Source organism: Chiloscyllium plagiosum, unplaced genomic scaffold (genome assembly GCF_037043375.1).
Source record: "Chiloscyllium plagiosum isolate Xiang-an unplaced genomic scaffold, Cpla_swu_hap1 HiC_scaffold_50, whole genome shotgun sequence".
NCBI lineage: Eukaryota > Metazoa > Chordata > Chondrichthyes > Orectolobiformes > Hemiscylliidae > Chiloscyllium > Chiloscyllium plagiosum.
The window spans coordinates 47,867,526-47,989,421 of NW_028270188.1; the positions used below are offsets into that span (position 1 = coordinate 47,867,526).

Below are 121,896 nucleotides of genomic sequence, written 5' to 3' on the forward strand. Positions count from 1 at the left end.
GTGACCCTCCCCAATCCCTCACAGAGTGACCCTCCACAGTCCCTCACAGAGTGACCCTCCCCAATTCCTCACAGAGTGACCCTCCCCAGTCCCTCACACAGTGACCCTCCCCAATTCCTCACAGTGTGACCCTCCTCAGTCCCTCACAGAGTGACCCTCCCCAATCCCTCACAGAGTGACCGTCCCCAATCCCTCACAGAGTGACCCTCCCCAATCACTCACAGAGTGACCTTCCACAAACCCTCACAGTGACCCTCCCCAGTCCCTCACACAGTGACCCTCCCCAATCCCTCACAGAGTGACCCTCCCCAATCCCTCACAGAGTGACCCTCCCCAGTCCCTCACAGAGTGACCCTCCTAAATCCCTCACAGAGTGAACCTACCCATCCCTCACAGAGTGACCAAACCCAGTCCCTCACAGAGTGACCCTCCCCAGGCCATTGTCAGGCCATCGCTGTCAAACTGAGGCAGCCCCAGGGTGAATCCATCCCCATCACACTCAGGAGGATAAGGAACACCTCACCATCGTCCCCCTCCCCAGTCCCTCACAGAGTGACCCTCCTCAATCCCTCACAGAGGGACCCTCCTCAATCCCTCACAGAGGGACCCTCCCCAATCCCTCACAGAGTGACCCTACCCAACCCTCACGGAGTGACCCTACCCATCCCTCACAGAGTGTCCCTACCCATCCCTCACGGAGTAACCCTACCCATCCCTCACGGAGTGACCCTACCCATCCCTCACAGAGTGACCCTCCCCAATCCCTCACAGAGTGACCCTCCTCAATCCCTCACAGAGTGACCCCACCCAGTCCCTCACAGAGTGACCCTCCCCAGGCCATTGTCAGGCCATCGCTGTCAAACTGACGCAGCCCCAGGGTGAATCTATCCCCATCAAATTCAGGAGGATAAGAAACACTTCACCACCGTCCCCCTCCCCAATCCCTCACAGAGTGACCCTCCTCAATCCCTCACAGAGTGACCCTCCCCAGTCCCTCACAGAGTGATCCTCCCCAATCCCTCACAGAGTGACACTCCCCAATCCCTGACAGAGTAAACCTCCTCAATCCCTCAGAGACTGAACCCAAAATCCCTCACAGAGTGACCCTCCCTCCCCAATCCCTCACAGAGTGACCCCACAATCTCTCACAGAGTGACCCTCCCCAATCCCTCACAGAGTAACCCTCCTCAATCCCTCACAGAGTGACCCTCCCCAATCCCTCACAGAGTGACCCTCCCCAGTCCCTCACACAGTGACCCTCCCCAATACCTCACAGAGTGACCCTCCTCAGTCCCTCACAGAGTGACCCTCCCCAATCCCTCACAGAGTGACCCTCCCCAATCCCTCAGAGTGACCCTCCCCAATCCCTCACATAGTGACCCTACCCAGTCCCTCACAGAGTGGACCCTACCCAGTCCCTCACAGAGTGACCCTCCCCAATCCCTCAGAGTGACCCTCCCCAATCCCTCACAGAGTGGACCCTACCCAGTCCCTCACAGAGTGACCCTCCCCAATCCCTCACAGAGTGACCCTCCCCAAACCCTCACAGATTGACCCTCCCCAATTCCTCACAGAGTGACCCTCCTCAGTCCCTCACAGAGTGACCCTCCCCAATCCCTCACAGAGTGACCCTACCCAGTCCCTCAGAGTGACCCTCCCCAATCCCTCACAGAGTGACCCTCCCCAATGCCTCACAGAGTGACACTCCTCAGTCCCTCACAGAGTGACCCTCCCCAATTCCTCACAGAGTGACCCTCCCCAGTCCCTCACACAGTGACCCTCCCCAATCCCTCACAGAGTGACCCTACCCAGTCCCTCACAGAGTGACCCTCCCCAATCCCTCACAGAGTGACCCTCCCCAATCCCTCACAGAGTGACCCTACCCAGTCCCTCACAGAGTGACCCTCCCCAATCCCTCACAGAGTGACACTCCTCAGTCCCTCACAGAGTGACCCTCCCCAATTCCTCACAGAGTGACCCTCCCCAGTCCCTCACACAGTGACCCTCCCCAATTCCTCACAGTGTGACCCTCCTCAGTCCCTCACAGAGTGACCCTCCCCAATCCCTCACAGAGTGACCGTCCCCAATCCCTCACAGAGTGACCCTCCCCAATCCCTCACAGAGTGACCTTCCACAAACCCTCACAGTGACCCTCCCCAGTCCCTCACACAGTGACCCTCCCAAATCCCTCACAGAGTGACCCTCCCCAATCCCTCACAGAGTGACCCTCCCCAATCCCTCACAGAGTGACCCTCCCCAGTCCCTCACAGAGTGACCCTCCTAAATCCCTCACAGAGTGAACCTACCCATCCCTCACAGAGTGACCAAACCCAGTCCCTCACAGAGTGACCCTCCCCAGGCCATTGTCAGGCCATCGCTGTCAAACTGAGGCAGCCCCAGGGTGAATCCATCCCCATCACACTCAGGAGGATAAGGAACACCTCACCACCGTCCCCCTCCCCAGTCCCTCACAGAGTGACCCTCCTCAATCCCTCACAGAGGGACCCTCCTCAATCCCTCACAGAGGGACCCTCCCCAATCCCTCACAGAGTGACCCTACTCAACCCTCACGGAGTGACCCTACCCATCCCTCACAGAGTGTCCCTACCCATCCCTCACGGAGTAACCCTACCCATCCCTCACGGAGTGACCCTACCCATCCCTCACAGAGTGACCCTCCCCAATCCCTCACAGAGTGACCCTCCTCAATCCCTCACAGAGTGACCCCACCCAGTCCCTCACAGAGTGACCCTCCCCAGGCCATTGTCAGGCCATCGCTGTCAAACTGACGCAGCCCCAGGGTGAATCCATCCCCATCAAATTCAGGAGGATAAGGAACACTTCACCACCGTCCCCCTCCCCAATCCCTCACAGAGTGACCCTCCTCAATCCCTCACAGAGTGACCCTCCCCAGTCCCTCACAGAGTGATCCTCCCCAATCCCTCACAGAGTGACACTCCCCAATCCCTGACAGAGTGAACCTCCTCAATCCCTCAGAGACTGAACCCAAAATCCCTCACAGAGTGACCCTCCCTCCCCAATCCCTCACAGAGTGACCCCACAATCCCTCACAGAGTGACCCTCCCCAATCCCTCACAGAGTAACCCTCCTCAATCCCTCACAGAGTGACCCTCCCCAATCCCTCACAGAGTGACCCTCCTCAATCCCTCACAGAGTGACACTCCCCAATCCCTCACAGAGTGACCCTCCCCAATCCCTCACAGAGTGACCCTCCCCAGTCCCTCACACAGTGACCCTCCCCAATCCCTCACAGAGTGACCCTGCTCAGTCCCTCACAGAGTGACCCTCCCCTGTCCCTCACAGAGTGACCCTCCCCAATCCCTCACAGTGTGACCCTCCCCAGTCCCTCACAGAGTGACCCTCCTCAGTCCCTCACAGAGTGACACTCCCCAATCCCTCACAGAGTGACTCTCCTCAATCCCTCACAGAGTGACACTCCCCAATCCCTCACAGAGTGACCCTCCTCAATCCCTCACAGAGTGACCCTCCCCAATCCCTCACAGAGTGACCCTCCCCAATCCCTCACAGAGTGACCCTCCTCAGTCCCTCACAGAGTGACCCTCCCCAATCCCTCACAGAGTGACCCTACCCAGTCCCTCACAGAGTGACCCTCCCCAATCCCTCACAGAGTGACCCTCCCCAATCCCTCACAGAGTGACCTTCCACAAACCCTCACAGTGACCCTCCTCAGTCTCTCACACAGTGACCCTCCCCAATCCCTCACAGAGTGACCCTCCCCAATCCCTCACAGAGTGACCCTCCCCAGTCCCTCACAGAGTGACCCTCCCCAATCCCTCACAGAGTGACCCTCCCCAGTCCCTCACAGAGTGACCCTCCCCAATCCCTCACAGAGTGACCCTCCTCAGTCCCTCACTGAGTGTCCCTCCCCAATCCCTCACAGAGTGACCCTCCCCAATCCCTCACAGAGGGACCCTCCTCAGTCCCTCACAGTGTGACCCTCCCCAATCCCTCACAGAGTGACCCTACCCAGTCCCTCACAGAGTGGACCCTACCCAGTCCCTCACAGAGTGGACCCTCCCCAATCCCTCACAGAGTGACCCTCCCCAATCCCTCACAGATTGACCCTCCCCAATCCCTCACAGAGTGACCCTCCTCAGTCCCTCACAGAGTGACCCTCCCCAATCCCTCACAGAGTGACCCTCCCCAATCCCTCACAGAGTGACCCTCCTCAGTCCCTCATAGAGTCACCCTCCCCAATCCCTCACAGAGTGACCCTCCTCAGTCCCTCACAGAGTGACCCTCCCCAATCCCTCACAGAGTGACCCTACCCAGTCCCTCACAGAGTGACCCTCCCCAATCCCTCACAGAGTGACCCTCCCCAATCCCTCACAGAGTGACCATCCTCAGTCCCTCACAGAGTGACCCTCCCCAATCCCTCACAGAGTGACCCTCCCCAGTCCCTCACACAGTGACCCTCCCCAATCCCTCACAGTGTGACCCTCCTCAGTCCCTCACAGTGTGACCCTCCCCAATCCCTCACAGAGTGACCTTCCACAAACCCTCACAGTGACCCTCCCCAGTCCCTCACACAGTGACCCTCCCCAATCCCTCACAGAGTGACCCTCCCCAATCCCTCACAGAGTGACCCTCCCCAGTCCCTCACAGAGTGACCCTCCTCAATCCCTCACAGAGTGACCCTACCCATCCCTCACAGAGTGACCAAACCCAGTCCCTCACAGAGTGACCAAACCCAGTCCATTGTCAGGCCATCGCTGTCAAACTGAGGCAGCCCCAGGGTGAATCCATCCCCGTCACACTCAGGAGAATAAGGAACACCTCACCACCGTTCCCCTCCCCAATCCCTCACAGAGTGACCCTCCTCAATCCCTCACAGAGGGACCCTCCTCAATCCCTCACAGAGGGGCCCTCCCCAATCCCTCACAGAGTGACCCTACCCATCCCTCACAGAGTGGCCCTACCCATCCCTCACGGAGTGACCCTACCCATCCCTCACGGAGACACCCTACCCATCCCTCACGGAGTGACCCTACCCATCCCTCACAGAGTGACCGTCCCCAATCCCTCACAGAGTGACCCTCCTCAATCGCTCACAGAGTGACCCCACCCAGTCCCTCACAGAGTGACCCTCCCCAGGCCATTGTTAGGCCATCGCTGTCAAACTGACGCAGCCCCAGGGTGAATCCATCCCCATCAAATTCAGGAGGATAAGGAACACTTCACCACCGTCCCCCTCCCCAATCCCTCACAGAGTGACCCTCCTCAATCCCTCACAGAGTGACACTCCCCAATCCCTCACAGAGTGACCTTCCTCAATCCCTCACAGAGTGACACTCCCCAATCCCTGACAGAGTGAACCTCCTCAATCCCTCAGAGACTGAACCCACAATCCCACACAGAGTGACCCTCCCTCCCCAATCCCTCACAGAGTGACCCCACAATCCCTCACAGAGTGACCCTCCCCAATCCCTCACAGAGTGACCCTCCTCAATCCCTCACAGAGTGACACTCCCCAATCCCTCACAGAGTGACCCTCCTCAATCCCTCACAGAGTGACACTCCCCAATCCCTCACAGAGTGACCCTCCTCAATCCCTCACAGAGTGACCCCACAGTCCCTCACAGAGTGACCCTCCCTCCCCAATCCCTCACAGAGTGACCCTCCTCAGTCCCTCACAGAGTGACCCTCCCCAATCCCTCACAGAGTGACCCTCCTCAATCCCTCACAGAGTGACCCCACAATCCCTCACAGAGTGACCCTCCTCAATCCCTCACAGAGTGACACTCCCCAATCCCTCACAGAGTGACCCTCCTCAATCCCTCACAGAGTGACCCCACAACCCCTCACAGAGTGACCCTCCCTCCCCAATCCCTCACAGAGTGACCCCACAATCCCTCACAGAGTGACCCTCACTCCCCAATCCCTCACAGAGTGACCCCACAATCCCTCACAGAGTGACCCTCCCCAATCCCTCACAGAGTGACCCTCCTCAATCCCTCATAGAGTGACCCTCCCCAATCCCTGACAGAGTGACCCTCCCCAATCCCTCAGAGTGACCCCACAATCCCTCACAGAGTGACCCTCCGTCCCCAATCCCTCACAGTGACCCCACAATCCCTCACAGAGTGACCCTCCCCTCCACAATCCCTCACAGAGTGACCCTCCCCTCCACAATCCCTCACAGAGTGACCCCACAATCCCTCACAGAGTGACCCTCCCTTCCCAATCCCTCACAGAGTGACCCTCCTCAATCCCTCACAGAGTGACCCTACCCTCCCCAATCCCTCACAGTGTGACCCTCCCCCCTCACTCCCTCACAGAGTGACACTGCAATCCCTCACAGAGTGACCCTCCTCAATCCTTCACAGAGTGACCCTCCCCAATCCCTCACAGAGTGACCCTCCCCTCCCCAATCCCTCACAGAGTGACCCCACAATCCCTCACAGAGTGACCCTCACTCCCCAATCCCTCACAGAGTGACCCCACAATCCCTCACAGAGTGACCCTCCCCAATCCCTCACAGAGTGACCCTCCTCAATCCCTCATAGAGTGACCCTCCCCAATCCCTGACAGAGTGACCCTCCCCAATCCCTCAGAGTGAGCCCACAATCCCTCACAGAGTGACCCTCCGTCCCCAATCCCTCACAGTGACCCCACAATCCCTCACAGAGTGACCCTCCCCTCCACAATCCCTCACAGAGTGACCCCACAATCCCTCACAGAGTGACCCTCCCTTCCCAATCCCTCACAGAGTGACCCTCCTCAATCCCTCACAGAGTGACCCTACCCTCCCCAATCCCTCACAGTGTGACCCTCCCCCCTCACTCCCTCACAGAGTGACACTGCAATCCCTCACAGAGTGACCCTCCTCAATCCTTCACAGAGTGACCCTCCCCAATCCCTCACAGAGTGACCCTCCCCTCCCCAATCCCTCACAGAGAGACCCTCCCCTTCCCATCCCTCACAGAATGATCCTCCCCAATCCCTCACAGAGTGACCCTCCCCACCCCAATCCCTCACAGAGTGCCCCAGCAATCCCTCACAGGGTGATCCTCCCCTCCCCAATCTCTCACAGTGACCCTCCCCAATCCCTCACAGTGACCCTTCCAAATTCCTCAGAGTGACCCCGCAATCCCTCACAGAGTGACCCCACAATCCCTCACAGAGTGACCCTCCTCAATCCCTCACAGAGTGACCCCACAATCCCTCACAGAGTGACCCTCCTCAGTCCCCCACAGAGTGACACTCCTCAATCTCTCACAGAGTGACCCTCCCCTCCCCAATCCCTCACAGTGTGACCCCCCCGCCTCACTCCCTCACAGAGTGACACCGCAATCCCTCACAGAGTCACCCTTCCCAATCCCTCACAGAGTGACCCTCCCCAATCCCTCACAGAGTGACCCTCCCCAGTCCCTCACAGAGTGACCCTCCTCAGTCCCTCACAGAGTGACCCTCCCCAGTCCCTCACAGAGTGACCCTCCTCAATCCCTCACAGAGTGACCCTACCCATCCCTCACAGAGTGACCAAACCCAGTCCCTCACAGAGTGACCCTCCCCAGGCCATTGTCAGGCCATCGCGGTCAAACTGAGGCAGCCCCAGGGTGAATCCATCCCCGTCACACTCAGGAGAATAAGGAACACCTCACCACCGTCCCCCTCCCCAGTCCCTCACAGAGTGACCCTCCTCAATCCCTCACAGAGGGACCCTCCTCAATCCCTCACAGAGGGGCCCTCCCCAATCCCTCACAGAGTGACCCTACCCATCCCTCACGGAGTGACCCTACGCATCCCTCACAGTGTGGCCCTACCCATCCCTCACGGAGTGACCCTACCCATCCCTCACGGAGTGACCCTACCCATCCCTCACAGAGTGACCGTCCCCAATCCCTCACAGAGTGACCCTCCTCAATCCCTCACAGAGTGACCCCACCCAGTCCCTCACAGAGTGACCCCACCCATTCCCTCACAGAGTGACCCTCCCCAGGCCATTGTCAGGCCATCGCTGTCAAACTGACGCAGCCCCAGGGTGAATCCATCCCCATCAAATTCAGGAGGATAAGGAACACCTCACCACCGTCCCCCTCCCCAATCCCTCACAGAGTGACCCTCCTCAATCCCTCACAGAGTGACACTCCCCAATCCCTCACAAAGTGACCTTCCTCAATCCCTCACAGAGTGACACTCCACAATCCCTGACAGAGTGAACCTCCTCAATCCCTCAGAGACTGAACCCACAATCCCACACAGAGTGACCCTCCCTCCCCAATCCCTCACAGAGTGACCCCACAATCCCTCACAGAGTGACCCACCCCAATCCCTCACAGAGTGACCCTCCTCAATCCCTCACATAGTGACACTCCCCAATCCCTCACAGAGTGACCCTCCTCAATCCCTCACAGAGTGACACTCCCCAATCCCTCACAGAGTGACCCTCCTCAATCCCTCACAGTGTGACCCCACAATCCCTCACAGAGTGACCCTCCCTCCCCAATCCCTCACAGAGTGACCCTCCTCAGTCCCTCACAGAGTGACCCTCCCCAATCCCTCACAGAGTGACCCTCCTCAATCCCTCACAGAGTGACCCCATAATCCCTCACAGAGTGACCCTCCTCAATTCCTCACAGAGTGACCCCACAATCCCTCACAGAGTGACCCTCCCTCCCCAATCCCTCACAGAGTGACCCCACAATCCCTCACAGAGTGACCCTCACTCCCCAATCCCTCACAGAGTGACCCCACAATCCCTCACAGAGTGACCCTCCCCAATCCCTCACAGAGTGACCCTCCTCAATCCCTCACAGAGTGACCCCACAATCCCTCACAGAGTGACCCTCCCTCCCCAATCCCTCACAGAGTGACCCCACAATCCCTCACAGAGTGACCCTCACTCCCCAATCCCTCACAGAGTGACCCCACAATCCCTCACAGAGTGACCCTCCCCAATCCCTCACAGAGTGACCCTCCTCAATCCCTCATAGAGTGACCCTCCCCAATCCCTGACAGAGTGACCCTCCCCAATCCCTCAGAGTGACCCCACAATCCCTCACAGAGTGACCCTCCCTCCCCAATCCCTCACAGTGACCCCACAATCCCTCACAGAGTGACCCGCCCCTCCACAATCCCTCACAGAGTGACCCCACAATCCCTCACAGAGTGACCCTCCCTTCCCAATCCCTCACAGAGTGACCCTCCTCAATCCCTCACAGAGTGACCCTACCCTCCCCAATCCCTCACAGTGTGACCCTCCCCCCTCACTCCCTCACAGAGTGACACTGCAATCCCTCACAGAGTGACCCTCCTCAATCCTTCACAGAGTGACCCTCCCCTCCCCAATCCCTCACAGAGTGACCCTCCTCAATTCTTCACAGTGACCCTTCCCAGTCCCTCACAGAGTGACCCTCCCCTCCCCATCCCTCACAGAGTGACCCTCCCTACCCCAATCCCTCACAGAGTGCCCCAGCAATCCCTCACAGGGTGATCCTCCCCTCCCCAAACTCTCACAGAGACCCTCCCCAATCCCTCACAGTGACCCTCCCAAATTCCTCAGAGTGACCCCGCAATCCCTCACAGAGTGACCCCACAATCCCTCACAGAGTGACCCTCCTCAATCCCTCACAGAGTGACCCCACAATCCCTCACAGAGTGACCCTCCTCAGTCCCCCACAGAGTGACACTCCTCAATCTCTCACAGAGTGACCCTCCCCTCCCCAATCCCTCACAGTGTGACCCTCCCACCTCACTCCCTCACAGAGTGACACCGCAATCCCTCACAGAGTCACCCTTCCCAATCCCTCACAGAGTGACCCTCCCCAATCCCTCACAGAGTGACCCTCCCCAATCCCTCACAGAGTGACCCTCCTCAGTCCCTCACAGAGTGACACTCCCCAATCCCTCACAGAGTGACACTCCCCATCCCTCACACAGTGACCCTCCCCAATCCCTCACAGAGTGACCCTCCCCAATCCCTCACTGAGTGACCCTCCCCAATCCCTCACAGAGTGACCCTCCTCAGTCCCTCACACAGTGACAGTCCCCAATCCCTCACAGAGTGACCCTACCCAGTCCCTCACAGAGTGACCCTCACCAATCCCTCACAGAGTGACCCTCCCCAATCCCTCACAGAGTGACCTTCCACAAACCCTCACAGTGACCCTCCCCAGTCCCTCACACAGTGACCCTCCCCAATCCCTCACAGAGTGACCCTCCCCAGTCCCTCACAGAGTGACCCTCCCCAGTCCCTCACAGAGTGACCCTCCCCAATCCCTCACAGAGTGACCCTCCCAGTCCCTCACACAGTGACCCTCCCCAATCCCTCACAGAGTGACCCTCCTCAGTCCCTCACAGAGTGACCCTCCCCAATCCCTCACAGAGTGACCCTCCTCAGTCCCTCACAGAGTGACACTCCCCAATCCATCACAGAGTGACCCTCCTCAATCCCTCACAGAGTGACACTCCCCAATCCCTCACAGAGTGACCCTCCTCAATCCCTCACAGAGTGACCCTCCCCAATCCCTCACAGAGTGACCCTCCCCAATCCCTCACAGAGTGACCCTCCCCAATCCCTCACAGAGTGACCTTCCACAAACCCTCACAGTGACCCTCCCCAGTCCCTCACACAGTGACCCTCCCCAATCCCTCACAGAGTGACCCTCCCCAGTCCCTCACAGAGTGACCCTCCCCAATCCCTCACAGAGTGACCCTCCCCAGTCCCTCACACAGTGACCCTCCCCAATCCCTCACAGAGTGACCCTCCTCAGTCCCTCACAGAGTGACCCTCCCCAATCCCTCACAGAGTGACCCTCCCCAATCCCTCACAAAGTGACCCTCCCCAATCCCTCACAGAGTGACCCTACTCAGTCCCTCACAGAGTGGACCCTACCCAGTCCCTCACAGAGTGACCCTCCCCAATCCCTCACAGAGTGACCCTCCCCAATCCCTCACAGATTGAGCCTCCCCAATCCCTCACAGAGTGACCCTCCTCAATCCCTCACAGAGTGACCCTCCCCAATCCCTCACAGAGTGGACCCTACCCAGTCCCTCACAGAGTGACCCTCCCCAGTCCCTCACAGAGTGACCCTCCCCAATCCCTCACAGAGTGACCCTCCCCAATCCCTCACAGAGTGACCCTCCTCAGTCCCTCACAGAGTGACCCACCCCCAATCCCTCACAGAGTGACCCCGCAATTCCTCACAGAGTGACCCTCCCCTCCCCAATCTCTCACAGAGTGACACACCACTCCTCACTCCCTCACAGAGTGACCCCGTAATCCCTCAGACAGTGACCCTCCCCAATCCCCCACAGAGTGACCCTCCCCAATCCCTCAGAGTGACCCTCCCCTCCCCAATCTCTCACAGTGTCCCTCCCGAATCCCTCACAGAGTGACCCTCCCCACCCCTAAGAGTGACCCTCCCCACCCCAATCTCACACAGTGACCCTCCGCAATCCCTCACAGAGTGACCCTCTCCTTCCCAATTCCTCACAGAGTGACCCTCCCCAATCCCTCATAGAGTGACCCTCCCAAATCCCTCACAGAGTGACCCTCCCCTCCCCAATCTCTCACAGTGACCCTCCCCTCCTCAATCCCTCACAGAGTGACCCTCCCCAGTCCCTCACAGAGTGACCCACCACTCCCCAATCCCGCACAGAGTGACACGCCCCTCCTCACTCCCTCACAGAGTAACCCCGCAATCCCTCACAGTCACCCTTCCCAATCGCTCATAGAGTGACCCTCCTCAATCCCTCACAGAGTAACCCTCCCCAACCCCTCAGAGTGACCCTCCCCTCCCCAATATCTCACAGTGACCCTCCCCAATCCCTCACAGAGTGACCCTCCCCAATCCCTCACAGAGTGACCCTCCCCAGTCCCTCACAGAGTGACCCTCCTCAGTCCCTCACAGAGTGACCCTCCCCAATCCCTCACAGAGTGACCCTCCTCAGTCCCTCACACAGTGACCGTCCCCAATCCCTCACAGAGTGACCCTACCCAGTCCCTCACAGAGTGATCCTCACCAATCCCTCACAGAGTGACCTTCCACAAACCCTCACAGAGTGACCCTCCCCAGTCCCTCACACAGTGACCCTCCCCAATCCCTCACAGAGTGACACTCCCCAATCCCTCACAGAGTGACCCTACCCAGTCCCTCACAGAGTGACCCTCCCCAATCCCTCACAGAGTGACCCTCCCAGTCCCTCACACAGTGACCCTCCCCAATCCCTCACAGAGTGACCCTCCTCAGTCCCTCACAGAGTGACCCCACAATCCCTCATAGAGTGACCTTCCCCAATCCCTCATAGAGTGACCCTCCCCAATCCCTCACAGAGTGACCCCGCAATCCCTCACAGAGTGACCCTCCCCTCCCCCATCTCTCACAGTGACCCTCACCAATCCCTCACAGAGTGACCCTCCCCTCCTCAATCCCTCACAGAGTGACCCTCCCCAATATGTCACAGAGTGACCCCACAATCCCTCACAGAGGGACCCCACAATCACTCACAGTGACCCTCCTCAATCCCGCACAGAGACCCCGCAATCACTCACAGAGTGACCCTCCCCAGTCCCTCACAGAGTGACCCTTCCCTCCCCAATCCCTCACAGAATGACCCGCCCCTCCTCACTCCTTCACAGAGTGACCCCGCAATCCCTCATGTAGTGACCCTCCCCAATCCCTCATAAAGTGACTCTCCCCAATCCCTCACAGACTGAACCTCCCCAATCCCTCACAGAGTGACCCCACAATCCCTCATAGAGTGACCCTCCCCAATCACTCACAGAGTGACCCTCCCCTCCCCATACTCTCACAGTGACCCTCCCCTCCTCAATCCCTCACAGAGTGACCCGACCCTCCTCACTCCTTCACAGAGTGACCCCACAATCCCTCATAGAGTGACCTTCCCCAATCCCTCACAGAGTGACCCTACCCAGTCCCTCACAGAGTGGACCCTACCCAGTCCCTCACAGAGTGACCCTCCCCAATCCCTCACAGAGTGACCCTCCCCAATCCCTCACAGATTGACCCTCCCCAATCCCTCACAGAGTGACCCTCCTCAGTCCCTCACAGAGTGACCCACTCCCAATCCCTCACAGAGTGACCCCGCAATTCCTCACAGATTGACCCTCCCCTCTCCAATCTCTCACAGAGTGACACACCCCTCCCCACTCCCTCACAGAGTGACCCCGCAATCCCTCATAGAGTGACCCTCCCCAATCCCTCACAGAGTGACCCTCCCCAATCCCTCAGAGTGACCCTCCCCTCCCCAATCTCTCACAGTGTCCCTCCCGAATCCCTCACAGAGTGACCCTCCCCAACCCCTAAGAGTGACCCTCCCCTCCCCAATCTCACACAGTGACCCTCCGCAATCCCTCACAGAGTGACCCTCTCCTCCCCAATTCCTCACAGAGTGACCCTCCCCAATCCCTCATAGAGTGACCCTCCCAAATCCCTCACAGAGTGACCCTCCCCTCCCCAATCTCTCACAGTGACCCTCCCCTCCTCAATCCCTCACAGAGTGACCCTCCCCAGTCCCTCACAGAGTGACCCACCACTCCCCAATCCCGCACAGAGTGACACGCCCCTCCTCACTCCCTCACAGAGTAACCCCGCAATCCCTAACAGTCACCCTTCCCAATCGCTCATAGAGTGACCCTCCCCAATCCCTCACAGAGTAACCCTCCCCAACCCCTCAGAGTGACCCTCCCCTCCCCAATATCTCACAGTGACCCTCCCCAATCCCTCATAGAGTGACCCTCCCCTCCCCAATCCCTCACAGAGTGACCCCGCATTCCCTCACAGAGTGACTCTCCCCTCCCCAATCTCTCACAGTGACCCTCCCCTCCCCAATCCCTCACAGAGTGACCCTCCACAATCTCTCACAGAGTGACCCCACATTCCCCCACAGAGTGACACTCCTCAATCTCTCACAGAGTGACCCTCCTCAATCCCTCACAGAGTGACCGTCCCCTCCCCAGTCCCTCACAGAGTGACCCTCCCCAGTCCTCACTGAGTGACCGTCCCCTCCCCAGTCCCTCACAGAGTGACCCTCCCCAGTCCCTCACAGAGTGACCCTTCCCTCCCCAATCCCTCACAGAATGACCCGCCCCTCCTCACTCCCTCACAGAGTGACCCCGCAATCCCTCATGTAGTGACCCTCCCCAATCCATCATAAAGTGACTCTCCCCAATCCCTCACAGACTGAACCTCCCCAATCCCTCACAGAGTGACCCCACAATCCCTCATAGAGTGACCCTCCCCAATCCCTCACAGTGTGACCCTCCCCTCCCCATACTCTCACAGTGACCCTCCCCTCCTCAATCCCTCACAGAGTGACCCGACCCTCCTCACTCCTTCACAGAGTGACCCCACAATCCCTCATAGAGTGACCTTCCCCAATCCCTCATAGAGTGACCCTCCCCAATCCCTCACAGAGTGACCCCGCAATCCCTCACAGAGTGACCCTCCCCTCCCCAATCTCTCACAGTGACCCTCACCAATCCCTCACAGAGTGACCCTCCCCTCCTCAATCCCTCACAGAGTGACCCTCCCCAATATGTCACAGAGTGACCCCACAATCCCTCACAGAGGGACCCCACAATCACTCACAGTGACCCTCCTCAATCCCGCACAGAGACCCCGCAATCACTCACAGAGTGACCCTCCCCAGTCCCTCACAGAGTGACCCTTCCCTCCCCAATCCCTCACAGAATGACCCGCCCCTCCTCACTCCTTCACAGAGTGACCCCGCAATCCCTCATGTAGTGACCCTCCCCAATCCCTCATAAAGTGACTCTCCCCAATCCCTCACAGACTGAACCTCCACAATCCCTCACAGAGTGACCCCACAATCCCTCATAGAGTGACCCTCCCCAATCCCTCACAGAGTGACCCTCCCCTCCCCATACTCTCACAGTGACCCTCCCCTCCTCAATCCCTCACAGAGTGACCCGACCCTCCTCGCTCCTTCACAGAGTGACCCCACAATCCCTCATAGAGTGACCTTCCCCAATCCCTCATAGAGTGACCCTCCCCAATCCCTCACAGAGTGACCCCGCAATCCCTCACAGAGTGACCCTCCCCTCCCCAATCTCTCACAGTGACCCTCACCAATCCCTCACAGAGTGACCCTCCCCTCCTCAATCCCTCACAGAGTGACCCTCCCCAATATGTCACAGAGTGACCCCACAATCCCTCACAGAGGGACACCACAATCACTCACAGTGACCCTCCTCAATCCCGCACAGAGACCCCGCAATCACTCACAGAGTGACCCTCCTCAATCCTTCACAGAGTGACCCTCACCAATCCCTCACAGAGTGACCCACCGCTCCCCAATCCCTCACAGAGTGATCCTCGAAATCCCCCACGGAATGACCCTCCTCAATCCCTCACAGAGTGACCCTCCCCAATCCCTCACGGAGAGACCCTCTTCAATCCCTCACAGAGTGACCCTCCTTAATCGTTCACAGAGTGACCCTCCTCAATCCCTCACAGAGTGACCCGCCAAACCCGCACAGAGTGACCCTCCTCAATCCTTCAAGAGTTACCCTCCCCACCACAATCCCTCACAGAGTGACCCTCCCCAGTCCCTCACAGAGTTACCCTCCCCTCCACAATCGCTCACAGAGTGACCCAGCCCAGTCCCTCACAGAGTTACCCTCCCCTCCACAATCCCTCACAGTGTCCCTCCCCAATCCCTCACAGTGACCCTGCTCAATCCCTCACATAGTGACCCTCCCCAGTCCCTCACAGAGTGACCCAGCCCAATCCCTCACAGAATGACCCTGCAATCCCTCACAGAGTGACCCTCCTCAATCCCTCACAGACTGACCCTGCAATCCCTCACAGAGTGACCCTCCTCAATCCCTCACAGACTGAGCTTCCCCTCCCCAATCCCTCACAGTGACCCTCCCCAATCTCTCACAGAGTGACCCTCCTCAATCCCTCACAGAGTGACCCCGCAATCCCTCACAGAGTGACCCTCCTCAATCCCTCACAGAATGACCCTGCAATCCCTCACAGAGTGACCCTCCTCAATCCCTCACAGAGTGACCCTCCCCAGTCCCTCACAGAGTGGCCTCCCATCCACAATCCCTCACAGAGTGACCCTCCTGTCCACTATCCCTCACAGAGTGACCCTCCCCTCCCCATTCCCTCACAGAGTGACCCTCCCCAATCCCTCACAGAATGACCCTCCCCTCCCCAGTCCCTCACAGAGTGACCCTCCCATCCACAATCCCTCATAGAGTGACCCTCCCCAATCCCTCACAGAGTGACCCTCCCCTCCCCATACTCTCACAGTGACCCTCCCCTCCTCAATCCCTCACAGAGTGACCCGACCCTCCTCACTCCTTCACAGAGTGACCCCACAATCCCTCATAGAGTGACCTTCCCCAATCCCTCACAGAGTGACCCTACCCAGTCCCTCACAGAGTGGACCCTACCCAGTCCCTCACAGAGTGACCCTCCCCAATCCCTCACAGAGTGACCCTCCCCAATCCCTCACAGATTGACCCTCCCCAATCCCTCACAGAGTGACCCTCCTCAGTCCCTCACAGAGTGACCCACCCCCAATCCCTCACAGAGTGACCCCGCAATTCCTCACAGATTGACCCTCCCCTCTCCAATCTCTCACAGAGTGACACACCCCTCCCCACTCCCTCACAGAGTGACCCCGCAATCCCTCATAGAGTGACCCTCCCCAATCCCTCACAGAGTGACCCTCCCCAATCCCTCAGAGTGACCCTCCCCTCCCCAATCTCTCACAGTGTCCCTCCCGAATCCCTCACAGAGTGACCCTCCCCAACCCCTAAGAGTGACCCTCCCCTCCCCAATCTCACACAGTGACCCTCCGCAATCCCTCACAGAGTGACCCTCTCCTCCCCAATTCCTCACAGAGTGACCCTCCCCAATCCCTCATAGAGTGACCCTCCCAAATCCCTCACAGAGTGACCCTCCCCTCCCCAATCTCTCACAGTGACCCTCCCCTCCTCAATCCCTCACAGAGTGACCCTCCCCAGTCCCTCACAGAGTGACCCACCACTCCCCAATCCCGCACAGAGTGACACGCCCCTCCTCACTCCCTCACAGAGTGACCCCGCAATCCCTAACAGTCACCCTTCCCAATCGCTCATAGAGTGACCCTCCCCAATCCCTCACAGAGTAACCCTCCCCAACCCCTCAGAGTGACCCTCCCCTCCCCAATATCTCACAGTGACCCTCCCCAATCCCTCATAGAGTGACCCTCCCCTCCCCAATCCCTCACAGAGTGACCCCGCATTCCCTCACAGAGTGACTCTCCCCTCCCCAATCTCTCACAGTGACCCTCCCCTCCCCAATCCCTCACAGAGTGACCCTCCACAATCTCTCACAGAGTGACCCCACATTCCCCCACAGAGTGACACTCCTCAATCTCTCACAGAGTGACCCTCCTCAATCCCTCACAGAGTGACCGTCCCCTCCCCAGTCCCTCACAGAGTGACCCTCCCCAGTCCTCACTGAGTGACCGTCCCCTCCCCAGTCCCTCACAGAGTGACCCTCCCCAGTCCCTCACAGAGTGACCCTTCCCTCCCCAATCCCTCACAGAATGACCCGCCCCTCCTCACTCCCTCACAGAGTGACCCCGCAATCCCTCATGTAGTGACCCTCCCCAATCCATCATAAAGTGACTCTCCCCAATCCCTCACAGACTGAACCTCCCCAATCCCTCACAGAGTGACCCCACAATCCCTCATAGAGTGACCCTCCCCAATCCCTCACAGTGTGACCCTCCCCTCCCCATACTCTCACAGTGACCCTCCCCTCCTCAATCCCTCACAGAGTGACCCGACCCTCCTCACTCCTTCACAGAGTGACCCCACAATCCCTCATAGAGTGACCTTCCCCAATCCCTCATAGAGTGACCCTCCCCAATCCCTCACAGAGTGACCCCGCAATCCCTCACAGAGTGACCCTCCCCTCCCCAATCTCTCACAGTGACCCTCACCAATCCCTCACAGAGTGACCCTCCCCTCCTCAATCCCTCACAGAGTGACCCTCCCCAATATGTCACAGAGTGACCCCACAATCCCTCACAGAGGGACCCCACAATCACTCACAGTGACCCTCCTCAATCCCGCACAGAGACCCCGCAATCACTCACAGAGTGACCCTCCCCAGTCCCTCACAGAGTGACCCTTCCCTCCCCAATCCCTCACAGAATGACCCGCCCCTCCTCACTCCTTCACAGAGTGACCCCGCAATCCCTCATGTAGTGACCCTCCCCAATCCCTCATAAAGTGACTCTCCCCAATCCCTCACAGACTGAACCTCCACAATCCCTCACAGAGTGACCCCACAATCCCTCATAGAGTGACCCTCCCCAATCCCTCACAGAGTGACCCTCCCCTCCCCATACTCTCACAGTGACCCTCCCCTCCTCAATCCCTCACAGAGTGACCCGACCCTCCTCGCTCCTTCACAGAGTGACCCCACAATCCCTCATAGAGTGACCTTCCCCAATCCCTCATAGAGTGACCCTCCCCAATCCCTCACAGAGTGACCCCGCAATCCCTCACAGAGTGACCCTCCCCTCCCCAATCTCTCACAGTGACCCTCACCAATCCCTCACAGAGTGACCCTCCCCTCCTCAATCCCTCACAGAGTGACCCTCCCCAATATGTCACAGAGTGACCCCACAATCCCTCACAGAGGGACACCACAATCACTCACAGTGACCCTCCTCAATCCCGCACAGAGACCCCGCAATCACTCACAGAGTGACCCTCCTCAATCCTTCACAGAGTGACCCTCACCAATCCCTCACAGAGTGACCCACCGCTCCCCAATCCCTCACAGAGTGATCCTCGAAATCCCCCACGGAATGACCCTCCTCAATCCCTCACAGAGTGACCCTCCCCAATCCCTCACGGAGAGACCCTCTTCAATCCCTCACAGAGTGACCCTCCTTAATCGTTCACAGAGTGACCCTCCTCAATCCCTCACAGAGTGACCCGCCAAACCCGCACAGAGTGACCCTCCTCAATCCTTCAAGAGTTACCCTCCCCACCACAATCCCTCACAGAGTGACCCTCCCCAGTCCCTCACAGAGTTACCCTCCCCTCCACAATCGCTCACAGAGTGACCCAGCCCAGTCCCTCACAGAGTTACCCTCCCCTCCACAATCCCTCACAGAGTGTCCCTCCCCAATCCCTCACAGTGACCCTGCTCAATCCCTCACATAGTGACCCTCCCCAGTCCCTCACAGAGTGACCCAGCCCAATCCCTCACAGAATGACCCTGCAATCCCTCACAGAGTGACCCTCCTCAATCCCTCACAGACTGACCCTGCAATCCCTCACAGAGTGACCCTCCTCAATCCCTCACAGACTGAGCTTCCCCTCCCCAATCCCTCACAGTGACCCTCCCCAATCTCTCACAGAGTGACCCTCCTCAATCCCTCACAGAGTGACCCCGCAATCCCTCACAGAGTGACCCTCCTCAATCCCTCACAGAATGACCCTGCAATCCCTCACAGAGTGACCCTCCTCAATCCCTCACAGAGTGACCCTCCCCAGTCCCTCACAGAGTGGCCTCCCATCCACAATCCCTCACAGAGTGACCCTCCTGTCCACTATCCCTCACAGAGTGACCCTCCCCTCCCCATTCCCTCACAGAGTGACCCTCCCCAATCCCTCACAGAATGACCCTCCCCTCCCCAGTCCCTCACAGAGTGACCCTCCCATCCACAATCCCTCAGAGAGTGACAATCCCCTCACGAATCCCTCACAGAGTGACCCTCCCCTCTCCAGTCCTACACAGAGTGACCCTCCCCTCCACAATCCCTCACTGAGTGACCCTCCGCAATCCCTCACAGAGTGACCCTCCCCAATCACTCAGAGTGACCCTCCCCAATCCCTCACAGAGTGACCCTCCCCACCCCAATCCCTCACAGAGTGACCCGCCCAGTCCCTCACAAAGTGACCCTCCTCAATCCCGCACAGAGACCCCGCAATCACTCACAGAGTGACCCTCCTCAATCCCTCACAGAGTGACCCGCCAAACCCGCACAGAGTGACCCTCAATCCTTCAAGAGTTACCCTCTCCTCCACAATCCCTCACAGAGTGACCCAGCCCAGTCCCTCACAGAGTTACCCTCCCCTCCACAATCCCTCACAGAGTGACCCTCCCCAATCCCTCACAGTGACCCTGCTCAATCCCTCACATAGTGACCCTCCCCAGTCCCTCACAGAGTGACCCAGCCCAATCCCTCACAGTGACCTTGCTCAATCACTCACACAGTGACCCTCCCCAGTCCCTCACAGAGTGACCTTCCCCTCCCCAATCCCTCACAGTGACACTCCCCAATCTCTCACAGAGTGACCCTCCTCAATCCCTCACAGAGTGACCCTGCGATCCCACACAAAGTGACCCTCCTCAATCCCTCACAGAGTGACGATCCCCTCCCTATCCCTTGCAGAGTGACCCTCCCCTCCCCAATCCCTCACAGTGACCCTCCCCAATCTCTCACAGAGTGACCCTCCTCAATCTCTCACAGAGTGACCCTCCCTCCCCAATCCCTCACAGAGTGACCCCACAATCCCTCACAGAATGACCCTCCTCAATCCCTCACAGAATGACCCTGCAATCCCTCACAGAGTGACCCTCCTCAATCCCTCACAGACTGACCTTCCCCTCCCCAATCCCTCACAGTGACCCTCCCCAATCCCTCACAGAGTGACCCTCCTCAATCCCTCACAGAATGACCCTGCAATCCCTCACAGAGTGACCCTCCCCAGTCCCTCACAGAGTTACCCTCCCCTCCACAATCCCTCACAGAGTGACCCACCCCAATCCCTCACAGTGACCCTGCTCAATCCCTCACATAGTGACCCTCCCCAGTCCCTCACAGAGTGACCCTCCCCAATCCCTCACAGTGACCCTGCTCAATCCCTCACATAGTGACCCTCCCCAATCCCTCACAGAGTGACCCCGCAATCCCTCACAGAGTGACCCTCCTCAATCCCTCACAGAATGACCCTGCAATCCCTCACAGAGTGACCCTCCTCAATCCCTCACAGAGTGACCCTCCCCAGTCCCTCACAGAGTTACCCTCCCCTCCACAATCCCTCACAGAGTGACCCTCCCCAATCCCTCACAGTGACCTTGCTCAATCACTCACACAGTGACCCTCCCCAGTCCCTCACAGAGTGACCCTCCTCAATCCCTCACAGAGTGACCCTGCAATCCTACACAAAGTGACCCTCCTCAATCCCTCACAGAGTGACGATCCCCTCCCTATCCCTTGCAGAGTGACCCTCCCCTCCCCAATCCCTCACAGTGACCCTCCCCAATCTCTCACAGAGTGACCCTCCTCAATCTCTCACAGAGTGACCCTCCCTACCCAATCCCTCACAGAGTGACCCCGCAATCCCTCACAGAATGACCCTCCTCAATCCCTCACAGAATGACCCTGCAATCCCTCACAGAGTGACCCTCCTCAATCCCTCACAGACTGAGCTTCCCCTCCCCAATCCCTCACAGTGACCCTCCCCAATCTCTCACAGAGTGACCCTCCTCAATCCCTCACAGAGTGACCCCGCAATCCCTCACAGAGTGACCCTCCTCAATCCCTCACAGAATGACCCTGCAATCCCTCACAGAGTGACCCTCCTCAATCCCTCACAGAGTGACCCTCCCCAGTCCCTCACAGAGTGGCCTCCCATCCACAATCCCTCACAGAGTGACCCTCCTGTCCACTATCCCTCACAGAGTGACCCTCCCCTCCCCATTCCCTCACAGAGTGACCCTCCCCAATCCCTCACAGAATGACCCTCCCCTCCCCAGTCCCTCACAGAGTGACCCTCCCATCCACAATCCCTCAGAGAGTGACAATCCCCTCACGAATCCCTCACAGAGTGACCCTCCCCTCTCCAGTCCTACACAGAATGACCCTCCCCTCCACAATCCCTCACTGAGTGACCCTCCGCAATCCCTCACAGAGTGACCCTCCCCAATCACTCAGAGTGACCCTCCCCAATCCCTCACAGAGTGACCCTCCCCACCCCAATCCCTCACAGAGTGACCCGCCCAGTCCCTCACAAAGTGACCCTCCTCAATCCCGCACAGAGACCCCGCAATCACTCACAGAGTGACCCTCCTCAATCCCTCACAGAGTGACCCGCCAAACCCGCACAGAGTGACCCTCAATCCTTCAAGAGTTACCCTCTCCTCCACAATCCCTCACAGAGTGACCCAGCCCAGTCCCTCACAGAGTTACCCTCCCCTCCACAATCCCTCACAGAGTGACCCTCCCCAATCCCTCACAGTGACCCTGCTCAATCCCTCACATAGTGACCCTCCCCAGTCCCTCACAGAGTGACCCAGCCCAATCCCTCACAGTGACCTTGCTCAATCACTCACACAGTGACCCTCCCCAGTCCCTCACAGAGTGACCTTCCCCTCCCCAATCCCTCACAGTGACACTCCCCAATCTCTCACAGAGTGACCCTCCTCAATCCCTCACAGAGTGACCCTGCGATCCCACACAAAGTGACCCTCCTCAATCCCTCACAGAGTGACGATCCCCTCCCTATCCCTTGCAGAGTGACCCTCCCCTCCCCAATCCCTCACAGTGACCCTCCCCAATCTCTCACAGAGTGACCCTCCTCAATCTCTCACAGAGTGACCCTCCCTCCCCAATCCCTCACAGAGTGACCCCGCAATCCCTCACAGAATGACCCTCCTCAATCCCTCACAGAATGACCCTGCAATCCCTCACAGAGTGACCCTCCTCAATCCCTCACAGACTGAGCTTCCCCTCCCCAATCCCTCACAGTGACCCTCCCCAATCTCTCACAGAGTGACCCTCCTCAATCCCTCACAGAGTGACCCCGCAATCCCTCACAGAGTGACCCTCCTCAATCCCTCACAGAATGACCCTGCAATCCCTCACAGAGTGACCCTCCCCAGTCCCTCACAGAGTTACCCTCCCCTCCACAATCCCTCACAGAGTGACCCACCCCAATCCCTCACAGTGACCCTGCTCAATCCCTCACATAGTGACCCTCCCCAGTCCCTCACAGAGTGACCCTCCCCAATCCCTCACAGTGACCCTGCTCAATCCCTCACATAGTGACCCTCCCCAATCCCTCACAGAGTGACCCCGCAATCCCTCACAGAGTGACCCTCCTCAATCCCTCACAGAATGACCCTGCAATCCCTCACAGAGTGACCCTCCTCAATCCCTCACAGAGTGACCCTCCCCAGTCCCTCACAGAGTTACCCTCCCCTCCACAATCCCTCACAGAGTGACCCTCCCCAATCCCTCACAGTGACCTTGCTCAATCACTCACACAGTGACCCTCCCCAGTCCCTCACAGAGTGACCTTCCCCTCCCCAATCCCTCACAGTGACACTCCCCAATCTCTCACAGAGTGACCCTCCTCAATCCCTCACAGAGTGACCCTGCAATCCTACACAAAGTGACCCTCCTCAATCCCTCACAGAGTGACGATCCCCTCCCTATCCCTTGCAGAGTGACCCTCCCCTCCCCAATCCCTCACAGTGACCGTCCCCAATCTCTCACAGAGTGACCCTCCTCAATCTCTCACAGAGTGACCCTCCCTACCCAATCCCTCACAGAGTGACCCCGCAATCCCTCACAGAATGACCCTCCTCAATCCCTCACAGAATGACCCTGCAATCCCTCACAGAGTGACCCTCCTCAATCCCTCACAGACTGACCTTCCCCTCCCCAATCCCTCACAGTGACCCTCCCCAATCTCTCACAGAGTGACCCTCCTCAATCCCTCACAGAGTGACCCCGCAATCCCTCACAGAGTGACCCTCCTCAATCCCTCACAGAATGACCCTGCAATCCCTCACAGAGTGACCCTTCTGTCCACTATCCCTCACAGAGTGACCCTCCCCTCCCCATTCCCTCACAGAGTGACCCTCCCCAATCCCTCACAGAATGACCCTCCTCTCCCCAGTCCCTCACAGAGTGACCCTCCCATCCACAATCCCTCACAGAGTGACCCTCCCCAATCCCTCACAGAGTGACCCTCCCCTCTCCAGTCCTACACAGTGACCCTCCCCTCCACAATCCCTCACTGAGTGACCCTCCGCAATCCCTCACAGAGTGACCCTCCCCAATCACTCAGAGTGACCCTCCCCAATCCCTCACAGAGTGACTTTCCCCACCCCAATCCCTCACAGAGTGACCCTCCCCAATCCCTCACAGAGTGACAATCCCCTCTCCAATCCCTCACAGAGTGAGCCTCCCCAATCCCTCACAGAGTGACACTCCCCAATCCCTCACAGAGTGACCCTCCTCAGTCCCTCACAGAGTGACCCTACCCAGTCCCTCACAGAGTGACCCTCCCCAATCCCTCACAGAGTGACCCTCCCCAGTCCCTCACAGAGTGACCCTCCCCAATCCCTCACAGTGACCTTGCTCAATCACTCACACTGTGACCCTCCCCAGTCCCTCACAGAGTGACCTTCCCTCCCCAATCCCTCACAGAGTGACCCCGCAATCCCTGACAGAGTGACCCTCCTCAATCCCTCACAGAGTGACCCTGCAATCCCTCACAGAGAGACCCTCCTCAATCCCTCACAGAGTGTCCATTCCCTTCCTATCCCTTGCAGAGTGACTCTCCCCTCCCCAATCCCTCATAGTGACCCTCCCCAATCTCTCACAGAGTGACCCTCCTCAATCCCTCACAGAGTGACCCTCCCTCCCCAATCTCTCACAGAGTGACCCCGCAATCCCTCACAGAATGACCCTCCTCAATCCCTCACAGAATGACCCTGCAATCCCTCACAGAGTGACCCTCCTCAATCCCTCACAGACTGACCTTCCCCTCCCCAATCCCTCACAGTGACCCTCCTCAATCTCTCACAGAGTGACCCTCCTCAATCCCTCACAGAGTGACCCTCCTCAATCCCTCACAGAATGACCCTGCAATCCCTCACAGAGTGACCCTCCTCAATCCCTCACAGAGTGACCCTCCCCAGTCCCTCACAGAGTGGCCACCCATCCACAATCCCTCACAGAGTGACCCTCCTGTCCACTATCCTTCACAGAGTGACCCTCCCCTCCCCATTCCCTCACAGAGTGACCCTACCCAATCCCTCACAGAATGACCCTCCCCTCCCCAGTCCCTCACAGAGTGACCCTCCCATCCACAATCCCTCACAGAGTGACAATCCCCTCTCCAATCCCTCACGGAGTGACCCTCCCCAATCCCTCACAGAGTGACCCTCCCCTCTCCAGTCCTTCACAGAGTGACCCACCCCTCCACAATCCCTCACTGAGTGACCCTCTGCAATCCCTCACAGAGTGACCCTCCCCTCCACAATCCCTCACGGTGACCTTCCGCTCCACAATCCCTCACAGAGTGATCCTCGAAGTCCCCCACGGAATGACCCTCCCCAATCCCTCAGAGTGACCCTCCCAATCTCTCACAGAGTGACCCTCCTCAATCCCTCACAGAGTGACCCTACCCAATCCCTCACAGAGTGACCCTCCGCTCCCCAATCCCTCACAGAGTGATCCTCGAAATCCCCCACTGAATGACCCTCGCCAATCCCTCAGAGTGACCCTCCCAATCTCTCACAGAGTGACCCTCCTCAATCTCTCACAGAGTGACCCTCCCCAATCTCTCACAGAGTGACCCTCCGCTCCCCAATCCCTCACAGAGTGATCCTCGAAATCCCCCACGGAATGACCCTCCCCAATCCCTCAGAGTGACCCTCCCAATCTCTCACAGAGTGACCCTCCTCAATCCCTCACAGAGTGACCCTCCCCTCCCCCATCTCTCACAGAGACCCTCCTCAATCCCTCACAGAGTGACCCTCCCTAATCGTTCACAGAGTGACCATCCTCAAACCCTCACAGAGTGACCCTCCTCAATCCTTCACAGAGTTACCCTCCCCTCCACAATCCATCACAGAGTGACCCTCCCCAGTCACTCACAGAGTTACCCTCCCCTCCACAATCCCTCACAGAGTGACCCAGCCCAGTCCTTCACAGAGTGACCCTCCCCAATCCCTCACTGTGACCCTGCTCAATCCCTCACACAGTGACCCTCCCCAGTCCTTCACAGAGTGACCCTCCCCAAGCCCTCACAGTGACCTTGCTCAATCTCTCACAGAGTGACCCTCCTCAATCCCTCACAGAGTGACCTTCCCTCCCCAATCCCTCACAGAGTGACCCCGCAATCCCTCACAGAGTGACCCTCCTCAATCCCTCACAGAGTGAACCTGCAATCCCTCACAGAGTGACCCTCCACAATGCCTCACAGAGTGACCACCCCTTCCTATCCCTTGCAGAGTGACCCTACCCTCCCCAATCCCTCACAGTGACCCACCCCAATCTCTCACAGAGTGACCCTCCTCAATCCCTCACAGTGTGACCCTCCCTCACCAATCCCTCACAGAGTGACCCCGCAATCCCTCACAGGATGATCCTCCTCAATCCCTCACAGAATGACCTTGCAATCCCTCACAGAGTGACCCTCCTCAATCCCTCACAGAGTGACCCTCCCCAATCCCTCACAGTGTGGCCTCCCATCCACAATCCCTCACAGAGTGACCCTCCAGTCCACAATTCCTCACAGAGTGACCCTCGCCTCCCCAGTTCTTCATAGAGTGACCCTCCCCTCCCAATCCCTCACAGAGGGACCCTGCCCTCCCCAGTCCTTCACTGAGTGACCCTCCCCAGCCCAATCCCTCACAGAGTGACCCTCCTCAATCCTTCACAGAGTGACCCACCCCAATCCCTCACAGAGTGACCCTCCCCACCCCAATCCCTCACAGAGTGACCCTCCTCAATCCTTCACAGAGTGACCCTCCCCAATCCCTCACAGAGTGACCCTCCCCACCCCAATCCCTCACAGAGTGACCCTCCTCAATCCTTCACAGAGTGACCCTCACCAATCCCTCACAGAGTGACCCTCCTCAGTCCCTCACAGAGTGACCCTACCCAATCCCTCACAGAGTGACCCTCCCCAGTCCCTCACAGAGTGACCCTCCTCAGTCCCTCACAGAGTGACACTCCCCAATCCATCACAGAGTGACCCTCCTCAATCCCTCACAGAGTGACACTCCCCAATCCCTCACAGAGTGACCCTCCTCAATCCCTCAGAGAGTGACCCTCCCCAATCCCTCACAGAGTGACCCTCCCCAATCACTCACAGAGTGACCCTCCCCAATCCCTCACAGAGTGACCCTCCTCAGTCCTTCATAGAGTGACCCTCCCCAATCCCTCACAGAGTGACCCTACCCAGTCCCTCACAGAGTGACCCTCCCCAATCCCTCACAGAGTGACCCTCCCCAATCCCTCACAGAGTGACCTTCCACAAACCCTCACAGTGACCCTCCCCAGTCCCTCACACAGTGACCCTCCCCAATCCCTCACAGAGTGACCCTCCCCAGTCCCTCACAGAGTGACCCTCCTCAGTCCCTCACAGAGTGACCCTCCCCAATTCCTCACAGAGTGACCCTCCCCAATCCCTCACAGAGTGACCCTACCCAGTCCCTCACAGAGTGGACCCTACCCAGTCCCTCACAGAGTGACCCTCCCCAATCCCTCACAGAGTGACCCTCCCCAATCCCTCACAGATTGACCCTCCCCAATCCCCCACAGAGTGACCCTCCTCAGTCCCTCACAGAGTGACCCTCCCCAATCCCTCACAGAGTGACCCTACCCAGTCCCTCACAGATTGACCCTCCTCAGTCCCTCACAGAGTGACCCTCCCCAATCCCTCACAGAGTGACCCTCCCCAATCCCTCACAGAGTGACCCTACCCAGTCCCTCACAGAGTGGACCCTACCCAGTCCCTCACAGAGTGGACCCTACCCAGTCCCTCACAGAGTGACCCTCCACAATCCCTCACAGAGTGACCCTCCCCAATCCCTCACAGATTGACCCTCCCAAATCCCTCACAGAGTGACCCTCCTCAGTCCCTCACAGAGTGACCCACCCCCAATCCCTCACAGAGTGACCCCGCAATTCCTCACAGATTGACCCTCCCCTCCCCAATCTCTCACAGAGTGACACACCCCTCCTCACTCCCTCACAGAGTGACCCCGCAATCCCTCATAGAGTGACCCTCCCCAATCCCTCACAGAGTGACCCTTCCCAATCCCTCAGAGTGACCCTCCCCTCCCCAATCTCTCACAGTGTCCCTCCCGAATCCCTCACAGAGTGACCCTCCCCAACCCCTAAGAGTGACCCTCCCCTCCCCAATCTCACACAGTGACCCTCCGCAATCCCTCACAGAGTGACCCTCTCCTCCCCAATTCCTCACAGAGTGACCCTCCCCAATCCCTCATAGAGTGACCCTCCCAAATCCCTCACAGAGTGACCCTCCCCTCCCCAATCTCTCACAGTGACCCTCCCCTCCTCAATCCCTCACAGAGTGACCCTCCCCAGTCCCTCACAGAGTGACCCACCACTCCCCAATCCCGCACAGAGTGACACGCCCCTCCTCACTCCCTCCCAGAGTGACCCCGCAATCCCTCACAGTCACCCTTCCCAATCGCTCATAGAGTGACCCTCCCCAATCCCTCACAGAGTAACCCTCCCCAACCCCTCAGAGTGACCCTCCCCTCCCCAATATCTCACAGTGACCCTCCCCAATCCCTCACAGAGTGACCCTCCCCTCCCCAATCCCTCACAGAGTGACCCTCCCCTCCCCAATCCCTCACAGAGTGACCCCGCAATCCCTCACAGAGTGACTCTCCCGTCCCCAATCTCTCACAGTGACCTCTCCATTCCCTCACAGAGTGACCCTCCCCTCCCCAATCCCTCACAGAGTGACCCCGCAATCCCTCACAGAGTGACTCTCCCCTCCCCAATCTCTCACAGTGACCCTCCCCTCCCCAATCCCTCACAGAGTGACCCTCCACAATCTCTCACAGAGTGACCCCACAATCCCCCACAGAGTGACACTCCTCAATCTCTCACAGAGTGACCCTCCTCAATCCCTCACAGAGTGACCGTCCCCTCCCCTGTCCCTCACAGAGTGACCCTCCCCAGTCCTCACTGAGTGACCGTCCCCTCCCCAGTCCCTCACAGAGTGACCCTCCCCAGTCCCTCACAGAGTGACCCTTCCCTCCCCAATCCCTCACAGAAAGACCCGCCCCTCCTCACTCCCTCACAGAGTGACCCCGCAATCCCTCATGTGGTGACCCTCCCCAATCCATCATAAAGTGACTCTCCCCAATCCCTCACAGACTGAACCTCCCCAATCCCTCACAGAGTGACCCCACAATCCCTCATAGAGTGACCTTCCCCAATCCCTCACAGAGTGACTCTCCCCTCCCCAATCTCTCACAGTGACCCTCCCCTCCCCAATCCCTCACAGAGTGACCCTCCACAATCTCTCACAGAGTGACCCCACAATCCCCCACAGAGTGACACTCCTCAATCTCTCACAGAGTGACCCTCCTCAATCCCTCACAGAGTGACCGTCCCCTCCCCAGTCCCTCACAGAGTGACCCTCCCCAGTCCTCACTGAGTGACCGTCCCCTCCCCAGTCCCTCACAGAGTGACCCTCCCCAGTCCTCACTGAGTGACCGTCCCCTCCCCAGTCCCTCACAGAGTGACCCTCCCCAGTCCCTCACAGAGTGACCCTTCCCTCCCCAATCCCTCACAGAATGACCCGCCCCTCCTCACTCCCTCACAGAGTGACCCCGCAATCCCTCATGTAGTGACCCTCCCCAATCCATCATAAAGTGACTCTCCCCAATCCCTCACAGACTGAACCTCCCCAATCCCTCACAGAGTGACCCCACAATCCCTCATAGAGTGACCCTCCCCAATCCCTCACAGAGTGACCCTCCCCTCCCCATACTCTCACAGTGACCCTCCCCTCCTCAATCCCTCACAGAGTGACCCGACACTCCTCACTCCTTCACAGAGTGACCCCACAATCCCTCATAGAGTGACCTTCCCCAATCCCTCATAGAGTGACCCTCCCCAATCCCTCACAGAGTGACCCCGCAATCCCTCACAGAGTGACCCTCCCCTCCCCCATCTCTCACAGTGACCCTCACCAATCCCTCACAGAGTGACCCTCCCCTCCTCAATCCCTCACAGAGTGACCCTCCCCAATATGTCACAGAGTGACCCCACAATCCCTCACAGAGGGACCCCACAATCACTCACAGTGACCCTCCTCAATCCCGCACAGAGACCCCGCAATCACTCACAGAGTGACCCTCCCCAGTCCCTCACAGAGTGACCCTTCCCTCCCCAATCCCTCACAGAATGACCCGCCCCTCCTCACTCCTTCACAGAGTGACCCCGCAATCCCTCATGTAGTGACCCTCCCCAATCCCTCATAAAGTGACTCTCCCCAATCCCTCACAGACTGAACCTCCCCAATCCCTCACAGAGTGACCCCACAATCCCTCATAGAGTGACCCTCCCCAATCCCTCACAGAGTGACCCTCCCCTCCCCATACTCTCACAGTGACCCTCCCCTCCTCAATCCCTCACAGAGTGACCCGACCCTCCTCACTCCTTCACAGAGTGACCCCACAATCCCTCATAGAGTGACCTTCCCCAATCCCTCACAGAGTGACCCTACCCAGTCCCTCACAGAGTGGACCCTACCCAGTCCCTCACAGAGTGACCCTCCCCAATCCCTCACAGAGTGACCCTCCCCAATCCCTCACAGATTGACCCTCCCCAATCCCTCACAGAGTGACCCTCCTCAGTCCCTCACAGAGTGACCCACTCCCAATCCCTCACAGAGTGACCCCGCAATTCCTCACAGATTGACCCTCCCCTCTCCAATCTCTCACAGAGTGACACACCCCTCCCCACTCCCTCACAGAGTGACCCCGCAATCCCTCATAGAGTGACCCTCCCCAATCCCTCACAGAGTGACCCTCCCCAATCCCTCAGAGTGACCCTCCCCTCCCCAATCTCTCACAGTGTCCCTCCCGAATCCCTCACAGAGTGACCCTCCCCAACCCCTAAGAGTGACCCTCCCCTCCCCAATCTCACACAGTGACCCTCCGCAATCCCTCACAGAGTGACCCTCTCCTCCCCAATTCCTCACAGAGTGACCCTCCCCAATCCCTCATAGAGTGACCCTCCCAAATCCCTCACAGAGTGACCCTCCCCTCCCCAATCTCTCACAGTGACCCTCCCCTCCTCAATCCCTCACAGATTGACCCTCCCCAGTCCCTCACAGAGTGACCCACCACTCCCCAATCCCGCACAGAGTGACACGCCCCTCCTCACTCCCTCACAGAGTGACCCCGCAATCCCTAACAGTCACCCTTCCCAATCGCTCATAGAGTGACCCTCCCCAATCCCTCACAGAGTAACCCTCCCCAACCCCTCAGAGTGACCCTCCCCTCCCCAATATCTCACAGTGACCCTCCCCAATCCCTCACAGAGTGACCCTCCCCTCCCCAATCCCTCACAGAGTGACCCCGCATTCCCTCACAGAGTGACTCTCCCCTCCCCAATCTCTCACAGTGACCCTCCCCTCCCCAATCCCTCACAGAGTGACCCTCCACAATCTCTCACAGAGTGACCCCACATTCCCCCACAGAGTGACACTCCTCAATCTCTCACAGAGTGACCCTCCTCAATCCCTCACAGAGTGACCGTCCCCTCCCCAGTCCCTCACAGAGTGACCCTCCCCAGTCCTCACTGAGTGACCGTCCCCTCCCCAGTCCCTCACAGAGTGACCCTCCCCAGTCCCTCACAGAGTGACCCTTCCCTCCCCAATCCCTCACAGAATGACCCGCCCCTCCTCACTCCCTCACAGAGTGACCCCGCAATCCCTCATGTAGTGACCCTCCCCAATCCATCATAAAGTGACTCTCCCCAATCCCTCACAGACTGAACCTCCCCAATCCCTCACAGAGTGACCCCACAATCCCTCATAGAGTGACCCTCCCCAATCCCTCACAGTGTGACCCTCCCCTCCCCATACTCTCACAGTGACCCTCCCCTCCTCAATCCCTCACAGAGTGACCCGACCCTCCTCACTCCTTCACAGAGTGACCCCACAATCCCTCATAGAGTGACCTTCCCCAATCCCTCATAGAGTGACCCTCCCCAATCCCTCACAGAGTGACCCCGCAATCCCTCACAGAGTGACCCTCCCCTCCCCAATCTCTCACAGTGACCCTCACCAATCCCTCACAGAGTGACCCTCCCCTCCTCAATCCCTCACAGAGTGACCCTCCCCAATATGTCACAGAGTGACCCCACAATCCCTCACAGAGGGACCCCACAATCACTCACAGTGACCCTCCTCAATCCCGCACAGAGACCCCGCAATCACTCACAGAGTGACCCTCCCCAGTCCCTCACAGAGTGACCCTTCCCTCCCCAATCCCTCACAGAATGACCCGCCCCTCCTCACTCCTTCACAGAGTGACCCCGCAATCCCTCATGTAGTGACCCTCCCCAATCCCTCATAAAGTGACTCTCCCCAATCCCTCACAGACTGAACCTCCCCAATCCCTCACAGAGTGACCCCACAATCCCTCATAGAGTGACCCTCCCCAATCCCTCACAGAGTGACCCTCCCCTCCCCATACTCTCACAGTGACCCTCCCCTCCTCAATCCCTCACAGAGTGACCCGACCCTCCTCGCTCCTTCACAGAGTGACCCCACAATCCCTCATAGAGTGACCTTCCCCAATCCCTCATAGAGTGACCCTCCCCAATCCCTCACAGAGTGACCCCGCAATCCCTCACAGAGTGACCCTCCCCTCCCCAATCTCTCACAGTGACCCTCACCAATCCCTCACAGAGTGACCCTCCCCTCCTCAATCCCTCACAGAGTGACCCTCCCCAATATGTCACAGAGTGACCCCACAATCCCTCACAGAGGGACACCACAATCACTCACAGTGACCCTCCTCAATCCCGCACAGAGACCCCGCAATCACTCACAGAGTGACCCTCCTCAATCCTTCACAGAGTGACCCTCACCAATCCCTCACAGAGTGACCCACCGCTCCCCAATCCCTCACAGAGTGATCCTCGAAATCCCCCACGGAATGACCCTCCTCAATCCCTCACAGAGTGACCCTCCCCAATCCCTCACGGAGAGATCCTCTTCAATCCCTCACAGAGTGACCCTCCTTAATCGTTCACAGAGTGACCTTCCTCAATCCCTCACAGAGTGACCCGCCAAACCCGCACAGAGTGACCCTCCTCAATCCTTCAAGAGTTACCCTCCCCACCACAATCCCTCACAGAGTGACCCTCCCCAGTCCCTCACAGAGTTACCCTCCCCTCCACAATCGCTCACAGAGTGACCCAGCCCAGTCCCTCACAGAGTTACCCTCCCCTCCACAATCCCTCACAGAGTGTCCCTCCCCAATCCCTCACAGTGACCCTGCTCAATCCCTCACATAGTGACCCTCCCCAGTCCCTCACAGAGTGACCCAGCCCAATCCCTCACAGAATGACCCTGCAATCCCTCACAGAGTGACCCTCCTCAATCCCTCACAGACTGACCCTGCAATCCCTCACAGAGTGACCCTCCTCAATCCCTGACAGACTGACCTTCCCCTCCCCAATCCCTCACAGTGACCCTCCCCAATCTCTCACAGAGTGACCCTCCTCAATCCCTCACAGAGTGACCCCGCAATCCCTCACAGAGTGACCCTCCTCAATCCCTCACAGAATGACCCTGCAATCCCTCACAGAGTGACCCTCCTCAATCCCTCACAGAGTGACCCTCCCCAGTCCCTCACAGAGTGGCCTCCCATCCACAATCCCTCACAGAGTGACCCTCCTGTCCACTATCCCTCACAGAGTGACCCTCCCCTCCCCATTCCCTCACAGAGTGACCCTCCCCAATCCCTCACAGAATGACCCTCCCCTCCCCAGTCCCTCACAGAGTGACCCTCCCATCCACAATCCCTCAGAGAGTGACAATCCCCTCACGAATCCCTCACAGAGTGACCCTCCCCTCTCCAGTCCTACACAGAGTGACCCTCCCCTCCACAATCCCTCACTGAGTGACCCTCCGCAATCCCTCACAGAGTGACTCTCCCCAATCCCTCACAGAGTGACCCTCCCCACCCCAATCCCTCACAGAGTGACCCGCCCAGTCCCTCACAAAGTGACCCTCCTCAATCCCGCACAGAGACCCCGCAATCACTCACAGAGTGACCCTCCTCAATCCCTCACAGAGTGACCCGCCAAACCCGCACAGAGTGACCCTCAATCCTTCAAGAGTTACCCTCTCCTCCACAATCCCTCACAGAGTGACCCAGCCCAGTCCCTCACAGAGTTACCCTCCCCTCCACAATCCCTCACAGAGTGACCCTCCCCAATCCCTCACAGTGACCCTGCTCAATCCCTCACATAGTGACCGTCCCCAGTCCCTCACAGAGTGACCCAGCCCAATCCCTCACAGTGACCTTGCTCAATCACTCACACAGTGACCCTCCCCAGTCCCTCACAGAGTGACCTTCCCCTCCCCAATCCCTCACAGTGACACTCCCCAATCTCTCACAGAGTGACCCTCCTCAATCCCTCACAGAGTGACCCTGCGATCCCACACAAAGTGACCCTCCTCAATCCCTCACAGAGTGACGATCCCCTCCCTATCCCTTGCAGAGTGACCCTCCCCTCCCCAATCCCTCACAGTGACCCTCCCCAATCTCTCACAGAGTGACCCTCCTCAATCTCTCACAGAGTGACCCTCCCTCCCCAATCCCTCACAGAGTGACCCCGCAATCCCTCACAGAATGACCCTCCTCAATCCCTCACAGAATGACCCTGCAATGCCTCACAGAGTGACCCTCCTCAATCCCTCACAGACTGACCTTCCCCTCCCCAATCCCTCACAGTGACCCTCCCCAATCTCTCACAGAGTGACCCTCCTCAATCCCTCACAGAGTGACCCCGCAATCCCTCACAGAGTGACCCTCCTCAATCCCTCACAGAATGACCCTGCAATCCCTCACAGAGTGACCCTCCCCAGTCCCTCACAGAGTTACCCTCCCCTCCACAATCCCTCACAGAGTGACCCTCCCCAATCCCTCACAGTGACCCTGCTCAATCCCTCACATAGTGACCCTCCCCAGTCCCTCACAGAGTGACCCTCCCCAATCCCTCACAGTGACCCTGCTCAATCCCTCACATAGTGACCCTCCCCAATCCCTCACAGAGTGACCCCGCAATCCCTCACAGAGTGACCCTCCTCAATCCCTCACAGAATGACCCTGCAATCCCTCACAGAGTGACCCTCCTCAATCCCTCACAGAGTGACCCTCCCCAGTCCCTCACAGAGTTACCCTCCCCTCCACAATCCCTCACAGAGTGACCCTCCCCAATCCCTCACAGTGACCTTGCTCAATCACTCACACAGTGACCCTCCCCAGTCCCTCACAGAGTGACCTTCCCCTCCCCAATCCCTCACAGTGACACTCCCCAATCTCTCACAGAGTGACCCTCCTCAATCCCTCACAGAGTGACCCTGCAATCCTACACAAAGTGACCCTCCTCAATCCCTCACAGAGTGACGATCCCCTCCCTATCCCTTGCAGAGTGACCCTCCCCTCCCCAATCCCTCACAGTGACCGTCCCCAATCTCTCACAGAGTGACCCTCCTCAATCTCTCACAGAGTGACCCTCCCTACCCAATCCCTCACAGAGTGACCCCGCAATCCCTCACAGAATGACCCTCCTCAATCCCTCACAGAATGACCCTGCAATCCCTCACAGAGTGACCCTCCTCAATCCCTCACAGACTGACCTTCCCCTCCCCAATCCCTCACAGTGACCCTCCCCAATCTCTCACAGAGTGACCCTCCTCAATCCCTCACAGAGTGACCCCGCAATCCCTCACAGAGTGACCCTCCTCAATCCCTCACAGAATGACCCTGCAATCCCTCACAGAGTGACCCTTCTGTCCACTATCCCTCACAGAGTGACCCTCCCCTCCCCATTCCCTCACAGAGTGACCCTCCCCAATCCCTCACAGAATGACCCTCCTCTCCCCAGTCCCTCACAGAGTGACCCTCCCATCCACAATCCCTCACAGAGTGACCCTCCCCAATCCCTCACAGAGTGACCCTCCCCTCTCCAGTCCTACACAGTGACCCTCCCCTCCACAATCCCTCACTGAGTGACCCTCCGCAATCCCTCACAGAATGACCCTCCCCAATCACTCAGAGTGACCCTCCCCAATCCCTCACAGAGTGACTTTCCCCACCCCAATCCCTCACAGAGTGACCCTCCCCAATCCCTCACAGAGTGACAATCCCCTCTCCAATCCCTCACAGAGTGAGCCTCCCCAATCCCTCACAGAGTGACACTCCCCAATCCCTCACAGAGTGACCCTCCTCAGTCCCTCACAGAGTGACCCTACCCAGTCCCTCACAGAGTGACCCTCCCCAATCCCTCACAGAGTGACCCTCCCCAGTCCCTCACAGAGTGACCCTCCCCAATCCCTCACAGTGACCTTGCTCAATCACTCACACTGTGACCCTCCCCAGTCCCTCACAGAGTGACCTTCCCTCCCCAATCCCTCACAGAGTGACCCCGCAATCCCTGACAGAGTGACCCTCCTCAATCCCTCACAGAGTGACCCTGCAATCCCTCACAGAGAGACCCTCCTCAATCCCTCACAGAGTGTCCATTCCCTTCCTATCCCTTGCAGAGTGACTCTCCCCTCCCCAATCCCTCATAGTGACCCTCCCCAATCTCTCACAGAGTGACCCTCCTCAATCCCTCACAGAGTGACCCTCCCTCCCCAATCTCTCACAGAGTGACCCCGCAATCCCTCACAGAATGACCCTCCTCAATCCCTCACAGAATGACCCTGCAATCCCTCACAGAGTGACCCTCCTCAATCCCTCACAGACTGACCTTCCCCTCCCCAATCCCTCACAGTGACCCTCCTCAATCTCTCACAGAGTGACCCTCCTCAATCCCTCACAGAGTGACCCTCCCTCCCCAATCCCTCACAGAGTGACCCCGCAATCCCTCACAGAGTGACCCTCCTCAATCCCTCACAGAATGACCCTGCAATCCCTCACAGAGTGACCCTCCTCAATCCCTCACAGAGTGACCCTCCCCAGTCCCTCATAGAGTGGCCACCCATCCACAATCCCTCACAGAGTGACCCTCCTGTCCACTATCCTTCACAGAGTGACCCTCCCCTCCCCATTCCCTCACAGAGTGACCCTACCCAATCCCTCACAGAATGACCCTCCCCTCCCCAGTCCCTCACAGAGTGACCCTCCCATCCACAATCCCTCACAGAGTGACAATCCCCTCTCCAATCCCTCACGGAGTGACCCTCCCCAATCCCTCACAGAGTGACCCTCCCCTCTCCAGTCCTTCACAGAGTGACCCACCCCTCCACAATCCCTCACTGAGTGACCCTCTGCAATCCCTCACAGAGTGACCCTCCCCTCCACAATCCCTCACGGTGACCTTCCGCTCCACAATCCCTCACAGAGTGATCCTCGAAGTCCCCCACGGAATGACCCTCCCCAATCTCTCAGAGTGACCCTCCCAATCTCTCACCGAGTGACCCTCCTCAATCCCTCACAGAGTGACCCTACCCAATCCCTCACAGAGTGACCCTCCGCTCCCCAATCCCTCACAGAGTGATCCTCGAAATCCCCCACTGAATGACCCTCGCCAATCCCTCAGAGTGACCCTCCCAATCTCTCACAGAGTGACCCTCCTCAATCTCTCACAGAGTGACCCTCCCCAATCTCTCACAGAGTGACCCTCCGCTCCCCAATCCCTCACAGAGTGATCCTCGAAATCCCCCACGGAATGACCCTCCCCAATCCCTCAGAGCGACCCTCCCAATCTCTCACAGAGTGACCCTCCTCAATCCCTCACAGAGTGACCCTCCCCAATCCCTCACAGAGACCCTCCTCAATCCCTCACAGAGTGACCCTCCCTAATCGTTCACAGAGTGACCATCCTCAAACCCTCACAGAGTGACCCTCCTCAATCCTTCACAGAGTTACCCTCCCCTCCACAATCCATCACAGAGTGACCCTCCCCAGTCACTCACAGAGTTACCCTCCCCTCCACAATCCCTCACAGAGTGACCCAGCCCAGTCCTTCACAGAGTGACCCTCCCCAATCCCTCACTGTGACCCTGCTCAATCCCTCACACAGTGACCCTCCCCAGTCCTTCACAGAGTGACCCTCCCCAAGCCCTCACAGTGACCTTGCTCAATCTCTCACAGAGTGACCCTCCTCAATCCCTCACAGAGTGACCTTCCCTCCCCAATCCCTCACAGAGTGACCCCGCAATCCCTCACAGAGTGACCCTCCTCAATCCCTCACAGAGTGAACCTGCAATCCCTCACAGAGTGACCCTCCACAATGCCTCACAGAGTGACCACCCCCCTATCCCTTGCAGAGTGACCCTACCCTCCCCAATCCCTCACAGTGACCCTCCCCAATCTCTCACAGAGTGACCCTCCTCAATCCCTCACAGTGTGACCCTCCCTCACCAATCCCTCACAGAGTGACCCCGCAATCCCTCACAGGATGATCCTCCTCAATCCCTCACAGAATGACCTTGCAATCCCTCACAGAGTGACCCTCCTCAATCCCTCACAGAGTGACCCTCCCCAATCCCTCACAGTGTGGCCTCCCATCCACAATCCCTCACAGAGTGACCCTCCAGTCCACAATTCCTCACAGAGTGACCCTCGCCTCCCCAGTTCTTCATAGAGTGACCCTCCCCTCCCAATCCCTCACAGAGGGACCCTGCCCTCCCCAGTCCTTCACTGAGTGACCCTCCCCACCCCAATCCCTCACAGAGTGACCCTCCTCAATCCTTCACAGAGTGACCCACCCCAATCCCTCACAGAGTGACCCTCCCCACCCCAATCCCTCACAGAGTGACCCTCCTCAATCCTTCACAGAGTGACCCTCCCCAATCCCTCACAGAGTGACCCTCCCCACCCCAATCCCTCACAGAGTGACCCTCCTCCATCCTTCACAGAGTGACCCTCACCAATCCCTCACAGAGTGACCCTCCGCTCCCCAATCCCTCACAGAGTGATCCTCGAAATCCCCCACGGAATGACCTTCCCCAATCCCTCAGAGTGACCCTCCCAATCTCTCACAGAGTGACCCTCCTCAATCCCTCACAGAGTGACCACCCAAACCCTCAGAGAGTGACCCTCCTCAATCCTTCACAGAGTTACCCTCCCCTCCACAATCCCTCACAGAGTGACCCTCACCAGTCCCTCACAGAGTTACCCTCCCCTCCACAATCCCTCACAGAGTGACCCTCACCAGTCCCTCACAGAGTTACCCTCCCCTCCACAATCCCTCACAGAGTGACCCAGCCCAGTCCCTCACAGAGTTACCCACCCCTCCACAATCCCTCACAGAGTGACCCAGCCCAGTCCCTCACAGAGTGACCCTCCCCAATCCCTCACAGTGACCCTGCTCAATCCCACACAGTGACCCTCCCCAGTCCTTCACAGAGTGACCCTCCCCAATCCCTCACAGTGACCTTGCTCAATCACTCACACAGTGACCCTCCCCAGTCCCTCACAGAGTGACATTCCCCTCCCCAATCCCTTACAGTGACACTCCCCAATCTCTCACAGAGTGACCCTCCTCAATCCCTCACAGAGTGACCTTCCCTCCCCAATCCCTCACAGAGTGACCCTGCAATCCCTCACAGAGTGACCCTGCAATCCCTCACAGAGTGACCCTCCTCAATCCCTCACAGAGTGATCATCCCCTCCCTATCCCTTGCAGAGTGACCCTCCCCTCCCCAATCCCTCACAGTGACCCTCCCCAATCTCTCACAGAGTGACCCTCCTCAATCTCTCACAGAGTGACCCTCGCTCCCCAATCCCTCACAGAGTGACCCCGCAATCCCTCACAGAATGACCCTCCTCAATCCCTCACAGAATGACCCTGCAATCCCTCACAGAGTGACCCTCCTCAATCCCTCACAGACTGACCTTCCCCTCCCCAATCCCTCACAGTGACCCTCCCCAATCTCTCACAGAGTGACCCTCCTCAATCCCTCACAGAGTGACCCTCCGTCCCCAATCCCTCACAGAGTGACCCCGCAATCCCTCACAGAGTGACCCTCCTCAATCCTTCACAGAATGACCCTGCAATCCCTCACAGAGTGACCTTCCCTCCCCAATCCCTCACAGAGTGACCCTCCCCAGTCCCTCACAGAGTGGCCTCCCATCCACAATCCCTCACAGAGTGACCCTCCTGTCCACTATCCCCCACAGTGACCCTCCCCTCCCCATTCCCTCACAGAGTCACCCTCCCCAATCCCTCACAGAATGACCCTCCCCTCCCCAGTCCCTCGCAGTGACCCTCCCATCCACAATCCCTCACAGAGTGACAATCTCCTCTCCAATCCCTCACAGAGTGACCCTCCCCAATCACTCACAGAGTGACCCTCCCCTCCACAATCCCTCACTGAGTGACCCTCCGCAATCCCTCACAGAGTGACCCTCCCCAATCCCTCAGAGTGACCCTCCCCAATCCCTCACAGAGTGAAGCTCCCCAGTCCCTCACAGAGTGGCCTCCCATCCACAATCCCTCACAGAGTGACCCTCCTGTCCACTATCCCTCACAGTGACCCTCCCCTCCCCATTCCCTCACAGAGTCACCCCCCCAATCACTCACAGAATGACCCTCCCCTCCCCAGTCCCTCACAGAGTGACCCTCCCATCCACAATCCCTCACAGAGTGACAATCCCCTCTCCAATCCCTCACAGAGTGACCCTCCCCAATCCCTCACAGAGTGACCCTCCCCTCTCCAGTCCTTCACAGAGTGACCCTCCCCTCCACAATCCCTCACAGAGTGACCCTCCCCAATCCCTCAGAGTGACCCTCCCCAATCCCTCACCGAGTGACCTGCCCAGTCCCTCACAAAGTGACCCTCCTCAATCCCGCACAGAGACCCCGCAATCACTCACAGAGTGACCCTCCTCAATCCCTCACAGAGTGACCCTCCTCAATCCCTCACAGAGTGACCCTCCATCCCCAATCCCTCACAGAGTGACCCCGCAATCCCTCACAGAGTGACCCTCCTCAATCCTTCACAGAATGACCCTGCAATCCCTCACAGAGTGACCCTCCTCAATCCCTCACAGAGTGACCCTCCCCAGTCCCTCACAGAGTGGCCTCCCATCCACAATCCCTCACAGAGTGACCCTCCTGTCCACTATCCCCCACAGTGACCCTCCCCTCCCCATTCCCTCACAGAGTCACCCTCCCCAATCCCTCACAGAATGACCCTCCCCTCCCCAGTCCCTCGCAGTGACCCTCCCCTCCACAATCCCTCACAGAGTGACAATCTCCTCTCCAATCCCTCACAGAGTGACCCTCCCCAATCACTCACAGAGTGACCCTCCCCTCCACAATCCCTCACTGAGTGACCCTCCGCAATCCCTCACAGAGTGACCCTCCCCAATCCCTCAGAGTGACCCTCCCCAATCCCTCACAGAGTGACCCTCCCCAGTCCCTCACAGAGTGGCCTCCCATCCACAATCCCTCACAGAGTGACCCTCCTGTCCACTATCCCTCACAGTGACCCTCCCCTCCCCATTCCCTCACAGAGTCACCCCCCCAATCACTCACAGAATAACCCTCCCCTCCCCAGTCCCTCACAGAGTGACCCTCCCCAATCACTCACAGAGTGACCCTCCCCTCTCCAGTCCTTCACAGAGTGACCCTCCCCTCCACAATCCCTCACTGAGTGACCCTCCCCAATCCCTCAGAGTGACCCTCCCCAATCCCTCACAGAGTGACCTGCCCAGTCCCTCACAAAGTGACCCTCCTCAATCCCGCACAGAGACCCCGCAATCACTCACAGAGTGACCCTCCTCAATCCTTCACAGAGTGACCCTCCCCAATCTCTCACAGAGTGACCCTCCGCTCCCCAATCCCTCACAGAGTGATCCTCGAAATCCCCCACGGAATGACCCTCCCCAATCCCTCAGAGTGACCCTCCCAATCTCTCACAGAGTGACCCTCCTCAATCCCTCACAGAGTGACCCTCCCCAATCCCTCACAGAGAGACCCTCCTCAATCCCTCACAGAGTGACCCCCAAACCCTCACAGAGTGACCCTCCCCAATCCCTCACAGAGAGACCCTCCTCAATCCCTCACAGAGTGACCCCCAATCCCTCACAGAGTGACCCTCCCCAGTCCCTCACAGAGTGGCCTCCCATCCACAATCCCTCACAGAGTGACCCTCCTGTCCACTATCCCTCACAGTGACCCTCCCCTCCCCATTCCCTCACAGAGTCACCCCCCCAATCACTCACAGAATAACCCTCCCCTCCCCAGTCCCTCACAGAGTGACCCTCCCCAATCACTCACAGAGTGACCCTCCCCTCTCCAGTCCTTCACAGAGTGACCCTCCCCTCCACAATCCCTCACTGAGTGACCCTCCCCAATCCCTCAGAGTGACCCTCCCCAATCCCTCACAGAGTGACCTGCCCAGTCCCTCACAAAGTGACCCTCCTCAATCCCGCACAGAGACCCCGCAATCACTCACAGAGTGACCCTCCTCAATCCTTCACAGAGTGACCCTCCCCAATCTCTCACAGAGTGACCCTCCGCTCCCCAATCCCTCACAGAGTGATCCTCGAAATCCCCCACGGAATGACCCTCCCCAATCCCTCAGAGTGACCCTCCCAATCTCTCACAGAGTGACCCTCCTCAATCCCTCACAGAGTGACCCTCCCCAATCCCTCACAGAGAGACCCTCCTCAATCCCTCACAGAGTGACCCCCAAACCCTCACAGAGTGACCCTCCTCAATCCTTCACAGAGTTACACTCCCCTCCACAATCCCTCACAGAGTGACCCTCCCCAGTCCCTCACAGAGTTACCCTCCCCTCCACAATCCCTCACAGAGTGACCCTCCCCAATCCCTCACAGTGACCCTGCTCAATCCCTCACACAGCGACCCTCCCTAGTCCCTCACAGAGTGACCTTCCCCTCCCCAATCCCTCACAGTGACACTCCCCAATCTCTCACAGAGTGACCCTCCTCAATCCCTCACAGAGTGACCTTCCCCTCCCCAATTCCTCACAGAGTGACCCGCAATGCCTCACAGAGTGACCCTCCTCAATCCCTCACAGAGTGAACCTGCAATCCCTCACAGAGTGACCCTCCTCAATCCCTCACAGAGTGACCACCCCTCCCTATCCCTTGCAGAGAGACCCTACCCTCCCCAATCCCTCACAGGGACCCTCCCCAATCTCCCACAGAGTGACGCTCCTCAATCCCTCACAGTGTGACCCTCCCCAGTCCCTCACAATGTGGCCTCCCATCCACAATCCCTCACAGAGTGACCCTCCTGTCCACAATCCCTCACAGAGTGACCCTCCTGTCCACTATCCCTCACAGAGTGACCCTCCCCTCCCCAGTCCCTCACAGAGTGACCCTCCCTCCCCAATCCCTCACAGAATGACCCCGTAATCCCTCACAGGATGACCCTCCTCAATCCCTCACAGAATGACCTTACAATCCCTCACAGAGTGACCCTCCCCAGTCCCTCACAGAGTGACCCTCCCCAGTCCCTCACAGTGTGGCCTCCCATCCACAATCCCTCACAGAGTGACCCTCCTGTCCACTATCCCTCACAGAGTGACCCTCCCCAGTCCCTCACAGAGTGACCCTCCCATCCACAATCCCTCACAGAGTGACAATCCCCTCTCCAATCCCTCACAGAGTGACCCTCCCCAATCCCTCACAGAGTGACCCTCCCCTCTCCAGTCCTTCACAGAATGACCCTCTCCTCCACAATCCGTCACTGAGTGACCCTCTGCAATCCCTCACAGAGTGACCCTCCCCAATCCCTCACAGAGTGACCCTCCGCAGTCCCTCACAGAGTGACCCACCCATCCACAATCCCTCACAGAGTGACCCTCCAGTCCACAATTCCTCACAGAGTGACCCTCGCCTCCCCAGTTCTTCATAGAGTGACCCTCCCCTCCCAATCCCTCACAGAGGGACCCTCCCCTCCCCAGTCGCTCACAGAGTGACCATGCCCTCCCCAATCCCTCAGTGAGTGACCCTCCCGTTCTCCCAGCCTTCTCTGATGCCCTGTCTAACTCCTTCCCATTTTCGGTGCTGGTTTCTGTGCTGTCTAACTGAGTGATATCTGAGGGACCAGCTCTTTCCCTTGTTGCTGAATGCAAGGCTCCCAGCGACATGCAATGGATAGAGCTCTCCCTGTCAGGCAGCTTGCTGGTTCCTGACACACATGCATCAGATTAGATGCTTCAGCTGCCCCCAAACTGTGGCTGTACCGAGGGTCCCCCAGATGGGCTATGACAGCGAACTGGAGGCAGTTTGCTGAAGAGGCTGGCTCAGTGTGCCAGGACTGAGATCCGTGGAGAAGGTACAGCTCTCCCGATCGACCCTGATGTGGAGGGAGCTTGCTGTGAAGGTTATCTGTATGTGTGACTGTAAACCTAATTTTAGACAGGTAGGGGCCAAGGTAACCTGCCCTGCCCGCCTCACTGTCTTCAGGACACCAGCCATGGACAGGCTGTTCTATCTGGGTCACTGATAACAGGACGTGTACAAGGCAGTGAACACATTAATGGACAGGCTGTTCTATCTGGGTCACTGATAACAGGACGTGTACAAGGCAGTGAACACATTAATCTCCCTCACTGTAACACTGAGTCCCCGGTCTGGAGTCTGCACTGTCAGCCCTCTCTCTCAATTCTCACAGGCTGCTTCCCCCTGACCTGAAATCTTCAATATAGTCAGTCAACGTGGGATTGAGCAGATTGTTGTGAAAAGCCATCTGGATCAGAAATGTTGTTCAGGAGAGTACAGTCTGCCTTCCTGTCTCAATCTAGGGCTTACCTACACCTGACTTCACACCCCAAAGCGATACACTGACTCTAACTGACCCCGAGGCAGTTAGGCATAGACAATCATTGATTTTGATTCTGTTGTCATGAGGATTTTGCTGGGTCCTACCAGCCAATGCTCACCTCCAAAGATTTATCTATGACTCACTCATAACCCCACTCATTATAAAACTTACTACACACTTTCTCCCACCACATCCGTCCTCCTCGCCGCCCCCCCCCCCCCCCCCCCCCAAAATCCCCTTCCTAACTGGGGCTGCATGTTAACTGCTGGTATCTGGGCACAACAATCCCTCACTTGGTGCTGGGATTACATGGCCCAGGATCTGCCTTTTTCTCCCTGCCCTATCCGCCTGGGTGTAATTCCCACTGGGAACATCCATCACATCGGCAGCTGAAATCCAGCAGATCTTTTATCCCCAGTCCTAGCACAGCTGGGATCACCTACAACATCTGTCAAATTTTACATTCCGCAGAGCATTGAGAGAAGAGAGCAATTCACAGCCTCGCCCAGGTTTACACTTGGTCAGACCACAGCAGTATTACCCTGGCCTGAGGCTCCTGGGTTAAGCAATGGGTTAAACTCAGCCCCCAGACTGAAGACTGGTTCTCAGAAGGGCCTGGACAGGGACAGAACGGGGTTAGACACAGAGTAGAGCTCCCTCTACACTGTTCCCACATCAAACACTCTCAGAGCAGGGACAGCACGGGATTAGATACAGAGTAAAGCTCTCTCTACACTGTTCCCCATCAAACACTCCCAGGGACAGGGACAGCACGGGGTTAGATACAGAGTAAAGCTCCCTCTACACTGTCCCCCATCAAACACTCCCAGGGACAGGGACAGCACAGGGGGACATACAGAGTAAAGCTCCCTCTACACTGTCCCCATCAAACACTCCCAGGACAGGGACAGCACGGGGTTAGATACAGAGTAAAGCTCTCTCTACACTGTTCCCCATCAAACACTCTCAGGGACAGGGACAGCACGGGGTTAGATACAGAGTAAAGCTCCCTCTACACTGTCCCCCATCAAACACTCCCAGGGACAGGGACAGCACGGGGTTAGATACAGAGTAAAGCTCCCTCTACACTGTCCCCCCATCAAACACTCCCAGGACAGGGACAGCACGGGGTTAGATACAGAGTAAAGCTCCCTCTACACTGTCCCCCCATCAAACCCTCCCAGGACAGGGACAGCACGGGGTTAGATACAGAGTAAAGCTCCCTCTACACTGTCCCCCATCAAACACTCCCAGGACAGGGACAGCACGGGGTTAGATACAGAGTAAAGCTCCCTCTACACTGTCCCATCAAACACTCCCAGGACAGGGACAGCACGGGGTTAGATACAGAGTAAAGCTCTCTCTACACTGTCCCCCCATCAAACACTCCCAGGATAGGTACAGTACGGGGTTAGATACACAGGAAAACACTCTCTACACTGTATCTCCATCAAACACTCCCAGGACAGGGACAGCACGGGGTTAGATATACAGGAAAGTGCTGTACTCTCTTAACCTGAACGTGAGCGCTAAGGAAAGCTTTCCCTCCCTTTTTTACCCTGAGGTAGATATCAGGCCACTATCTGTGTGTCTGTTGGGGGGGTAAGGAGAGGGATCCAGGTGAGCTGGAGATTTGATAGTGTTACATCTCAGAGTGAGGGTTGGAGGCAGCTTTCAGCACTTGAAGTGGACCAGGGGAGTGGGAAATGCAGACACCCAAGGAGGTGTGGGGTGAGTGGGGGTGGAAAACTGCTGGAGCACCTGTCAGGATTGTTTTATAGGATCCCCAATAGTCAGCAGGAAACGAGAAGCAAAAATGTAAGGAGACCTCAGTCTTCTAGAAGGAAAACAAAGTTGCAATGGGAGAGGATTTTAATTTCCCATAGTAGTAAGGATTTAAATGGAGAGGCATTTGTTAAATGTCTACAAGAAAACTTTCTTATGCATTATGTAGATGTATCTATAAGGGAAGAAGCATAACTTGACCTACTCGTAGGAAATAAGGCAAGGTAAGTGACGGAGGTGTTAGTGAGGGAGCACTTTGAGACCAGTGACTATAATTCTATTAGTTTTAAAAGACAAATCACACAACACCAGGCTATAGTCCAACAGGTTTATTTGGAAGTACTAGCGTTGGAGCACTGCTTTCGTAGCAGAGTTTTAAAATAGTGATGGAAAAGGATAGCACTGATCTCATAGTTAACGTTCTAAATTGGAGCAAGGCCAATTTTGACTGTATTAGGCAAGAACCTTCAAAAGTTGATGAAGGGAAGGTATTCACAGGGAAAGGGGCAGTGGGAAATTGAGTGGCCTTTAAGAATGGGATAATGAGAATTCCTATTAAAGGGCAAGGCCGGTAGGTATAGGGAATGATGGATGACGGAGAGAAATTGATGTCCTGGTCAACAAGAAGAGGAAGGTATACAAAGCAGGAATTGAGTGCATCCCTGGAAAATTATAAGAGCAGCTGGAGTATACTTAAGAGAGAAATCAGGACAAAAATGGGACATGAGGTAGCTTTAGCAAAGAGAGTTAAAGAGTATCCAAAGCCTTTCCACGATTATTTTAAGGGAAAAAGAGTAATGAGGGAGAGAATACGGCCCCCTGCCATGGTTATGGGTAGGTTCACCGAGCTGGGAAGTTGATTTGCAGACGTATTGGCCCTGTCTAGGTGACATCTTCAGGGCTTTAGAGCCTCCTGTGAAATGCTGCTGGACTGTCTCTTCTGGAATTTATTTAGTTCCGTTCCTGCTGCGTCCAGTTGCCCGTTTGGAAGTTCGTTGTAGTAGCCGGTAAATTGGAACTAGGTCAATCTGCTGATTGATGGAGCCCATGGATGAGCGCCATGCTTCCAGAAACTCTCGGGCTGTCCTCTGTTTAGTCTGTCCTATGATCGTTGTGGTCCTTGACAAATCAAGGATGTCAGCAAATCAACCTCCCGGCTCATACACCCACACCCCCTCCCGGCTCATACACCCACACCCCCTCCCAGCTCACCCACACCCCCTCCCAGCTCACCCACACCACCTCCCAGCTCATACACCCACACCCCCTCCCAGCTCATACACCCACACCCCCTCCCAGCTCATACACCCACACCCCCTCCCGGCTCATACACCCACACCCCCTCCCGGCTCATACACCCACACCCCCTCCCAGCTCACCCACACCCCCTCCCAGCTCACCCACACCCCCTCCCAGCTCATACACCCACACCCCCTCCCAGCTCACCCACACCCCCTCCCAGCTCACCCACACCCCCTCCCAGCTCATACACCCACACCCCCTCCCAGCTCACCCACACCCCCTCCCGGCTCATACACCCACACCCCCTCCCAGCTCACCCACACCCCCTCCCAGCTCACCCACACCCCCTCCCGGCTCATACACCCACACCCCCTCCCAGCTCACCCACACCCCCTCCCAGCTCATACACCCACACCCCCTCCCAGCTCATACACCCACACCCCCTCCCAGCTCACCCACACCCCCTCCCAGCTCACCCACACCCCCTCCCAGCTCACCCACACCCCCTCCCAGCTCATACACCCACACCCCCTCCCAGCTCACCCACACCCCCTCCCAGCTCATACACCCACACCCCCTCCCAGCTCATACACCCACACCCCCTCCCAGCTCACCCACACCCCCTCCCAGCTCATACACCCACACCCCCTCCCAGCTCACCCACACCCCCTCCCAGCTCACCCACACCCCCTCCCAGCTCATACACCCACACCCCCTCCCAGCTCATACACCCACACCCCCTCCCAGCTCACCCACACCCCCTCCCAGCTCACCCACACCCCCTCCCAGCTCATACACCCACACCCCCTCCCAGCTCACCCACACCCCCTCCCAGCTCACCCACACCCCCTCCCAGCTCATACACCCACACCCCCTCCCAGCTCATACACCCACACCCCCTCCCAGCTCATACACCCACACCCCCTCCCAGCTCACCCACACCCCCTCCCAGCTCATACACCCACACACCCTCCCAGCTCATACACCCACACCCCCTCCCAGCTCACCCACACCCCCTCCCAGCTCACCCACACCCCCTCCCAGCTCATATACCCACACCCCCTCCCAGCTCATACACCCACACCCCCTCCCAGCTCACCCACACCCCCTCCCAGCTCATACACCCACACCCCCTCCCAGCTCACCCACACCCCCTCCCAGCTCACCCACACCCCCTCCCAGCTCACCCACACCCCCTCCCAGCTCATACACCCACACCCCCTCCCGGCTCATACACCCACACCCCCTCCCGGCTCATACACCCACACCCCCTCCCAGCTCACCCACACCCCCTCCCAGCTCACCCACACCCCCTCCCAGCTCATACACCCACACCCCCTCCCAGCTCATACACCCACACCCCCTCCCAGCTCATACACCCACACCCCCTCCCAGCTCATACACCCACACCCTCTCCCAGCTCACCCACACCCCCTCCCAGCTCATACACCCACACCCCCTCCCAGCTCACCCACACCCCCTCCCAGCTCATACACCCACACCCCCTCCCAGCTCACCCACACCCCCTCCCGGCTCATACACCCACACGCCCTCCCAGCTCATACACCCACACCCCCTCCCAGCTCATACACCCACACCCCCTCCCAGCTCACCCACACCCCCTCCCAGCTCACCCACACCCCCTCCCAGCTCATACACCCACACCCCCTCCCAGCTCATACACTCACACCCCCTCCCAGCTCACCCACACCCCCTCCCAGCTCACCCACACCCCCTCCCAGCTCATACACCCACACCCCCTCCCAGCTCATACACCCACACACCCTCCCAGCTCATACACCCACACCCCCTCCCAGCTCATACACTCACACCCCCTCCCAGCTCATACACCCACACCCCCTCCCAGCTCATACACCCACACCCCCTCCCAGCTCATACACCCACACCCCCTCCCAGCTCATACACTCACACCCCCTCCCAGCTCATACACCCACACCCCCTCCCAGCTCACCCACACCCCCTCCCAGCTCACCCACACCCCCCTCCCAGCTCACCCACACCCCCTCCCAGCTCATACACCCACACCCCCTCCCAGCTCACCCACACCCCCTCCCAGCTCACCCACACCCCCTCCCAGCTCATACACCCACACCCCCTCCCAGCTCATACACCCACACCCCCTCCCGGCTCATACACCCACACCCCCTCCCAGCTCATACACCCACACACCCTCCCAGCTCACCCACACCCCCTCCCAGCTCACCCACACCCCCTCCCAGCTCATACACCCACACCCCCTCCCAGCTCATACACCCACACCCCCTCCCAGCTCATACACCCACACCCCCTCCCAGCTCATACACCCACACACACTCCCAGCTCCCATACCCACAACCATGGCAACAGGCATCTGAGCTACAAATCTTTACACAACCCTTCGACATCAGGAAGGCTGCCTATGCGTGGAACCACAGGAGGTGGGGGAGATACTAAACCAGGATTTTGTGTCAGTCTTTACTGTAGAGAAGGACATGGAAGCTGGAGAACTTGGGGAAATAATTATCTTGGAAATGGTCCATATTACAGAGGAGGTAGTGCTGGATATCTTAAGATGTAGAAAGGTGAATATATCCCCAGAACCTGATCAGGTGTACCCTCGAACTCTGTAGGAAGCGAGAGAAGTGATTGCTGGCCTCTTGCTGAGATATTTGTATCATCGATAGTCCCAGGTGAGATGCTGGAAGACTGGAGGTTGGCAAACGTGGTGCCACTGTTTAAGAAGGGCAGTAAGGAAAACCCAGGGAACTATAGACCAGTGAGCCTGACCTCAGTGGTGGGCAAGTTGGTGGAGGGAATCCTGAGGAAGAGGATTTACATGAATTTGGAAAGGCAAGGTCTGATTAGGGTTAGTCAACATGGCTTTGTGCGTGGGAAATCACCAATTTGATTGAGTTTTTTGAAGAGATGACAAAGACAGTCAATGAGCGCAGAGCGGTGGACCTTGTCTATGTGGACTTCAGTAAAGCATTCAGCAAGGTTCCCCATGGGAGACTGGTTAGCAATGTTAGATCATATGGGATCCAGGGGGAGCTAGCCAGTTGAATATAAAATTGGTTGAAGGTAGGAGACAGAGGGTGGTGGTAAAGGGATGATTTTTTGATTGGAGGCCTGTGAGCAGCGGTCTTGCACAGAGATTGGTGCTGGGTCAACCATTCTTTGTCATTTATATAAATGATTTGGATGTGAACATTGGAGGTATGGTTAGTAAGCTTGCAAATGACACCAAAATAGCTGGTGTAATGGACAGTGAAGAAGATTATCTCAGCATACAACAGGACCCTGATCAGATGGACCAGTGGGCCAAGGAGTGGCAGATGGTGTTTAACTTAGATAAATGTGAGGTGTTCCATTTCGGAAAAGCAAATCAGGGCAGGACTTATGCACTTAATGGTAGGGTGCTGGAGAATGTTGCTGAACAAAGATACCTAGGGGTACAGGTGGATAGTTCCTTGAAAGTGGAGTTACAACATAAAACATAGAACATTACAGCGCAGTACAGGCCCTTCGGCCCTCATGTTGCGCAGACCTGTGAAATTAATCTGCTGCCCATCTAACCTACACCGGACATTATTATCCAAATGTGTGTCCAATGCCCATTTAAATGCCCTTAACGTCGGTGAGCCTACTCCTGTTGTAGGTAGGCCGTTCCACACCCCTACTACTCTCTGAGTAAAGAAACTACCCCTAATATCTGTTCTATATCTATCACTCCTCAATTTAAAGTTGTGTCCCCTTGTGTTAGCCATTACCATCTGAGGGAAAAGGCTCTCACTGTCCACCCTGTCTAACCCTCTGATTATCTTATACGGCTTGATTAAGTTACCTCTCAACCTTCTTCTCTCCAATGAAAACAGCCTCAAGGCCCTCAGCCTTTCCTCATAAGACCTTCCTTCTAGACCAGGCAACATCCTGGTAAATCTCCTCTGACCTCTTTCCAAAGCTTCCACATCCTTCCTATAATGCGGTGACCAGAACTGTCCACAATACTCCAGGTGTGGCCACACCAGTGTCTTGTACATCTGAAGCATGACCTCGTGGCTCTGAAACTCAATCCCCTGACCAATAAACGCCAACACACCGTATGCCTTCTTAACAACCTCATCAACCTGGGTGGCAATGTTCAGGGATTTTTCCACCAGAACACCGAGATCTCTGTGTTGCAGGTAGACGGGATGGTGAAGGTGGGATTTGGCACATTTACCATTGTTGGTCATAATGTCGAGTCATCATTATCTCGGGTGGTCCCTCGCAGACGAGGATGACTGTGTCCCACTCTCAGGGTGTGGTTGTTGGGACTGTACATACTGATGTGGCTACCTCAGGCTGTTACACTTGGGGCAGGAGGTGGTCACAGGAAAGGGGTGGGTGGGGTATTGGTGTGGCAGCACCCTCCTTTCACCTTTTCCTGATGACAAGTCTCGTGGTGCTCGATGCCTTCCTACATGCTCCTTCTCCACTTTGGTCAGTCTTGTGCGAGTGATTCCCAGGTGTCGGTGGGAGCGCCGCATTTCTCCAGTGAGGACTTGAAGCGATCACTGAAGCACTTACTCTGTCCACCTGGGGCTCACCTACTGTTTCAGAGCTGGGAGTAGACTCTTCCTTGGGGAGTCTCGCGTTCGGTCATGCAGACAACATGCCCAGCCCATCGCAGTCTAAGGAAGGGGTGGGGGGGGTCAGTGCCCTAATGCCATGCATGTTGGCCTGGCCGAGGATGCTGGGATTGGTGTGTCTGTCTTCCCAGTGGATTCACAGGTTCTTGTGTGGGCAGCATTGGTGGTACTGCTCAGTGTCTTGAGGTGTCTGCTGTGGACTGTCCCCACCTCAGATGCACACAGGAGGGTAGGAACCATCACAGCTCTGTAAACCACGAGCATGGTGGGGGAGCTGATGTGGGAGAAAGTGGGGACTGCAGATGCTGGAGATCAGAGCCAAGAGTGTGGTGCTGGAAAAGCACAGCAGGTCAGGGAGCATCCGAGGTGCAGGAAAATCAACGTTTCGGGCATAAGGCCTTCATCGGTTGCCCAAAATGTTGATTCTCCTACGCCTCAGGCACTGCCTGACCTGCTGGGCTTTTCCAGCACCACACTCTTGACATAGGATCTGATGTGATTTTTAAACACCTTTTCCCTCAGACGGCTGAAGACTGTGTTAGCTCACTGCAGGTGCTGCAGGATCTCTCCATCAATAACTGCTTTGGATGACAGGGACACACCGGTGGTATTGGAAGTGGTCAGTGTTCTCTAAGGTCTCCTCTTGGACGTTAGTAGTCAGGGTCTGCTCTGTCATCCCAGGTCGGGCTGATGAGGGAGTTTTGTCTGGTGGATGTTCAGGGTGCGATCCATGCTCTCATATGCCTCTGTAAAGGTACTGATGGCGGGTCTGCAGTACGTCCTCTGAGATTGCGTACACTCAAGCATCACCCACATCCTGCAGCTCGATGACACTGGGTTGGGGTGAGTTTGGTTTCAGTTTGAAGGTGGGGGGGGGGAGGTTGAATCATTTCCTGCTGGTTCCAGAGGGGAGCTTGCTGGCGGTGAGGTGAACGCATTGCAGTGAGGTAGGTCGGGAACAGTCCTGCTTGACCCCGGTCCAAACGGGGAATGGGTCGGTGATGGGACCATTTGTCATTCCCATGACTTCCATGTCATCGTGGTGCTGGCGAAGGATGGGGACAAACGTCATGGTGCAGCCAAAGCAGAGAAGGATGCCCCATCATGGTTCCCAGGTGACAGTGTAAGGTGGAGCCGGCCATGTTCGGGGGGAGGTTCTGTTCTCTGTATTTCTCCTGCAGCTATTACGCAGTGACAGTCATGGCTGCTCGACCCCTCCGTGGCTGCGATTCCAGGAAGAGTTTCTCAGCCACTTGAGGAAGACCTTGACAATGATGTTGAGTATCGGTGTTGGGATATCATGCTGTGGCTGTGCAAGACATTGGTGAGGCTACCTTTGGAATACTGCACACAGTTCTGGTCGCCCTTCTATACCAAGGGGTGAGAGGGCACAGATTTACAAGGATGTTGCTGGCTTTGGAAGGTTTGAGCTATAGGGAGAGGCTGAACAGGCTGGAGTTGTTTCCCTGGAACGTCGGAGGCTGAGGGGAGCCTTACAGAGGCATGTAAACACATAGATAGGGTGAATAGCCAAGGTCTTTGTCCTAGGGTGGGGGAGTCCAGAACTAGAGGGGACAGCTTTCACGTGAGAGGGGAAAGATTTGAAAAGGATCTGAGGGGCAACTTTTTCACACAGAGGGTGGTACGTGTATGGAATGAGCTGCCAGAGGAAGTGGTGGAGGCTGGTACAATTACAACATTTAAAGTGCATCTGTATGGGTATATGAAAAGGAAGGGTTTAGAGGGATTTGGGCCAAGTGCTGGCATACAGGGCTAGGTCAAATTGGGATTTCTGGTCAACATGGATGAGTTGGACTGAAGATGCTGCACGTCTCTATGACTCCACAACTAAACATCAAGAAAATTGCAGATCGGACACCCCAGACACTGCCAACAGCAGATGGCTAGCTGCAAGACCAAGTCAGAGGGATAGAGATATTGAGGTGCTGGCTCTAAACCCAGAGTTGGTCACATTAAAGTGCACTGTCTTTGTGTGGCCTGATGCAGATGAGTGATAGCAGCCTGGGCTGTACTGGTCAGCTCTGTCAGATTAGGCTCTGGTAGCCCTGGCAACAGCGAGGGAGCACCCACTGGTCTCTTCCCCACATTAACGATAGCAGCTAGTTCCACCGGCAGCTCCAGCTGCTGACTCACAGCTCTCAGCTTCTCCCTGTCTTGTTCATTCTGTCCGGAGAGAGAGAGAGAGAGAGAGAACTGTCAGCTCTCTAATTAAATCTCCAGTGTATCCATTTCTGCACTCACTCCACACTGGGATTCCCAACCAGAAACCTGACCCAGAAACCATGCTGATACACTGACGGTTTCCACTGAGGGAGCGCCGCACTGTCAGAGGGTCAGTGCTGAGGGAGTGCCGCACTGTCAGAGGGTCAGTGCTGAGGGAGTGCCGCACTGTCAGAGGGTCAGTGCTGAGGGAGTGGGCCCTGTCGGAGGGTCAGTGCTGAGGGAGTGCCGCACTGTCGGAGGGTCAGTGCTGAGGGAGCACCGCACTGTCAGAGGGTCAGTTCTGAGGGAGTGCCGCACTGTCGGAGGGTCAGTGCTGAGGGAGTGGGCCCTGTCGGAGGGTCAGTGCTGAGGGAGTGCCGCACTGTCGAGGGTCAGTGCTGAGGGAGTGCCGCACTGTCGGAGGGTCAGTGCTGAGGGAGTGGGCCCTGTCGGAGGGTCAGTGCTGAGGGAGTGCCGCACTGTCGGAGGGTCAGTGCTGAGGGAGCGCCGCACTGTCGGAGGGTCAGTGCTGAGGGAGCACCGCACTGTCGGAGGGTCAGTTCTGAGGGAGTGCCGCACTGTCGGAGGGTCAGTGCTGAGGGAGTGGGCCCTGTCGGAGGGTCAGTGCTGAGGAAGTGCCGCACTGTCGGAGGGTCAGTGCTGAGGGAGTGGGCCCTGTCGGAGGGTCAGTGCTGAGGGAGTGCCGCACTGTCGGAGGGTCAGTGCTGAGGGAGCGCCGCACTGTCGGAGGGTCTGTGCTGAGGGAGTGCCACACTGTCGGAGGGTCAGTGCTGAGGGAGCACCGCACTGTCGGAGGGTCAGTTCTGAGGGAGTGCCGCACTGTCGGAGGGTCAGTGCTGAGGGAGTGGGCCCTGTCGGAGGGTCAGTGCTGAGGAAGTGCCGCACTGTCGGAGGGTCAGTGCTGAGGGAGTGGGCCCTGTCGGAGGGTCAGTGCTGAGGGAGTGCCGCACTGTCGGAGGGTCAGTGCTGAGGGAGCGCCGCACTGTCGGAGGGTCTGTGCTGAGGGAGTGCCACACTGTCGGAGGGTCAGTGCTGAGGGAGCACCGCACTGTCGGAGGGTCAGTGCTGAGGGAGCGCCGCACTGTCGGAGGGCCAGTGCTGAGGGAGCGCCGCACTGTCGGAGGGCCAGTGATGAGGGAGCGCCGCACTGTCGGAGGGTCAGTGCTGAGGGAGTGCTGCACTGTCGGAGGGTCAGTCCTAAGGGAGTGGTTGAAACTTTATTGCTGGAACAGCACAGCAGGTCAGGCAGCATCCAGGGAACAGGAGATTCGACGTTTCGGGCACAGGCCCTTCATTCCTGAAGAAGGGCCTGTGCCCGAAACGTCGAATCTCCTGTTCCCTGGATGCTGCCTGACCTGCTGTGCTGTTCCAGCAATAAAGTTTCAACTTTGATCTCCAGCATCTGCAGACCTCACTTTCTCCTGAGGGAGTGGGCACTGTCGGAGGGTCAGTGCTGAGAGAGCACCGCACTGTCGGAGGGTCAGTGCTGAGAGAGTGCCGTACTTGTCGGAGGGTCAGCGCTAAGGGAGTGCCGCACTGTCGGAGGGTGAGTCCTGAGGGAGTGGGCACTGTCGGAGGGTCAGCGCTGAGGGAGTGGACACTGTCGGAGGGTCAGTGCTTAGGGAGTGGGCACTGTCGGAGGGTCAGTGCTGAGTGAGTGGGCACTGTCGGAGGGTCAGTGCTGAGGGAGCGCCGCACTGTCAGAGGGTCAGTGCTGAGAGAGTGGGCACTGTCAATGGATCAGTGCTGAGGGAGAGCCACATTGTTGGAGGGTCAGTGCTGAGAGAGTGCCGCACTGTCGGAGGGTCAGTGCTGAGGGACTACCGCATTGTCAGTGGGCTAGTGCTGAGGGAGCGACGCACTGTCGATGGGTCAGTGCTGAGGGAGCGCCGCACTGTTGGAGGGTCAGTGCTTAGGGAGGGCCGCACTGGTGGAGGGTCAGCACTGAGGGAGCGCCACACTGTCTGAGGGTCAGTGCTGAGGGAGTGCCGCACTGTCGGATGGTCAGTGCTGAGAGAGTGGGCACTGTCGGAGGGTCAGCGCTGAGGGTGTGGGTACTGTCGGAGTGTCAGCGCTAAGGGAGTGGGCACTGTCGGAGGGTCAGTGCTGAGGGAGTGGGCACTGTCAGAGGGTTGGCGCTGAGGGAGATGGCACTGTCGGAGGGTCAGCGCTGAGGGAGTGGGCAGAGTCAGAGGGTCAGTGCTGAGGGAGTGGGCGCTGTCGGAGGGTCATCGCTGAGAGAGTGGGTGCTGTCAGAGGGTCAGCGCTGAGGGATTGGGCACTGTCGGAGGGTCAGTGCTGAGGGAGCGCCGCACTGTCAGGGGGTCAATGCTGAGGGAGTGTGCTCTGTCAGAGGGTCAGTGCTGAGGGAGCGCCACACTGTCAGGGGGTCAGTGCTGAGGGAGTGGGCACTGTTGGAGGGTCAGAGATGAGGGAGTGGGCACTGTTGGAGGGTGAGCGCTGAGAGAGTGGGTGCTGTCAGAGGGTCAGCGCAGAGGGAGTGGGCACTGTCGGAGGGTCAGTGCTGAGGGGTGGGCACTGTCGGAGGGAGCACCGCACTGTCAGGGGATCAGTGCTGAGGGAGCTCTGCACTGTCGGAGGGTCAGTGCTAAGGGACTGCCGCACTGTCGGAGGGTCAGTGCTGAGGGAGCGCCGCACTGTCGGAGGGTCAGTGCTGAGGGAGCGCCGCACTGTCGGAGGGTCAGTGCTGAGGGAGTGCCGCACTGTCGGAGGATCAGTACTGAGGGAGCGCCGCACTGTCGGAGGGTCAGTGCTGAGGGAGTGCCGCACTGTCGGAGGGTCAGTGCTGAGGGGGTGCCATACTGCCGGAAGGTCATAGCTGAGGGAGCGCCGCACTGTCGGAGGGTCAGTGCTTAGGGAGTGGGCACTGTCAGGGGGTCAGTGCTGAGGGAGCTCTGCACTGTCGGAGGGTCAGTGCTAAGGGACTGCCGCACTGTCGGAGGGTCAGTGCTGAGGGAGCGCTGCACTGTTGGAGGGTCAGTGCTGAGGGAATGGGTACTGTCGGAGGATCAGCGCTGAGGGTGCGCTGCACTGTTGGAGGGTCAGTACTGAGGGAGTGCCACACTGTCAGAGGGTTAGTGCTGAGAGAGTGCCGCACTGTCGGAGGGTCAGTGCTGAGGGAGTGCCGCACTGTCGGAGGGTCAGTGCTTAGGGAGTGGGCACTGTCGGAGGGTCAGTGCTGAGGGAGCGCCGCACTGTCGGAGGGTCATTGCTGAGCGAGTGCCGCACTGTCGGAGGGTCAGTGCTGAGGGAGTGCCGCACTGTCGGAGGGTCAGCGCTGAGGGAGCGCTGCACTGTCGGAGGGTCAATGCTGAGGGAATGGGTACTGTCGGAGGATCAGCGCTGAGGGAGTGCTGCACTGTCGGAGGGTCAGTGCTGAGGGAGTGCCGCACTGTCGGAGGGTCAGTGCTTAGGGAGTGGGCACTGTCGGAGGGTCAGTGCTGAGGGAGCGCCGCACTGTCGGAGGGTCATTGCTGAGCGAGTGCCGCACTGTCGGAGGGTCAGTGCTGAGGGAGTGCCGCACTGTCGGAGGGTCAGCGCTGAGGGAGCGCTGCACTGTCGGAGGGTCAATGCTGAGGGAATGGGTACTGTCGGAGGATCAGCGCTGAGGGAGTGCTGCACTGTCGGAGGATCAGTACTGAAGGAGCGCCGCACTGTCGGAGGGTCAGTGCTGAGGGAGCGCCGCACTGTCGGAGGGTCAGTGCTGAGGGAGTGCTGCACTGTCGGAGGGTCAGTCCTAAGGGAGTGGTTGAAACTTTATTGCTGGAACAGCACAGCAGGTCAGGCAGCATCCAGGGAACAGGAGATTCGACGTTTCGGGCACAGGCCCTTCATTCCTGAAGAAGGGCCTGTGCCCGAAACGTCGAATCTCCTGTTCCCTGGATGCTGCCTGACCTGCTGTGCTGTTCCAGCAATAAAGTTTCAACTTTGATCTCCAGCATCTGCAGACCTCACTTTCTCCTGAGGGAGTGGGCACTGTCGGAGGGTCAGCGCTGAGAGAGCACCGCACTGTCGGAGGGTCAGTGCTGAGAGAGTGCCGTACTGTCGGAGGGTCAGCGCTAAGGGAGTGCCGCACTGTCGGAGGGTGAGTCCTGAGGGAGTGGGCACTGTCGGAGGGTCAGCGCGGAGGGAGTGGACACTGTCGGAGGGTCAGTGCTTAGGGAGTGGGCACTGTCGGAGGGTCAGTGCTGAGTGAGTGGGCACTGTCGGAGGGTCAGTGCTGAGGGAGCGCCGCACTGTCAGAGGGTCAGTGCTGAGAGAGTGGGCACTGTCAATGGATCAGTGCTGAGGGAGAGCCACATTGTTGGAGGGTCAGTGCTGAGAGAGTGCCGCACTGTCGGAGGGTCAGTGCTGAGGGACTACCGCATTGTCAGTGGGCTAGTGCTGAGGGAGCGACGCACTGTCGATGGGTCAGTGCTGAGGGAGCGCCGCACTGTTGGAGGGTCAGTGCTTAGGGAGGGCCGCACTGGTGGAGGGTCAGCACTGAGGGAGCGCCACACTGTCTGAGGGTCAGTGCTGAGGAAGTGCCGCACTGTCGGATGGTCAGTGCTGAGAGAGTGGGCACTGTCGGAGGGTCAGCACTGAGGGTGTGGGTACTGTCGGAGTGTCAGCGCTAAGGGAGTGGGCACTGTCGGAGGGTCAGTGCTGAGGGAGTGGGCACTGTCAGAGGGTTGGCGCTGAGGGAGATGGCACTGTCGGAGGGTCAGCGCTGAGGGAGTGGGCAGAGTCAGAGGGTCAGTGCTGAGGGAGTGGGCGCTGTCGGAGGGTCATCGCTGAGAGAGTGGGTGCTGTCAGAGGGTCAGCGCTGAGGGATTGGGCACTGTCGGAGGGTCAGTGCTGAGGGAGCGCCGCACTGTCAGGGGGTCAATGCTGAGGGAGTGTGCTCTGTCAGAGGGTCAGTGCTGAGGGAGCGCCACACTGTCAGGGGGTCAGTGCTGAGGGAGTGGGCACTATTGGAGGGTCAGAGATGAGGGAGTGGGCACTGTTGGAGGGTGAGCGCTGAGAGAGTGGGTGCTGTCAGAGGGTCAGCGCAGAGGGAGTGGGCACTGTCGGAGGGTCAGTGCTGAGGGGTGGGCACTGTCGGAGGGAGCACCGCACTGTCAGGGGATCAGTGCTGAGGGAGCTCTGCACTGTCGGAGGGTCAGTGCTAAGGGACTGCCGCACTGTCGGAGGGTCAGTGCTGAGGGAGCGCCGCACTGTCGGAGGGTCAGTGCTGAGGGAGCGCCGCACTGTCGGAGGGTCAGTGCTGAGGGAGTGCCGCACTGTCGGAGGATCAGTACTGAGGGAGCGCCGCACTGTCGGAGGGTCAGTGCTGAGGGAGTGCCGCACTGTCGGAGGGTCAGTGCTGAGGGGGTGCCATACTGCCGGAAGGTCATAGCTGAGGGAGCGCCGCACTGTCGGAGGGTCAGTGCTTAGGGAGTGGGCACTGTCAGGGGGTCAGTGCTGAGGGAGCTCTGCACTGTCGGAGGGTCAGTGCTAAGGGACTGCCGCACTGTCGGAGGGTCAGTGCTGAGGGAGCGCTGCACTGTTGGAGGGTCAGTGCTGAGGGAATGGGTACTGTCGGAGGATCAGCGCTGAGGGTGCGCTGCACTGTTGGAGGGTCAGTACTGAGGGAGTGCCACACTGTCAGAGGGTTAGTGCTGAGAGAGTGCCGCACTGTCGGAGGGTCAGTGCTGAGGGAGTGCCGCACTGTCGGAGGGTCAGTGCTTAGGGAGTGGGCACTGTCGGAGGGTCAGTGCTGAGGGAGCGCCGCACTGTCGGAGGGTCATTGCTGAGCGAGTGCCGCACTGTCGGAGGGTCAGTGCTGAGGGAGTGCCGCACTGTCGGAGGGTCAGCGCTGAGGGAGCGCTGCACTGTCGGAGGGTCAATGCTGAGGGAATGGGTACTGTCGGAGGATCAGCGCTGAGGGAGTGCTGCACTGTCGGAGGGTCAGTGCTGAGGGAGTGCCGCACTGTCGGAGGGTCAGTGCTTAGGGAGTGGGCACTGTCGGAGGGTCAGTGCTGAGGGAGCGCCGCACTGTCGGAGGGTCATTGCTGAGCGAGTGCCGCACTGTCGGAGGGTCAGTGCTGAGGGAGTGCCGCACTGTCGGAGGGTCAGCGCTGAGGGAGCGCTGCACTGTCGGAGGGTCAATGCTGAGGGAATGGGTACTGTCGGAGGATCAGCGCTGAGGGAGTGCTGCACTGTCGGAGGATCAGTACTGAAGGAGCGCCGCACTGTCGGAGGGTCAGTGCTGAGGGAGCGCCGCACTGTCGGAGGGTCAGTGCTTAGGGAGTGGTCACTGTCGGAGGGTCAATGCTGAGGGAGTGCTGCACTGTCGGAGGGTCAGTGCTGAGGGAGTGCCGCACTGTTGGAGGGTCAGTACTGAGGGAGTGGGCACTGTCGGAAGGTCAGCGCTGAGGGAGCGCTGCATTGTCGGAGGGTCAGTGCTGAGGGAATGGGCACTGTCGGAGGGTCAGTGCTGAGTGAGTGCCGCACTGTCGGAGGGTCAGTGCTTTGGGAGCGGGCGCTGTCGGAGGGTCATCGCTGAGAGAGTGGGTGCTGTCAGAGGGTCAGCGCTGAGGGATTGGGCACTGTCGGAGGGTCAGTGCTGAGGGAGCGCCGCACTGTCAGGGGGTCAATGCTGAGGGAGTGTGCTCTGTCAGAGGGTCAGTGCTGAGGGAGCGCCACACTGTCAGGGGGTCAGTGCTGAGGGAGTGGGCACTGTTGGAGGGTCAGAGATGAGGGAGTGGGCACTGTTGGAGGGTGAGCGCTGAGAGAGTGGGTGCTGTCAGAGGGTCAGCGCAGAGGGAGTGGGCACTGTCGGAGGGTCAGTGCTGAGGGGTGGGCACTGTCGGAGGGAGCACCGCACTGTCAGGGGGTCAGTGCTGAGGGAGCTCTGCACTGTCGGAGGGTCAGTGCTAAGGGACTGCCGCACTGTCGGAGGGTCAGTGCTGAGGGAGCGCCGCACTGTCGGAGGGTCAGTGCTGAGGGAGCGCCGCACTGTCGGAGGGTCAGTGCTGAGGGAGCGCCGCACTGTCGGAGGGTCAGTGCTGAGGGAGCGCCGCACTGTCGGAGGATCAGTACTGAGGGAGCGCCGCACTGTCGGAGGGTCAGTGCTGAGGGAGTGCCGCACTGTCGGAGGGTTAGTGCTGAGGGAGTGCCATACTGCCGGAAAGTCAGTGCTGAGGGAGCGCCGCACTGTCGGAGGGTCAGTGCTGAGGGAGTGCCGCACTGTCGGAGGGTCAGTGCTTAGGGAGTGGGCACTGTCAGAGGGTTAGTGCTGTGGGAGCGCCGCACTGTCGGAGGGTCAGCGCTGAGCGAGTGCCGCACTGTCGGAGGGTCAGAGCTGAGGGAGTGCCGCACTGTCGGAGGGTCAGCGCTGAGGGAGCGCTGCACTGTCGGAGGGTCAGTGCTGAGGGAATGGGCACTGTCGGAGGGTCAGTGCTGAGGGAGTGCCGCACTGTCGGAGGATCAGTACTGAGGGAGCGCCGCACTGTCGGAGGGTCAGTGCTGAGGGAGTGCCGCACTGTCGGAGGGTCAGTGCTTAGGGAGTGGGCACTGTCGGAGGGTCAGTGCTGCGTGAGTGGGCACTGTCAATGGATCTGTGCTGAGGGAGAGCCACATTGTTGGAGGGTCAGTGCTGAGAGAGTGCCGCACTGTCGTGGGGTCAGTGCTGAGGGAGTGCCGCACTGTTGGAGGGTCAGTGCTGAGGGAGTGGGCACTGTCGGAGGGTCAGTGTTGAGGGAGCGCCGCACTGTCGGGGGGTCAGTGCTGAGGGAGTGCCGCACTATCGGAGAGTCAGTGCTGAGGGAGTGGGCACTGTCAGAGAGTCAGTGCTATGGGAGTGGGCACTGTCGGAATGTCAGTGCTGAGGGAGTGCCACATTGTCAGTGGGCCAGTGCTGAGGGAGCAACGCACTGTCGATGGGTCAGTGCTGAGGGAGCGCCACACTGTCAGAGGGTCAGTGCTGAGGGAATAGGCACTATCGGAGGGTCAGTGCTGAGGGAGTGCCGCACTGTCGGAAGGTCAGTGCTGAGGAAGTGCCGCACTGTCGGAGGGTCAGTGCTGAGGGAGTGCCGCACTGTCAGAGGGTCAGCGCTGAGGGAATGCCGCACTGTCAGAGGGTCAGCGCTGAGGAAGTGCCGCACTGTCGGAGGGTCAGCGCTGAGGGAGTGTTGCACTGTCAGAGGGTCAGTGCTGAGGGAGCGCCACACTGTTGGAGGGTCAGGACTGAGAGAGTGTGCACTGTCGGAGGGTCAGCGCTGAGGGAGTGCTGCACTGTTGGAGGGTCAGTGCTGAGGGAATGGGCACTGTCACAGGGTTAGTGCTGAGGGAGCGCTGCACTGTTGGAGGGTCAGTGCTGAGGGAGCGCCGCACTGTCGGAGGGTCAGTGCTGAGGGAGCGCCGCACTGTCGGAGGCTCAGTGCTTAGGGAGTGGGCACTGTCGGAGGGTCAGTGCTGAGGGAGCGCCGCACTGTCGGAGGCTCAGTGCTTAGGGAGTGGGCACTGTCGGAGGGTCAGCGCTGAGCGAGTGCCGCACTGTCGGAGGGTCAGTGCTGAGGGAGTGCCGCACTGTCGGAGGGTCAGCGCTGAGGGAGCGTTGCACTGTCGGAGGGTCAGTGCTGAGGGAATGGGTACTGTCGGAGGATCAGCGCTGAGGGAGCGCTGCACTGTCGGAGGGTCAGTGCTGAGGGAATGGGCACTGTGGGAGGGTCAGTGCTGAGGGAGTGCCGCACTGTCGGAGGATCAGTAGAGGGAGTGCCGCACTGTCGGAGGGTCAGTGCTGAGGGAGTGGGCACTGTCGGAAGGTCAGCGCTGAGGGAGCACTGCACTGTCGGAGGGTCAGTGCTGAGGGAATGGGCACTGTCGGAGGGTCAGTGCTGAGGGAGTGGGCACTGTCGGAGGATCAGCGCTGAGGGAGTGCTGCACTGTCGGAGGGTCAGTGCTGAGGGAGCGACGCAATGACGGAGGGTCAGCGCTGAGGGAGTGCCGCACTGTCGGAGAGTCAGTGCTGAGGGAGCACCGCACTGTTGGAGAGTCAGCGCTGAGGGAGTGCCGCACTGTCGGAGGGTCAGTGCTTAGGGAGTGGGCACTGGCGGAGGGTAAGTGCTGAGGGAGCGCCACACTGTTGGAGGGTCAGGACTGAGAGAGTGTGCACTGTCAGAGGGTCAGCGCTGAGGGAGTGCTGCACTGTTGGTGGGTCATTGGTGAGGGAATGGGCACTGTCACAGGGTTAGTGCTGAGGGAGCGCCGCACTGTCGGAGGGTCAGCGCTAAGGGAGTGCCACACTGTCGGAGGGTCAGTCCTGAGGGAGTGGGCACTGTCAGAGGGTCAGCGCTGAGATAGCACCGTACTGTCGGAGGGTCAGCGCTAAGGGAGTGCCGCACTGTCGGAAGGTCAGTCCTGAGGGAGTGGGCACTGTCGGAGGGTCAGCGCTGAGAGAGCGCTGCACTGTCGATGGGTCAGTGCTAAGGGAGTGGGCACTGTCGGAGGGTCAGTGCTGAGTGAGTGGGCACTGTCGGAGGGTCGGTGCTGCGGGAGCGCTGCACTGTTGGACGGTCAGTGATGAGAGAGTGGGCACTGTCAATGGATCTGTGCTGAGGGAGCGCCACATTGTTGGAGGGTCAGTGCTGAGAGAGTGCCGCACTGTCGTGGGGTCAGTGCTGAGGGAGTGCCGCACTGTTGGAGGGTCAGTGCTGAGGGAGTGGGCACTGTCGGAGCGTCAGTGTTGAGGGAGCGCCGCACTGTCGGGGGGTCAGTGCTGAGGGAGTGCCGCACTGTCGGAGGATCAGTGCTGAGGGAGTGGGCACTGTCGGAATGTCAGTGCTGAGTGAGTGCCACATTGTCAGTGGGCCAGTGCTGAGGGAGCGACGCACTGTCGATGGGTCAGTGCTGAGGGAGCGCCACACTGTCAGAGGGTCAGTGCTGAGGGAATAGCCACTATCGGAGGGTCTGTGCTGTGGGAGTGGGCACTGTCGGAGGGTCAGTACTTAGGGAGGGCCGCACGGGTGGAGGGTCAGCACTGAGGGAGCGCCGCACTGTCTGAGGGTCAGTGCTGAGGGAGTGCCGCACTGTCGGAGGGTCAGTGCTGAGGGAGTGGGCATTGTTGGAGGGTCAGCGCTGAGAGAGTGGGCACTGTCGGAGGGTCAGTGCTGAGGGAGTGGGTACTGTCGGAGGGTCAGTGCTGAGGCAGCGCTGCACTGTTAGAGGGTCGGCGCTGAGGGAGATGGCACTGTCGGAGGATCAGCGCTGATGGAGTAGGCACAGTCAGAGGGTCAGTGCTGAGGGAGTGGGCGCTGTCGGAGGGGCATCGCTGAGAGAGTGGGTGCTGTCAGAGGGTCAGCGCTGAGGGATTGGGCACTGTCGGAGGGTCAGTGCTGAGGGAGCGCCCCACTGTCAGGGGGTCAATGCTGAGGGAGTGTGCTCTGTCGGAGGGTCAGTGCTGAGGGAGCGCCACACTGTCAGGGGGTCAGTGCTGAGGGAGCGGGCACTGTTGGAGGGTCAGAGATGAGGGAGTGGGCACTGTTGGAGGGTTAGCGCTGAGAGAGTGGGTGCTGTCAGAGGGTCAGCGCAGAGGGAGTGGGCACTGTCGGAGGGTCAGTGCTGAGGGGGTGGGCACTGTCGGAGGGAGCACCGCACTGTCAGGGGGTCAGTGCTGAGGGAGTGCCACACTGTCGGAGGGTCAGTGCTGAGGAAGTGCCGCACTGTTGGAGGGTCAGTGCTGAGGGAGTGCCGCACTGTCAGAGGGTCACCGCTGAGGGAGTGCCGCACTGTCGGAGGGTCAGCGCTGAGGGAGTGTTGCACTGTCAGAGGGTCAGTGCTGAGGGAATGCCGCACTGTCGGAGGGTCAGCGCTGAGGGAGTGCCGCACTGTTGGAGGGTCAGTGCTGAGGGAGTGCCACACTGTCGGAGGGTCAGCGCTGAGGGAGTGCCGCACTGTTGGAGGGTCAGCGCTGAGGGAGTGCTGCACTGTTGGAGGGTCAGTGCTGAGGGAGTGCTGCACTGTCAGTGGGTCAGCATTGAGGAAGTGCCGCACTGTCGGAGGGTCAGCGCTGAGGGAGTGCTGCACTGTTGGAGGGTCAGCGCTGAGAAGTGCCGCACTGTCGGAGGGTCAGCGCTGAGGGATTGCTGCACTGTAGAAGGGTCAGCGCTGAGGGAGTGCCGCACTGTCGGAGGGTCAATGCTGAGGGAGTGCCGCACTGTCGGAGGGTCAGCGCTGAGGGAGCGCTGCACTGTCGGAGGGTCAGTGCTGAGGGAATGGGTACTGTCGGAGGATCAGCGCTGAGGGAGTGCTGCACTGTCGGAGGATCAGCGCTGAGGGAGTGCTGCACTGTCGGAGGGTCAGTACTGAGGGAGTGCCGCACTGTCGGAGGGTCAGTGCTGAGGGAGTGCCGCACTTTTGGAGGGTCAGTACTGAGGGAGTGGGCACTGTCGGAAGGTCAGCGCTGAGGGAGCTCTGCACTGTCGGAGGGTCAGTGCTAAGGGAGCGCCGCAATGACGGAGGGTCAGCGCTGAGGGAGCACCGCACTGTTGGAGAGTCAGCGCTGAGGGAGTGCCGCACTGTCGGAGGGTCAGTGCTTAGGGAGTGGGCACTGTCGGAGGGTCAGTGCTGAGGGAGTGCCGCACTGTCGGAGGATCAGTACTGAGGGAGCGCCGCACTGTCGGAGGGTCAGCGCTGAGGGAGTGCCGCACTGTCGGAGGGTCAGTGCTGAGGGAGTGCCATACTGCCGGAAGGTCAGAGCTGAGGGAGCGCCGCACTGTCGGAGGGTCAGTGCTGAGGGAGCGCCGCACTGTCGGAGGGTCAGTGCTTAGGGAGTGGGCACTGTCAGGGGGTCAGTGCTGAGGGAGCTCTGCACTGTCGGAGGGTCAGTGCTAAGGGACTGCCGCACTGTCGGAGGGTCAGTGCTGAGGGAGCGCTGCACTGTTGGAGGGTCAGTGCTGAGGGAATGGGTACTGTCGGAGGATCAGCGCTGAGGGTGCGCTGCACTGTTGGAGGGTCAGTACTGAGGGAGTGCCACACTGTCAGAGGGTTAGTGCTGAGAGAGTGCCGCACTGTCGGAGGGTCAGTGCTGAGGGAGTGCCGCACTGTCGGAGGGTCAGTGCTTAGGGAGTGGGCACTGTCGGAGGGTCAGTGCTGAGGGAGCGCCGCACTGTCGGAGGGTCATTGCTGAGCAAGTGCCGCACTGTCGGAGGGTCAGTGCTGAGGGAGTGCCGCACTGTCGGAGGGTCAGCGCTGAGGGAGCGCTGCACTGTCGGAGGGTCAATGCTGAGGGAATGGGTACTGTCGGAGGATCAGCGCTGAGGGAGTGCTGCACTGTCGGAGGGTCAGTGCTGAGGGAGTGCCGCACTGTCGGAGGGTCAGTGCTTAGGGAGTGGGCACTGTCGGAGGGTCAGTGCTGAGGGAGCGCCGCACTGTCGGAGGGTCATTGCTGAGCGAGTGCCGCACTGTCGGAGGGTCAGTGCTGAGGGAGTGCCGCACTGTCGGAGGGTCAGCGCTGAGGGAGCGCTGCACTGTCGGAGGGTCAATGCTGAGGGAATGGGTACTGTCGGAGGATCAGCGCTGAGGGAGTGCTGCACTGTCGGAGGATCAGTACTGAAGGAGCGCCGCACTGTCGGAGGGTCAGTGCTGAGGGAGCGCCGCACTGTCGGAGGGTCAGTGCTTAGGGAGTGGTCACTGTCGGAGGGTCAATGCTGAGGGAGTGCTGCACTGTCGGAGGGTCAGTGCTGAGGGAGTGCCGCACTGTTGGAGGGTCAGTACTGAGGGAGTGGGCACTGTCGGAAGGTCAGCGCTGAGGGAGCGCTGCACTGTCGGAGGGTCAGTGCTGAGGGAATGGGCACTGTCGGAGGGTCAGTGCTGAGTGAGTGCCGCACTGTCGGAGGGTCAGTGCTGAGGGAGTGGGCACAGTCAGAGGGTCAGTGCTTTGGGAGCGGGCGCTGTCGGAGGGTCATCGCTGAGAGAGTGGGTGCTGTCAGAGGGTCAGCGCTGAGGGATTGGGCACTGTCGGAGGGTCAGTGCTGAGGGAGCGCCGCACTGTCAGGGGGTCAATGCTGAGGGAGTGTGCTCTGTCAGAGGGTCAGTGCTGAGGGAGCGCCACACTGTCAGGGGGTCAGTGCTGAGGGAGTGGGCACTGTTGGAGGGTCAGAGATGAGGGAGTGGGCACTGTTGGAGGGTGAGCGCTGAGAGAGTGGGTGCTGTCAGAGGGTCAGCGCAGAGGGAGTGGGCACTGTCGGAGGGTCAGTGCTGAGGGGTGGGCACTGTCGGAGGGAGCACCGCACTGTCAGGGGGTCAGTGCTGAGGGAGCTCTGCACTGTCGGAGGGTCAGTGCTAAGGGACTGCCGCACTGTCGGAGGGTCAGTGCTGAGGGAGCGCCGCACTGTCGGAGGGTCAGTGCTGAGGGAGCGCCGCACTGTCGGAGGGTCAGTGCTGAGGGAGCGCCGCACTGTCGGAGGGTCAGTGCTGAGGGAGCGCCGCACTGTCGGAGGATCAGTACTGAGGGAGCGCCGCACTGTCGGAGGGTCAGTGCTGAGGGAGTGCCGCACTGTCGGAGGGTCAGTGCTGAGGGAGTGCCATACTGCCGGAAAGTCAGTGCTGAGGGAGCGCCGCACTGTCGGAGGGTCAGTGCTGAGGGAGTGCCGCACTGTCGGAGGGTCAGTGCTTAGGGAGTGGGCACTGTCAGAGGGTTAGTGCTGTGGGAGCGCCGCACTGTCGGAGGGTCAGCGCTGAGCGAGTGCCGCACTGTCGGAGGGTCAGAGCTGAGGGAGTGCCGCACTGTCGGAGGGTCAGCGCTGAGGGAGCGCTGCACTGTCGGAGGGTCAGTGCTGAGGGAATGGGCACTGTCGGAGGGTCAGTGCTGAGGGAGTGCCGCACTGTCGGAGGATCAGTACTGAGGGAGCGCCGCACTGTCGGAGGGTCAGTGCTGAGGGAGTGCCGCACTGTCGGAGGGTCAGTGCTTAGGGAGTGGGCACTGTCGGAGGGTCAGTGCTGCGTGAGTGGGCACTGTCAATGGATCTGTGCTGAGGGAGAGCCACATTGTTGGAGGGTCAGTGCTGAGAGAGTGCCGCACTGTCGTGGGGTCAGTGCTGAGGGAGTGCCGCACTGTTGGAGGGTCAGTGCTGAGGGAGTGGGCACTGTCGGAGGGTCAGTGTTGAGGGAGCGCCGCACTGTCGGGGGGTCAGTGCTGAGGGAGTGCCGCACTATCGGAGAGTCAGTGCTGAGGGAGTGGGCACTGTCAGAGAGTCAGTGCTATGGGAGTGGGCACTGTCGGAATGTCAGTGCTGAGGGAGTGCCACATTGTCAGTGGGCCAGTGCTGAGGGAGCAACGCACTGTCGATGGGTCAGTGCTGAGGGAGCGCCACACTGTCAGAGGGTCAGTGCTGAGGGAATAGGCACTATCGGAGGGTCAGTGCTGTGGGAGTGGGCACTGTCGGAGGGTCAGTACTTAAGGAGGGCCGCACGGGTGGAGGGTCAGCACTGAGGGAACGCCGCACTGTCTGAGGGTCAGTGCTGAGGGAGTGCCGCACTGTCAGAGGGTTAGTGCTGAGGGAGTGGGCACTGTTGGAGGGTCAGCGCTGAGAGAGTGGGCACTGTCGGAGGGTCAGTGCTGAGGGAGTGGGTACTGTCGGAGGGTCAGTGCTGAGGCAGCGCTGCACTGTTAGAGGGTCGGCGCTGAGGGAGATGGCACTGTCGGAGGGTCAGTGCTGAGGGAGTGGGCACTGTCGGAGGGTCAGTGCTGAGGCAGCGCTGCACTGTTAGAGGGTCGGCGCTGAGGGAGATGGCACTGTCGGAGGATCAGCGCTGATGGAGTAGGCACAGTCAGAGGGTCAGTGCTGAGGGAGCGGGCGCTGTCGGAGGGTCATCGCTGAGAGAGTGGGTGCTGTCAGAGGGTCATCGCTGAGAGAGTGGGTGCTGTCAGAGGGTCAGCGCTGAGGGATTGGGCACTGTCAGAGGGTCAGTGCTGAGGGAGCACCGCACTGTCAGGGGGTCAATGCTGAGGGAGTGTGCTCTGTCGGAGGGTCAGTGCTGAGGGAGCGCCACACTGTCAGGGGGTCAGTGCTGAGGGAGCGGGCACTGTTGGAGGGTCAGAGATGAGGGAGTGGGCATTGTTGGAGGGTTAGCGCTGAGAGAGTGGGTGCTGTCAGAGGGTCAGCGCAGAGGGAGTGGGCACTGTCGGAGGGTCAGTGCTGAGGGGGTGGGCACTATCGGAGGGAGCACCGCACTGTCAGGGGTCAGTGCTGAGGGAGTGCCGCACTGTCGGAAGGTCAGTGCTGAGGAAGTGCCGCACTGTCGGAGGGTCAGTGCTGAGGGAGTGCCGCACTGTCAGAGGGTCAGCGCTGAGGGAATGCCGCACTGTCAGAGGGTCAGCGCTGAGGAAGTGCCGCACTGTCGGAGGGTCAGCGCTGAGGGAGTGTTGCACTGTCAGAGGGTCAGTGCTGAGGGAGCGCCACACTGTTGGAGGGTCAGGACTGAGAGAGTGTGCACTGTCGGAGGGTCAGCGCTGAGGGAGTGCTGCACTGTTGGAGGGTCAGTGCTGAGGGAATGGGCACTGTCACAGGGTTAGTGCTGAGGGAGCGCTGCACTGTTGGAGGGTCAGTGCTGAGGGAGCGCCGCACTGTCGGAGGGTCAGTGCTGAGGGAGCGCCGCACTGTCGGAGGCTCAGTGCTTAGGGAGTGGGCACTGTCGGAGGGTCAGTGCTGAGGGAGCGCCGCACTGTCGGAGGCTCAGTGCTTAGGGAGTGGGCACTGTCGGAGGGTCAGCGCTGAGCGAGTGCCGCACTGTCGGAGGGTCAGTGCTGAGGGAGTGCCGCACTGTCGGAGGGTCAGCGCTGAGGGAGCGTTGCACTGTCGGAGGGTCAGTGCTGAGGGAATGGGTACTGTCGGAGGATCAGCGCTGAGGGAGCGCTGCACTGTCGGAGGGTCAGTGCTGAGGGAATGGGCACTGTGGGAGGGTCAGTGCTGAGGGAGTGCCGCACTGTCGGAGGATCAGTAGAGGGAGTGCCGCACTGTCGGAGGGTCAGTGCTGAGGGAGTGGGCACTGTCGGAAGGTCAGCGCTGAGGGAGCACTGCACTGTCGGAGGGTCAGTGCTGAGGGAATGGGCACTGTCGGAGGGTCAGTGCTGAGGGAGTGGGCACTGTCGGAGGATCAGCGCTGAGGGAGTGCTGCACTGTCGGAGGGTCAGTGCTGAGGGAGCGACGCAATGACGGAGGGTCAGCGCTGAGGGAGTGCCGCACTGTCGGAGAGTCAGTGCTGAGGGAGCACCGCACTGTTGGAGAGTCAGCGCTGAGGGAGTGCCGCACTGTCGGAGGGTCAGTGCTTAGGGAGTGGGCACTGGCGGAGGGTTAGTGCTGAGGGAGCGCCACACTGTTGGAGGGTCAGGACTGAGAGAGTGTGCACTGTCAGAGGGTCAGCGCTGAGGGAGTGCTGCACTGTTGGTGGGTCTTTGGTGAGGGAATGGGCACTGTCACAGGGTTAGTGCTGAGGGAGCGCCGCACTGTCGGAGGGTCAGCGCTAAGGGAGTGCCACACTGTCGGAGGGTCAGTCCTGAGGGAGTGGGCACTGTCAGAGGGTCAGCGCTGAGATAGCACCGTACTGTCGGAGGGTCAGCGCTAAGGGAGTGCCGCACTGTCGGAAGGTCAGTCCTGAGGGAGTGGGCACTGTCGGAGGGTCAGCGCTGAGAGAGCGCTGCACTGTCGATGGGTCAGTGCTAAGGGAGTGGGCACTGTCGGAGGGTCAGTGCTGAGTGAGTGGGCACTGTCGGAGGGTCGGTGCTGCGGGAGCGCTGCACTGTTGGACGGTCAGTGATGAGAGAGTGGGCACTGTCAATGGATCTGTGCTGAGGGAGCGCCACATTGTTGGAGGGTCAGTGCTGAGAGAGTGCCGCACTGTCGTGGGGTCAGTGCTGAGGGAGTGCCGCACTGTTGGAGGGTCAGTGCTGAGGGAGTGGGCACTGTCGGAGCGTCAGTGTTGAGGGAGCGCCGCACTGTCGGGGGGTCAGTGCTGAGGGAGTGCCGCACTGTCGGAGGATCAGTGCTGAGGGAGTGGGCACTGTCGGAATGTCAGTGCTGAGTGAGTGCCACATTGTCAGTGGGCCAGTGCTGAGGGAGCGACGCACTGTCGATGGGTCAGTGCTGAGGGAGCGCCACACTGTCAGAGGGTCAGTGCTGAGGGAATAGCCACTATCGGAGGGTCTGTGCTGTGGGAGTGGGCACTGTCGGAGGGTCAGTACTTAGGGAGGGCCGCACGGGTGGAGGGTCAGCACTGAGGGAGCGCCGCACTGTCTGAGGGTCAGTGCTGAGGGAGTGCCGCACTGTCGGAGGGTCAGTGCTGAGGGAGTGGGCATTGTTGGAGGGTCAGCGCTGAGAGAGTGGGCACTGTCGGAGGGTCAGTGCTGAGGGAGTGGGTACTGTCGGAGGGTCAGTGCTGAGGCAGCGCTGCACTGTTAGAGGGTCGGCGCTGAGGGAGATGGCACTGTCGGAGGATCAGCGCTGATGGAGTAGGCACAGTCAGAGGGTCAGTGCTGAGGGAGTGGCGCTGTCGGAGGGGCATCGCTGAGAGAGTGGGTGCTGTCAGAGGGTCAGCGCTGAGGGATTGGGCACTGTCGGAGGGTCAGTGCTGAGGGAGCGCCCCACTGTCAGGGGGTCAATGCTAAGGGAGTGTGCTCTGTCGGAGGGTCAGTGCTGAGGGAGCGCCACACTGTCAGGGGGTCAGTGCTGAGGGAGCGGGCACTGTTGGAGGGTCAGAGATGAGGGAGTGGGCACTGTTGGAGGGTTAGCGCTGAGAGAGTGGGTGCTGTCAGAGGGTCAGTGCAGAGGGAGTGGGCACTGTCGGAGGGTCAGTGCTGAGGGGGTGGGCACTGTCGGAGGGAGCACCGCACTGTCAGGGGGTCAGTGCTGAGGGAGTGCCACACTGTCGGAGGGTCAGTGCTGAGGAAGTGCCGCACTGTCGGAGGGTCAGTGCTGAGGGAGTGCCGCACTGTCAGAGGGTCACCGCTGAGGGAGTGCCGCACTGTCGGAGGGTCAGCGCTGAGGGAGTGTTGCACTGTCAGAGGGTCAGTGCTGAGGGAATGCCGCACTGTCGGAGGGTCAGCGCTGAGGGAGTGCCGCACTGTTGGAGGGTCAGTGCTGAGGGAGTGCCACACTGTCGGAGGGTCAGCGCTGAGGGAGTGCCGCACTGTTGGAGGGTCAGCGCTGAGGGAGTGCTGCACTGTTGGAGGGTCAGTGCTGAGGGAGTGCTGCACTGTCAGTGGGTCAGCGTTGAGGAAGTGCCGCACTGTCGGAGGGTCAGCGCTGAGGGAGTGCTGCACTGTTGGAGGGTCAGCGCTGAGAAGTGCCGCACTGTCGGAGGGTCAGCGCTGAGGGATTGCTGCACTGTAGAAGGGTCAGCGCTGAGGGAGTGCCGCACTGTCGGAGGGTCAATGCTGAGGGAGTGCCGCACTGTCGGAGGGTCAGCGCTGAGGGAGCGCTGCACTGTCGGAGGGTCAGTGCTGAGGGAATGGGTACTGTCGGAGGATCAGCGCTGAGGGAGTGCTGCACTGTCGGAGGATCAGCGCTGAGGGAGTGCTGCACTGTCGGAGGGTCAGTACTGAGGGAGTGCCGCACTGTCGGAGGGTCAGTGCTGAGGGAGTGCCGCACTTTTGGAGGGTCAGTACTGAGGGAGTGGGCACTGTCGGAAGGTCAGCGCTGAGGGAGCTCTGCACTGTCGGAGGGTCAGTGCTAAGGGAGCGCCGCAATGACGGAGGGTCAGCGCTGAGGGAGCACCGCACTGTTGGAGAGTCAGCGCTGAGGGAGTGCCGCACTGTCGGAGGGTCAGTGCTTAGGGAGTGGGCACTGTCGGAGGGTCAGTGCTGAGGGAGCGCCGCACTGTCGGAGGCTCAGTGCTTAGGGAGTGGGCACTGTCGGAGGGTCAGCGCTGAGCGAGTGCCGCACTGTCGGAGGGTCAGTGCTGAGGGAGTGCCGCACTGTCGGAGGGTCAGCGCTGAGGGAGCGTTGCACTGTCGGAGGGTCAGTGCTGAGGGAATGGGAACTGTCGGAGGATCAGCGCTGAGGGAGCGCTGCACTGTCGGAGGGTCAGTGCTGAGGGAATGGGCACTGCGGGAGGGTCAGTGCTGAGGGAGTGCCGCACTGTCGGAGGATCAGTAGAGGGAGTGCCGCACTGTCGGAGGGTCAGTGCTGAGGGAGTGGGCACTGTCGGAAGGTCAGCGCTGAGGGAGCGCTGCACTGTCGGAGGGTCAGTGCTGAGGGAATGGGCACTGTCGGAGGGTCAGTGCTGAGGGAGTGGGCACTGTCGGAGGATCAGCGCTGAGGGAGTGCTGCACTGTCGGAGGGTCAGTGCTGAGGGAGCGACGCAATGACGGAGGGTCAGCGCTGAGGGAGTGCCGCACTGTCGGAGAGTCAGTGCTGAGGGAGCACCGCACTGTTGGAGAGTCAGTGCTGAGGGAGTGCCGCACTGTCGGAGGGTCAGTGCTTAGGGAGTGGGCACTGGCGGAGGGTTAGTGCTGAGGGAGCGCCACACTGTTGGAGGGTCAGGACTGAGAGAGTGTGCACTGTCAGAGGGTCAGCGCTGAGGGAGTGCTGCACTGTTGGTGGGTCATTGGTGAGGGAATGGGCACTGTCACAGGGTTAGTGCTGAGGGAGCGCCGCACTGTCGGAGGGTCAGCGCTAAGGGAGTGCCACACTGTCGGAGGGTCAGTCCTGAGGGAGTGGGCACTGTCAGAGGGTCAGCGCTGAGATAGCACCGTACTGTCGGAGGGTCAGCGCTAAGGGAGTGCCGCACTGTCGGAGGGTCAGTCCTGAGGGAGTGGGCACTGTCGGAGGGTCAACGCTGAGAGAGCGCTGCACTGTCGATGGGTCAGTGCTAAGGGAGTGCCGCACTGTTGGAGGGTCAGTGCTTAGGGAGTGGGCACTGTCGGAGGGTCAGTGCTGAGTGAGTGGGCACTGTCGGAGGGTCGGTGCTGCGGGAGCGCTGCACTGTTGGAGGGTCAGTGATGAGAGAGTGGGCACTGTCAATGGATCTGTGCTGAGGGAGCGCCACATTGTTGGAGGGTCAGTGCTGAGAGAGTGCCGCACTGTCGTGGGGTCAGTGCTGAGGGAGTGCTGCACTGTTGGAGGGTCAGTGCTGAGGGAGTGGGCACTGTCGGAGCGTCAGTGTTGAGGGAGCGCCGCACTGTCGGGGGGTCAGTGCTGAGGGAGTGCCGCACTGTCAGAGGATCAGTGCTGAGGGAGTGGGCACTGTCAGAGAGTCAATGCTATGGGAGTGGGCACTGTCGGAATGTCAGTGCTGAGTGAGTGCCACATTGTCAGTGGGCCAGTGCTGAGGGAGCGACGCACTGTCGATGGGTCAGTGCTGAGGGAGCGCCACACTGTCAGAGGGTCAGTGCTGAGGGAATAGGCACTATCGGAGGGTCAGTGCTGTGGGAGTGGGCACTGTCGGAGGGTCAGTACTTAGGGAGGGCCGCACGGGTGGAGGGTCAGCACTGAGGGAGCGCCGCACTGTCTGAGGGTCAGTGCTGAGGGAGTGCCGCACTGTCGGAGGGTCAGTGCTGAGGGAGTGGGCACTGTTGGAGGGTCAGCGCTGAGAGAGTGGGCACTGTCGGAGGGTCAGTGCTGAGGGAGTGGGTACTGTCGGAGGGTCAGTGCTGAGGCAGCGCTGCACTGTTAGAGGGTCGGCGCTGAGGGAGATGGCACTGTCGGAGGATCAGCGCTGATGGTGTAGGCACAGTCAGAGGGTCAGTGCTGAGGGAGTGGGCGCTGTCGGAGGGGCATCGCTGAGAGAGTGGGTGCTGTCAGAGGGTCAGCGCTGAGGGATTGGGCACTGTCGGAGGGTCAGTGCTGAGGGAGCGCCGCACTGTCAGGGGGTCAATGCTGAGGGAGTGTGCTCTGTCGGAGGGTCAGTGCTGAGGGAGCGCCACACTGTCAGGGGGTCAGTGCTGAGGGAGCGGGCACTGTTGGAGGGTCAGAGATGAGGGAGTGGGCACTGTTGGAGGGTTAGCGCTGAGAGAGTGGGTGCTGTCAGAGGGTCAACGCAGAGGGAGTGGGCACTGTCGGAGGGTCAGTGCTGAGGGGGTGGGCACTGTCGGAGGGAGCACCGCACTGTCAGGGGGTCAGTGCTGAGGGAGTGCCGCACTGTCGGAGGGTCAGTGCTGAGGAAGTGCCGCACTGTCGGAGGGTCAGTGCTGAGGGAGTGCCGCACTGTCAGAGGGTCACCGCTGAGGGAGTGCCGCACTGTCGGAGGGTCAGCGCTGAGGGAGTGTTGCACTGTCAGAGGGTCAGTGCTGAGGGAATGCCGCACTGTCGGAGGGTCAGCGCTGAGGGAGTGCCGCACTGTTGGAGGGTCAGTGCTGAGGGAGTGCCACACTGTCGGAGGGTCAGCGCTGAGGGAGTGCCGCACTGTTGGAGGGTCAGCGCTGAGGGAGTGCTGCACTGTTGGAGGGTCAGTGCTGCGGGAGTGCTGCACTGTCAGTGGGTCAGCGTTGAGGAAGTGCCGCACTGTCGGAGGGTCAGCGCTGAGGGAGTGCTGCACTGTTGGAGGGTCAGGGCTGAGAAGTGCCGCACTGTCGGAGGGTCAGCGCTGAGGGATTGCTGCACTGTGGAAGGGTCAGCGCTGAGGGAGTGCCGCACTGTCGGAGGGTCAATGCTGAGGGAGTGCCGCACTGTCGGAGGGTCAGCGCTGAGGGAGCGCTGCACTGTCGGAGGGTCAGTGCTGAGGGAATGGGTACTGTCGGAGGATCAGCGCTGAGGGAGTGCTGCACTGTCGGAGGATCAGCGCTGAGGGAGTGCTGCACTGTCGGAGGGTACTAAGGGAGTGCCGCACTGTCGGAGGGTCAGTGCTGAGGGAGTGCCGCACTTTTGGAGGGTCAGTACTGAGGGAGTGGGCACTGTCGGAAGGTCAGCGCTGAGGGAGCTCTGCACTGTCGGAGGGTCAGTGCTAAGGGAGCGCCGCAATGACGGAGGGTCAGCGCTGAGGGAGCACCGCACTGTTGGAGAGTCAGCGCTGAGGGAGTGCCGCACTGTCGGAGGGTCAGTGCTTAGGGAGTGGGCACTGTCGGAGGGTCAGTGCTGAGGGAGCGCCGCACTGTCGGAGGCTCAGTGCTTAGGGAGTGGGCACTGTCGGAGGGTCAGCGCTGAGCGAGTGCCGCACTGTCGGAGGGTCAGTGCTGAGGGAGTGCCGCACTGTCGGAGGGTCAGCGCTGAGGGAGCGTTGCACTGTCGGAGGGTCAGTGCTGAGGGAATGGGAACTGTCGGAGGATCAGCGCTGAGGGAGCGCTGCACTGTCGGAGGGTCAGTGCTGAGGGAATGGGCACTACGGGAGGGTCAGTGCTGAGGGAGTGCCGCACTGTCGGAGGATCAGTAGAGGGAGTGCCGCACTGTCGGAGGGTCAGTGCTGAGGGAGTGGGCACTGTCGGAAGGTCAGCGCTGAGGGAGCGCTGCACTGTCGGAGGGTCAGTGCTGAGGGAATGGGCACTGTCGGAGGGTCAGTGCTGAGGGAGTGGGCACTGTCGGAGGATCAGCGCTGAGGGAGTGCTGCACTGTCGGAGGGTCAGTGCTGAGGGAGCGACGCAATGACGGAGGGTCAGCGCTGAGGGAGTGCCGCACTGTCGGAGAGTCAGTGCTGAGGGAGCACCGCACTGTTGGAGAGTCAGTGCTGAGGGAGTGCCGCACTGTCGGAGGGTCAGTGCTTAGGGAGTGGGCACTGGCGGAGGGTTAGTGCTGAGGGAGCGCCACACTGTTGGAGGGTCAGGACTGAGAGAGTGTGCACTGTCAGAGGGTCAGCGCTGAGGGAGTGCTGCACTGTTGGTGGGTCATTGGTGAGGGAATGGGCACTGTCACAGGGTTAGTGCTGAGGGAGCGCCGCACTGTCGGAGGGTCAGCGCTAAGGGAGTGCCACACTGTCGGAGGGTCAGTCCTGAGGGAGTGGGCACTGTCAGAGGGTCAGCGCTGAGATAGCACCGTACTGTCGGAGGGTCAGCGCTAAGGGAGTGCCGCACTGTCGGAGGGTCAGTCCTGAGGGAGTGGGCACTGTCGGAGGGTCAACGCTGAGAGAGCGCTGCACTGTCGATGGGTCAGTGCTAAGGGAGTGCCGCACTGTTGGAGGGTCAGTGCTTAGGGAGTGGGCACTGTCGGAGGGTCAGTGCTGAGTGAGTGGGCACTGTCGGAGGGTCGGTGCTGCGGGAGCGCTGCACTGTTGGAGGGTCAGTGATGAGAGAGTGGGCACTGTCAATGGATCTGTGCTGAGGGAGCGCCACATTGTTGGAGGGTCAGTGCTGAGAGAGTGCCGCACTGTCGTGGGGTCAGTGCTGAGGGAGTGCTGCACTGTTGGAGGGTCAGTGCTGAGGGAGTGGGCACTGTCGGAGCGTCAGTGTTGAGGGAGTGCCGCACTGTCGGGGGGGTCAGTGCTGAGGGAGTGCCGCACTGTCGGAGGATCAGTGCTGAGGGAGTGGGCACTGTCAGAGAGTCAATGCTATGGGAGTGGGCACTGTCGGAATGTCAGTGCTGAGTGAGTGCCACATTGTCAGTGGGCCAGTGCTGAGGGAGCGACGCACTGTCGATGGGTCAGTGCTGAGGGAGCGCCACACTGTCAGAGGGTCAGTGCTGAGGGAATAGGCACTATCGGAGGGTCAGTGCTGTGGGAGTGGGCACTGTCGGAGGGTCAGTACTTAGGGAGGGCCGCACGGGTGGAGGGTCAGCACTGAGGGAGCGCCGCACTGTCTGAGGGTCAGTGCTGAGGGAGTGCCGCACTATCGGAGGGTCAGTGCTGAGGGAGTGGGCACTGTTGGAGGGTCAGCGCTGAGAGAGTGGGCACTGTCGGAGGGTCAGTGCTGAGGGAGTGGGTACTGTCGGAGGGTCAGTGCTGAGGCAGCGCTGCACTGTTAGAGGGTCGGCGCTGAGGGAGATGGCACTGTCGGAGGATCAGCGCTGATGGTGTAGGCACAGTCAGAGGGTCAGTGCTGAGGGAGTGGGCGCTGTCGGAGGGGCATCGCTGAGAGAGTGGGTGCTGTCAGAGGGTCAGCGCTGAGGGATTGGGCACTGTCGGAGGGTCAGTGCTGAGGGAGCGCCGCACTGTCAGGGGGTCAATGCTGAGGGAGTGTGCTCTGTCGGAGGGTCAGTGCTGAGGGAGCGCCACACTGTCAGGGGGTCAGTGCTGAGGGAGCGGGCACTGTTGGAGGGTCAGAGATGAGGGAGTGGGCACTGTTGGAGGGTTAGCGCTGAGAGAGTGGGTGCTGTCAGAGGGTCAACGCAGAGGGAGTGGGCACTGTCGGAGGGTCAGTGCTGAGGGGGTGGGCACTGTCGGAGGGAGCACCGCACTGTCAGGGGGTCAGTGCTGAGGGAGTGCCGCACTGTCGGAGGGTCAGTGCTGAGGAAGTGCCGCACTGTCGGAGGGTCAGTGCTGAGGGAGTGCCGCACTGTCAGAGGGTCACCGCTGAGGGAGTGCCGCACTGTCGGAGGGTCAGCGCTGAGGGAGTGTTGCACTGTCAGAGGGTCAGTGCTGAGGGAATGCCGCACTGTCGGAGGGTCAGCGCTGAGGGAGTGCCGCACTGTTGGAGGGTCAGTGCTGAGGGAGTGCCACACTGTCGGAGGGTCAGCGCTGAGGGAGTGCCGCACTGTTGGAGGGTCAGCGCTGAGGGAGTGCTGCACTGTTGGAGGGTCAGTGCTGCGGGAGTGCTGCACTGTCAGTGGGTCAGCGTTGAGGAAGTGCCGCACTGTCGGAGGGTCAGCGCTGAGGGAGTGCTGCACTGTTGGAGGGTCAGCGCTGAGAAGTGCCGCACTGTCGGAGGGTCAGCGCTGAGGGATTGCTGCACTGTGGAAGGGTCAGCGCTGAGGGAGTGCCGCACTGTCGGAGGGTCAATGCTGAGGGAGTGCCGCACTGTCGGAGGGTCAGCGCTGAGGGAGCGCTGCACTGTCGGAGGGTCAGTGCTGAGGGAATGGGTACTGTCGGAGGATCAGCGCTGAGGGAGTGCTGCACTGTCGGAGGATCAGCGCTGAGGGAGTGCTGCACTGTTGGAGGGTACTAAGGGAGTGCCGCACTGTCGGAGGGTCAGTGCTGAGGGAGTGCCGCACTTTTGGAGGGTCAGTACTGAGGGAGTGGGCACTGTCGGAAGGTCAGCGCTGAGGGAGCTCTGCACTGTCGGAGGGTCAGTGCTAAGGGAGCGCCGCAATGACGGAGGGTCAGCGCTGAGGGAGCGCCGCACTGTTGGAGAGTCAGCGCTGAGGGAGTGCCGCACTGTCGGAGGGTCAGTGCTTAGGGAATGGGCACTGTCGGAGGGTTAGTGCTGAGGGAGCGCCACACTGTTGGAGGGTCAGGACTGAGAGAGTGTACACTGTCAGAGGGTCAGTGCTGAGGGAGCGCCACACTGTTGGAGGGTCAGGACTGAGAGAGTGTGCACTGTCGGAGGGTCAGCGCTGAGGGAGTGCTGCACTGTTGGAGAGTCAGTGCTGAGGGAATGGGCACTGTCACAGGGTTAGTGCTGAGGGAGCGCTGCACTGTCGGAGGGACAGTGCTGAGGGAGCGCCGCACTGTCGGAGGGTCAGCGCTAAGGGAGTGCCACACTGTCGGAGGGTCAGTCCTGAGGGAGTGGGCACTGTCAGAGGGTCAGCGCTGAGAGTGCGCCGTACTGTCGGAGGGTCAGCGCTAAGGGAGTGCCGCACTGTCGGAGGGTCAGTCCTGAGGGAGTGGGCACTGTCGGAGGGTCAGCGCTGAGAGAGCGCCGCACTGTCGATGGGTCAGTGCTAAGGGAGTGCCGCACTGTCGGAGGGTCAGTGCTTAGGGAGTGGGCACTGTCGGAGGGTCAGTGCTGAGTGAGTGGGCACTGTCGGAGGGTCGGTGCTGAGGGAGCGCTGCACTGTCGGAGGGTCAGTGATGAGAGAGTGGGCACTGTCAATGGATCAGTGCTGAGGGAGAGCCACATTGTTGGAGGGTCAGTGCTGAGAGAGTGCCGCACTGTCGTGGGGTCAGTGCTGAGGGAGTGGGCACTGTCGGAGGGTCAGTGTTGAGGGAGCGCCGCACTGTCCGGGGGGTCAGTGCTGAGGGAGTACCGCACTGTCGGAGGATCAGTGCTGAGGGAGTGGGCACTGTCAGAGAGTCAATGCTATGGGAGTGGGCACTGTCGGAATGTCAGTGCAGAGTGAGTGCCACATTGTCAGTGGGCCAGTGCTGAGGGAGCGACGCACTGTCGATGGGTCAGTGCTGAGGGAGCACCACACTGTCAGAGGGTCAGTGCTGAGGGAATAGGCACTATCGGAGGGTCAGTGCTGTGGGAGTGGGCACTGTCGGAGGGTCAGTACTTAGGGAGGGCCGCACGGGTGGAAGGTCAGCACTGAGGGAGCGCCGCACTGTCTGAGGGTCAGTGCTGAGGGAGTGCCGCACTGTCGGAGGGTCAGTGCTGCGGGAGTGGGCACTGTTGGAGGGTCAGCGCTGAGAGAGTGGGCACTGTCGGAGGGTCAGTGCTGAGGGAGTGGGTACTGTCGGAGGGTCAGTGCTGAGGCAGCACTGCACTGTTAGAGGGTCGGCGCTGAGGGAGATGGCACTGTCGGAGGATCAGCGCTGATGGAGTAGGCACAGTCAGAGGGTCAGTGCTGAGGGAGTGGGCGCTGTCGGAGGGGCATCGCTGAGAGAGTGGGTGCTGTCAGAGGGTCAGTGCTGAGGGAGCGCCGCACTGTCAGGGGGTCAATGCTGAGGGAGTGTGCTCTGTCGGAGGGTCAGTGCTGAGGGAGTGCCACACTGTCAGGGGGTCAGTGCTGAGGGAGCGGGCACTGTTGGAGGGTCAGAGATGAGGGAGTGGGCACTGTTGGAGGGTTAGCGCTGAGAGAGTGGGTGCTGTCAGAGGGTCAGCGCAGAGGGTGTGGGCAGTGGCGGAGGGTCAGTGCTGAGGGGGTGGGCACTGTCGGAGGGAGCACCGCACTGTCAGGGGATCAGTGCTGAGGGAGTGCCGCACTGTCGGAGGGTCAGTGCTGAGGGAGTGCCGCACTGTCAGAGGGTCAGCGCTGAGGGAGTGCCGCACTGTCGGAGGGTCAGCGCTGAAGGAGTGTTGCACTGTCAGAGGGTCAGTGCTGAGGGAATGCAGCACTGTCGGAGGGTCAGCGCTGAGGGATTGCCGCACTGTTGGAGGGTCAGTGCTGAGGGAGTGCCACACTGTCGGAGGGTCAGCGCTGAGGGAGTGCCGCACTGTTGGAGGGTCAGCGCTGAGGGAGTGCTGCACTGTTGGAGGGTCAGTGCTGAGGGAGTGCTGCATTGTCAGTGGGTCAGCGTTGAGGAAGTGCCGCACTATTGGAGGGTCAGCGCTGAGGGAGTGCTGCACTGTCGGAGGGTCAGCGCTGAGGGATTGCTGCACTGTGGAAGGGTCAGCGCTGAGGGAGTGCCGCACTGTCGGAGGGTCAATGCTGAGGGAGTGCCGCACTGTCGGAGGGTCAGCGCTGAGGGAGCGCTGCACTGTCGGAGGGTCAGTGCTGAGGGAATGGGTACTGTCGGAGGATCAGCGCTGAGGGAGTGCTGCACTGTCGGAGGATCAGCGCTGAGGGAGTGCTGCACTGTCGGAGGGTCAGTACTGAGGGAGTGCCGCACTGTCGGAGGGTCAGTGCTGAGGGAGTGCCGCACTGTTGGAGGGTCAGTACTGAGGGAGTGGGCACTGTCGGAAGGTCAGCGCTGAGGGAGCGCTGCACTGTCGGAGGGTCAGCGCTAAGGGAGTGCCACACTGTCGGAGGGTCAGTCCTGAGGGAGTGGGCACTGTCGGAGGGTCAGCGCTGATGGAGTAGGCACAGTCAGAGGGTCAGTGCTGAGGGAGCGGGCGCTGTCGGAGGGTCATCGCTGAGAGAGTGGGTGCTGTCAGAGGGTCAGCGCTGAGGGATTGGGCACTGTCGGAGGGTCAGTGCTGAGGGAGCGCCGCACTGTCAGGGGGTCAATGCTGAGGGAGTGTGCTCTGTCGGAGGGTCAGTGCTGAGGGAATGGGTACTGTCGGAGGATCAGCGCTGAGGGAGTGCTGCACTGTCGGAGGGTCAGTACTGAGGGAGTGCCGCACTGTCGGAGGGTCAGTGCTGAGGGAGTGCCGCACTGTTGGAGGGTCAGTACTGAGGGAGTGGGCACTGTCGGAAGGTCAGCGCTGAGGGAGCGCTGCACTGTCGGAGGGTCAGTGCTGAGGGAATGGGCACTGTCGGAGGGTCAGTACTGAGGGAGTGCCGCACTGTCGGAAGGTCAGCGCTGAGGGAGCGCTGCACTGTCGGAGGGTCAGTGCTGAGGGAGCACCGCACTGTTGGAGAGTCAGCGCTGAGGGAGTGCCGCACTGTCGGAGGGTCAGTGCTTAGGGAGTGGGCACTGTCGGAGGGTTAGTGCTGAGGGAGCGCCACACTGTTGGAGGGTCAGGACTGAGAGAGTGTGCACTGTCAGAGGGTCAGTTCTGAGGGAGCGCCACACTGTTGGAGGGTCAGGACTGAGAGAGTGTGCACTGTCGGAGGGTCAGCGCTGAGGGAGTGCTGCACTGTTGGAGGGTCAGTGGTGAGGGAATGGGCACTGTCACAGAGTTAGTGCTGAGGGAGCGCTGCACTGTCGGAGGGTCAGTGCTGAGGGAGCGCCGCACTGTCGGAGGGTCAGCGCTGAGCGAGTGCCGCACTGTCGGAGGGTCAGCGCTGAGGGAGTGCCGCACTGTCGGAGGGTCAGCGCTGAGGGAGCGCTGCACTGTCGGAGGGTCAGTGCTGAGGGAGTGCCGCACTGTCGGAGAGTCAGCGCTGAGGGAGTGCCGCACTGTCGGAGAGTCAGCGCTGAGGGAGTGCCGCACTGTCGGAGAGTCAGTGCTGAGGGAGCACCGCACTGTTGGAGAGTCAGCGCTGAGGGAGTGCCGCACTGTCGGAGGGTCAGTGCTTAGGGAGTGGGCACTGTCGGAGGGTTAGTGCTGAGGGAGCGCCACACTGTTGGAGGGTCAGGACTGAGAGAGTGTGCACTGTCAGAGGGTCAGTGCTGAGGGAGCGCCACACTGTTGGAGGGTCAGGACTGAGATAGTGTGCACTGTCAGAGGGTCAGCGCTGAGGGAGTGCTGCACTGTTGGAGGGTCAGTGCTGAGGGAATGGTCACTGTCACAGGGTTAGTGCTGAGGGAGCGCCGCACTGTCGGAGGGTCAGTGCTGAGGGAGCGCCACACTGTCGGAGGGTCAGTCCTGAGGGAGTGGGCACTGTTGGAGGGTCAGCGCTAAGGGAGTGCCGCACTGTCGGAGGGTCAGTCCTGAGGGAGTTGACACTGTCGGAGGGTCAGCGCTGAGAGAGCGCCGCACTGTCGATGGGTCAGTGCTAAGGGAGTGCCGCACTGTCGGAGGGTCAGTGCTTAGGGAGTGGGCACTGTCGGAGGGTCAGTGCTGAGTGAGTGGGCACTGTCGGAGGGTCGGTGCTGAGGGAGCGCTGCACTGTCGGAGGGTCAGTGATGAGAGAGTGAGCACTGTCAATGGATCAGTGCTGAGGTAGAGCCACATTGTTGGAGGGTCAGTGCTGAGAGAGTGCCACACTGTCGTGGGGTCAGTGCTGAGGGAGTGCCGCACAGTTGGAAGGTCAGTGCTGAGGGAGTGCCGCACTGTCGGAGGGTCAGTGCTGAGGGAGTGGGCACTGTCAGAGAGTCAATGCTATGGGAGTGGGCACTGTCGGAATGTCAGTGCTGAGTGAGTGCCACATTGTCAGTGGGCCAGTGCTGAGGGAGCGACGCACTGTCGATGGGTCAGTGCTGAGGGAGCCCCACACTGTCAGAGGGTCAGTGCTGAGGGAATAGGCACTATCGGAGGGTCAGTGCTGTGGGAGTGGGCACTGTCGGAGGGTCAGTACTTAGGGAGGGCCGCACGGGTGGAGGGTCAGCACTGAGGGAGCGCCGCACTGTCTGAGGGTCAGTGCTGAGGGAGTGCCGCACTGTCGGAGGGTCAGTGCTGATGGAGTGGGTACTGTCGGAGGGTCAGTGCTGAGGCAGCGCTGCACTGTTCGAGGGTCGGCGCTGAGGGAGATGGCACTGTCGGAGGATCAGCGCTAATGGAGTAGGCACAGTCTGAGGGTCAGTGCTGAGGGAGTGGGCGCTGTCGGAGGGGCATCGCTGAGAGAGTGGGTGCTGTCAGAGGGTCAGCGCTGAGGGATTGGGCACTGTCGGAGGGTCAGTGCTGAGGGAGCGCCGCACTGTCAAGGGGTCAGTGCTGAGGGAGCGGGCACTGTTGGAGGGTCAGAGATGAGGGAGTGGGCACTGTTGGAGGGTTAACGCTGAGAGAGTGGGTGCTGTCAGAGGGTCAGCGCAGAGGGAGTGGGCACTGTCGGAGGGTCAGTGCTGAGGGGGTGGGCACTGTCGGAGGGAGCACCGCACTGTCAGGGGGTCAGTGCTGAGGGAGTGCCGCACTGTCGGAGGGTCAGTGCTGAGGAAGTGCCGCACTGTCGGAGGGTCAGTGCTGAGGGAGTGCCGCATTGTCAGAGGGTCAGCGCTAAGGGAGTGCCGCACTGTTGGAGGGTCAGTGCTGAGGGAGTGCCACACTGTCGGAGGGTCAGTGCTGAGGGAGTGCCGCACTGTCGGAGGGTCAGCGCTGAGGGAGTGCTGCACTGTCGGAGGGTCAGTGCTGAGGGAGTGCCGCACTGTCGGAGGGTCAGCGCTGAGGGAGTGCTGCACTGTTGGAGGGTCAGTGCTGAGGGAGTGCTGCACTGTCAGTGGGTCAGCGTTGAGGAAGTGCCGCACTGTCGGAGGGTCAGTGCTGAGGGAGTGCTGCACTGTCGGAGGGTCAATGCTGAGGGAGTGCCGCACTGTCGGAGGGTCAGCGCTGAGGGAGTGCTGCACTGTCGGAGGGTCAGTGCTGAGGGAGTGCCGCACTGTCGGAGGGTCAGCGCTGAGGGAGTGCTGCACTGTTGGAGGGTCAGTGCTGAGGGAGTGCTGCACTGTCAGTGGGTCAGCGTTGAGGAAGTGCCGCACTGTCGGAGGGTCAGTGCTGAGGGAGTGCTGCACTGTCGGAGGGTCAATGCTGAGGGAGTGCCGCACTGTCGGAGCGTCAGCGCTGAGAAGTGCTGCACTGTCGGAGGGTCAGCGCTGAGGGATTGCTGCACTGTCGGAGGGTCAGTGCTGAGGGATTGCCGCACTGTCGGAGGGTCAGTGCTGAGGGAGTGCCGCACTGTCAGAGGGTCAGTGCTGAGGGAGAGCCGCACTGTCGGAGGGTCAGTGCTGAGGGAGTGCCGCACTGTCAGAGGGTCAGCGCTGAGGGAATGCTGCACTGTCGGAGGGTCAGCGCTGAGGGAGTGTTGCACTGTCAGAGGGTCAGTGCTGAGGGAGTGCCGCACTGTCGGAGGGTCAGTGCTGAGGGAAAGGGTACTGTCGGAGGATCAGCGCTGAGGGGGTGGGCACTGTTGGAGGGAGCACCGCACTGTCAGGGGGGTCAGTGCTGAGGGAGTGCCGCACTGTCGGAGGGTCAGTGCTGAGGGAGTGCCGCACTGTCGGAGGGTCAGCGCTGAGGGAGTGTTGCACTGTCAGAGGGTCAGTGCTGAGGAAGTGCCGCACTGTTGGAGGGTCAGTGCTGAGGGAATGCCGCACTGTCAGAGGGTCAGCGCTGAGGGAGTGCCGCACTGTCGGAGGGTCAGCGCTGAGGGAGTGTTGCACTGTCAGAGGGTCAGTGCTGAGGGAGTGCCACACTGTTGGAGGGTCAGGACTGAGAGAGTGTGCACTGTCGGAGGGTCAGCGCTGAGGGAGTGCTGCACTGTTGGAGGGTCAGTGCTGAGGGAATGGGCACTGTCACAGGGTTAGTGCTGAGGGAGCGCCGCACTGTCGGAGGGTCAGTGCTGAGGGAGTGGGTACTGTCGGAGGGTCAGTGCTGAGGCAGCGCTGCACTGTTAGAGGGTCGGCGCTGAGCGAGATGGCACTGTCGGAGGATCAGCGCTGATGGAGTAGGCACAGTCAGAGGGTCAGTGCTGAGGGAGTGGGCGCTGTCGGAGGGGCATCGCTGAGAGAGTGGGTGCTGTCAGAGGGTCAGCGCTGAGGGATTGGGCACTGTCAGAGGGTCAGTGCTGAGGGAGCGCCGCACTGTCAGGGGGTCAATGCTGAGGGAGTGTGCTCTGTCGGAGGGTCAGTGCTGAGGGAGCGCCACACTGTCAGGGGGTCAGTGCTGAGGGAGCGGGCACTGTTGGAGGGTCAGAGATGAGGGAGTGGGCACTGTTGGAGGGTTAGCGCTGAGAGAGTGGGTGCTGTCAGAGGGTCAGCGCAGAGGGAGTGGGCACTGTCGGAGGGTCAGTGCTGAGGGGGTGGGCACTGTCGGAGGGAGCACCGCACTGTCAGGGGGTCAGTGCTGAGGGAGTGCCGCACTGTCGGAGGGTCAGTGCTGAGGAAGTGCCGCACTGTCGGAGGGTCAGTGCTGAGGGAGTGCCGCATTGTCAGAGGGTCAGCGCTGAGGGAGTGCCGCACTGTTGGAGGGTCAGTGCTGAGGGAGTGCCACACTGTTGGAGGGTCAGTGCTGAGGGAGTGCCGCACTGTCGGAGGGTCAGCGCTGAGGGAGTGCTGCACTGTCGGAGGGTCAGTGCTGAGGGAGTGCCGCACTGTCGGAGGGTCAGCGCTGAGGGAGTGCTGCACTGTTGGAGGGTCAGTGCTGAGGGAGTGCTGCACTGTCAGTGGGTCAGCGTTGAGGGAGTGCCGCACTGTCGGAGGATCAGCGCTGATGGAGTAGGCACAGTCAGAGGGTCAGTGCTGAGGGAGTGGGCGCTGTCGGAGGGTCATCGCTGAGAGAGTGGGTGCTGTCAGAGGGTCAGCGCTGAGAGATTGGGCACTGTCGGAGGGTCAGTGTTGAGGGAGCGCCGCACTGTCAGGGGGTCAATGCTGAGGGAGTGTGCTCTGTCGGAGGGTCAGTGCTGAGGGAGCGCCACACTGTCAGGGGGTCAGTGCTGAGGGAGCGGGCACTGTTGGAGGGTCAGAGATGAGGGAGTGGGCACTGTTGGAGGGTTAGCGCTGAGAGAGTGGGTGCTGTCAGAGGGTCAGCGCAGAGGGAGTGGGCACTGTTGGAGGGTCAGTGCTGAGGGGGTGGGCACTGTCGGAGGGAGCACCGCACTGTCAGGGGGTCAGTGCTGAGGGAGTGCCGCACTGTCGGAGGGTCAGTGCTGAGGAAGTGCCGCACTGTCGGAGTTTCAGTGCTGAGGGAGTGCCGCATTGTCAGAGGGTCAGCGCTGAGGGAGTGCCGCACTGTCGGAGGGTCAGCGCTGAGGGAGTGTTGCACTGTCAGAGGGTCAGTGCTGATGGAGTGCCGCACTGTCGGAAGGTCAGCGCTGAGGGAGTGCCGCACTGTTGGAGGGTCAGTGCTGAGGGAGTGCTGCACTGTTGGAGGGTCAGTGCTGAGGAGTGCTGCACTGTCAGTGGGTCAGCGCTGAGGAAGTGCCGCACTGTGGGAGGGTCAGCGCTGAGAAGTGCCGCACTGTCGTAGGGTCAATGCTGAGGGAGTGTGCTCTGTCGGAGGGTCAGTGCTGAGAGAGTGCCGCACTGTCGGAGGGTCAATGCTAAGGGAGCGCCGCACGTTCGGAGGGTCAGTGCTGAGGGAGTGCCGCACTGTCGGAGGGTCAATGCTGAGGGAGTGTGCTCTGTCGGAGGGTCAGTGCTGAGGGAGTGCCGCACTGTCGGAGGGTCAGTGCTGAGGGAATGCAGCACTGTGGAAGGGTCAGCGCTGAGGGAGTGCTGAATTGTAGGAGGGTCAGTGCTGAGGGAGCGCCGCACTGTCGGAGGGTCAATGCTGAGGGAGTGGTGCACTGTGGGAGGGTCAGCACTAAGGGAGTGCTGCACTGTGGGAGGTTCAGTGCTGAGGGAGTGCCGCACTGTCAGAGGGTCAGTGCTGAGGGAGCGCCGCACTGTCGGTGGGTCAGTGCTGAGGGAGTGCCGCACTGTCAGAGTGTCAGCGCTGAGGGAGTGGGCACTGTCAGAGGGTCAGCGCTGAGGGAGTGCCGCACTGTCGGAGGGTCAGCGCTGAGGGAGTGTTGCACTGTCAGAGGGTCAGTGCTGAGGGAGTGCCGCACCATCGGAAGGTCAGCGCTGAGGGAGTGCCGCACTGTTGGAGGGTCAGTGCTGAGGGAGAGCTGCACTGTTGGAGGGTCAGTGCTGAGGGAGTGCTGCACTGTCAGTGGGTCAGCGCTGAGGAAGTGCCGCACTGTGGGATGGTCAGCGCTGAGAAGTGCCGCACTGTCGGAGGGTCAATGCTGAGGGAGTGTGCTCTGTCGGAGGGTCAGTGCTGAGGGAGTGCCGCACGTTCGGAGGGTCAATGCTGAGGGAGCGCCGCACTTTCGGAGGGTCAGTGCTGAGGGAGTGCCGCACTGTCGGAGGGTCAATGCTGAGGGAGTGTGCTCTGTCGGAGGGTCAGTGCTGAGGGAGTGCCGCACTGTCGGAGGGTCAGTGCTGAGGGAATGCAGCACTGTGGAAGGGTCAGCGCTGAGGGAGTGCCGAATTGTAGGAGGGTCAGTGCTGAGGGAGCGCCGCACTGTCGGAGGGTCAGCGCTGAGGGAGTGCTGCACTGTCGGAGGGTCAGTGCTGAGGGAGTGCCGCACTGTCGGAGGGTCAGCGCTGAGGGAGTGCTGCACTGTTGGAGGGTCAGTGCTGAGGGAGTGCTGCACTGTCAGTGGGTCAGCGTTGAGGGAGTGCCGCACTGTCGGAGGATCAGCGCTGATGGAGTAGGCACAGTCAGAGGGTCAGTGCTGAGGGAGTGGGCGCTGTCGGAGGGTCATCGCTGAGAGAGTGGGTGCTGTCAGAGGGTCAGCGCTGAGAGATTGGGCACTGTCGGAGGGTCAGTGTTGAGGGAGCGCCGCACTGTCAGGGGGTCAATGCTGAGGGAGTGTGCTCTGTCGGAGGGTCAGTGCTGAGGGAGCGCCACACTGTCAGGGGGTCAGTGCTGAGGGAGCGGGCACTGTTGGAGGGTCAGAGATGAGGGAGTGGGCACTGTTGGAGGGTTAGCGCTGAGAGAGTGGGTGCTGTCAGAGGGTCAGCGCAGAGGGAGTGGGCACTGTTGGAGGGTCAGTGCTGAGGGGGTGGGCACTGTCGGAGGGAGCACCGCACTGTCAGGGGGTCAGTGCTGAGGGAGTGCCGCACTGTCGGAGGGTCAGTGCTAAGGGACTGCCGCACTGTCGGAGGGTCAGTGCTGAGGGAGTGCCACACTGTCGGAGGGTCAGTGCTGAGGAAGTGCCGCACTGTCGGAGTTTCAGTGCTGAGGGAGTGCCGCATTGTCAGAGGGTCAGCGCTGAGGGAGTGCCGCACTGTCGGAGGGTCAGCGCTGAGGGAGTGTTGCACTGTCAGAGGGTCAGTGCTGATGGAGTGCCGCACTGTCGGAAGGTCAGCGCTGAGGGAGTGCCGCACTGTTGGAGGGTCAGTGCTGAGGGAGTGCTGCACTGTTGGAGGGTCAGTGCTGAGGAGTGCTGCACTGTCAGTGGGTCAGCGCTGAGGAAGTGCCGCACTGTGGGAGGGTCAGCGCTGAGAAGTGCCGCACTGTCGTAGGGTCAATGCTGAGGGAGTGTGCTCTGTCGGAGGGTCAGTGCTGAGAGAGTGCCGCACTGTCGGAGGGTCAATGCTAAGGGAGCGCCGCACGTTCGGAGGGTCAGTGTTGAGGGAGTGCCGCACTGTCGGAGGGTCAATGCTGAGGGAGTGTGCTCTGTCGGAGGGTCAGTGCTGAGGGAGTGCCGCACTGTCGGAGGGTCAGTGCTGAGGGAATGCAGCACTGTGGAAGGGTCAGCGCTGAGGGAGTGCTGAATTGTAGGAGGGTCAGTGCTGAGGGAGCGCCGCACTGTCGGAGGGTCAATGCTGAGGGAGTGGTGCACTGTGGGAGGGTCAGCACTAAGGGAGTGCTGCACTGTGGGAGGTTCAGTGCTGAGGGAGTGCCGCACTGTCAGAGGGTCAGTGCTGTGGGAGCGCCGCACTGTCGGTGGGTCAGTGCTGAGGGAGTGCCGCACTGTCAGAGTGTCAGCGCTGAGGGAGTGGGCACTGTCAGAGGGTCAGCGCTGAGGGAGTGCCGCACTGTCGGAGGGTCAGCGCTGAGGGAGTGTTGCACTGTCAGAGGGTCAGTGCTGAGGGAGTGCCGCACCATCGGAAGGTCAGCGCTGAGGGAGTGCCGCACTGTTGGAGGGTCAGTGCTGAGGGAGAGCTGCACTGTTGGAGGGTCAGTGCTGAGGGAGTGCTGCACTGTCAGTGGGTCAGCGCTGAGGAAGTGCCGCACTGTGGGATGGTCAGCGCTGAGAAGTGCCGCACTGTCGGAGGGTCAATGCTGAGGGAGTGTGCTCTGTCGGAGGGTCAGTGCTGAGGGAGTGCCGCACGTTCGGAGGGTCAATGCTGAGGGAGCGCCGCACTTTCGGAGGGTCAGTGCTGAGGGAGTGCCGCACTGTCGGAGGGTCAATGCTGAGGGAGTGTGCTCTGTCGGAGGGTCAGTGCTGAGGGAGTGCCGCACTGTCTGAGGGTCAGTGCTGAGGGAATGCAGCACTGTGGAAGGGTCAGCGCTGAGGGAGTGCCGAATTGTAGGAGGGTCAGTGCTGAGGGAGCGCCGCACTGTCGGAGGGTCAATGCTGAGGGAGTGGTGCACTGTGGGAGGGTCAGCACTAAGGGAGTGCTGCACTGTGGGAGGTTCAGTGCTGAGGGAGTGCCGCACTGTCAGAGGGTCAGTGCTGAGGGAGCGCCGCACTGTCGGTGGGTCAGTGCTGAGGGAGTGCCGCACTGTCGGAGGGTCAGCGCTGAGGGAGTGGGCACTGTCAGAGGGTCAGCGCTGAGGGAGTGCCGCACTGTCGGAGGGTCAGTGCTGAGGGAGTGTTGCACTGTCAGAGGGTCAGTGCTGATGGAGTGCCGCACTGTCGGAGGGTCAGCGCTGAGGGAGTGCCGCACTATTGGAGGGTCAGTGCTGAGGGAGTGCTGCACTGTTGGAGAGTCAGTGCTGAGGGAGTGCTGCACTGTCAGTGGGTCAGCGCTGAGGAAGTGCCGCACTGTGGGAGGGTCAGCGCTGAGAAGTGCCGCACTGTCGGAGGGTCAATGCTGAGGGAGTGTGCTCTGTCGGAGGGTCAGTGCTGAGGGAGTGCCGCACTGTCGGAGGGTCAATGCTGAGGGAGCGCCGCACTTTCGGAGGGTCAGTGCTGAGGGAGTGCCGCACTGTCGGAGGGTCAATGCTGAGGGTGTGTGCTCTGTCGGAGGGTCAGTGCTGAGGGAGTGCCGCACTGTCGGAGGGTCAGTGCTGAGGGAATGCAGCACTGTGGAAGGGTCAGCGCTGATGGAGTGGGCACTGTCGGAGGATCAGTGCTGAGCGAGTGCCGCACTGTTGGAGGGTCAGTGCTGAGGAAGTGGGCACTGTCGGAGGGTCAGTGCTGCGGGAATAGGCACTATCGGAGGGTCAGTGTTGAAGGAGCATTGCACTGTTGGATGGGTAGCGCTGACGGAGTGGGCTCTGTCGATGCGTCAGTGCTGAGGGAGCGCCGCACAGTCGGAGGGTCAGTGCTGAGGGAGTGGGCACTGTTGGAGGGTCAGTGCTGAGACAGTGGGTGCTGTCAGAGGGTCAATGCTGAGGGAGTGGGCATTGTCGGAGATTCAGCGCTGAGGGAGTGCTGCACTGTCGGAGGGTCACCGCAGAGGGAGCGCCGCACTGTCGGAGGGTCAGTGCTGAGGGAGTGGAAACTGTCGGAGGGTCAGTGCTGAGGGAGTGGGCTCTGTCAGGGGCTCAGTGCTGAGGGAGCTCTGCACTGTCAGGGGGTCAGTGCTGAGGGAGTGGGCTCTATAGGAGGGTCAGTGCTGAGGGAGTGGGCACTGTCGGAGGGTCAGCGCTGAGGGAGTGCTGCACTGTCGGAGGGTCAGTGCTGAGGGAGTGCTGCACTGTCGGAGGGTCAGCGCTGAGGGAGTGCTGCACTGTCGGAGGGTCAGTGCTGAGGGAGTGCTGCACTGTCGGAGGGTCAGTGCTGAGGGAGCGCCGCATCGTCAAGGGGGCAGTGCTGAGGGAATGGGCACTGTCGGAACATCAGCGCTGAGAGAGTGGGCACTGTCGGAGGGTCAGTGCTGAGGGAGTGCCGCACTGTCGGAGGGTCTGTGCTGATGGAGCTGGCACTGTCGGAGGGTCAGTGCTGAGGGAGTGGGTGCTGTCAGAGAGACAGCGCTGTGGGAGTGGGCATTGTCGGAGGGTCAGTGCTGAGGGAATGCCGCACCGTTGGAGGGTCAGCGCTGAGGGAGTGGGCACTGTCGGAGGTTCAGCCCTGAGGGAGTGGGCACTGTTGGAGGGTCAGCGCTGAGAGTGGGTGCTGTCAGAGGGTCAACGCTGAGGGAGTGGGCAGTGTCGGAGGGTCAGTGCTGAGGGAGAGTCAGTGCTGAGGGAGTGGTTGCTGAGGGAGGGTCAGTGCTGAGGGAGTGGGTGCTGAGGGAGTGGGTGCTGTGGGAGGGTCAGTACTGAGGGAGGGTCAATGCTGAGTGAGGGTCAGTGCTGAGGGAGTGGGTGCTGCGTGAGGGTCAGTGCAGAGGGAGTGAGTGCTGAGGGAGTGTCAGTGCTGAGGGAGAGTCAATGCTGAGTGAGGGTCAGTGCTGAGGGAGGGTCAGTGCTGAGGAAGGGTCAGTGCTGAGGGAGTGGGTGCTGAGGGAGGGTCAGTGCTGAGGGAGTGTGTGCTGAGGGAAGGTCAGTGCTGAGGGAGTGGGTGCTGAGGAAGGGTCAGTGCTGAGGGAGTGGGTGCTGAGGGAAGGTCAGTGCTGAGGGAGTGGGTGCTGAGGGAGGGTCAGTGCTGAGGGAGGGTCAGTGCTGAGGAAGGGTCAGTGCTGAGGGAGTGGGTGCTGAGGGAGGGTCAGTACTGAGGGAGGGTCAATGCTGAGTGAGGGTCAGTGCTGAGGGAGTGGGTGCTGCGTGAGGGTCAGTGCAGAGGGAGTGAGTGCTGAGGGAGTGTCAGTGCTGAGGGAGAGTCAATGCTGAGTGAGGGTCAGTGCTGAGGGAGGGTCAGTGCTGAGGAAGGGTCAGTGCTGAGGGAGTGGGTGCTGAGGGAGGGTCAGTGCTGAGGGAGTGTGTGCTGAGGGAAGGTCAGTGCTGAGGGAGTGGGTGCTGAGGAAGGGTCATTGCTGAGGGAGTGGGTGCTGAGGGAAGGTCAGTGCTGAGGGAGTGGGTGCTGAGGGAGGGTCAGTGCTGAGGGAGGGTCAGTGCTGAGGAAGGGTCAGTGCTGAGGGAGTGGGTGCTGAGGGAGGGTCAGTACTGAGGGAGGGTCAATGCTGAGTGAGGGTCAGTGCTGAGGGAGTGGGTGCTGCGTGAGGGTCAGTGCAGAGGGAGTGAGTGCTGAGGGAGTGTCAGTGCTGAGGGAGAGTCAATGCTGAGTGAGGGTCAGTGCTGAGGGAGGGTCAGTGCTGAGGAAGGGTCAGTGCTGAGGGAGTGGGTGCTGAGGGAGGGTCAGTGCTGAGGGAGTGTGTGCTGAGGGAAGGTCAGTGCTGAGGGAGTGGGTGCTGAGGGAGGGTCAGTGCTGAGGGAGTGTGTGCTGAGGGAAGGTCAGTGCTGAGGGAGTGGGTGCTGAGGAAGGGTCAGTGCTGAGGGAGTGGGTGCTGAGGGAAGGTCAGTGCTGAGGGAGGGTCAGTGCTGAGGGAGTGGGTGCTGAGGGAGTGGGTGCTGTCATGTCTAGTGAGGTGGATGATATGTGGAGAGCGCGGCCATACCTGTTGGAGCTGGTATTTCTCCCTCAGATGGATTCTCATCGCTGCTCTCTCTGCTTGCCGCCGGGCGAAGTCTGCATCTCGTTTCTTCCTGCCAACAGTAAGCACTTTGTGAGCCAGAAACCAATATCGCCCCATCACCAACTTGTAAACGTGGAGAGGTTTAAACCATGGTACCCAAAGATCAGAATAATCCCGTCAGGGAAGGGGGAGGGAGAAATCCATGCGAACTATCCCCCCAAACCCTGGGCCCAGAAAGGAGCTACTCCGTGTGGAGCAGAATGTGAAAACGAGGATATGGGAAAGTGGGGAGCTGTGGGGGGGGGGGGGGGGGGAGGAGAGCATGAAATCTTTAGCAGACAGAAAGGAAATCTGAGCTGGTGGGGAGCAGTGAGTCCACGGATGCTGGGGTGTTGGGAAGGCAGTGTTTCTTGGAGAGAACGTGATGGCAAACTGTTTTGTAAAGCAAGTGGTCACTGCCCTGGGATGGGGAGGAGCCAGTGAGGGAGGGAGTCACACAATGGGTGACTTTATTTATTTATTTTTTTCTTTCTTTTTTTTTCTTTTTTTAAAATTTTTTAACCCCCACACTACCATCTAAGTGCGGTAGTGCTTATTTTTTTCCCAGCACCCATGGTGTGCAGGTGTGAGACACAGTGAAAGACACAAAGTGCACGAATCTTTATTCAAATTCCACCACCAGGAAGATAGGAAAACACCCGGGTGGCCAGTGACAAACACTGCCCTTCACATCAAAGGGCAGTGCTGTGTGATCAAACAGTGAAGGGGAGGGTAGGGACTAAATCAAAATAGAGTTGGAGGGAGAAATGATGCACTCCACTCCCTGCGGCCCCCACCTCTCCCTGAACAACTCCAGGGTGTTGGTGGACACCGCGTACTCCTTCTGCAAGGACACCCGGGCTCTAACGTAGTGGGTGACTTTAAAAGGAAAATGGAGAAGCTCTCATTGGAAGGACGTCTACAGGGGATAGGGTGCAGGGATGGGCTGAATGGCCTCCTCCCCTGGCCATAACCTAACTCTGACATTTCCACAGAGAGAGGGCCGAATGGTGCTATATGGGGAGTGGGGGGGACTGAAGGCCAAATGTATTTGACTGGCCTCAGTGTGTTCGGTGGTGGGACAGGATAAAGGGGTAACCCTGTAGTATTCCCCATCATTGGTGTGGGGGAGGGGCAACCCCACAGGCAAAGGGGCAAAATCATCTCACAAGTAAGTTCTTAAAAATCAAAATACTGGACTGCTGCGTCATAAACCACGGGATGATATTTCAGGGTGTGTGAAATGTGCTGGGGGAAGTCAGGAACCCAGGCTGTGAAGCCACTCCCAGTCAAACAGCCTGCCATCAATCCCTGCTTGTGACACATACTTCTCCTCCTCCAGATCTCGCAGCTGCCCCAGGTAATCCTCCCGGCTCCTTCGGCCACGATGACTGATGCCTGGGCTTTTCCTGTCTGCCTGTGCTGACACGCAGCACAGTAACTGTTGCAGGGAATCACCAAACACCTCCTTGAGCAGCGAGTTCATCCTATCCACCAGGCCGACGGTCACTCACAGACAGCTGAGCAGATCCTGTGCTGCTTGAAGGAAACTCAGAGCGGCTGCACATGCACAAGGACCTGAAACCCAACAGATAGCCATCGTCAGTGTGAGGACCCCATCTCCTTCCCCTCTTCTGTACTAAAATGGCAAAAGTACTGTTTTAAAACCAAGGACTGCATGCAGTTCTGGTCACCCGACGATAGAAAGGACATTATTAAACTGGAAAGGGTGCAGGGAGGGTTTACGGGGCTGCTCCCTGGACTGTAGGGTGTGAGGTGCAAGGAGATGTTGGACAGGCGGGGACTGTGTTTTTCCCTGGAGTGTAGGGGACTGAGGGGTGACCTTATAGAGGTCTATAAAGTCACAAGAGGCATGGCTAGCTGGCAGCTTTTCCCCCCTTCTAGGGGTGTTTAAAACGGGGGGTGCATAGGTTTAAGGTGAGAGGTCCACAGGGGCATGTTTTCCACACAGTGGGTGGGGAGTCTCTGTAACGGGTTGTCAGAGGTAGTGCTGCAAGTGAGTACAGTATTACCATTTAAGGACCATTTAGACAGGGACGTGGATGGGATAGGTATGGAGGGATATGGACCAAACACAGGTAAATGGGACTGGATTACTGGGAGGTATGGCTGAAGGGCCTGTGTACATGCTGACTTTCCAGCTGATGAAGGAATTGCTATACATTTGAAAACAAGTTCCTTGTGAGCTGTGTTAACACTGTTGCTTTGTTCATGCAGTGGGAGAGGAGAGGTAAGACCTGGCCACCAGGTCAGCACAGGGGTTGCAGAATGGGATTTGGCCAGCAGCAAGTTACTGATTGGTTTGTGCCAGTGTTCCCAGTTGTTGTTGCCAGAAGACATCAGCATGTTCACTATCTCTCTCTGCCTTCAGTCATAGAGACATTGAGAGGTACAGACCCTTCGGTCCAACTCCTCTATGGCTGACCAGATAACCCAACCTAATGTAGTCCTATCTGCCAGCATCTCTCTAAGTTCTTTCTATTCATATACCCATCCAGATGCCTTTTCAATGTTGTAACTGTACCAGCCTCCACCACTTCCTCTGGCAGCTCATTCTGTACACATACCACCCTCTGCATGAAAAAGATTTCTTTAAAATCTTTCCCCTTTCACGTTAAACTTATTCCCTCTAGCTCTTGACTCCCCTCCCCTGTGAAAAAGATCTTGCCCCTCATGATCTTATAAACATCTACAAGGTCACCCCCAAGCCTCCGATGCTCAAGGGAAAACAGGTCTCTGGATTCTGGGCAAGGGAACACCTCAGGTGTCCTGGGAGGGTTTGACGGTGGGGGGGTTGGGATCTTCACTCTGTAAAAACAATGACTGCAGATGCTGGAAATCAGATGCTGGATTAGAGTGGTGCTGGAAAAGCACAGCAGTTCAGGCAGCATCCGAGGAGCAGGAAAATCGACGTTTCGGGCAGGAGCCCTTCATCAGGAATACAGGCAGAATGCCTGAAGGGTGGAGAGATAAATGAGAGGAGGGTGGGGCTGGGGAGAGAGTAGCATAGAGTACAGTAGGTGAGTGGGGGTGGGGATGAAGGTGATAGGTCAGAGAGGAGGGTGGAGTGGATAGGTGGAAAAGAAGATAGGCAGGTAGGACAACTCATGGGGATAGTGCTGAGCTGGAAGTGTGGGACTGGGGTGAGGTGGGGGAAAGGAAAATGAGGAAACTGTTGAAGTCCACATTGATGCCCTGGGGTTGAAGTGTTCCGAGGCGGAAGATGAGGCGTTCTTCCTCCAGGCGTCGGGTGGTGAGGGAGCAGCGGTGGAGGAGGCCCAGGACCTGCATGTCCTCGGCAGAGTGGGAGGGGGAGTTGAAATGTTGGGCCACGGGGCGGTGGGGTTGATTGGTGCGGGTGTCCTGGAGATGTTGCCTAAAGCCATCTGCAAGGAGGCGTCCGGTCTCCCCAATGTAGAGGAGACCGCATCGGGAGCAACGGATACAATAAATGATTTTGTGGATGTGCAGGTGAAACATTGATGGATGTGGAAGGCTCCTTTGGGGCCTTGGATGGAGGTGAGGGAGGAGGTGTGGGCACAGGTTTTGCAATTCTTGCGGTGACAGGGGATGGTGCCAGGATGGGAGGGTGGGTCGTAGGGGGGGGCGTGGACCTGACCAGGTAGTCACGGAGGGAACAGTCTTTGCGGAAGGCGGAGAGGGGTGGGGAGGGAAATATATCCCTGGTGGTGGGGTCTTTTTGGAGGTGGCGGAAATGTCGGCGGATGATTTGGTTTATGCGAAGGTTGGTAGGGTGGAAGGTGAGCACCAGGGGAGTTCTGTCCTTGTTACGGTTGGAGGGGTGGGGTCTGAGGGCAGAGGTGTGGGATGTGGACGAGATGCGTTGGAGGGCATCTTTAACCACGTGGGAAGGGAAATTGTGGTCTCTAAAGAAGGAGGCCATCTGGTGTGTTCTATGGTGGAGCTGGTCCTCCTGGGAGCAGATACGGCGGAGGCGGAGGAATTGGGAATATGGGATGGCATTTTTGCAAGAGGTAGGGTGGGAAGAGGTGTAATCCAGGGAGCTGTGGGAGTCGGTGGGTTTGTAAAAAATGTCAGTGTCGAGTCAGTCATCATTAATGGAGATGGAGAGGTCCAGGAAGGAGAGGGAGGTGTCAGAGATGGTCCAGGTAAATTTAAGGTCAGGGTGGAATGTGTTGGTGAAGTTAATGAATTGCTCAACCTCCTCGCGGGAGCACGAGGTGGCGCCAATGCAGCCATCAATGTAGCGGAGGAAGAGGTGGGGAGTGGTGCCGGTGTAACTACGGAAGATGGACTGTTCTACGTAGCCAACAAAGAGACAGGCATAGCTGGGGCCCATACTGTGCCCATGGCTACCCCTTTGGTCTGGAGGAAGTGGGAGGATTCGAAGGAGAAATTGTTAAGGGTGAGGACCAGTTCGGCCAAACGAATGAGAGTGTCGGTGGAAGGGTACTAATGGGGACGTTGGGAGAGGAAGAAACGGAAGGCTTGGAGGCCCTGGTCATGGCGGATGGAGGTGTAGAGGGACTGGATATCCATGGTGAAGATGTGGCGTTGGGGGCGGGGGAAACAGAAGTCTTGGAGGAGGTGGGTGGTGTCTCGAACGTATGTGGGGATCTTCACTCTGTATCTAACCCCGTGCTGTCCCCGTCCTGAGAGGGTTTGACGGTGGGGGGGTTGGGATCTTCACTCTGTATCTAACACTGTGCTGTCCCCCTCCTGGGAGGGTTTGATGGGGGGGGGGGGGGGGTTGGGATCTTCACTCTGTATCTAACACTGTGCTGTCCCCGTCCTGGGAGGGTTTGATAGGGGGGTGGGGTTGGGATCTTCACTCTGTATCTAACACTGTGCTGTCCCCGTCCTGGGAGGGTTTGATAGGGGGGGCGCGGTTGGGATCTTCACTCTGTATCTAACACTGTGCTGTCTCCGTCCTGGGAGGGTTTGATGGGGGGGGGAGAGAACAGTGTAGAGAGAGCTTTACTCCGTATCTAACACTGCGCTGTCCCTGTCCTGAGAGTGTATGATGGTTGGGGGGGTGGCAGAGTGCAGTGAGAGTTTTACTCTGTAACCACAGGGCTTGAGAAAATGAGTGCCGATCTTTGACACCGCTCACAATTAATTTGCATGATTGATATAATTCTTCTCTTAATGAAAACAGTCCAATACTTCTTTATTATCCAGTACAGAGCCCAACCACAGTAAGGACACTGCAGACAGCACCTTTTGAAATTTGGGAGATATCTCCCAATGTAAGAAGACACAGTATGTAGAACACTTTCCTTCCTCAGCCTGGCCATACAGAGAGAGGGCTATGTACAATGACCAATACGCACCTCCTGACAGCTCCCTGGAGTACATCACTGTTCCCACACCCGTTTCCAAGGTCTATCGTCTTCCTTCAGGATCCTGAATTTCTCATCACTGTAGCATTGCGAGCTGCCCGAAGTATACAGTTTACAGCTCCCAACAACGCTGTCCAGACTGGAGCTGGCCCATGAAAACCCACAGCAATCCGTTTAGAACAGATTACCTTCGGAGATCTCACACAAGACGTGACCCAATTATCTTGTTTGGACACGGAGTCGTTCACCTGACCAAGACCTCGGCCATAACCAGTGCTGACAGCGATTACCGGTGGGCAGGGCTTTGGCAATAACACCTCTCTCAGCCTGTCACTACCTAGGCTGGCAGTAGCAGGTGTTCTGGATCTAAACCCTTGCTGTCCCTGTCCTGGGAAGGTCTGATTTTCTTTTGGGGGGGGTTGACAGGAAACACAATAGAGAGCATTTATTCCGTATCTAAGCCCATGATGGGAGTGTTCAAATGGTGATAGTGTAGAGAGAGCTTTACTCTGAATCTAGCCCTGTCCTGGGAGTGTTTGATGGAGAGAGTAATAATCATAATCCTTAACCAAATAATTTTATCCTAGTTTTCAAATCTACCCATAGCCTGACAGTTGAGGCCTTGTCTCCCCCCCCCCCATTGACTCTCAGTGGAAATGGGTGCTGGAGATTAGAGTCAAGATTAGAGTGGTGCTGGAAAAACACAGCAGGTCAGGCAGCATTTGAGGAGCAGGAAAATCGACGTTTCGGGCAAAAGCCCTTCATCAGGAATGAGGGGCTTTTGCCCAATACATTGATTCCCCCAATGACTGTAACCTCCAACAGCAGCCCCCAAAATCTCTGCACTCTTTCGGTCTCTTAAACAACCTGATTGCTATCACCCCACCACTGGCAGCATTGCCTTCAGCGGATTCAGAATTCCCTCATAAACCTCTTTCCCAAACTCACCGGTTTTAAAATCTATCTCATGACCACATTAGGGGCCCTTACTGTTGAGAGTGCTTTATAAATGAGAGTGTTGTTGAGGTTGCATACTTAACAAGGTCATAGTTTATCTACTCAGATTTTTTTTTTATCAGTCAGAGAATCGAGGGTTACAGAGGAAGAGCTGGAAGGGGGATGAAAAGACTGTGGGAAAAGGGACTGCTTAAAAACCAAGGACTGGGGAAGAAGTGGCTGTAGTTTTGAAAAGAAGTTACCAGAGTTGTGTTTACACTGTTGCTTTGTTCAAGCAGTGGGAGAGGAGAGATAAAATACCACATTACCAGTACTGGCACCTGAACACTGGTTTCTGGGCAGAGTAACAGCTTGGCTGAGAGAACAATAGAGAGACAGAAGGCTGTTCCCAAACAACTCAAGCCTGAGGACAGTTACTTTATCCTACCATTCACCATAAACAGCTGCCTCTAACCACAAAACCAAAGAATTAATGTGTAAATCCTAAAATAGAATGGAACTCAGTGGATGATGGGAATCTGAAACAAAAGCAGGATTAGCTGGAGAACATCAGTAGGCCTGGCAGCATCTGTCCAGAGAGAAATCCACTTCTGGACAAAAATTGGCCATGCGAGATTACCCAGAGTGTTAGGTGCATCAGTCAGAGGGAAATGGGTCCGGGTGGGTTATTCTTCACAGGGTCGGTGTGGACTTGTTAGGCCAAAGGGCCTGTTTCCACACTGTAGGGAATCTAATCTAATCTAAACTCTGCTTGCTCTCATTTGTCTTTATGGCAGAAGCTGCTCTTAATAAATGGGAAGTGTTGTCCTGTGGCCGTACTGTTGTCTCAAGTCAGATGATTGCAAACGGAGACCCAACGCTGGTGAGGGCAGTCTCAGCCACTAGAGAGCAGGATAGAGTGGTCAATATCTGTGGCAGAGGAATTATGGTCCTGCTCATGGAGACCTTACAAGCCACGCTCCATGAGAGGATAGCATTGGCACCGGAATTATAACTTGTAATTGGGGCAGTTCAGTGGTTAGTACTACTCCTCACAGCGCCAGGGACGCGAATTCAATTCCAGCCTCAGGCTACTGTCTGTGTGGAGTTTGCACATTCTCCCAGTGTCTGCATGGGTTTCCTCCCACACTCCAAAGATGTGCATGTCAGGTGAATTGGCCAGGGAAATTGCCCATAGGGTAGGTTAGGTGCATTAGTCAGGGGTGAATGTAGAATAATCAGGTAGGGGGAAAAACGGGTCTGGGTGGGTTACTCTTCGGAGGGTTGGTGTGGACTTGTTGGGTCAAATGGCCTGTTCCCACACTGTAGGGATTCTTCTATGAAATAGCCTTCAACAGAAAGCCACATTGGAACTCTCGCTTTTCAGATAACGCATTGCCTGTAAGGTAGTTCATGACACTGTACTTTGAGACGTCCTGAAGACTTAGTTCCTAAAGGTGTACCAGCTGTGCAGAGTAAGGTGATGGCCATTTGATCCACGTTAGGATTTCTCATTTAGACTGAGGAGTGAGTATGTGGGGCCTGAAACTAGTATTTAAAACTAAAGGGTATTATGGACTAATTGGCTAAAGTGGACTGGTTAAGCAAACAGAAAAGTAGTGGCAGGTATTTAAGACAACTTTTCAAAACTCAAGGATATATTCCCTTGGAAAAGACACCAGGAGAAAGATGCAGCACCCCTGGCTAAGTGTGGTATAAAATTTAAAGGAAAAGACGTACGATACTTCAGTAACTATTGGAAGCTGAGACATTTGGGAAAATGTCAGAAACGAGCAAAGGATGGCCTAAAGAGCCTGGAATACAAGAGTAAACTACAAAGACATACAATCAAACAGCAAAACCTTCCACAGGTTCATTAGATGGAAGAGTAGCTAAGATTGCTGGCCTCCCATCTTAGAGCACAAGGGCTTAGGAATTAATAATGGGAAACAAAGACACGGCAGAGATTTTCACTGAGTACTTGCTATTTGACTTCATACTGGGTCCCAAGAATAATTGAAAAGCAGGGAGAAGGAAGGAGGAGAGAGGTGTAATCCCCATCATTAGCCAAGTATGATGTGGAAGTGCCAGTGTTGGATGAAGTTGGAAGTCACATGACCCCAACAGGTTTATTTGAAATCTCTGCTTTCAGAGCACTGTCCCTCTGTCAAGCCACCTGACAAAGTAACAGCACTCCAAAAACATGTGATTACAAATGGGCCAGTTGGGCTCTAACCTGCGATCACGTGACTTCTGACTAACCAAGTACAACTAGAAAGCTAATGGAAGTCACAAGCAAGTCCCTCCATCTAAAAGGTCTGCATGCTTGGCCCTCCAAAGCAAGCAGTTGGAGCCCGACCGATGCATTGGATATAATCTTCCAATATTCCCTAAACTCCAGAAAATGAGCTGACAAGCAAGTTTGACAAAACAGAGCCAGTGGACTTGATCTATTTAGATTTCCATAAGGCCTTTGACAAGGTGCCTCACAGGAACACCATGAATAGAGGATTGGCTGACTGACAGAAGGCAGAGAGAGGGGATGGCAGCTAGTGACTAGTGGAGTTCCGCAGGTGTCCATGTTGGGACCACAGCTAGTCTTGTTATGCATTAATGATCTGAATGAAGGAACTGAGGGCATTGTTTGCAGACGACACAAAGATAGGTGGAGGACAGGTAATGATGAGGAAGTGGGGAGACTGCAGAAGGACCTGGGCAGGCTAGGAGATGGAATACAATGTGAAAGTCAGGTTATGCCCTTTGGTAGGCAGACATGAGGCATAGCCTCTTGCTGTTTAGAAAAATGTCTTTGGAAATCTGAAGCGCAAAAGGACTTAGGACTCCGAGTTCAGGATTCTCAATGTTAGGATGCAGGTTCAGTTGGTAGTTAGGAAGGCAAATGTAACGTGAACATTCATTTCAAGACGGCTAGAATATTGCTGAGGCTGTATAAAGCTCTGGTCAGATTGTGTTTCTAAGGAAGGATGTGCTGCCTTGGAAGAGGGTCTTGATGATCCCAGGGATGTAGGGCACAGCACAGTGGTTAGCACTGCTGCCTCACAGCGCCAGGGACTCTGGTTCAATTCCAGCCTCGGGCAACTGTCTGTGGAGTTTGCACATTCTCCCAGTGTCTGCGTGGGTTTCCTCTGGGTGCCCCGGTTTCCTCCCAGTCAAAAGATGTGCAGGTTGGGTCAATTGGCTATGCTAAATTGCCTGTAGGGATGTGTGGGTTAGGTGCATTAGCCAGGGGCAAATGTAAAGGTAGGGGAATGGGTCTGGGTGGGTTACTCTTCGGAGGGTCAGTGTGGACTTGATGGGCCAATGGGCCTGTTTCCACACTGGAGCAGTTGAGGATTCTAGGTTGAAAGTTGACTCAATGAAAGTTTAGAAGGATGAGGGGGAATCTGAAACTTACAGAATACTGAGGGGCTTGGATAGTGTAAACATGGAGAGAGGACGACCTGAGGGCACAACCTTCAGAGTGAGAATGGAGAAGAGGAGGAATTTCTTCAGCTACAGGGTGATATATTTGTAAAGTTCATCGCCATAAAAGCAAAGTCATTGAATATGGCAGAGATAGGGTTTAATTAGTGAAAGGGTTACAAGAAGAAGGCACGAGAACAGGGCTCAGAGACATATCAGACATAATTGAATGGCAGAGTAGATCTGATGGGCCAAATGGCCTAGTTTTGCTGCTCTATCTTCTGGTCTGTAATGGGGTGGCTGACCTGTGAAGACTGGTGAGCAAATTGGACAGTTTACCAGACTGACAGCTGACTGAACTGAAACAGGAAACATTCGATGGGGTTTGACAGGGTGGATATAGAGAGGGTATTTGTTCCACGTTGAGAGACTACAACTGGGGGCCCAGCTCCAATTTATGGCAGAAAGAGGAGGAACTACCTCTATCAAAGGGTAGACTTCCCTTCCACCCACAGCGAATGTGGCTGGGCCATTTAACATATTCAAGGCTGAGTTAGCCAGATTTGAGGGAGTTAAGGGAGGGAAGTGGATGTTGAGAGCACAATCAGACCAGTTCCAATGGCACAGCAGGCCTGATGGGTGAATGGCCTACTCCTGCTGCATTTCTTTGATTTTACAGAGAACAGAAGATGAATTTAACAAGCTTCACCTTCACATCAATCTGACTGAAGTGGATCATTTGTACTGGCCCATGAGCCAGCTCCCTCCAGTTATTCCAATCTTCATTTCCAGCTGCTAGTTTCAGAGGGGGTTAGCGTCCACATGGCTCCATCTCTTCAGGGCCTGCTCATGGACCTGTCTTACTTCAAGATACAGCGCTTTCACTGAGACAATACAAAGCTTTTTTTATTATAAAAACACTGATGGTAAAGCAGATATCAGGTCAACCTATTGAAACCATCACAAAAAGTGCCCAACCCTTCCCTGTAACATCGTCCCACTCCAGTAATCTACAGAAACACGGCTGCTGAAACCTTGTAAACATGGGGATTGTGGGGGAAGGGGAGATGGGAATAAGATTTACAACCCAGAGTTCAATGTCATGGCAATTTTCCCATAAACCAGCAGGAGACTCTCCTCGAGATGATATTTACAGTGGGGGGGGGGGGGGCTGGAAGGTAAACACAGTGGAAGTGCTGAGCTGTGACAACAGCAGATCTGCAGAATTACAGTGCAATTCACATGTTGCAAACATCACTTGCACTGCTCAGTCCTCTCTCTGGTGGGGAGGAATCTTCCATTTGATGTTCAGAGTCACACCAGCAGCAAGCGAACTCAGAGTCAACAGCCACCTCCTTAAAGTCCGGAGTGCCTCGATTTTGAAAGCTGCCACATACCCAGTGGAAGGAGGCACCGTACCCAACAGCAGGTTGATTACAAAGACATCCAGTCCAATCAGCTATCTTTACACCGCAGCGTCTCACTGAGGCGCTTTACTGAGTCTCTCCATCGTGGAGCACAAGCGTTTGGGGCTCTGATGAAAACACACGTGCAGTGAGCAGAAGAGAAACCAGTAGGAGAAGGGGAGTGGAGCTGCTCTCCTATTCTCATCTTGGAGCTTCACTGCTGATCGCTGGAACTCTCAAAACTCCGCTTCTGACAGGTTAAGGATCCATTCTGAAGACAGCAGCCCAGGTAGACACGGGCAGCAGTTTGAAGGAATAAGTTAAGCCCAAACAAAATAAAGGATCTTCTCTCTTCCCCCTCCCCCCAGAAGTCCCCAGCCCAGCTTTGTGTCATCTACTGATGTCTCGATTGGAGTCCCAGCCTTTTGTGTTTTTCTGTTCGGTTTTGAGACAGTCAAAGAAAGGATGCTGCAGGCACTCTGCCAGAGTTATCCTTTTGGATGGTTCGTACTCCAACATTCTCTCGATCAAATCAAACAGCTGGCAGTGCTCCTCACTCTCGGCAAGCATGTATCGCTGAACAATAAAAGAACACCCCCATTAATTTACAATACCAGTTTGAGGAAAAAAAAATCACTTTCTCCTAAGCTTCCCATGGCATGGGCCACGGTTTACACTTTGTAAAAGTGTTCAATGGTGCAGAGCGTTTGAACACAGCAGATAACTGCTTAACAGAAGGAGAGGACACCAAAACCCACACTCACTATTCAATTCCTCCAAGTCAAAACCATGGGCTAAGATCTATAAGGAATTGAACAGGAGTTGAATACATCGGGCTGCTAAGCCCTTGCGTTTCCAAGATGGAAGTGACCTCTGTGAAACAGGATTAAAATGGATAACGGGGCACTCTCTGTTGGGTACTCTGGTATAAGGAGGCACCATTTTACAGCTAGATCAACCCATCCGTTCAGAAAAATGGTTTTTAGCGGGTAACATGCAAGTCTCCATTCATCCAATAAGTGCTGAGCTTCAGTTCAGTGACGTGTGCCAGACCATGGCTGCTGGATATATAGACTTCCTCCCTTGGACTTTGTTCTGGCCAAAGGGTGTGGGGTTTCTGGAATTCTTTACTGCTAGCCCTCAGGATGCTGGACCCATCAGATCACTGGGTTTTAATTAGAGAGGACGGTGTGTGCAGCAAAATGGGATCTCAAACTGAAAGAGTTACTGGCCCAGAATCGAAGGTCACCCAGGTTTCTAGCCTAGGTGGGGAGATCCCCAACTACAGACAACTTCAGTCTCAAACTTACTTTCAATGGCTTGCAGTTATCTCGTACGTATCTTCCTGCAGAGCTGCTTTCATCCCAGTCCAGGCGGCCATGGTAGAAGTATTTCTGTTTCCTATTAATGGTAACATGTCAATATTACATATTTTAACTGGATTAACTGAGGAGACTTGATGGTCTACATCTCACGAAAACATACCACAATATGGAAACCTGCCCCTCCCCCAAACACCCCAGCCATCATCATCATCATCCACAGCCCCCTATCCCTCATTATGCCACACTACAATATAAACCACAACTGCCAGCCCTCTCCCGTCGCCAAATACAACACCACAGGACACAGTGTATACAGTTCCCCTGCCCCTAATAAATCAGAGAACTGTAATGTCCGCTAGGCAGTAGCTGACATGTGGCTCCCACCTGGTCTTTCTGATCATACGTGCTGGGATTGGACCAAGGATTCTCTCCATCATGGCCAAATGCTCTCGATTGTCATGTGTCTGCAAAGAGGAGATATAAATCTTACACATCTCTCCAATACTAGGATCTCTGAGAAACCAAGAACAAAGCTAGACAATCCTCCTTGACCGTGTAGGCAGCTGAAGACAGGCCAAAAGTGGGGCAACTGAAGGGAAAGCAATTTTAACCCAATACTCACTAATTTTGCGCTCACAACAGGGATTGCAGAGCTTTGTCCCAGCCCAGATGCCCTGATGCACACCAGTGACCACTTAGGCAGAATGTTCGAGTTAGCTGACCTCTGCCCGTGTCTCAGCATTGCACCAAGTTGAAAGATTTATTATGGGATAGAGGTTTGTGAAATGAAATTCTGGTGGTGATGTTTGCAGCAACACAAAACAGCAGGATTTCACAGGTTTTTATACCCTCACACCCGCGCTGGACATCTTCAGCATAGAACCAAGAACTATTATTCCAGAGGAGACCCGCCCCCCCCACCGAGAGGAGACCAGTCAAATTCAACACAAACTTACTTGGAAAAGTGTGAAGCCAAGGTAATATTCAAAAATGATACATCCTATGCTCCAGACGTCACATGGCTGGGACCACCCAAGCTCTGGAAAAGAGCAACATTAGTTGAATTAGATTCCCTACAGTGTGGAAACAGGCCCTTCGGCCCAACAGGTCCACACCGACCCTCCGAAGAGCAATCCACCCAGACGCATTCCCCTACATTTAGCCCTTCACCCAACACTACGGGTAATTTAGCATGGCCAATTCACCTGACCTGCACATCTTTGGACTGTGGGAGGAAACCTACGCAGACACGGGGAGAATGTGCAAACTCCACACAGACAGTTGCCTGAGGCAGGAATTGAACCCGGGTCTCTGGCGCTGAGAGGCAGCAGTACTAACCACTGTGCCACCACGTTAGATGTAGCGCAAGTGACGGAGGTCATACTTAAAGAGAGTTAAACTGACTCCTACTGCTCACCACAGCTTTGGCCCACCCTCTTTCCCCTTGAGTCAATTCCCTGATCCAAGTGATGTACTGCCAGTCTTTACACAAAGTTTCTTTTCACACACAATAGAATGGGCTTAGAGAAAGACTTCTGAAATGGTGGATCACAAACCTCAGCAAGCTCCACTGCAGCAGTGACAGTGACAAAAGATGGCCCGTAGCTTGCCGTTTTTATAAGCGGGGTGTGGCCCGGCTGTCTGATCTTGTAGGCCAAAACCACATCCTTCAAAACCTAACAGCAAGTTAGATGCTGTTTACTCAAAAGTGCTGTGGATTAAACAGCTTTGCTCTCGGCAACTTTCAAACTATAATGGGGCTATGATGAGGAGAAAAAAGTAAAGTTTGGGAAGTACTGGATTAAAGCCGGTGAATACTCACCTAAAATAACTTCGGGTGCTCGATAGTGTCTTGTGGAGACTATTGTGCTGTGGTGCTCATGGTCAAACGTGGCACTGCCAAAGTCGACAACCCTGGTCGCTGTGTTTTTAATCACTCGCTCTTCGCGTTTCTGTTAAAGTGGGAAAATGGAAATGAAATCTCATCACTTTGCTAACCACTTGGAAGATAATGCAAGTGTTACAGAAGTGTCAATGACTCTGTTGTCCCATTGTTTACACATACCTTTTCCACATTACACACAACTTCATAGTCGGAATTTACAAAAAGAATATTCTCTGGCTTCAGGTCAGTGTGAGTGAGCTTGTTGTCGTGTAAAACTATTAAAAGGAGAAAGAAAAGGGAAAGGTTAGGCAACAGAGATCATTGTCTGACAACAGGCAATCCACTGAAGTAGCAACAGCAATATCTTCAGTACAGAGATTAAAAATCCAGCTTTCACTGTAAGGTATGGACTACCCTTTCCGCTGGAAGGATTAAAGTCGCAGACATTTCTGTGATTGACACACAAGATACAGCCACCAGTTTGTCACAATAATACTCACAGTTAACAGCATGGCAAGTCTGGAAAGCCATGTGGCGCACTTGGTAAATAGGATATGGTGTGTAGTTGTTATCCTTCAAGAAATCAAACGTGCTCTGTCCCAGTAATTCAAAAGAAATACAAATGTGGCCATGGTAGTCGAACCAATCGAACATCTGTACACATTGGCTGAAGAGGGGAGACAGAAAGGATACACTTCATTTACACAATGCACTGCAACGACATCAACTTGCCATTCCAAACCCATCCCATCAGCCTTTTGGATATCTCCACTGAGGTCCGATGCCATGGCTACTGCTTATCTGCATAACTGCCCAAAGATCCTGCTTGGCCCCTTGCTTCCAGATCGACCACCTTCCCCCTTAGTAATGACTTGCCATTATCACAGCTAGGACTTGCTACAAACATCGTGAAGAGATACAGGAAATGTGCTGGACTCCTTGCTCACTCCCACCACAGTCACTTTGAGCCACTTGGCTGGGAGACCTTTACAAAGATGTGGGATTTGGAAAGGCAGGACAAAATATACAGATAGCAGAAGGGAAATTACTTACAATTTATTGTCCGGATCCTTCTCGTTAATTTTCTCCAGTACATTAATCTCTAGGCGAGCAGCTTCTCTGTATTTTTCCACATTCTTAATTATTTTAAGGGCCACCTGTAAACCACCCCTGTGAACAGATGATGGAACCATCACCTTACGAGTTACATTTCAACATCAATTAGCAGTTTACAAATGGATCTTTTTAGATCCGCTGGCATGGCAGACAAAGCTGATAGACTGGGGCTCAGCATAAACAGCAGCATTGCCAAGTTGGGCTGAATGGCTCATTACTGTCCTTTCACCTTGGGTGTATGTGCTGGTTCAGCATTGAATTCTTCTTCAAGGCTCATCACAACCCAAGCGCAATTCAATCTATGGCCAACACCCAGGCAGCAGGAGGGTTACCACTGACCAAAGTCTGCAGGTGCCATATAAATACAGTGACAACAAAAGCAGGTCAGAGGCTGAAAATCCTACAGCAAGTATCTCACCTTCTGACTCCCCAAAGCCCGTCCACCATCAAAGACACAAGTCTGGAGGGTGATGGAATACTCCGCACTTGCCCTGGATGGGGTCAGCTCCAACAAACACTCAAGAAACTCGACACCATCCAGGACAAAGCAGCCCCTGCTTGATTGGCCCCACATCCACAAGCATCCTCTCCCTCCCCCCACCGACACTCAGCAGCAGCAGTGTGTGCCATCTAAAGATGCACTGCAGAAACTCACCAAAGACCCTCATCAGACAGTACCTTCCAAATCCATAACCAGTTCTATCTAGAAGGACAAGGGCAGCAGATACATGGGAACACCACCCCCTACAAGTTCCTCTCCAAGCCACTCCCCACCCTGATTTGGAAATATATTGTTGTTCCTTCACTGTTGCTAGGTCCAAATCGTGGAATGTCACCCCCTAAGGGCACTGGGCGTGACTGACACCACAAGAACCACAGTGGCTCAGGGCATCTACACGGTCACCTTCTCAGTAGCAACCAGGGATGGACAATAAATGTTGGCCCAGCCAGCGATGCCCACAGCCCATGAGTGATCAGAGTAAGATCAAGGAGGTGACTCACCACAGTCCCCACTCATCATAATGATCTACTGTAATCAGTAACTGAGTACCAGATTAACTGGCTGGTGCACTGGTTAATGTTTGACACACCTCACTCTACCAAGTAACAGTCAGAAAAGAGAGAGAGAGAGAGAGAGACTGGTGTAGTCAGCATACCTGCGGTGGTCAATACATTGTACGACTTTGCCAAAGGTTCCTTCACCTAAAGTGTTAACAATTTCATCTAGCGAGGGAAGAAGAAAGGAAATGAAATGAGCCTCTGGAACAGGACTGAATGAATGCAACATTTAAGAAGACAATCAGTTTGAAGTAAATTACAAAGCCTCATCTCATTATACAGTTTGTTTTCACTTGTCAGCACAAGTAAGGCACATGTCTGAAGCAGAAAGTATATAACACCATCTGCTGAGAAAACAAGGTTTCTGTACAATATTATTTTCCTGCATTTAGGATAAATTATAACAAGTATAAACAAATAAAAACAAAAGCAGGAGGAGGAGGAAGGGAATTAGAAAATAAAAAAACAGCAATGAGAGGTCTGCAACTTTTTTTTTGGGATCTTAACTATAGAGCTAAAGGAAGTTACGATTTAAGCTTGTACATCGTTCTTGTAGCCAGTCGCCGTTGCGATAGATCAGATGGCCCTCGTTGTCATCTTCCACACTCTTGGCCCTTCTGCTGCTCTGATGACTCCGCTGTGTACGCAGAATCCCCGATGCCAGGGCGGTGACAGCAACACACACAGGCGCGCATCAAACCATCATCCAAGCCAATTGGAGAGACACATTTTCAAACCAGCAGCCACATTGGATGGTTTGGGGTTTTCGCATTGTAGAGAAGGGGGGCAGCGATGGAGTGGTCGATTGCCAGATTGTCAAGATTCCAGGCAATTCATACGCCCACATAGGATATATAACGATAGGGATATTGCAAGGGAACATGTCAAGATACACAGTACTAACTCAGAAAATGAAAAAATAAACATTTCAAAACCCCACCTACACCTTCCCACCCCATCCAGTACAGTAAGCAAGATTTAATTTACAACGTCAATTTCTAACCACTGCTCCCAATAAATTAATGATTAAAACTGATTTAATTGATTCAATTATAAACGTCCCAATTGAGTTGCAGTGATGTCACTTTTCAAAAAAAATAGTAAGTGCAAATATTCAGCAATGACCTCTCCTGCTTCCCTGGCCAGCTAATGGAATTTCACAGGAGAACCAGACAAACCCATTTATTGTTCACTGTCACCCACAGCATGTTGGGTTATAGGTTAAAGTGCAGCAACTAGAAACCCACCAAACAAGCAGCTGCAGGCACCAGCTAAGCTGCAGTGTGTAGGCTGTTAAGTGATGTTCGGAGCAAACACAGACACAGCAAGCTTTGATTTTAGCAAAACAGGTTCCAGTCAGTCAGCTTGGTGTCAATTTGATTGCTGTTGGAGCTACAGCATTTTACAATGTAATATCACTGCAACCCTTTCCCTACAAAAAAAAGCCCCTACTCTGCATTATAGTCACATGAACTGTTCAATGCATTACTTTCCATTCGTAAGACTAAACTGAACTCCTATCTTAACACAAACAATCCCATACGTACCAACACACACACGCGCACACAGACACACACACATGCAGAGACAGGAACACTCAACACATTGTTAAATGCTCTCCTTTTTATGACCAATCCTACCACGTTTAAATCATGGCCAACTTTGTAGCTCCTCTCAGCACCTTTACCTCAAGGCCCAAGTTATGTTAGTGCCTGAAACAATGAAAAGGTGAGGGCAGGTGGTGGTAGCATTGACAGAGCTAGAGCAGGGAATACAACAACAACTTCATTCTGTCCAGCCTGTAAAGTCAGGCAGGCACTGAACTCACACAGCTACCTAGCCAGCTCAGGGGAGGGGGTTTGACCTGGGCTACAGCATGGAGGGACAAGGGAAGAGGGGAGGAGATGCAAGAAAGACTAAGGGAGCAGGTGGTTAGTTACCCCCACATCGAAAAGGACACTGACTGTGGGGCTGGGAGTGGTGCCCACAAAACTAATCAGGGCTGGATTTGGGGGGTGGGGGTGGGGGTGGGGGGTGGAAATCCCACACAGCATTCTGCCAGACATGCCAATTCCCTCCTCCCACAATGCTCACAGCCCAAGAAAGCGAGCAGTTCCCTAGCTCTTACTTCCTCACTGCAGCCTGGTCACAATAAACAAGAGCAACTCTAGGGGTCCAACTGCACAGCCCAGCATTCCCCCCCCCAGACTGCAGAATCAGGCACACCTACCTACCTCCTCCACAGCTGCTGAGTGACAGCTCTCAAAAAGGCAACCAGCCCATTACCACAAAACAACCGACTGCAAACATAGCTGCTCCTTTTACAAGGAAGATCAAAGAAAGAATGAACCAAAATAAAGAGAGTTGCCTGGATAGCCACAAGCTAAATTACAGCTGTCCAACAGACAACAAACACAAAGACCACATCAAACTTGTGGGGATGTGCGAGTGTTCCACCTTAAAACAGTCCACACAACCAGAAAAAAAAAGCAGAATAGAAAATGGCTTTACTTACCAAATCCTGTGGGCTGTAAAAAGAAAAAGCTATTGACATACTAGAACAGAGAGCTGAGTGTACTCACCGAGGAGGAGCGACTATATGACCTGCTTCTGCGGCGCCGCCGTTTGTGCTTACGTCTGCTGCTCTTCCGACTCCTGTAGCTCCTGTCCCGTTCCTGTGAGCGACGGTAGTCATACGAGTTGCGAGAGCAGTAGTCCGTCTCATGGTAGCCATCTCCCTGGTCTCGGCTGTAATGACCCCGGTAAGCGTCACAGTACCTCCTTTCATTGTACAGTCGTCTGTCACACGAACAGTGCTCGATACTATCGTCGGAAGCGGAGAAACAGAGATTAGCCAACTAACAACGGGAACATAACCAGAACAGCAGAGAGGAGCTAACCCGGCCTACAATGGGCTGAACACAAACATTGCTGGCACCACCCTGTCCAAAAGGATCCAAGGAAGATAAGTCCATAACGGTCATGTCACTAGACCTGTAATCCAAGGTTAAACATCACACAACACCAGGTTAGAGTCCAACAAGTTTAATTGGAAGCACTAGCTTTTGGAGTGACGCTCCTTCATCAGGTGATGAATCAACCACCTGATGAAGGAGCAGCGCTCCGAAAGCTAGTGCTTCCAATTAAACCTGTTGGACTCTAACCTGGTGTTGAGAGAGGTTTAACTTTGTCCATCCCAGTCCAACAGTGGCACCTCCAAATCTGTAATCCAAGGTTACTGCCATGAGGACATGGGTTTCAATTCAAGCCTTCAATCTCAGTAATGAGACCATGGAAGTATCCATATACTGTTGGCTTCAGGAAGGTCTGGGCCTGAGAGACTCTGAACCCATAGCAATGTGGTCAACTGCCCTCTGTAGTGGCTGAGTATGCCCATCAGTTCAAGGCTTTGTTAGGGATAGGCCAGTAAAACCCACATCCCAAGAAACAAATAAATATATAGGAGAGGCAGAGAGGGTTTTCATTATCAGTGCTAAGTCCCTGTCAGTTTACCTTGAGGTCCAAACAATGCAAATTGTGTTTAGCCTTGCAACACTTCTTTATAAAGTGACAGACCTAATGGAAATATGCCAAGGTCTCAGAGCGGTGAGCTTCATGCATGTCTGAACAAACACCCATCTTCTTTAACATTACCCTCGTTAACCGAAATGGTTAGATCGACAAAACACCTCTCAACAGATGGTCTCAGGAGCTGGCAGGTTTTAATTTCTAACATCAGACAGACAGTGCCCAGGGTTACAGAATGCTACCTACCTTACCCACAGGCGCAGTATTAGCCTGGATATAAAAACAACATGTCAACAGATAACAAGCACCCATCCTGGCAGCAGCTGAGGCTCATGTCTAATCTATCCTTACAAATGTCTAATATAAACTCTTCCATTTACAGATCTTCCTTTAAATGACTGAATATCCTTGTTACAGATTTAATGGGAAAGAAATTAACTATAACATGGAAAGACTGGCCAGCAACAGTATGCATAAAAGGGTCATTTTCAGTTGGAAATGGAGTCGTAAGTACACAGAGTAGGTGTTGAAGAAAACTCGCAGACTCGGATCTTGCGAACTGATTAGTTTAATACACAATATATCATGGGGAATTCACTGTCCTAACTGTGGCTCGGTGTTATTGCAAAGTACATCAGGATACTACTGGATTATATAGAGGAAACAGCTCGGAGCTGATCATTAATTACGCAATTTGGCATGTTTACAAGTTGGTACTAAATTAGAAGTTAGTCATTAAGTTCAAAACTAAAGCACTATTATGCATTCCACAAGTGGACAGATCAATGGTATCACCACCTGCTCTAGTTACACACAGATTGATAATACTAAGCAGGGATATCCCAAACTGGCTGAATGACCGTGAAGAGGCAATAACTAGAGAAGGAAAGTCTATGTCAGCTAGACTGGTTCTACATCCTGCAGCCGACATTCAGGAAAGGGAGGAGACACTATCTTGAGAAGGAAGATAAGGACAACCTTTCACATTACCTCATAGTAAGGAATGCATGGCCAGCAAAGTTCTGGCTGGGGACACAAAATGGAACTCTCAGCCGAATCAGGAAAATGGCTTCCAGGCAAATAATGGTAACTTTCCCCCAACAGTAGGGAAGGCTGCGTTTGGTACATCTGCCTTTATTGGTCAGTGTGTGGAATATAAGAGTTGGGAGGTCATGTTGTGTCTGTTTCTGAAGAAGGGCCTGTGCCCGAAACGTCGAATCTCCTGTTCCCTGGATGCTGCCTGACCTGCTGTGCTGTTCCAGCAATAAAGTTTCAACCATGTTGTGTCTGTACAGGGCATTGGTTGGGCCACTTTTGGAATATTGTGTTCAATTCTGGTCTCCCTGCTAAAGGGGTCAGAAAAGATTTATGAAGTTGTTGCCAGGGTTGGAAGGTTTGAGCTATAGAGAGAGGCTAAATAGGTTAGGGCTGTTTTCCCTGGAGCATCGGAGGCTGAGGGGTGAACTTATAGAAGTTTATAAAATCATGAGGGGCATGGATAGGGTGAACAGTCAAGGTCTTTAGCACTGTGTAGGGGAGGCCAAAACTAGAGGGTATAGGTTTAAGTTGAGAGGAGAAAGATTTAATAGGGGCCTACGGGGCAGCTTTTTCGTGGATGGTGGTGTGTTTATGGAATGAGCTGCCAGAGAAGTGGAGGAAACTGGTACAATTACTGCATTTAAAAGCCATCTGGATGGCTATATGAATAGGCAGGGTTTAGAGCGATATTAGCCAAATGTTGGCAAAAGAGACTAGATTAATTTAGGATATGTGGTCAGCATGAACAAGTTGGACTGAAGAGTTTGTTTCTGTGCTGTACATCTCTAGGACAAGATGTAACGAGTGCTGTTGCCTCAACCTTTCACAAATTATACAAACACCTTGGATGAAGGAACTGAAGGTATGGTTGCCTAATTTATCGATGATACAAAAACACGAAGTAAAGCCAGTTGTGAATAAGACAAAGTTAAAAAAATCACAACACCAGGTTATTGTCCAACAGGTTCTTTTGGAAGCACTAGCTTTTGGAGCACTCTTTCATCAGGTAGTTGCTGCACAGTTACCTGATGGAGGGGTGGCGCTCCGAAAGCTAGTGCCTCCATATGAACCTGTTGGATGATAACCTGGCGTTGTGTGATTTTTAATTTTGTTCACTCCAGTCCAACACCGACCCCTCCACATCGTGAATAAGATAAGGGTTGCACAAGGGATAAAGTTAAGTGAAGCGAGTGGGCAAAGTTCAGGTCCATGCAGTAGATTGTGGAAAACGTGAAATTGCTCTTTTTGGCAAAAAGAATAAAAAGCACATCTCAAAAGGTGAGCGATGGCAGAAGGATCTGACTACCCTAATGCGTGAATCACAAAAGGTTGAGTGTGCTAATTTTTAATATTTAACTACATGGGGAAACGGAATCCAAAAGGAGGGGGATTGTGCTTCAGGCCAATGGGAGACCACCGTTGGAGTAGTGTGTCCACAGTACTGGTCTTATTTAAGGAAGGAGGTAAATACAGGAGAGGCTTACTAAATAAATACCTGGAGGCTCGGCTAGTATCTGCTGACATTTTGAGGCGACCTGACTGAAGATCCTGAGGGGACTGGGCAGGGTGGATGTGGAGAGGGTGTTTCCTCTTTGTAGGAAATCCTAGAGCTGGGACTCAGTGTTTAAACCCATGGGGAGAATTTTTTTTCTTATATAGAGGGTGTTGAGAATCCTTGGCACACTCAGAAGGCAGCAGTAAAATCTTGGCATATTTTTAAAAACAGTTGATAAGCAAGGGGGCAAAAGGTGAATAAGAATACATAGAAATGTGGATTAATCAGACCTGATTGAAAGGAGCAGGGTCAAAGGGCTGAGTGGCCTCCTCCTGCTGTTAGTTTACAGGTATGAGCAAGCTACAAAGCTGAAGCCATTTCAAACAGTAGCGTGACCAGCTTACATAAACAAACAGATCTGCACTCCTAATCCTCACAGCAGCATGGCAGAAGGCTGTAGTCGATTATTCGACAGTACTAACAGATTGTTTGTGACCTACACATTTACACTGCCCCTGTTAGAACTGGCAGGGAGGCACTTGTATCCCATTGCCACTGCTAGAACTAACAGACAGGCAGAGGACAAGTTACAAATTTGTCAAACAGATTTTCTGTTCACCTGCCAACAGGGAGAAATCTTACAAACCTCCTGGACCTGATGTAACTTTCATTCCTATGCTGTCGATCTCGATCACTGCTTCTGGATCGCGAGCGCGATCTACGTCTCCCACGTCTACTCCTTCTGTAACGTTCATGGTAACTGTCCCGGCTCTCCCGGTCTGACGAACGGTACCGCCTCAAACGAGGCATCTGCAATAGAAAAAAATGTGCTCATGAGTGCTGAGTGAATGGAGTTGAGGTGCTGATCAGCTATGGGTTTTTTTTGATGAAGTAGAACAGACTTGAGAGGCTGAATGGCCTCCCCCGGCTTCTATCTTTAAGTCGTAGACCCAGAGTGACTTGACTACAGAACAGGTGACCTCTCCGGTCCTGGGGAGGAGGGTGAACACAGCGAGGTAGAATTTAACATGCATCTAATTCAAGACCAGAGTGACCTTCCTGAAGAAGGGCTCATGCCTGAAACGTCGATTCTCCTGCTCCTTGAATGCTGCCTGACATGCTGTGCCTTTCCAGCAACACATTTTCAGCTCACATCAGTGATAGGTAATTCTGTCTTCAGGACTGAATTTACTCACATTTGGAAAAGACTGGACTCATGAGCATGGCTTTGTGCAGGGGAAGTCTTGTCTCACAAACTTAATTGAGTTTTCTGAGTAAGTGATGAAGATGAGGGTAAGGCAGTGGATATTGTCTACCTGGACTTTACTGAAACATTTGACAAGGTTTCTCACAATAGGCCTGTCCAGAAGATTAAGTCACATGGGATCCAGGGGCAGTTGGAAAACTGGATGCAAAACTGGCTTGGGCATGGAACAGAGCATAGTCATGATGGGCGTTTTCTAACTGGAGGTTTCAGGAAACAATATGTAAATTGGAGGAATTAGAAATAGTGAAGGTAGTTGTCAAAGGATACAGCACAGTATAAATCAGTTGGAAACTGGGCAGAGCAATGGCAGATGTTTAATCCTGGTAAGTGTGAGGCCATGCATTTTGGTAGGTCCTTTTTTAAAAAGGAGGAGAAAAAAAGTATACAGGAAATGGCAGGACCTTAGGAACATTGATACACAGGGGACCGAGTCCATAGCTCTCCAAAAGAGGAAACAAGTCAATAAAGTGGTAAATAAGGCAAATGACACATTTGCTTTCATTGGTCAGGGCAGAGTTATAAAAGATGGCAAGTCATGCTGCAGCTATAAAAAAAATTCAGTTTGGTCATGTTTGGAGTACTGTGAGCAATTCTGGTTGCCATACAATAGGATGTGGAAAATTTGGAGATGGTGCATAAGAGGTTTACCAGAATGTTGGCTGGATGGGCGTACATTCGTTATAATGAGAGATGGGAGAAACTTGGATTGTTTTTGCCAAAAAGTGTCAGAGGCTGAGGGGTGGCCTGCTAGAATTTTAAAGATCGTCAGAAGCGTGGCTCGGGTGGGTAGCAGGGGTCTTTCCCAGGGTGGGAATGTCAGCACTAGATGGAAGGGTCAGGGTGGGTAGCAGGGGTCTTTCCCAAGGTGGGAATGTCAGCACTAGGTGGAAGGGTCAGGGTGGGTAGCAGGGGTCTTTCCCAGGGTGGGAATGTCAGCACTAGGTCTGGGCGGCACGGTGGCACAGTGGTTAGCACTGCTGCCTCACAGCGTCAGAGACCCGGGTTCAATTTCCGCCTCAGGTGACTGACTGTGTGGAGTTTGCACATTCTCCCCGTGTCTGCTCCGGTTTCCTCCGGGTGCTCCGGTTTCCTCCCACAGTCCAAAAGATGTGCAGGGTCAGGTGAATTGGCCATAATAAATTGCCCGTAGTGTTAGGTAAGGGGTAAATGTAGGGGTATGGGCGGGTTTCGCTTTGGCGGGTCGGTGTGGATTTGTTGGGCCGAAGGGCCTGTTTCCACACTGTAATGTAATGTAATGTAATCTAATCTAATCTAGGTGGAAGGGTCAGGGTGAAGGGTCTGGAATTGCTGCCAGGGAGGTGACAGAAGCAGATATAAAATCAACCTTTAAGGGACATTTAGACAGACACATTAACTGACAGGGAAGAGAGGGTTATGGGCTGTGTGCAGGCAGGTGAGATTGGTCAGCAGAGGCATGCTGGGCCGAAGGGCCAGCTCTTGCTGGTCTGGGCTATGTCCTTCCACATCCGGGGATCCTCTCACCCCGGGGCTCACCGGACTACAACTCCCAGCAAGCCCAGCGCGCCACGCATGCGCTCCGCCGGACACCCCCTCCCCTCCCCCAACAAGATACCACTGCAACCTTCGTTCGACACTTCATTTTCAGTTAATAAAAGCGATATCATTTTAGCGGATACATCCGAACGCGGTGGTGAATGAGGGAAGACGGTGCAGGGGAGACTCCGGTCGGAGCTGCTCCCGCCGCCATTTGGGAAGCGCGGCCGCCATCTTGTTGCCTGGCGGCGGCCCGAGGCCTAAGGCGCCCAGGCCCGAGAAACCAACCGGACACAGGGCAGCTCCCGGGGATCGTACACACCCGGGACGGGGATCCTGCCTTACCGTCTTCGCAGCCAGCCCCGTGTGTTTGTCCCACAGGAAATCCGTGTTTGCCGAGTTTCTGTCCGCGGACTTCACTCTCTCTCTCTCTCTCTCCGTCTCCGACGTTGAAATTAAAAAAAACACCGCAACGGCGACGTCACCACGCCTCTTGTTTGTGATGTCAACGCGTCGGCACCGCCCCGCCCCCTGTGTGTCGCGTCATCGCAGCTATGCCCGTAACCCTGCACGTTGCGTGATTACTTCAGCGCGTTGGACGCTCCTCTCCCCCTCCCCTCCCCTCCCCTCCCCTCCCACATCCGTACGCCCCACAGGCGCGCGCCTCCGCGTCCGCCCGCTCACACATCGCGACGGCCTCCAACCCCGCGCGCCCACGCTGCGCGATGACCTCACCGCGTCGAACGCCGCCCGCCCGCTCCGCGCGATGACCTCACCGACAGTCACGCTGCGCGATGACCTCACCGCGTCGAAGGCGGGAAAATGGCATTGAAAAACCTATCAGCCATGATGGAATGGTAGATTGGACTCAATGGGCTGAATGGCCTAATTTCTGCTCCTTTGTGTGCTATGGTGTCGGCTACGGAGAACAGTTGACCTTCCGTAGTTACGCCGGCACCACTCCCCACCTCTTCCTCCGCTACATTGATGACTGCATTGGCGCCACCTCGTGCTCCCGCCAGGAGGTTGAGCAATTCATCAACTTCACCAACACATTCCACCCCGACCTTAAATTCACCCGGAGACAGTGAGGGCTGCAGATGCTGGAGATCAGAGCTGAAAATGTATTGCTGGAAAAGCGCAGCAGGTCCGGCAGCATCCAAGGAACAGGAGAATCAACGTTTCGGGCATGAGCCCTTCTTCAGGAATGAGGAGGGTGTGCCCAGCAGGCTAAGATAAAAGGTAGGGAGGAGGGACTTGGGGGAGGGGCGTTGGAAATGCGATAGGTGGAGGGAGGTCAAGGTGAGGGTGATAGGTCAGACTGGGGTGGGGGCGGAGAGGTCAGGAAGAAGATTGCAGGTTAGGAAGGTGGTGCTGAGTTTGGGGGTTGGGACTGAGACAAGGTGGGGGGAGGGGAAATGAGGAAACTGGAGAAATCTGAGTTCATCCCTTGTGGTTGGAGGGTTCCCAGGCGGAAGATGAGGCGCTCTTCCTCCAACCGTCGTGTTGCCATGGTCTGGCGATGGAGGAGTCCAAGGACCTGCATGTCCTTGGTGGAGTGGGAGTGGGAGGGGGAGTTGAAGTGTTGAGCCACGGGGTGGTTGGGTTGGTTCGTCCGGGTGGCCCAGAGGTGTTCTCTGAAACGTTCCCCAAGTAGGCAGCCTGTCTCCCCAATATAGAGGAGGCCACATCGGGTGCAGCGGATGCAGTAGATGATGTGGGTGGAGGTGCAGGTGAATTTGTGGTGGATATGGAAGTGTCCTTTGGGGCCTTGGAGGGACGTAAGGGGGAAGGTGTGGGCGCAAGTTTTGCATTTCTTGCGGTTGCAGGGTAAGGTGCCGGGAGTGGAGGTTGGGTTGGTGGAGGGTGTGGACCTGACGAGGGAGTCACGGAGGGAGTGGTCTTTTCGGAACGCTGATAGGGGAGGGGAGGGAAATATATCACTGGTGGTGGGGTCCGTTTGGAGGTGGCGGAAATGACGGCGGATCATACGTTGTTCATGGAGGTTGGTGGGGAGGTAGGTGAGGACCAGTGGGGTTCTGTCCTGGTGGCGGTTGGAGGAGCGGGAAGTGGAGGAGATACGGTGGAGGGCATCGTCGATCACGTCGGCGGGGAAATTGTGGTCCTTGGAGAAGGAGGCCATCTGGGTTGTTCGGTATTGGAATTGGTCCTCCTGGGAGCA

The 121,896-nt window shown here is 57.3% G+C and overlaps 2 protein-coding genes across 2 annotated transcripts; both read right to left on the minus strand.

The window, feature by feature from the left end:
- Nucleotides 1-50,185: 50,185 nt before the first annotated feature.
- On the minus strand, nucleotides 50,186-100,209 carry LOC148135294 (complexin-3-like). Its single transcript, XM_087985033.1, has 4 exons — nucleotides 99,713-100,209; nucleotides 95,705-95,954; nucleotides 94,320-94,407; nucleotides 50,186-54,686 (listed from the first exon to the last, which is right to left on the minus strand). The coding sequence occupies exons 2-4, from the start codon at nucleotides 95,860-95,862 to the stop codon at nucleotides 54,471-54,473; spliced, it is 462 nt and encodes a 153-aa protein (XP_087841159.1). The 5' UTR covers nucleotides 95,863-95,954; nucleotides 99,713-100,209; the 3' UTR covers nucleotides 50,186-54,470.
- Nucleotides 100,210-104,968: 4,759 nt separating this feature from the next.
- clk2a (CDC-like kinase 2a) lies at nucleotides 104,969-120,185 on the minus strand. Its single transcript, XM_043684021.2, has 13 exons — nucleotides 120,060-120,185; nucleotides 117,579-117,742; nucleotides 113,454-113,694; nucleotides 111,415-111,508; nucleotides 110,970-111,036; nucleotides 109,750-109,866; nucleotides 109,197-109,363; nucleotides 108,877-108,971; nucleotides 108,634-108,763; nucleotides 107,768-107,850; nucleotides 107,196-107,275; nucleotides 106,797-106,887; nucleotides 104,969-106,062 (listed from the first exon to the last, which is right to left on the minus strand). The coding sequence occupies exons 2-13, from the start codon at nucleotides 117,740-117,742 to the stop codon at nucleotides 105,877-105,879; spliced, it is 1,515 nt and encodes a 504-aa protein (XP_043539956.1). The 5' UTR covers nucleotides 120,060-120,185; the 3' UTR covers nucleotides 104,969-105,876.
- Nucleotides 120,186-121,896: the final 1,711 nt, after the last annotated feature.

Bases quoted from the DNA above. Each gene is read 5' to 3' on its own strand.
- LOC148135294 (XM_087985033.1), bottom strand. From the start codon at position 95,862: ATGAACTCGCTGCTCAAGGAGGTGTTTGGTGATTCCCTGCAACAGTTA. The intron at 94,408-95,704 runs GTATGTGTCACA...TACTGTTGGCAG, and splicing joins CGAGATCTGGAGGAGGAGAA to GAAGAAACGAGATGCAGACT. The intron at 54,687-94,319 runs GTATGGCCGCGC...CTCTCCGGACAG, and splicing joins AGAAATACCAGCTCCAACAG to AATGAACAAGACAGGGAGAA.
- clk2a (XM_043684021.2), bottom strand. From the start codon at position 117,742: ATGCCTCGTTTGAGGCGGTACCGTTCGTCAGACCGGGAGAGCCGGGAC. The intron at 107,851-108,633 runs GTGAGTATTCAC...GCTCTTTTCCAG, and splicing joins AGCACCCGAAGTTATTTTAG to AGCTTGGGTGGTCCCAGCCA. The intron at 107,276-107,767 runs GTAAGTTTGTGT...TCCTCTTTGCAG, and splicing joins TTGGCTTCACACTTTTCCAA to ACACATGACAATCGAGAGCA.